The following is a 133,184-nucleotide window of genomic DNA, read 5'->3' as shown; positions in this document are numbered from 1 at the left end:
TACAGTTAAACATTATAGAGGGGTACTTTGGAAATGCAGGCTGAGACTTGAGTTCAGCTAAGAGACAGGTAAGCACAGCAAAGCAATTACCCAATACACAATAGAAACTGAGGAACAGTTTAGAGGGGGCAGCAGCAGAGAATTTAATGCTCAGGATGAGAGATTCCATTCTGGTGAGGGTCACGATTCACAGCGTGCAGGTGTTCATTAGTCAGAGGGTAATCGTCAGATGCAGAGGTGGAGAGGATCTGGAGGTCTGGCTGGGCTTTCTACTGATGTATCTTTGTCTGGTCCGGAGTATGGGCTCTTCTCACTCTGGAATGATGGACCCACAGAGTGTTGCCTGTAACTTTGAGGGCAGTAGGAGTAGTTAGAACAACAATGTGGGGCCCAGTCCACTGAGGTCTGAGGGGTTACCTTTTTCAATTTTTGACTCAGACTGAGTCCCGAGCCTGGAAGGAATGTACTGGGGTCCCTAAGAAGATCAGGGCTCTTTCTATGGTATATTGCTGCAGCTTATTTAGGGCGGCTCTTAAGGCATGGAGCTGTTACTCCCTTATTTCCTATCTGGTGTAGGTTCCCTGGGAGGCTTCCTAGACATGGGGGAGGGTGTCTATACACTAATTCAAAAGAGGAAAAGCCTTGAGTCCCAGGTGTGCAGCGAGCATGCAGGAGAGCCAGGGGCAGTAGGTCTGGCCATGGGAGGCCAGTTTCTTGGCAAAACTTATGGTTCCTTTGACGGTGGGATTTATTTGCTCCACTTTCCCTGAACTTTGTGGCCTGTATGCAGTGTGGAGTTTCCAGGTAATATTGAGAGATTTAGGTAAAATCTGTACTGCATCTGCTACAAAGGCAGATTAGTATTGCTTTTTGAGGAGGGCTTCTACTGCAGTTTTTCTTAGGTGGGTGAGCTGATGGTATTTGCTGACTAGATGCTTTCCAGTTGCAGTTGGGACAAAGATGTGTTTGTCAGGCAGCAACCATCTTTTTTTTTCCAAGTTAGGTTGGCTCCTTCAGCCATGGCCCAGTCTTTTTCTTTTTCAGTGTACTTGGTTGGAGGGGCCTCCACTGGGGGTGTTAGGGCCATGGTGAGGGAAGGAACTTTATCTGTTTTCATTGGCCACTGTTTTAGCTGCCTTATCTGCCAGCTAGTTCCCCTGTGTTATAGGATTGTTTTCTTTTTGGTGTTCTTTGCAATGCAGAATTGCTACTTTTTCTGGGAGCCAGACAGCCTTGAGGAATTTTAGTATTGTGCCAGCTGAGAGATGGAGAGGAATCGGTGTCCCTGTGTGTTTAAGAGGGACACAACAGTACAGGGGACCTTGACATTTATTTATTTTTGTCCCAGAGTAAGTTTATCTGCTTTTTAATGAATAGAACTGTGGCTGCCAGTGTCCTGAGGCAGGGTGGCCATCCTGCCTCAATCGGGTTTAGGTTTTTTTTTTTCTGACAGGTATGCAGCCGGCTGCTGCCAGGGCCTAACAGTTATGTGAGAACTTCAAGGGCTATTTTTTTCATATATGAAGAGACTGAAGGGCCTTTTTTTGTATTTGGCAGGCCTAGGGCTGGTGCCTATTCTGAAGCAGCCTTTATTTCCAGGAAGGTGGCTCTTGCATTTTTTTGTCTAGACAGGGGGTTCTCGGTATGCCCCCCAACCCCTGGAGGATGTAGAGGAGTTTTGCCATTGCCAAGAATCCGGGAATCCAGATTTTGCAGAGCCCGGTGGCCCCCAGGAACTTTTTATGCTTTTTTCATCTGGAGCCAGGCTAAGGAGATAATGACCTTTTTCTTCCTCCGCCCTAGTGCCCTTTTGCGCTGGGTGAGGAGGAATCCCAAGTACTGGACTTGGTGCTGGCAGATTTGTGCCCTTTTTTATTGAGTCTGACAGGAGTTGTAGGAGGGCTTTTGTGCCTTTTGCACAATTTTCCTGGGTGTCACTGGCAAGGAGAAGGTCATCTACATACTACAGGAGGGCAAAACACATGGCTTCCCTCGGAAAGGTGGCAAGGTCTGCAGCTAATGCCCTCTCCAAAGAGTGGGTGAGTTCCTGAACCCTTGCGGAAGCCACGTCCATGTTAACTGCATCTTCTGCCCTGTATCCAGTTCAGTCCATTCGAAGGTAAACAAGAGCTGGCTTTGGGGGGCCAGCCAGAGGCAGAAGAAGGCATCCTTTAAGTTTGGCAAGTGAACTATTTGGGGATCTGGCTGAGGAGGGTATACAGATTTGGAACCACCGGGTGTAAAGAAACAGTCACTCTGTTAATGGCTTGCAGGTCTTGAACAGGCTGGTGCCCTCCTCGTGGGTTTTTGACTGGTAGAAGTGGGGTGTTCCAGGGTGACTGACACTCAGAATGCCTTCCTCTTTGAGTCTGATCAGGTGTTCCTGGATGCTTGCTCTCGCCTCTTGTGAGAGGAGGTACTGCTGCTGTCTTTGTGGCTGGGTCCCTGGAATCAATTCTACAATGATGGGCTCAGTTATGAGCAAGTCCAGGTGGGTTGTCTTCATCCCATACTGAGGGGAAGCAGTGCTGAATTCAGGTGGGCTACTTGAGAGGATCTGGGCACAGAATAGCCTCCACTCCTCTTCCCTAAGTGCGGTTACTGCCAGTATGAGGGACCCTGACTCTTGTAGGCCTGTGGGTTTAGTTTGAGTCTGGTGCATCCAGTTGGTTCAAAAGTTATTTGGTCTCTGAGCTTTGAGAGTATATCTTGGCTGAAGAGGGGAACAGGGCACTTGGGCAGGTAGAGAAACTTATGTCAGGCTCTAGGGCTTCAAAGTTCACATTGGCGGGCTTGGCAAAAGTGTTGCTAGACTGCTTATGTCCCAGTGGCTCCGAGAATAGTTGCAGTCTTTTTACTGAAGGGAGTTACAGGGAGGGTGACCACAGAGTGTTCTGCCTCTGTGTCAACCATAAAAGTCATCTGTTGTCCCCCAACTTTCATTTTGACTGTGGGCTCATAGGGGCCAAGCATGAGAGAGCCCAGTCCTTGTTGATCTGAGTCTGTTCCTGCCAGACTAATGAGCCTTTCCATGTGAGGCTCCCACCGGCAGTGACCAGGCTTTGGGGCTTTCCCTCTGTTGGGGCATCTGTTCTTCCAATGCCCCTTTTCCTCACAGTAAGCACACTGGTCCCTGGCTAGGGGTGTCCTATGCTTCCCCCCCTCTTGGCAGCTGGCTTTTCTCTGCCTTTTGGTCATCTTTGGAAGCTGGCCTTTTTCTTCATTTTTCTTTCAGCCTCTCTGTCGGTCTGAATTTCTCTGTTTAGATATACTTTGCTGCCAATTTAAATCAGTTGCGTGATATTTATCCCGGCAAAGCCTTCAAGTTTTTGGAGCTTTTGTCTGATGTCTGGGGTGGCTTGAGCTACAACTGAGGTGTTGACCGTTTGTTGACTCCCTGGTGACTCAGAGTTGAAGGCGGTGTAGATGCGATAAGCTTCACACAGTCTTTCATAATAATCCTCAATAGACTCTCCTGGTAGTTGAGTGACTGAAGACACTTTGATCATGTTCATAGGCTTTTTGGGGGACCTGGCTTTGATTCCCTGGATGAGGGCATCCTGATATCCGTGGATCTGGTACTGTCCCTCAGGGGTGGTGAAGTCCCACTTGGGGCACTCCTCAGGGACAGTAATTTCAGCCCACCCCCATCCACCCCAATGAATGACTCCAGCTGCCTCCTCTCTTCCATTGTGAACAGGGTGTAGCAGTTGGCAGTCTCTCCAGGTTGGCTGATGGGTTTGGAAGAGGGATTCCATTAGATCAACCAAGGCTTGTGGCTTCTCTGAGTATGATGGAATGTTGTGTTTCAAATTGAGGAGGTCAGTTGTGGAAAATGGTTGGTAGTAAAGCATGGACCGGCCTGGCTGGGTGGTCCCATCCTCATCACACCTCTTAGGCTCTCATGTCTCTTGCATCTAGAGAGTGCCTGCTTCTGGCTAAGGGCACAGTCTGCTGGTCCAGGGGACAGTGGGTCCACTGGTTCTGGAGTTGGCAAGGAGGCTGATGGCAGCAGGGTGTCTGGGACTGGGAGCTGGCTGCTGATGGTCTTGGGGGCACATAAGGTGGGGGCAATATTAGCTCTTCCTCCAGGTCACAAGCAAAAATTTGCAGAGACCTAGGCTTCTGCTGATTCTTTGCAGGCTTTGTTGAGGCAACTAAGACCCTACCCTGTCCCTGCCTGTTGCAAGTGAACCGCACCCAAGGGGGAAGAGTCTTAAGCAATTCCTAACCAGGAGTCAATGTATGGGAACTGGTCAGGGTGACCTGGATCTCCAGTGATGACCCGCCAGAACTGATGAACTGTTGGAACATCTAGAGACCCTTCCAGAGGCCATCCTACACTGAAAGTGGGCGATTCAGATTCACACAGGGCTTTCAACCTGCCAGGAGTTAATTTCACTCCGTAGTCTTCTGAAAATCCCTTCCTGATATTCTTGATCATACATGGACTGTGGGTTCACTGTGCCCTGACCCCATGACGTGTCCGTGAATGGTGCTGTGACAACAGACAAGGGAGGGGTGCCTCCTCTAGAGAGGAGACCAGTCAGATGCCCATCAGTTTGTGCTCCTCGCAGAGACTTTGGTCTGCCTTGACTAAGGTGCACCCGTATATGTGGCAGTCCAGGTCAGCCAAAACTGAATCACCGATATGCCATGATGGCTGACTGCGAATGTGGATAAGGGCCCACTCAGATTCTGTAGCGCAGGCCATGGAATCACAGATTCAGTGCAGACTGAATGACTTCAGCTGCCCTGAGCACTCACTCACACACACCAGAGTTTAAACATTCCCCCCCTGGGAATGTCTACCTGTGAGACTTCTAAGAAGTCTCTGGGAGTTAGACTGCGCCCTCGGCCAGGAGCAGGCACCCTCTAGATGCCGGTGCAAGAGACACGGGAGCCTGAGGCGTGATGAGGATGGGACCACCCAGCCAGACTGGTCCATGCTTTACTACCAACCGTTTTCCATGACTGACCTCCTCAACTTATGTGCCCCCAAGTCAGCCACCCTGAACACACACAGACACACACACACAGACCAGAGTGTAAACATTACCCCCCTGGGAATGTCTACTAGCAGGAGATGATCAGGCTCCCCTTCCACCCCAATAGGCTGGCTGGGTCAGGTGCCCTGGGCCCTTACTGGATTCGGCGTCGGAACCAGGTCCTCACCTGCCAAGTCACCTTGAGTCCAGCAGTAACAGTGGAGCAGGGCTGGCTTAGGGTGACTGGGTGGGAGACTGCCAAAATATCTGGCAGGGTGTGCCATCTCTGTTGCAATCTCCTCTTCCATCACCACCCCACTGTTGCCCCAAACTGATGGCAACAATGGGCCAGTATGGTTGGGTTTCCTGGTCAGGGAACCAAATGTTATGGAAAATATTATGGAAATTACTGGAAAACCTGGACTGGATCACTGATGGAAGAACCAAGCGGCACTTGGAGGTCTTGGAGTGCTGAGGTTTTATTTCACACCAACAGGCTCAGAGGGGAGTAATCTCCCAAGGTCTGAGCCCTGAGCTGAGCACAAGCAAGGGGAGCAATTTATATTATTTTGATATGTGGCATTTTGGCATGCACAGGGAAAAAGAGGAGCCCAGAGGAGGGGAGGAGGGAGCTGAGAGTGCTTTGCCAACTGGAGGAAAAAAGCAGTTTGCTGACCTTGATGGCTGTGTTGAATATTTTCCTTATCATATATAGTACAAACATTGGTAATTCTGATGAAAAGGAGAAGATAGATGAATATGTATAATGTAAACATACTCATGTGTAGAGAGATTAACATTTACTAGTATCTGGAAATCTAGATAACGTGATACTTGTAAGAAAATGTAATTTGTCAAGATAAACTCAAGAGATATAAACCCATAATGGGCCAAAACAAATACAGGAAAAAAAATTTAGTGTCGTAAAATAGCTCCACATAAAGAGATCACCAAGCAGATCATTTTATGCACAGGATTTATCAACTATTTCAAGGAACTTAAAATCAAGTGAGATAAAAAACTTGCCATCTGTTTCTATGAGTCTTTCATAATCCTGATGTCAAAATAACTAGATCACTAAACTGTAGAACATGGTGACATAACTTTTAAGAATTTGTACAACAAGAATTTACTCCAGCAGTTGTTCAAAGAATACAGATATCACTACATTGTAAGTATACTATCTCAACTATAATTATAAAAAATAATACAGTTATTGATCACAATCAGAAACTATTGAACTCGAAAATCTGGAGGTAAAAAAAAATGGTGGTGTGACAAGTGAGGCAGAAACCTCCTCCCAAAACCACATATAACATGAATATACCAATACAACTAATCCTGAAAGAGTGACCAAAGAGAAGACTGCAACAGACAGCCTACATTTGGGGAAAAAAGAAGATCTCATGGAAAAGGACAAAGTCTCAAAACTGTAATCCAGTGGGACCCAAGCCCTTCCCCCACACCAGCTCACACTCAGAAGGGAGGGAAATGGAGCAGAGAGGGAGCAGAAGCCCAGGACTGCTAAACACCTACCCCTGGAGATCTGCTCTGGGAGGACAAACCCACATCACATGGTGCTCTGGAGATTAGTGGTGTTGAAAGCAAACACAGGCAGAATACTCAGACTGAGATTCCAGCCACATGTGGAGAACAGATATGCACAACTGGCCACTGTGGGACAAAAGAAAGGCAGGCACTTTGAAAGACTTCCCAATAGTGAGAGAGCTGCTAAAGAAACAAGGATTACACAGAGTTTGTGGCTCAGGAGAAAGGATAGGAACACAAACCATCCCAGTACACTCAGCCTAGCAGGTTGGGAACTTTCAGGAGCTTCAGAAGCTCCTTCACCGTGGCTGGAAACACAGTGCCAAGACCTGCCACTGCAATACACAGCCTGCCACTACTTCCTCCCAGCTGGCACAGATTCACAAAACTGCTAGCCCCACCATCATATCAGGCCATCTGGAGGGCAACCCCACCTATAGCAGGTACAAGGGTGTAACACAAAGGCTCATCCCTGCATGCTCAGCCCCCTTACCCTGGCAGTGAAGACAGGCACTGCAGCCAGGAAAAAGGGAAGAGATGTTTCCTCCTGGGAGGCACTGGTGCCACTCACCATAACCCCTGCCATCACTACAGGTGCTGGGCATCTCCATAGAGTACAGCTTCTAGGCACTACAGGATGCTGCCTACACACAGTTATTATTCCATAATAATTAGAAATATAAAATTGCAAAAGAATCTTATACAATCCAAAATTTCTCAAACACCCACAAAGAGGGCTAAATGAAACTGAAATCACCAATCTTCTAGATAAAAATTTCAAAATAAAATTCATAAACATGCTCATAGAGCTACAGAAAAATATTCAAGATCTCAGGGAGGGCTTCAAGGAAACTGAAAAATACAGTATCTGAAATGAAACATACAACAGAGGGATTTAAAAGCATATTAAATGAGGTACAGAAGGCAAATTAAATAGAAATTAGAGAATAGGAATACAAAGAAGCTGAGGCACAGAGAAAAACATGATCTGTAGGAGTGAAAGAATAACAAGAGACTTGTGCGACCAATCCAAACGGAACAATATTCACATTATTGGGATACCAGAAGAAGAAGAGAGAAAAAGGAATAGAAAGTCTGTTTGAGAAAATAGTAGCTGAATACTTCCCCAATCTGAGGAAGGAAAAAGTCCCTCAGACCATGGAAGTGCACAGATCTCCTAAAACAAGGGACCCAAGGAAGGAAGAAAACACCAAGACATGTGATCATTGAACTGGCAAAGATCAAGGATGAGGACAGACTATTAAAAGCAGCCAGAGAGAGAAAAAAGATCACATACAAAGAAAAAACAATCAGGCTATCATCAGACTTAGCAGAAACATAACAAGCCAGAAAGGAGTGGCATGATATATTTAATGCAATGAAACAGAAGGGCCTTGAACCAAGAACACTCTACCCAGCAATATTATCATTTAAATTTGAAGGAAGGCTTAACTAATTTCCAGATAATCAAAAGTTGAGGGAACTTACCTCCCACAAACTGTACCTACACTGCACTTTGGAGGGACTGCTATAGATGGAAGTGCTCCTAAAGCTAAATAGCTGTCACCAGAGAAAATAAAACCAGTAAAGGAAGTAGACCCATTAATTACTAAGAAAATGCAACATTAAATCAACTACTTTGACTTGACAAAGTCAGTCAAGGGATATACAAAGAGTACAGAATATGACACCTAATATATAAAGAGGAGAGGAGGAAGAAAAAGAAGGTAGGAAAAAAAAGAACCTTTAGAATGTGTTTTAAATAGCGTAATAAGTGAGTTAAGTTAGATTGTTAGAAGCTGTCCTTGAAACTTTGGTAACCACAAATCTAAAGCCTGCAATAGCAATAAGTACATATCTAATGATAATCACCCTAAATGTAAATGGACTGAATGTACGAATCAAAAGGCATAGACATATAAAATGGATAAAAAAGCAAGACCCATCTATATGCTGCCTACAGAAGACTCACTTCAATCCCAAAGACATACACAGAGTAAAAGTGAAGGGATGGAAAAGGATATTTCATGCAATAGGATGAAAAAAACAGAAGTTGCAATACTTGTATCAGGTGAAACAGACTTCAAAACAGAGAAAGTAACAAGAGACAAGGACATTACATAATGATAAAGGGGTCAGGCCAACAAGAGGATATAACCATTATAAATATCTTTTCACCAAACATAGCAGCACCTACACATGTGAAACATATACTAACAGAATGAAGAGGGAAATAGAATGCAATGCATTCATTTTAGGAGACTTCAACACACCACTCATCCCAAAGGAGAAATCAACCAGACAGAAAATAAGGAGACAGAGGCACTGTACAACACATTAGAACAGATGGACCTAACAGGTATCCACCCGCAAGCAGCAGGATACACATTCTTCTCAAGTGTACATTGAACATTTTCCAGAATAGATTACATAATAGGCCACAAAAAGAGCCTCAGTAAAATCAAAAGGACTGAAATTGTACCAACTAGCTTCTCAGACCACAAAGGTATGAAACTAGAAATACATTATTTAAAGAAAACAAAAAGGCTCACAAACACATGCAGGCTTAACAATATGCTGCTAAATAATCAATGGATCAATGACCACATGAAATGATGATCAAGCAATATATGGAGATAAATGAAAACAACAAAACTCGCCAAAATCTGTGGGATGCAGTGAATGCCATTCTAAGAGGGAAATGTATTGCAATACAGGTTTACCTCAAGAAAGAACAATCCCAAGTGAACAGTCTAAACTCACAATTGATGAAACTAGAAAAAGAAGAACAAATGAGGCCCAAAGTCAGTAGAAAGGGGGCGGAGACAGGATGGCGGCGTGAGTAGAGCAGTGGAAATCTCCTCCCAAAAACACATTGAGCTAAGAAAATATAACAAAGAAAAATCTTCCTAAAATAGAGACCACAGGACACAGGACAACATCCAGACCACATCCATACCTGCAAGAACCCAGCGCCTTGCGAAGGGGGTAAGATACAAGCCCCGGCCGGGCGGGACCCGAGCGCCCCTCCCCCCGGCTCCCGGCGGGTGGAAAGAAACCGGAGCGGGTTTTTCTTGGTGAGTGCTTTTTGGAAGCCTTAAAGGGACGGGCCCCCGTTGCTAGGGAGGCAGGGTGGCGGGACCGGTGAGCAGGTGCCTGGGATCGGCGCCTGAGGACAAAGAATATCCCGCGTTTCTCCCTGCAGGACCGGCGGGCGGCTGCTTGAGACCGGCGCCTGAGGATGGAGGAAATCGCGCGTTTTTCCCCTTTTTTTTTTTTTTTTCTCTTTTTGGCGAGCGCTTCTTGGAAGCCTTAAAGGGACAGGGACCCCAGTGCTAGGGAGGCAGGGCGGCGGGACTGGTGAGTGGGTGCCTGGGACCGGCACCTGAGGACAAAGAATATCCCACGTTTTTCCCTGTGGGACTGGTGGGCGGGTGCCTGAGACCGGCACCTGAGGACGGAGGAAATCGCGCTTTTTTCCCCTTTTTTTCTCTCTTTTTGGCGAGTGCTTTTTGGAAGCCTTAAAGGGACAGGGACCCCAGTGCTAGGGAGGCAGGGCGGCAGGACTGGTGAGCGGGTGCCTGGGACCAGCACCTGAGGACAAAGAATATCGAGCGTTCTTTCCCTGCGGGACTGGTGGGTGGGTGCTTTTTGGAAGCCTTGAAAGGACAGGGACCCTGGTGCTAGGGAGACAGGGCAGCAGGACCAGTGAGTGGGTGCCTGGGACCGGCACCTGAGGACAAAAAAAAAAATTGCGTGTTTTTTCCTTTTTTTTTCTTTCTGTTCCCTCTCTCATTGTTGCTGTTGTAGTTTTGGTTTGGAGAGTGCTTTTTGGAAGTCTTAAAGGGGCAGGACAGGTCACTTAGACCAGAGGCAGGTAATCTGGGGATCTCTGGGCACTCTAACCTCCTGGGAAGCAGGGAGCACAGAGGCCCCTTATGGAGATAAATAGCCTCCCAGCTGCTACCCCTCCAACGGGGCTCCACCATTTTGGAGGAACAGCCCCAGCCAGGCCAAGCCCACAGCAACAGCGGAGATAAACCCCATAGCAACTGGGCAGGAAGCAGAAGCCCTGTCTGTGCACAGCTGCCCAGCACAAGCCACTAGAGGTCGCTATTCTCCCAGGAGAAGGCCACAAACCAACAAGAAGGGAAGCTCTTCCAGCGGTCACTTGTAACAGCTATGCAAACTATCTCTATCACCATGAAAAGGCAAAACTACAGGCAGACAAAGATCACAGAGACAACACCTGAGAAGGAGACAGACCGAACCAATCCTCCTGAAAAAGAATTCAAAATAAAAATCATGAACATGCTACAGAGATGCAGAGAAAAATGCAAGAGCAATGGGATGAGATGCAGAGAAAAATTCAAGAGCAGTGGGATGAGATGCAGAGAAAAATGCAAGAGCAGTGGGATGAAGTCCGGAAGGAGATCACAGATGTCAGGAAGGAGATCACAGAAGTGAAACAATCCCTGGAAGGATTTATAAGCAGAATGGATAAGATGCAAGAGGCCATTGAAGGAATAGAAGCCAGAGAGCAGGAACGTATAGAAGCTGACATAGAGAGAGATAAAAGGATCTCCAGGAATGAAACAACACTAAGAGAAATATGTGACCAAGCAAAAAGGAATAATATTCATATTATAGGGATACCAGAAGAAGAAGAAGGAAGAGGAAAAGGGATAGAAAGTCTCTTTGAAGAAATAATTGCTGAAAACTTCCCCAAACTGGGGGAGGAAATAATCGAACAGACCATGGAATTACACAGATCCCCCAACAGAAAGGATCCAAGGAAGACAACACCAAGACACATAGTAATCAAAATGGCAAGGATCAAGGACAAGGAAAGAGTTTTAAAGGCAGCTAGAGAGAAAAAGGTCACCTATAAAGGAAAACCCATCAGGCTAACATCAGACTTCTTGACAGAAACCCTACAGGCCAGAAGAGAATGGCATGATTTACTTAATGCAATGAAACAGAAGGGCCTTGAACCAAGGATACTGTATCCAGCACGACTATCATTTAAATATGATGGCGGGATTAAACAATTCCCAGACAAGAAAAACCGGGGGAATTTGTTTCCCACAAACCACCTCTACAGGGCATCCTACAGGGACTGCTCTAGATGGGAGCACCCCTAAAAAGAGCACAGAACAAAACACACAACATATGAAGAATGGAGGAGGAGGAATAAGAAGGGAGAGAAGAAAAGAATCTCCAGACAGTGTATATAACAGCTCAATAAGCGAGCTAAGTTAGGCAGTAAGATACTAAAGAAGCTAACGAACCTTTGGTAACCACGAATCTAAAGCCTGCAATGGCAATAAGTACATATCTCTCAATAGTCACCCTAAATGTAAATGGACTTAATGCACCAATCAAAAGACATAGAGTAATAGAATGGATAAAAAAGCAGGACCCATCTATATGCTGCTTACAAGAAACTCACCTTAAACCCAAAGATAAGCATAGACTAAAAGTCAAGGGATGGAAAAACATATTTCAGGCAAACAAGAGTGAGAAGAAAGCAGGGGTTGCAGTACTAATATCAGACAAAATAGACTTCAAAACAAAGAAAGTAACAAGAGATAAAGAAGGATACTACATAATGATAAAGGGGTCAGTCCAACAAGAGGACATAACCATTCTAAATATATATGCATCCAATACAGGAGCACCAGCATATGTGAAGCAAATACTAACAGAACTAAAGAGGGAAATAGACTGCAATGCATTCATTGTAGGAGACTTCAACACTCACCCCAAAGGATAGATCCACCGGGCAGAAAATAAGTAAAGACACACAGGCACTGAACAACACACTAGAACAGATGGACCTAATAGACATCTATAGAACTCTACATCCAAAAGCAACAGGATATACATTCTTCTCAAGTGCACATGGAACATTCTCCAGAATAGACCACATACTAGCTCACAAAAAGAGCCTCAGTAACTTCCAAAATATTGAAATTCTACCAACCAATTTTTCAGACCACAAAGGTATGAAAGTAGAAATAAATTCTACATAGAAAACAAAAAGGCTCACAAACACATGGAGGCTTAACAACATGCTACTAAATAATCAATGGATCAATGAACAAATCAAAATAGAGATCAAGAAATATATGGAAAAAATTACAACAACAACACTAAGCCCCAACTTCTGTGGGATGCAGTGAAAGCAGTCTTAAGAGGAAAGTATATAGCAATCCAGGCACACTTGAAGAAGGAAGAACAATCCCAAATGAATAGTCTAACATCACAATTATTAAAACGGGAAAAAGAAGAACAAATGAGGCCTAAAGTCAGCAGAAGGAGGGACATAATAAAGATCAGAGAAGAAATAAAGAAAATTGAGAAGAATAAAACAATAGCAAAAATCAACGAAACCAAGAGCTGGTTCTTCGAGAAAATAAACAAAACAGATAAGTCTCTAGCCCAACTTATTAAGAGAAAAAGAGAGTCAACACAAATCAACATAATCAGAAATGAGAATGGAAAAATCACGACAGACTCCACAGAAATACAAAGAATTATTAAAGACAACTATGAAAACCTATATGCCAACAAGCTGGAAAACCTAGAAGAAATGGACAACTTCCTAGAAAAATACAACCTCCCAAGACTGACCAAGGAAGAAACACAAAAGTTAAACAAACCAATTACAAGCAAAGAAATTGAAACAGTAATCAAAAAACTACCCAGGAACAAAACGCCGGGGCCGGACGGATTTACCTCGGAATTTTATCAGACACACAGAGAAGACATAATACCCATTCTCCTTAAAGTGTTCCACAAAATAGAAGAAGAGGGAATACTCCCAAACTCATTCTATGAGGCCAATATCACCCTAATACCAAAACCAGGCAAAGACCCCACCAAAAAAGAAAATTACAGACCAATATCCCTGATGAATGTAGATGCAAAAATACTCAATAAAATATTAGCAAACAGAATTCAACAGTATATCAAAAGGATCATACACCATGACCAAGTGGGGTTCATCCCAGGGATGCAAGGATGGTACAACATTTCGAAAATCCATCAACATCATCCACCACATCAACAAAAAGAAAGACAAAAACCACATGATCATCTCCATAGATGCTGAAAAAGCATTTGACAAAATTCAACATCCATTCATGATAAAAACTCTCAGCAAAATGGGAATAGAGGGCAAGTACCTCAACATAATAAAGGCCATATACGATAAACCCACAGCCAGCATTATACTGAACAGCGAGAAGCTGAAAGCATTTTCTCTCAGATCGGGAACCAGACAGGGATGCCCACTCTCCCCACTGTTATTTAACATAGTTCTGGAGGTCCTAGCCACGGCAATCAGACAAAACAAAGAAATACAAGGAATCCAGATTGGTAAAGAAGAAGTTAAACTGTCACTATTTGCAGATGATATGATACTGTACATAAAAAACCCTAAAGACTCCACTCCAAAACTACTAGAACTGATATCGGAATACAGCAAAGTTGCAGGATACAAAATTAACACACAGAAATCTGTAGCTTTCCTATACACTAACAACGAATCAATAGAAAGAGAAATCAGGAAAACAATTCCATTCACCATTGCATCAAAAAGAATAAAATACCTAGGAATAAACCTAACCAAAGAAGTGAAAGACTTATACTCTGAAAACTACAAGTCACTCTTAAGAGAAATTAAAGGGGACACTAATAAATGGAAACTCATCCCATGCTCATGGCTAGGAAGAATTAATATCGTCAAAATGGCCATCCTGCCCAAAGCAATATACAGATTTGATCCAATCCCTCTCAAATTACCAGCAACATTCTTCAATGAATTGGAACAAATAATTCAAAAATTCATATGGAAACACCAAAGACCTCGAATAGCCAAAGCAATCCTGAAAAAGAAGAATAAAGTAGGGGGGATCTCACTCCCCAACTTCAAGCTCTACTACAAAGCCATAGTAATCAAGACAATTTGGTACTGGCACAAGAACAGAGCCACAGACCAGTGGAACAGATTAGAGACCCCAGAAATTAACCCAAACATATATGGTCAATTAATATTTGATAAAGGAGCCATGGACATACAATGGCAAAATGACAGTCTCTTCAACAGATGGTGCTGGCAAAACTGGACAGCTTCATGTAGGAGAATGAAACTGGACCATTGTCTAACCCCATATACAAAGGTAAACTCAAAATGGATCAAAGACCTGAATGTAAGTCATGAAACCATTAAACTCTTGGAAAAAAACATAGGCAAAAACCTCTTAGACATAAACATGAGTGACCTCTTCTTGAACATATCTCCCCGGGCAAGGAAAACAACAGCAAAAATGAGCAAGTGGGACTACATTAAGCTGAAAAGCTTCTGTACAGCGAAAGACACCATCAATAGAACAAAAAGGAACCCTACAGTATGGGAGAATATATTTGAAAATGACAGATCCGATAAAGGCTTGACGTCCAGAATATTTAAAGAGCTCACACGCCTCAACAAACAAAAACAAATAACCCAATTAAAAAATGGGCAGAGGAACTGAACAGACAGTGCTCCAAAAAAGAAATACAGATGGCCAAGAGACACATGAAAAGATGCTCCACATCGCTAATTATCAGAGAAATGCAAATTAAAACTACAATGAGGTATCACCTCACACCAGTAAGGATAGCTGCCATCCAAAAGACAAACAACAACAAATGTTGGCGAGGCTGTGGAGAAAGGGGAACCCTCCTACACTGCTGGTGGGAATGTAAATTAGTTCAACCATTGTGGAAAGCAGTATGGAGGTTCATCAAAATGCTCAAAACAGACCTACCCTTTGACCCAGGAATTCCACTCCTAGGAATTTACCCTAAGAACGCAGCAATCAAGTTTGAGAAAGACAGATGCACCCCTATGTTTATCGCAGCACTATTTACAATAGCCAAGAATTGGAAGCAACCTAAATGTCCATCGGTAGATGAATGGATAAAGAAGATGTGGTACATATACACAATGGAATACTACTCAGCCATAAGAAGTTGAAAAATCCAACCATTTGAAGCAACATGGATGGAGATGGAGAGAATTATGCTCAGTGAAATAAGCCAAGCGGAGAAAGAGAAATACCAAATGATTTCACTCATCTGAGGAGTATAGGAACAAAGGAAAAACTGAAGGAACAAAACAGCAGCGGAATTACAGAACCCAAAAATGGACTAACAGGTACCAAATGAAAGGAACTGGGGAGGATGGGTGGGCAGGGAGGGATGGGGGGGAGGAAGGGGGGTATTAAGATTAGCATGCATGGGGGGAGGAGAAAGGGGAGGGTGGGCTGCACAACACAGAGAGGACAAGTAGTGACTCTACAACATTTTGCTAAGCTGATGGACAGTAACCGTAATGTGGTTGTTAGGGGGGACCTGATATAGGGGAGAGCATAGTAAACATAGTATTCTTCATGTAAGTGTAGATTAAAAATTTAAAAAAAAAAGAAAGAAAGAAAGAAAAGGGGGATTACTCCTTGACAGGATAAAACTAGTGGTAAATCAAAGATCAATGCATGCTTTAAATATCCTTAATGTTGATCACTTAAAGGGTGTCAGATGATCAGCTATGGAGGTACTCTTTTCTGATAATATTCCTTTCTCTTAATTAAAAAAAAAAAAAAAAGCAGTTACTGTGTGCTGACCTCCAATGAGTTCTGCACAGTGGTATAGAGGGCATGTCAAAGTGTGGGCAAAGGGTCTGTTTGTTTCTATGCAGGAGATCAAGGCCTAGCTTGGATACCCAGAAAATGAACTAAGATACGATATGAGGAGGAGCTTCCGGCATTAGCACTCTCTGGAGGACTTGTGCCGGAGGATGATCATCAAAAAGCCTCCACAGGTATCCGGACGATGCTGCGGTTGTGGCTGCATCCAGCCCACCATCTCCTGGACTTGCCATAGGAATGAGGAGGGAGATGTCTAGGCTGGCATGTGCATACAGTGAGACAACGAATTTGACCGGATCTGTACTGTTGGAACTCAACCAGGAGTTGGGAGGGGTACAAGTTGTAGCACTCCAAAATCTCATGACTATAGACTATCTATGGTTAAAAGAACATATGGGATGTGAACAGATCCCAGAAATGGGCTGCTTTAATTTGTCTGATGGTTCAAGTACAGTTGGACAATAATCATATCATAGATAAATTTTCACAAATGCCTAGGGTGCCTAAATGGTTTTCTTGGCTTCATTGGAGATGGATGGTAATTATAGATTTGCTTTGTTTATGTCACCGTATTCCTATTATGTTAATATGTGTGTGCAAATTAGTTAGTAGTTTAAAACCTATACATACTTAAGGTACTATACAAGAAGATATGTCAAAGAAATAATCAATCCTCCCATGTTTCCTTCATATGCTACATCTATAGCTTTTCTTCTTCCTTCCTAATTACAACCCTTAAATAGAATTCATGCCTCATATCGAATTTACCGAGTATCATAATTCCTCCAGGTGGTAAAGATACCTCGAGACCAGTGCTGGGCATAGAAGCCACAGGGCATAAATCTGCAAAGAAGTAAAAAGCTAACCTTTGCAAACAATATGGCTTCTCTCTCACTTACCAATTTTACATTTCCCTGTGTGGCCCCGGAAGATGACTGGTTAGCCAGAGACGGGTAAGATTCCTCAAGGGAGGAACAACCTAAGACAGGCACAGTCGCAGGGGTCCATCAGGTGAGAATTTGGGGATCAACAGAGGTGAGGCTCAGAACCTCACCCCCCCTGCTTTGAGAGAAATCTTCTGCATCCGTGGATGTCTTGCTGCCCTTGTCTAGCCTGGATTAATACTTAGTCCATAGGCACACACCTGATCATCTGATCATCTACATTTGCCCTCTTACAGCACTAAACTATGTTTTCTACCTTTATCTTGCATCTACCTACCACTTCAGCATTTTATTAAAAATAAAAATAATAATAATAATAATAGGAGAAATGTGGGATCAACATATAAATCAAGTACAAAAATCAAACGAATATTCATATTTGACCTGATTGTTTATAGGTCATAATGCATGATCAAAACCGAAAGTTTCTGTGATGAATGCCCTTGTACTGTTCACCATGTAAGAATTTATTCACTATGTAAGAATTCGTTCACCATGTAAGAACTTGTTCGTTATGCTTCAGAAGATTGGAGACTGACGAGAATTAGGCTTGAGATGGATTAATGATTGTACATTGAGCATTGACCCCCCTATACTGAATTTTATTGTTGTTAACAACCATTTGATCAATAAATATGAGAGATGCCCTCTCCAAAAAAAAAATAAAATAAAATAAAAATAAAAAAATAAAAAATAAAAGTAATAATAATAATAATAATAATAATAAGGGAGAAATGTGGGATTCACATATAAATCAAGTATAAAAATCAAATGAATATTCATATTTGAAAAAAAAAAGTCAGTAGAAAAAGGTACATAAAAATCAGAGCAGAAATAAATAAAATTGAGACTAAAGCAAGAGAAAAACCAATGAAACCAGGAGATGGTTCTTTGAGAAAATAAAGAAAATAGATAAACCCTTACCCAGACTTATTAAGAAAAAAAGAGAGTCTACACACATACAGAATCAGAAATTAGAAAGGGGAAATCACTATGGACACCACAGTAAAACAAAGAATTATTAGAGAACACTATGAAAAATTAAATGCCAACAAATTGGAAAACCTAGAAGAAATGGACAAGTTTCTAGAAAAATACAACCTTCCAAGACTGACTTAGGAAGAAACAGAAATTTTCAACAGACCAATTACCAGAAACAAAATTGAACTGGTTATCAAAAAATTACTAAGAACAAAAGACCTGAACCACATTGCTTCACTGCTGAATTTTATCGAACATTTAGTGAAGACGTAGTACACAATCTCCTTAAAGCTTTCCAAAAAGTAGAAGATGAGGGAACACATCCAAAATCATTCTATGAGGCCAGCATCACTATAATACCATAGTCAATGACAGCACAAAAAAAGAAAATTACACACCAATATCCCTGAACATCGATGCAAATATACAAAACCAAATATTAGCAAACCAAATTCAAAAATACATTGAGAAGATCATCCAACATGATCAAGTTGGAGTTACCCAGGGATGCAAGGTTAGTACAATATTCTAAAATTCTTCAACTTCATACACCATATCAATAAAAGACATATAAAAAATCACATGATCATCTCAATAGATGCTGGAAAAATATGTGACAAAATTCAACCATTCATGATGAAAACTCTCAACAAAATGGGTACAGAGGACAAGTACCTCAACATAATAAAGGCTATATATGACAGACCCACAGCCAACATCATGATTAACAGCAAGAAGCTGAAAGCTTTTCCTATAAGATAGGGAACAAGACAAGGATGCCTGCTCCCCCCACTTTTATTCAGCATAGTACTGGGGGTCCTAGCCATGGCAGTCAGACGCTAAGAAATAAAAGGCATCCAGATTGGAAGGAAGATGTTTAACTCACTGTTTGCAGATGACATATATTGTACATAAAAAGCCCTAAAGAATCCAACTCAAAACTACTAGAACCAATAACTGAATTCAGCAAAGTTGCAGGATACAAAATCAATAAATAGAAATCAGTGCATTCCTATATACTAACGATGAACTAGCAGAAAGAGAAATCAGGAAAACAATTCCATTTACAATTGCATCAAAAACAATAAAATGCCTAGGAATAAACCTAACGAAGGAGGTGAAAGACCTATATCCTGAAAACTACAAGACACTCATGAGAGAAATTTAAAAAGACACCAATAAATGGAAATCTATCCCATACTCATGGATAGGAAGATTTAATATTGTCAAAATATCCATGCTGCCTAAAGCGGTGTACAAATTCAATGCAATCTCTATCAAACTATGAACAGCATTTCTCAAGATATTAGAACAAATAGCTCTACAATTCATATGGAACCACAAAGGATCCTGAATAGAAAAGCAATCCTGAGAAAGAAGAACAAAGCTGGGGGGATTATGCTCCCTGACTTCAAGTTCTACTACAAAACTACAATAATCAAAACAATTTGGTATTGGCACAAGAACATATCCATAGATCAATGCAACAGAATAGAGAGCACAGATATAAACCCATGCATATATGATCAATTAATATACAATAAAGGAGCCATTGACATACAAAGGGGAAATGACAGCCTCTTCAACAACTGGTGTTGACAAAACTAGACAGCTACGTGTAAGAGAATGGAACTGGATTATTGTCTAACTCCTCACAGAAAAGTAAACTTGAAATGTATCAAACACCTGAAAGTAATTTTCCATAAAACTCTTAGAAGAAAACATAGGCAAAAATCCTCTGAGTATAAGCATGAGAAATTTTTTCCTGGACACATATCCTTGGGCAAGGAAAACAAAAGCAAAAATGAACAAGTGGGAGTACATATAACTAAAAAGCTTCTGTACAGCAAAGGACACCATCAGAATAAAAAGCATCCCACAGTATGGGAGAAGATATTCATAAATGACTCATCTGATAAGGGCTTAACATCCAAAACATATAAAGAACCCATACTCTTCAACACCCAAAAAACAACACAATTATAAAATGGACAGAGGACATGAACACTTCTCCAAAGAAGAAATACAAATGGTCAACAGGCACACAAAATGATGCTTCACATCACTAATCATCAGGGAAATGAGTTTTGTTTGTTTACACAATAGTCACCTCACACCAGTTAGAATGGCCACTATCCAAAAGATAAGAAACAAAAAGCTGGTGAGGATGTGGAGAAATGGGAACACTCCTACACTGTTGGTGGGAATATAAATTGATGCAACCATTGTGGAAAGCAATTTCAAGGTTCCACAAAAACCTAAAACTGGAAATATCATTTGACCCAGGAATTCTACTCCTAGGAATTTACCCAAGAAAACAAAATCCCTGATTCAAAAAGACATATGCACCCCTGTTTATCACTGCACTATTTGCAATAGTCAAGGTATGGAAGCACCCTATGTGTCCATCAACAGATGAATGGATAAAGATGTAGTACATATACACAGTGAAATTTATTCAGACATAAAAATAAAAGAAATTCTCCTATTTGCACCAACGTGGTTGGATCTAGAGGGTATTATGCTCAGTGAAACAAGCCAGTGGAGAAACACAAATACCATATGATTTCACTTATTTGTGGTGTATAAAAACAAAGTAAAACAGAAGGAACAAAATAGCAGTAGACTCAGACACCAAGAAGGAACTAGTGGATATCAAGGGGGAGGGTTTGGGGTTTGGGGGCAAGAGAGTGAAGGGGATAAAGGACACAATAATTCACAACCACAATATAAGTTGGTCACAGAGATGATAGTACAGCATGTAGAATATAGTCAATGATTCTGTAACATATTAATATGTTAAGAGATAGTAACTGCACGAGAGGGGGTGAGGATTTAATAATGTGGGTAACTGTTGAACCACTGTATTGTGTATTTGAAACTAATGTAAGATTATCAGTGACACTAATAAAAAATGATCTGTGGTCAGTGATTGAAAGCTTGGTTGATAGCATTTTTTAGCAATATTTTTAAATGAAGGTATGTGCATTATTTTAGACATAATGCTGTTACACACTTTCAATAGATGATATAGTATTGTGTAAACATAACTTTTATATCCCAAGGAAATAGCATATACAAATTCATTTAACTCGCTTTATTCCAATATTTGCTTTATTGCAGTGGTTTGGAGCCAAACCTGCAGTATCACCCAAGTATCCCTATAGTAGCTTTAGAGTGGTGAAATCTGACAGAATACCTTAATCAAGTATCAAGGTTAATATCACCAATAAGACATAGCATGATGTACCTTCTGCTACCATGCAGTAAGGTGAGGATACATCATTTCTGTAATATTAATACATAACTTCATTATAATCAGAGTAAACACTTGATCAAACCCAAATTGACAGATAATCTACAAAATAACTAGCCAGTTGTAAGTCCGGGGAGAGGAAATCCTGGGGCAAAATATCTCTAAAAACCAAAATCAGTCAAACGGAGAAATAAAGTTTAAAACCTGTTTATTGCTTGCAAACAGCGGTCCAGAGCCTTCTCTCTCCTCTGCTCCAGAGGACGCACTCAAGCAAGCCCCTTCCCTTAACTTCTCAAGTTCAGACATGCCCTCGGTTGCCGAGGTAATTACCCATTGACATGGAGACGAACTTGTCTCCACCCCAGAGGATATACAAATGGACAAAAGCCAGGTGAGATATTCTAAAAATATTACAATTTTACCCACAGGCTACCCCTCCAGAAATCTCGCCTTACAATCTACTTGCTCCCCTTCTGCAATGGTACCTGGGAGAGAAAACTGTAGCATTGTGACCAGACTAATGACATAACAATAGCAACAGAAAAAAAATCATGACAATCCTCAAGCGAGAGGATTCAGCTAGGATAAAAGTCTTATGCAGATTAAGTCCATGGCTCATCCATTCCATAGGCAGGCAGTAGCTGAGGGTTCAGAACAATCATCATATGGCAGCTGCATCCAGGGGGCACATTCAGGCTACAAGGACTGAAGGAGAAAATAACCTTAAGGACAATAAAATACATGTTTTAATGATACCAGCATAGGCAAATCTTGTCTACCACATAGGATACATGCAAGAGAGCGGTCTTGTGATAAAACAGCGGCAGTAGTGGTATCTCATCCTGGTCTAGTATACCAGACTTTCACCCCCTTCCCTGTGGGAGTTACAGATGGGTCAGTATATAGGGCTATAGGAGGTGCATGTGCTGGCCATAAAGATAAAACAAAACTTCCCCTGGATGTTCTGGGTACACTACTGTGACCTTTGGGGGCCATTCAGCTGTTATTCCAGGAATACACAGGAGGCCAGCTTCCAGGCCTTTCCCTCAAGGTGCCAGAAGGGCCAACCATTGCTGGTCCATGCGTCAAAATGTCCAGGGCCAGGTCCATTTAACAGTGTCTCCAGGGCTTAATGCAGTTGGGGCTGGCAGCAGGTTGTTGCTCTGCTGACCATATCCTGGCTTCAGTAACTTTTCTTTGGTTTGTACATACAATTGTATAGGAGAGGCAGCAAGGTCTGTGAGCATATCCACAGGGCTCAAAGCTCCTTTACGTGGCTTCTTATTCAAACGCTGCAGCACCATTCATAGGCGAACTGACCAACCCCGTAGACTATTGGTGTTCTCTCAACAAATTGTTGTATCTCTCTATCATGCCTTCCCTGGTAGGATTATTATATGGTACATGAAATTTCCACTTTATTTCTAATTGCTACACCCGTTCTTGTGTAAAGTGGGTGCCTTGATCACTCTCAATCACCTACGGCCAGCCATAGGCTGCAAAGAGACACTCCAGGCCCCTCTTGGTGGTTTGCTGATCTGCAGGACATGCAGGAAAAGCAACCAATAGTCCAGTAGCCATGTCCACACAAGTCATGGCATACCGATATCCTTCTGATATGGGCAGAGGCCCAATATAGTCTATTTGCCACCTGACAAGGGGTATTGGCCCCTTTACTATTGTCCCATGTTGCTGTGGGACTTGGTCTAAGTCCCTCTTAGAGCACACAAGGCACTCCTTCCGGGCTCTGCTGACTTCTTCAAATGTCAATGGCAAGCCCCACCAACGGCCTACAGCCCACATTGTCTTTTGCCCCACATGCAACAAATGCTGGTGTAGTCATTGGGCTACATCAGAGGCAGCTTTCCTTCTAGCCAGCACACCTGGGCCACTGTGTCTGCTTCATCATTCCCTGGGGATACCAAAGGCAACTGGCCAGTCACATGATGTACAGTAACTGCCTTAGTCTGACCAGAGGCCCATAGGTCTTGTCACAACTCTTGCCCCCAAGGGACCAGTGACCAACCATCCAGTTGGCATACCACGTTGGTAGCACAGGGTCAAGCCCTGATAGATGGTCCAGCTGTCAGTGTAGACAACTGTGGGGGAAGCCTCCTGGGTGATCACAAGCCATACTGCCTGCAAATCAGCCCATTGACTGCTCTTCCCCTGTCCATCCTCCATCCATGTTGTCTTAGTCTTCGGATGGAAAGCCACAGCCCTCCATTTGGGGGCTGTCCATAACTAGAGCCATCTGTGTACCAAGCATCTTCAGGTACAGGGGCTTTTCCCTCCTGATAAGGAGTCTCAGCTACCAATATCTCAAAAGCAAATTCTTCCTGCTTTCCACTTATATAGGTCACTGGCCCAAATAAGCTTTGGAGTTCTCCACTTAAGGGGCTAGTGGACAGGGTGCTGCACTGCTGTAAATATGCACCCCATTTGGCCACTGTAGGTGTCTCTGCCACGCCACTCCGTGGCCTTTGGGTCCAGTCTTGCACCCACCCCACGATGGGATGGGTGGTTATTACCTTGGTTGCAGCTGTTCCAGCAATGGGCTCCATAGCCAGCAAGGCATGGTACACAGCAGCCAGTTGCTTCTCTATCAAGGTGTACCGGACTTATGCTCCTTTCCATAGTTGTGACCAGAATCCAATAGGTTGGTGTGTTCATTCAAGCTGCTGCCAAAGACCCCATCCATAACCATCTTTGGTTACATGAACATATAGTTCACAGGGCCTTGATGAGCCCATTACATTCAAGGACTGTGCGGCCTTGACTGCCCACTTGGCAGCAGTAAAAGCAGCTGCACATGTCTCATCCCAGTCCCACCTGATGTCTTTTATGCCTTCAGAATTTGTGCCAAGTGTGGGATAAACACTCTCCAGTAGCCCAAAATAACCAAAAACTCTTGTAATACTGCCACAGTTGTAGGGGTGAGGAAAGCCTGAACCTTATCTATAACTGCTTCAGGAAAAACTTTACTCTTATCTGATCAGACAACCCCCAAGATTTCACAGACAACCCAAGTCCCTGAACCTTGGTGCTGTTCACAGCTCATCCTTTTTCCTGTAGATGTTGCAGCAGTCTAGAAACTGCACCTTCTAATTCGGAAAGAGAATTAGATGTGAGCATAATATCATCAATGTAGTGATACAACCGCACTGTTTGAGGTTTCTTCCATGTGGCCAATCCTGGGCTACAAGCCCATGACAGATGGTGTAACTGGAGGTATCCCTGTGCAAGGACAGTGAATGTCCACTGCCGGCGTTCCCATGTGAAACCAAACTGTTCCTGGTTTTCCTATGCTATGCCAGTCGAGAAGAAAGCATTAGCAAGTTGTACTACATAATGATATGTTCCCAGCTCATGGCTGAAGGTGTCCAGAATGTCTGCGATAGAGGGTACAACAGCATGGAAAGGAGGTGTGACTTTATTCAGTTTCCTGTAGTCCACAGTCATAAGCCAGGAGCTGTCTGGCTTTCTCACTGGCCCCACGGGAATTAAAAGGACAAGTGGACTTTATGATGCCCACCCTCTCCAACTCCTGTAGAGTTTCTCAATTTCCTTCTGCCCCCCAGACAATTTATACTGCTTAATATTTGTCACCTGCTGAGGTACAGGCTGAGCTACAGGTGGGTGCTTAGCATGGCCACTCTGAACTGCCTTTAACCACATGTACCCGCCACCTGAACTCACCTGTAGTGGTCTGTAACCACAGGCCCTGCAGGATATCTACCCCCAAAATATATACAGGGATGGAAGAAATGTACACAGTATACTCCTTTGGGCTTAAATGCTCTATCCCCAATGAGATTTGGGCTTTCTTCACTCTAACTGCCTTACCCCCATAGCCATCTATCACAGCAGGGGTCTGAGGAAACCACTCAGGGTTGCCATGAATCAGAGAACACTCAGCTCCCGTGTCCACCAGTACCAGGACACATTGTACATTCACAGGGGACCAATGAATTGCTAATTCTACATGTGGCCTCTGGCCCTCACCATGTCTCCCAAGGTAGGGTTTTTGACACCCCTGCTCAGTCGAACAATGATGCCCAATCATCCTCCTGTGGGGGTGAGGGCTCAGGTGAATCCTGAGTACTGTATCCCATGAAATTTTGCAGGGACAGAGGCCGGGCATGAGGACTTTACTCCGGTTTCCATGTTCTAGACCTCAGCAGCTGGAACTGCTGCTCTGGCTTTAATTGGTGCCACAGTTCTACCAATATTCTATTGGGCTGCCCACCAAGGTTTTCTTTCACTATCCCTGCCTTTATCAAATCAACCCACATCTGGGTCCTCGAGACCTTCACGGGGCATTTTGTACTTCTCCTTTCAGTCATGGCCCTTACTTTCCTCTGGGCCCATATAGTTTCAACCTTCCCCAGATCTGCTAAAGTACAAGCAGCCTCACTTATGGGTTGCCCTAGGTGGGGGCAAGAGTATTCACTAGGGACCCAAAGAGAGATGTGGGAGCTGTATGCAGCATGAGATTTCTCCTTCCTATAGTGAACACCTCCTCATCAGAGCTCTGTGGGTCCATATGATAGATGATATTTTCATACACAATTCCCACAGTACCTGATGGAGCTCTGAATGTTTTCCAACTACTAAAAATTATGGTAAATCACCCTGATTAGGCCAAACTAGCCTGATGGCACCTGTCAGGCATCCCACGAGTGTCTGATTACCTGAGGTGTGACGGGCATTTTAAAAATTCATTATGTTATCATTAATCTACAGTCAGATGAAGAACATTGTTTACTAGACTCTCCCCTTCACCAAGTCCCCACCACAAACCCCATTACAGTCACTGACCATCAGAGTAGTAAGATGCTGTAGCATCACTACTTGTCTTGGGTTGCACATCCCTCCATAGGCCCCCCCACATTATACATGCTAATTGTAAGGCCCCCTTTCTTTTTCCCCACCCTTACCCCTACCGTCCCTCTGACCCTCCCCAGTCCCTTTCCCTTTGATAACTGTTAGTCCATTCTTGGGTTCTGTGATTCTCCTGCTGTTTGGTTCCTTCAGTTTCTCTTTGTTCTTATGCTCTACATATGAGTGAAAGTACATATGGGTACTTGTCTTTCTCTGCCTAGCTTATTTCACTGAGCATAATACCCTCTAGCTCCATTAATGTTGTTGCAAATGGTAGGATTTGTTTTCTTCTTATGGCTGAATGATATTCCATTGTATATATGTACCACATCCTTACCATTCATATACTGATGGACACTTAGGTTCCTTCAATTTCTTGCCTATTGTAAAAAGTGCTGCAATAAATGTAGGGGTGCATCTGTCTTTTTAAAACTGGGCTATTGCATTCTTAGGGTAAATTCCTAGAAGTGGAATTCCTGGGTCAAATGGTATTTCTATTTTGAGCTTTTTGAGGAACCTCCATACTGCTTTCCATAATGGTTGAACTAATTTACATTCCCACCAGCAGTGTAAGAGGGTTCCCCTTTCTCCAAAACCTTGCCAACATTTGTTGTTGTTTGTCTTTTGGATGGTGGCAATCTTTACTGGTGTGAGGTGATATCTCACTGTAGTTTTAATTTGTATTTCTCTGATGACTAGCTATGTGGAGCATCTTTTCATGTGTCTGTTGGCCATCTGAATTTCTTCTTTAGAGAACTGTCTGTTCAGCTCCTCTACCCATTTTTTAATTGGATTATTTGCTTTCTGTTTATTGAGGTGCATAAGCTCTTTATATAATTTGGATGTCAACCCTTTATTGGATCTGTCATTTATGAATATATTCTCCCATACTGTAGGGTACATTGTTGTTCTATTGGTGGTGTCTTTTGCTGTACAGAAGCTTTTCAGCTTTATATAGTTCCACTTGCTCATTTTTGCTTTTGTTGCCCTTGCCCAGGAAGATATGGTCATGAAGAAGTCAGTCATGTTTATGTCCAAGAGATTTTTGCCTATTTTTTTTTCTAAGAGTTTTATGGTTTCATGACTTACATTCAGGTCTTTGATACATTTTGAATTTACTTTTGTATATGGGGATATACAGTGATGCAGTTTCATTCTCTTACATGTAGCTATCCAGTTTTGCCAGCACCATCTGTTGAAGAGAAATGTCATTTCCCCATTGTATGTCCATGGCTCCTTTAGCAAATATTAATTGACCATATACATTTGGGCTAATGTCTGGAGTCTCTATTCTGCTCCACTGGTCTGTGGCTCTGTTCTTGTGCCAGTACCAAATTGTCTTGATTACTGTGGCTTTGTAGTAGAGCTTGAAGTTGGGTAGTGAGATCCCCGCGAACTTTATACTTCCTTCTCAGGATTGCTTTGGCTATTCAGGGTCTTTGGTGTTTCCATATGAACTTCTGAACTATTTGTTCCAGATTGTGGAAGAATGCTGTTGGTAATTTGACAGGGATTGCATCACATCTGTATATTGCTTCAGGTCATTTTGACGATATTAATTCTTCCTAGCCAAGTGCATGGGATGAGTTTCCCTTTGTTAGTGTCCTGTTTAATTTCTCTTAAGAGTGTCCTATAGTTTTCATGGTATAGTTCTTTCACTTCCTTGGTTAGGTTTATTCCTAAGTATTTTATTATTTTTGATGCAATTGTGAGTGGAATTGTTTTCCTGATATCTCTTTCTATTAGTTCATTGTTACTGTATAGCAAAGCCGCAGATTTCTGTGTTAATTTTCTATCCTGCAACTTTGCTGAATTCTGATATCAGTTCTAGTACTTTTGGAGTGGAGTCTTTAGGATTTTTTATGTACAATATCACGTTAAATGCAAATATGTGACAGTTTTACTTCTTTACCAATTTGGATTCCTTGTATTTCTTTGTTTTGCCTAATTGCCATGGGTAGGACCTCCAGTACTATGTTGAATAACAGTGGAGAGAGAAGGGCATCCCTGCCATGTTCCTGATCTCAGAGGAAAAGCTTTCAGTTTCTCACTGTTCACTATGATGTTGGCTGTGGATTTGTCATATATGGTGTTTATTATGTTGAGGTACTTACCCTCTATACCCATTTCGTTGAGAGTTTTTATCATGAATGGATATTGAATTTTCTCGAATACTTTTTCAGCATCTATGGAGATGATCATGTGGTTTTTGTCCTTCTTTTTCTGTGGTGGATGATTTTGATGGATTTTCGAATGTTGTACCATCCTTCCATCCCTGAGATGAATCCCACTTGGTGATGGGGTATGATCCTTTTGATGTATTTTTGAATTCAGTTTGTTAATATTTTGTTGAGTATTTTTGCATCTACGTTCATCAGGGATATTGGTCTGTAATTTTCTTTTTTGGTGGGGTATTTGCCTGCTTTGGTATTAGGGTGATGTTGGCTTCATAGAATGAGTTTGGGAGTATTCCCTCCTCTTCTATTTTTTGGAAAACTTTAAGGAGAATGGGTGTTATGTCTTCTCTGTATGTCTGATAAAATTCCGAGGTAAATCCATCTGTGCTGGGGGTTTTGTTCTTGGGTAGTTTTATGATTACCACTTCAGTTTCTTTGATGGTAATTGGTTTGTTTAAATTTTGTGTTTCTTCCTTGGTCAGTCTTGGGAGGTTGTATTTTTCTAGGAAGTTGTCCATTTCTTCTAGGTTTTCCAGCTTGTTAGCATATAGGTTTTCATAGTAGTCTCTAATAATTCTTTGTATTTCTGTGGGGTCCTTCGTGGTTTCCTTTCTCGTTTCTGATTCTGTTGATGTGTGTTGATTCTCTTTTTCCCTTATTAAGTCTGGCTAGAGGCTTATCTATTTTGTTTATTTTCTCAACGAACCAGCTCTTGGTTTCATTGATTTTTTCTATTGTTTTGTTCTTCTTTCTTTTATTTATTTCTTCTCTGATCTTTATTATGTTCCTCCTTCTGCTGACATTAGGCCTCATTTGTACTTCTTTTTCCAATTTCGATAATTGTGACATTAGACTATTCATTTTGGTTTGTTCTTCCTTCTTTAAATATGCCTGGATTGCTATATACATTCCTCTTACTACTGCTTTTGCTGTGTCCCACAGAAGTTGGGGCTTTGTGTTGTTGTCATTTGTTTCCATATATTCCTTGATCTCAATTTTACTTTGATCATTGACTCATTTATTATTTTGGAGCATGTTGTTAAGCCTCCATGTGTTTGTGGGCCTTTTTGCTTTCTTTGTACAATTTAGTTCTACTTTTATACCTTTGTGGTCTGAAAAGTTGATTGGTAGAATTTCAATCTTTTTGAATTTACTGAGGCTGTTTTTGTGGCCTAGTATGTGGTCTATTCTGGAGAATGTTCCATGTGCACTTGAGAAGAATGTGAATCCTGTTACTTTTGAATGTAGAGTTCTATAGATGTCTATTCAGTCCATCTGTTCTAGTGTGTTGTTCAGTGCCTCTGTGTCCTTACTTATTTTCTGTCTGCTGGATCTGTCCTTTGGAGTGAATAGTGTGTTGAAGACTCCTATAATGAATGCATTGCATTCCATTTCCTCCTTTAGTTCTGTTAGTATTTGTTTCACATATGCTGGTGCTCCTGTGTTGGGTGCATATATATTTATAATGGGTATATCCTCTTCTTGGATGGACCCCTTTATCTTTATGTAATGTCCTTCTTTATCTCTTGTGACTTTCTTTGTTTTGAAGTCTATTTTGTCTGATACTAGTACTGCAACAACTGCTTTTCTCTCCCTGTTGTTTGCATGAAATATGTTTTTCCATCCCTTAACTTTTAGTCTGTGCATGTCTTTGGGTTTGAGGTGAGTCTCTTGTAAGCAGCATATAGATGGGTCTTGTTTTTTAATCTATTCAGTGACTGTATGTCTTTTGATTGGTGCATTCAATCCGTTAACATTTAGGGTGATTATCAATAGCTATGTACTTATTGCCATTGCAGGCTTTAGATTCATGGTTACCAAAGGTTCAAGGTTAATTTCTTTACTATATAAGAGTCTAACTTAACTCAGTATGCTGTTACAAACAAAATGTAAAGGTTCTTTCCTTTTTCTCCTCTTTTTCTTCCTCCTCCATTCTTTATATATTAGGTATCATGATCTGCACTTTTTGTTTATCCCTTGAGTGACTTTGGGGATATTTAATTTAATTATGCATTTGCCTAGTAATTAGCTCTTCTACTTTTTTTTGGTATCATTAATCTACAATTACATGAACAGCATTATGTTTACTAGGCTCCCCCCCATACCACCTCCCCTCCCCCCACATACCCCTTCACAGTCACTGTCCATCAGTATAGTAAGATGCTGTAAAATCACTACTTGTCTCATCGGTGTTGCACAGCCCTCCCTGTGCCCCACCCCCACAGTATACATGCTAATCGTAATGCCTCCTTTCTTTTTCCCCGCCCTTATTCCTCCCTTCCCACCCATCCTCCCCAGTCCCTTTCCCTTTGGTAACTGTTAGACATTGTTAGGTTGTGTGTTTCTGCTGCTGTTTTGTTCTTTCCGTTTTTCCTTTGTTCTTACACTCCACATATGAGTGAAATCATTTGGTACTTGTCTTTCTCCGCATGGCTTATTTCACTGAGCATAATACCCTCTAGCTCTATCCATGTTGGTGCGAATGCTAGGATCTGTTTTTTACTTTTGTTTTCTTTTGTTTTTAATTTTTAATTTTAAAATTTTTATTCTTGAAGCATTTCAAATAGAGGAAAGTATAGAAAAAGTATGACAGATTTATATATATACTAAAAAAATGAATATTTTGCAATAACTAAAAAGATAGCTATCTTTTTTTTTGAGAGGGCATCTCTCATATTTATTGATCAAATGGTTGTTAACAACAATAAAATTCTGTATAGGGGACTCAATGCACAATCAATAATCAACCCAAGCCTAATTCTCAACAGTCTCTAATCTTCTGGAGGATAACAAACAAGTTCTTACATGGTGAACAAGTTCTAAGATGGTGAACAAGTTCTTACATAGTGAATAAGTTCTTACATGGTGAACAGTGCAAGGGCAGTCATATCACAGAAACTTTTCGTTTTGATCATGCATCATGAACTATAAACAATCAAGTCAGATATGATTACTCATTTGATTTTTATACTTGATTTATATGTGAATCCCACATTTCTCCCTTATTATTATTATTATTATTATTATTTTAAACAAAATTCTGAAGTGGTAGGTAGATGCAAGATAAAGGTAGAAAACATAATTTAGTGCTGTAAGAGGGCAAATGTAGATGATCAGGTCTGTGCCTATAGACTAAGTATTAATCCAAGCTAGACAAGGGCAACAAAACATCCATGGATGCAGAAGAATTCTCTCAAAACAGGAGGGTGCGGTGAGGTTCTAAGCCTCACCTCTGTTGATCAACAATTTCTCACCTGATGGCCTCCCTGCGACTGTGCCTGCCTTAGGTTGTTCCTCCCTTGAGGAATCTTACCCGTCTCTGGCTAACCAGTCATATTCCGGGGCCATACAGGGAAATGTAAAGTTGGTAAGTGAGAGAGAAGCAATATTGTTTGCAAAGGTTAGCTTTTTACTTCTTTGCAGATTTACGCCCTGTGGCTTCTATGCCCAGCACTGGTCTCGAGGTATCTTTACCACCTGGAGGAATTATGATACTCGGTAAGTTTCGATATGAGGCACGAATTCTAGTAAAGGGTTAAAGGGTTGTAATTAGGAAGGAAGAAGAAAAGCTATAGAAGTAGCAGATAGAAGAAAACGGGAAGACTAATTATTTCTTTGACATTTCTTCTTGTAGAGTAACACAAGCATGTATAGGTTTTAACAAACTACTAATTAAATTTCATATGCACATTAACATAATACAAATACAGTTACATAACAAAAGCAGACCTACAATTATCAGCCATATCCAGTGAAACCAAGAAAACCAGTTAGGTACCCTAGGCATTTGTGAAAACGTAGTAATCAGACAAATTAAAACAACACATTCCTGGGAACTGTTCACATCCGATATGTTCTTTTAACAGTAGATAGTTTATAGTTGCACGATTTTGGAGCACTGCAACTTGCACTTCTCCTAATTCTTGGTTGAGTTCCAACAGTATAGATCCAGTCAAATTTTTTGTTTTCCTGTATGCACAGGCCAGCTTAGATATCTCCTTCTTCATTCCAATGGCAAGTCCAGGAACCGGTGGGATGATTGCAGCTACAACTGCAACAGCACCAGGGTCTTTGTTGAAGTTTTTTGATGATCATCTTCTGGAATGACTCTTCCAGAGGATGTTGATGTTGGAAGTTCTTCTTCATATCATATCTTAATTCGTTTTCTGGGTAGCCAAATTAGGCTTTGATCCTCTGTATAAACACAAAGAAACCCTTTGGCCACACTTTGATATGACCTTTATACCATTGTGAAGAACCTATTGGAGATCACTACACATGAACTGCTTTTTTTTTAACAGAAAGGAATATTATCAGAAAAATGTACTTCCATAGCTGATAATCCAACACCCTTTAAAAGATCAAACTTAAGGATATGTAAAGCATGTATTAATCATTGATTTGCAGTTAGTTTTATCCTATCAGGGAGTCATCCCCCTTTTCTTTCTCTCTTTTTTTTTGTTATCATTAATCTACAATTACATGAAGAATACTATGTTTACTAGGCTCTCCCCTATACCGAGTCCCCCCTACAAACCCCATTACAGTCACGGTCCATCAGCATAGCAAAATGTTGTAGAATCACTACTTGTCTTCTCTGTGGTACACAGCCCTCCCCTTTCTCCCACCCCCCACATTATGCATGCTAATCATAATATCCCTTTCTTCTTCCCCCCCTTATCCCTCCCTAACCACACATCCTCCCCAGTCGCTTTCCATTTGGTACCTGTTAGTCCATTGTTGGGTTTTGTGATTCTGATGCTGTTTTTTTCCATCAGTTTTTCCTTTGTTCTTATACTCCACAGATGAGTGAAATCATTTGGTACATGTCTTTCTCTGCCTGGCTTATTTCACTGAGCATAATACCCTCTAGCTCCATCCATGTTTTTGCGCATGGTAGGATGTTTTTTTCTTATGGCTGTGTAATATTCCATTGTATATATGTACCACATCTTCTTTATCCATCCATCTACTGATGGACACTTAGGTTCCTTCCATATTTTGGCTATTGTAAACAGTGCAGCGATAAACATAGGGGTGCATCTGTCTTTTTCAAACTGGAGTGCTGCATTCTTAGGGTAAATTCCTAGAAGTGGAATTCCTGGGTGAAAATGGTATTTCTATTTTGAGCATTCTGAGGAACCTCCATACTACTTTCCACAATGGTTGAATTAATTTACATTCCCACCAGCAGTGTAGGAGAGTTCCCCTTTCTTCACAACCTCTCCAACATTTGTTGTTGTTTGTCTTTTCAATGATGGCGATCCTTACTGGTGTGAGGTGATATCTCATTGTGGTTTTAATTTGCATTTCTCTGATGACAAGCAATGTGGAGGATCTTTTCATGTGCCTGTTGGCCATCTGAATTTCTTTTATAGAGAGCTTTCTATTCAGCTCCTCTGCCCATTTTTAATTGGATTATTTGCTTTTTGTTTGTTGAGGCGTGTGAGCTCTTTATATATTTTGGATGTCAATCCTTTATCAGATCTGTCATTTATGAATATATTCTCCCATACTGTAGGATACTCTTTTGTCCTATTGATGGTGTCCTTTGCTCTACAGAAGCTTTTCAGCTTGATATAGTCCCCTCATTCTTTATGCTTTCGTTTCCCTGGGGAGATATGTTCATTAAGAAGTCGCAAATGTTAATGTCCAACAGATTTTTGCCTAAGTTTTTTTCTAAGAGTTTTATGGTTTCATGACTTACATTCAGATCTTTGATCCATTTTGAATTTACTTTTGTGTATGGGGTTAGACAGTGATCCAGTTTCAGTATCTTACATGTAGCTGTCCAGTTTTGCCAGCAAAATCTGTTGAAGAGACTGTCATTTCCCCACTGTGTGTGCATGGCTCCTTTATCGTATTTTAATTGACCATACATGTTTGGGTTAATGTTTGGAGACTCTATTCTATTCCACTGGTCTTTGGCTCTGTTCTTGTGCCAGTACCAAATTGTCTTGATTACTGTGGCTTTGTAGTAGAGCTTGACATTGGGGAGTGAGATTCCCCCCATTTTATTCTTCCTTCTCAGGATTGCTTTGGCTATTCGGGTCTTTGGTGGTTCCATATGAATTTTTGAACTATTTGTTCTGGTTCATTGAAGAATGCTGTTGGTAATTTGATAGGGATTGCATCGAATCTGTATATTCCTTTGGGGAGGATGGTCATTTTCACAATATTAATTCTTCATAGCCAGGAGCATGGGATGAGTTTCCATTTGTTAGTGTCCTCTTTAATTTCTCATCAGAGTGTCTTGTAAATGCGTGATCAAAACCGAAAATTTCTGTAATGACTGCCCTTGTACTGTTCACCATGTAAGAACTTATTCACTATGGAAGAATTTGTTCACCATGTAAGAACTTGTTCGTTATGCTTCAGAAGATTGGAGACTGACGAGAATTAGGTTTGGGGTGGATTAATGATGGTGCATTGAGCATTGACTCCCCTATACAGAATTTTATTGTTGTTAACAACCATTTGATCAATAAATATGAGAGATGCCCTCTCAAAAAAAAATTAAAAGTGGAAATACCATGTGATCCAGCAAAAAAAAAAAAAAAAAGAGTGTCTTGTAGTTTGCAGGGTATAGGTCTTTCACTTCCTTGGTTAGATTTATTCCTAGGTATTTTAGTCTTTTTGATGCAATTGTGAGTGGAATTGTTTTCCTGATTTCTCTTTCTATTGGTTCATTGTTAGTGTGTAGGAAAGCCACAGATGTCTGTGTGTTAATTTTGTATCCTGCAACTTTGCTGAATTCTGATATTAGTTCTAGTAGTTTTGGAGTGGAGTCTTTAGGATTTTCTTCATACAATATCATATCCTCTGCAAAGAGTGACAGTTTGACTTCTTTACCAATCTGGATTCCTTGTATTTCTTTGTTTTGTCTAATTGCTGTGGCTAGGACCTTCAGTACTATGTTGAATAACAGTGGGGAGAGTGGGCATCCCTGTCTTGTTCCCGATCTCAGAGGAAAAACTTTCAGCCTCTCGCTGTTCAGTATGATGTTAGCTGTGGATTTGTCATATATGGTGTTTGTTATGTTGAGGTACCTACCCTCTATGCCCATTTTGTTGAGAGGTTTTATCATGAATGGATGTTGAATTTTGTCAAATGGTTTTTCAGCATCTACGGAGATGATCATGTGGTTTTTGTCCTTCTTTTTGTTGATGTGGTGGATGATGTTGTTGGATTTTCGAATGTTGTAACATCCTTGCATGGTTGGGCTGAATCCCACTTGGTCATGATGCATGATCCTTTTGATGTATTTTTGAATTCGGTTTGCTAATATTCTGTTGAGTATTTTTGCATCTACATTCATCAGGGTTATTGGTCTGTAGTTTTCCTTTTTGGTGGGGTCTTTGCCTGCTTTTGGTGTTACGGTTTTGTTGACTTCATAGAATGAATTTGGGAGTATTCCCTCCTCTTCTATTTTTTGTTTTCTTTGTAGAATTTATTTCTACTTTTATACCTTAGTGGTCTGAAAAATTGGTTGGTAGAATTTCAATATTTTGGAATTTACTGAGGCTCTTTATGTTAGCTACTATGTGTTCTATTCTGGAGAATGTTCCATGTGCACTTGAGAAGAATGTATATCCTGCTGCTTTTGGATGTAGAGTTCTATAGATGTCTATTAGGTCCATCTGTTCTAGTGTGTTGTTCAGTGCCTGTGTGTCCTTACTTATTTTCTGCCCGGTAGATCTATCCTTTGGGGTGAGTGGTGTGTTGAAGTCTCCTAAAATGAATGCATTGCAGTCTGTTTCCCTATTTAGTTCTGTAAGTATTTGCTTCACATATGGTGGTGCTCCTGTATTGGGTGCATATATATTTATAATGGTTATATCCTCTTGTTGGACTGAGCCCTTTATCATTATGTAGTATCCTTCTTTATCTCTTGTTACTTTCTTTTTTTTGAAGTCTATTTTGTCTGATATTAGTACTGCAACCCCTGCTTTCTTCTCACTGTTGTTTGCCTGAAATATGTTTTTCCATCCCTTGGCTTTTAGTCTATGCTTGTCTTTGGGTTTAAGGTGAGTTTCTTGTAGCAGCATATAGATGGGTCTTGCATTTTTATCCATTCTATTACTGTGTCTTTTGATTGGTGCATTAAGTACATTTACATTTAAGGTGACTATTGAGAGATATGTACTTATTGCCATTGCAGGCTTTAGATTCGTGGTTACCAAAGGTTCAAGGTTAGCTTCCTTAGTATCTTACTGCCTAACTTAGCTCGCTTATTGAGCTGTTATATACACTGTCTGGAGATTCTTTTCTTCTCTCCCTTCTTATTCCTCCTCCTCCATTCTTCATATGTTGTGTGTTTTGTTCTGTGCTCTTTTTAGGGTTGCTCCCATCTGGAGCAGTCCCTGTAGGATGCCCTGTAGAGGTGGTTTGTGGAAAACAAATTCACTCAGCTTTTGCTTGTCTGGGAATTATTTAATCCCGCCATCATATTTAAATGATAGTCGTGCTGGATACAGTATCCTTGGTTCAAGGCACTTCTGTTTCATTGCATTAAGTATATCATGCCATTCTCTTCTGGCCTGTAGGGTTTCTGTCAAGAAGTCTGATGTTAGCCTGATGAGTTTTCCTTTATAGGTGACCTTTTTCTCTCTAGCTGCCTTTAAAACTCTTTCCTTGTCCTTGATCCTTGCCATTTTAATTACTATGTGTCTTGGTGTTGTCCTCCTTGGATCCTTTCTGTTGGGGGTTCTGTGTAATTCCATGGTCTGTTCGATTATTTTCTCCCCCAGTTTGGGGAAGTTTTCAGCAATTATTTCTTCAAAGAGACTTTCTACCCCTTTTCCTCTTTCTTCTTCTGGTACCAATATAATACGAATATTATTCCTTTTGGATTGGTCACATAGTTCTCTTAGTGTTGTTTCATTCCTGGAGATCCTTTTATCTCTCTCTATGTCAGCTTCTATACATTCCTGTTCTCTGGCTTCTATTGCTTCAATGGCCTCTTGCATCTTATCCATTCTGCTTATAAATCCTTCCAGGGATTGTTTCACTTCTGTGATCTCCTTCCTGACATCTGTGATCTCCCTCCGGACTTCATCCCATTGCTCTTGCATTTTTCTCTGCATCTCATCCCATTGCTCTTGCATTTTTCTCTGCATCTCTCTAAGCGTGTTCATGATTTTTATTTTGAATTCTTTTTCAGGAGGACTGGTTAGGTCTGTCTCCTTCTCAGGTGTTGTCTCTGTGATCTTTGTCTGCCTGTAGTTTTGCCTTTTCATGGTGATAGAGATAGTTTGCAGAGCTGGTACGAGTGACCACTGGAAGAGCTTCCCTTCTTGTTGGTTTGTGGCCTTCCTCTCCTGGGAGAATAGCGACCTCTAGTGGCTTATGCTTGTCAGATGTGTGCAGACAGGGCTTCTGGTACCTGCCCGTTTGCTATGGAGTTTATCTCTGCTGTTGCTGTGGGCGTGGCCTGGCTGGGGTGGAGCCCTGTTGGAGGGGGAGCGGCTGGGAGGCTACTTATCTCTGTAAGGGGCCTCTGTGCTCCCTATTGCCCAGGGGGTTAGAGTATCCAGAGATCCCCAGGTTGCCTGCCTCTGGTCTAAGTGTCCTGTCCTGCCCCTTTAAGACTTCCAAAAAGCACTCTCCAAACCAAAACAACAACAGCAATGAGAGAGGGAACAGAAAAAAAAAAAGGAAAAAACACACGATTTTTTTTGTCCTCAGGTGCCGGTCCCAGGCACCCGCTCACCGGTCCTGCTGCTCTGCCTCCATAGCACCGGGGTCCCTGTCCCTTTAAGGCTTCCAAAAAGCACTTGCCAAAAAGAGAAAAAAAAAAGGGGGGGGGAAACGCGCGATTTCCTCCGTCCTCAGGCGCTGGTCTCAGTCACCCGCCCTCCGGTCCCGCAGGGAAAAACGCGCGATATTCTTTGTCCTCAGGCGCCGGTCCCAGGCACCCGCTCACCAGTCCCACTGCCCCGCCTCCATAGCACTGGGGTCCCTGTCCCTTTAAGGCTTCCAAAAAGCACTCGCCAAAAAGAGGAAAAAAAAGGGGGAAAAACGCACGATTTCCTCTGTCCTCAGGCGCCAGTCTCAGTCACCCGTCCACTGGTCCCACAGGGAGAAACGCGTGATATTCTTTGTCCTCATGCGCTGGTCCCAGGCACCCGCTCACCGGTCCTGCTGCTCTGCCTCCCTAGCACCAGGGTCCCTGTCTCTTTAAGGCTTCCAAAAAGCACTCGCCAAAAAGAAAAAAAAAGGGGGAAAAACGCGCGATTTCCTCCGTCATCAGGCGCTGGTCTCAGGCACCTGCCCACCAGTCCCGTAGGGAAAAATGTGCGATATTCTTTGTCCTCAGGCGCCGGTCCCAGGCACCCGCTCACCGGTCCCACCGCCCTGCCTCCCTTGCAATGGGGTCCGTGTCCCTTTAAGGCTTCCAAAAACCACTGGCCAAAAAAAAAAAAAAACCGCTCCGGTTTCTTTCTACCCGCCGGGAGCCGGGGGGAGGGGCGCTCGGGTCCCGCCGGGCCAGGGCTTGTATCTTACCCCCTTCGCAAGGCGCTGGGTTCTTGCAGGTGTAGATGTGGTCTGGATGTTGTCCTGTGTCCTCTGGTCTCTATTTTAGGAAGAGTTTTCTTTGTTATATTTTCATAGCTCTATGTGTTTTTGGGAAGAGATTTCCACTGCTCTACTCATGCCGCCATCCTGGCTCCGCCCCCTCTCCTATTTTTTGGAAACCTTTAAGGAGAATGGGTTTTATGTCTTCTCTGTATGTCTGATAAAATTCCGAGGTAAATCCATCTGGCTCAGGGCTTTTGTTCTTGGGTAGCTTTTTGAGTACCACTTCAATTTCTTTGCTGGTAATTGGTTTGTTTAAATTTTGTGTTTCTTCCTTGGTCAGTCTTGGAAGGTTGTATTTTTCGAGGAAGTTGTCCATTTCTTCTAGGTTTTCCAGTTTGTTAGCATATAGGTTTTCATAGTAGTCTCTAATAATTTTTCGTATTTCTGTGGGGTCCTTCATGATGTTTCCTTTCTCGTTTCTGATTCTGTTGATGTGTGTTGACTCTCTTTTTCTCTTAATAAGTCTTGCTAGAGGCTTATCTATTTTGTTTATTTTCTCAAAGAAGGAGCTCTGGGTTTCATTGATTTTTTCTGTTGTTTTATTCTTCTTAATTTTATTTATTTCTTCTCTGATCTTTATTTTGTTCATCCTTCTGCTGACTTTAGCCCTCATTTTGTTATTCTTTTTCCAATTTCGATAATTGTGACATTAGACTATTCATTTGGGATTGTTCTTCCTTCTTTAAATATGCCTGGATTGCTATATAGATTCCACCTACAACTGCTTTTGCTGCATCCCACAGAAGTTGGGGCTTTGTGTTGTTGTCATTTGTTTCCATATATTCCTTGATCTCTATTTTAATTTGGTCTTTGAGCCATTTATTATTTAGGAGCATGTTGTTAAGGCTCCATGTGTTTGTGGGCCTTTTTGCTTTCTTTGTACAATTTAGTTCTAGTTTTATACCTTTGTGGGCTGAAAAGTTGGTTGGTAGAATTTCGGTCTTTTTGAATTTACTGAGGCTGTTTTTGTGGCCTAGTATGTGGTCTATTCTTGAGAATGTTCCATGTGCACTTGAGAAGGATGTGTATCCTGTTGCTTTTGGATGTAGAGTTCTATAGATGTCTATTTGGTCCATCTGTTCTAGTGTGTTATTCAGTGCCTCTGTGTCTTTACTTATTTTGTGTGTGGTGGATCTGTCCTTTAGAGAGAGTGGTGTATTATACTCTCCCAAAATGAATGCATTGCATTCCATTTCCTTCTTTAATACTGTTAGTATTTGTTTCACATATATTGGTGCTCCTGTATTGGGTGCATTTATGTTCATAATGTTATATTCTCTTTTTGGACTGAGCCCTTTATCATTATGTAATGTGCTTCTTTATCTCTTGTTACTTTCTTTATTTTGAAGTCTATTTTGTCTGATACTAGTATTGCAATACCTGCTTTTTTCTCCCTGTTGTTTGCATGAAATATCTTTTTCCATCCCTTGACTTTTAATGTGTGCATGTCTTTGGGTTTGAGGTGAGTCTCTTGTAAGCAGCATATAGATGCCTCTTGCTTTTTTATCTATTCTGGTACTCTGTGTCTTTTCATTGGTGCGTTAAGTCCATTTACCTTTAGGGGAATTATTGAAATATATGTACTTATTTCCATTGCATGGTTTAGATTTGTGGTTACCAAAGGTTGAAGGTCAACTTCTTTACTACCTTACTGTCTGACTTAACTTTCTTATTGAGCTATTATAAACAGAGTGTGATTATTTCTCTCCCTTCTTATTCCTCCTCCTCCATTCTTCTTATGTTGGGTGTTTTGTTCTGTGCTCTTTTTAGGAGTGCTCCCATCTAGAACAGTCCCTCTAAGATACCCTGTAGAGGTGGTTTTTGGGAGGCAAATTCCCTCAACTTTTGCTTGTCTGGGAATTAGTTCCTCCTTCATATTTAAATAATTATGGTGGATACATATCCTTGGTTCAAGGCCCTTCTATTTCATTGCATTAAATATACCATGCCATTCTCCTCTGGCCTGCAAATTTTCTTTTTGAGAAGTCTGATAATAGCCTGATGGGTTTTCCTTTGTATGTGACCTTTTTCTCTCTCTGGATGCCTTTAATACTCTGTCCTTGTCCTTGATCTTTGCCATTTTAAATATTATGTGTCTTAGTGTTGTCCTCTTTGGGTCCCTTCTCTCAGGAATTCTGTGTGCTTCCGTTGTCTGAGCAACTAGTTCCTCCCTCAGTTTGGGGAAGTTCTCAGCAATTATTTCTTCAAAGACACTTTCTATCCCTTTTTCTCTGTCTTCTTCTTCTGGTACCCCTATAATGCAGATATTGTTCCTTTTGGATTGTTCACACATTTCTCTTAATATTGTTTCATTTCTGGAGATTCTTCTGTCTCTCTCTGCATCAGCTTCTATGTGTTCCTTTTCTGTGTTTTCTATTCCATCAATGGCCTCTTCCATCTGATCCATTCTGCTTATAAATCATTCCAGAGATTGTTTCACTTCTGTAGTCTCCCTCTGGATGTCATCCCTTAGCTCTTGTATATTTCTCTGAAGCTCTGTCAGCATGTTTATGATTTTTATTTTGTATTCTTTTTTAGGGAGACTGGTTAGGTCTGTCTCTACAGATCCTCTCTCAGGTGTTGTCTGAGCTATGTTGGACTGGACTAAATTTTTTTGCCTTTTCATGGTTTAGTGGTGGCTGTAGGCAGGTTGCCTGTGTGTCAGCTGGTGGAAGAATGTCCTTTCCTGCTTGCTGGATGCCTTGCACTTTTCTGATGCCTGTGCCAGTTACCCACACTCCTGGAGCAGCCACTGGGTTAATCCCCTAAGGTGATGTGGGTGGGGTCTCCATTAGAGCACTGCAGAACCCTGTGGGGAGTGGCAGGCACGCCAGGTGCACTCGTCTGTGATAGCAGTGTCCCTGCTGGGCAACTGTGTGCCAGCAGCGGCCTTTGGGTCTGGCCTAGCCGCCTGTGTGTTGGGCTGGGATTCCGGTTGGTCGGCTGCTGGGAGTGCGGCTGCTCCCTCTGGCACTGCTGCAGGTGCACGCGTGCCTCTCCCACATGGACCACTCCCGGGCTCCTCTGGTGCCAGTGCCGCCAGCATGCCATAGCCGCACCCGGGCTATTCGGTCGTCCCTGTGGTAGGCTTGCACAAGGTGGTCCCGGTACCCTCTGGCACCACCGGCAGACATGATCTGCTCCATCTCCTCTGGTGCTGCCGTCCCCTGTGCGCACTGCCCCTCTGCCACTACTGGGCCAGTGTGTCGGGGTCCATGCCAGTTGTAGGAGTGACTGGCAGGCTGCTTAGTGCTGTGAGGGGCTTCAGAGCTGTGCTGCCACCCCGGGGTTTAGGGTGCCTAAAGTTCCCCAGGATTCCCAGCTGCTGGCTGTGTCCCGGGACGACTTCGTCCAGCTGTGGGGTCCCTGTCTCTTTAAGACTGGTAGAAAGCACTCACTGTTCTTTTGTCTCAGGGGCACCAGTTGCAGGGACCTGCCCACAGGTTTTGCTTTTCCATTTCTCTAATATCCAGCACCCTGTGCACCTTGTGTCTGCATTCCGGGTGCAGATTTCTAGAGCTGGTTGTTTAGCAGTCCTGGGCTTTCACTCCCTCCCCATTCTGACTCCTTTCTTCCTGCAGGGTTCTGGGGTGGGGGAGTGTTCAGTGCATCCTGCCTGGCCATGGCTTATATCTTACCCCCTTTGTGTGATGTTGAGTTCTCGCAGATGTAGATGTATCCTGGCTGTTGTACTGCATCCACTGGTGTCTCTTTTAGGAATAGTTGTATTTATTGTATTTTCATAAATATATGTTTTGGGGAGGAGATTTCCACTGAACTACTCATGTCGCCATCTTCCCGTGATCCCTGTTCTACTTTCTTTACTGTTGTTTTATTACCTCTGGTGACAGCTATTCAACCTTAGAAACACTTCCATCTATAGAAGTCCCTCCAAAATAGACTGTAGAGATGGTTTGTGGGTGATAAATTCTCTCAGCTTTTGCTTATCTGGAAATTGTTTAATCCCTCCTTCAAATTGAAATGATAATCTTGCTGGATAAAGTAATCTTGGTTCCAGGCCCTTCTGCTTCATGGCATTAAATATATCATGCCACACCCTTCTGGCCTGTAAGGTTTCTGCTGAGAAGTCTGATGTTAGACTGATGGGCTTTCCTTTGTATGTGACCTTATTTCTCTCTCTGGCTGCTTTTAATAGTCTGTCCATATCCTTGATCTTTGCCAATTTTCTTAGTATATGTCTTGGTGTTGTCTTCCTTGGGTCCCTTGTGTTGGGAGATGTGTGGATCTCCATGGCCTCAGAGAGTTATCTCCTTCCCCAGACTGGGGAAGTTTTCAGCACCTCCTCAAAGACACTTTCTATCCCTTTCTTTCTCTCTTCTTCTTCTTCTACTGGTATTTCTATAATGTGAATATTGTTTTGTTTGGATTGGTCACACAGTTCTCTCAATATTCTTTCATTCTTAGAGATGTTTTTCTCTCTGTGCCTCAGCTTCTTTGTATTCCTCTTCTCTAGTTTCTATTTCATGTATCGTCTCCTCCACTGTATCCAACCTGCTTTTAATACCCTCCATTGTGCTCTTTAGTAATTGGATCTCAGACCTGAATTCATTCCTGAGTTCTTGGATATCTTTCCATACCTCCATTAGCATGTTGATGATTTTTATTTTGAACTCTCTTTCAGGAAGAGTCTTAAGTTCCATGTCATTTAAGTCTTTCTCTGGAGTTATATTAATTTTACTCTGGACCACGTTCCTTTGGTGTTTCATGTTTTTATATGGCACCCTTTAGTGTCCAGAAGCTCTATTCTGGAGCTGCTCAGTCCCTGAGGCAATGTCAGGGGTCACAGGGGAGCAGTATTGGTGTCTGGGGGGAGGGAAGAGCTGTTTCCCACTTCCCAGATGCTGTGCCTGTCTCCACTGCCAGAACCAGTGGACAGAGCACAAGATATAAGCTTTTGTCTCAGAGCAGCCAGATATGGATCCCTGCTTTCCACAAGTGGCCAGATTCCCAGTCTCCCCAGGAACTCCACCTGTCCCAGCTTTCCAACCCCATAATCGCAAGAGTATCATGAAAGCACCATGGAATGTAGGTTTGTGCTCCAAGAGATCTCCAGAGCTAGGTATTCAGCAGTCCCAGGCCTTCTACTCCCTCCCTACCCAGTTTCTCTTCCTCCCGCCAGTCAGCTGGGGTGGGGGAAGGGCTCGGGTCCCACCCAGACACAGCTCTGGTACATTAGACCGTTCAGTGAGGTCTGCTCTTTTCCACAGGTGTATGCAGTCTGGCACCATCCTCTTTCCTGTTGCTCTCTCAGGATTAGTTGCACCAACTATATTTTCTAATTTATTTCTCTCTTTGACTGATTTTGGTTTTTAGAAGTATTTACCCTGGGATTTCCTCTCCCCAGACTTACATTCTGGCAGGAGTCAGCAGGGTTTCTCTGAACCCAAAATCTGTCATAATGGATGTGACCTTTGGGGGGGCTGCCCTTAGAAATGGTGGGGAAATGTCACCTCCTCCTCCTCTCCCTTGGGCTCCAGTTTTAGGAGGAAGACTCTGTCTCTCCTCTCATGCCACCATCTTTAATCCTCTCAGCAGCCTTGTTTTGAGCACTGTGTGATGGGTATTTTGCAACTGCTGATGGAGGAAAGGGTGAGTCATCAGGGAAGCCATTCTACATATCTCAGTACCCGACATAACAATGTTCTCCACCTCCATATCCCACAGACGTAAAAGCCATGGAGGCAGAGATTCTGATTTCCTCTTCCTATACTGGATGCTTATGTCCATTGGCTCATCCTGGGTATGGGGGTGCAGCATGGAGCCCTCCACATCTGGGGAAGGGGCTGCTCCCCCCCACCTGAGAAGCCCATGGTTGTTTCATTTTTATTTTCTTAGTTACAGCTGGGCAGGCCTTTAAAACAGGAGAAGATGGTACCTCCAGTTGTGGCCTGGTTAGCAGACCCGCCAATGGCTCACTCCACCTCCTCCTCTTCTCCCTTGGGCTCCTCCACCAACAGCTCCTCCTCCACCATTTCCAGGTCTAAAGAAACTATTATTTCCTCCCCCTCCCCCATGGCCTCCTGTAATGCAGCTTTTCCTGCTGCCTCCCCCCTTGCCACTATGGAGTTTTGTAGGAGCATGACCTATCTTTTCAGTAACTCTCTCTCTTCTTTAATAGCATCCCATAGGTTATCGCCCAGCTCCTCCAAGCGATGCTGAAGTGTGTCTCTCTCCCACCTAAGTCCCTCTCTCTCCTGTATACCATTTTCCACTATCTTGATGAAAAGAACCTACAATGCCAGCCACTACATGACCCCTAAGGTCTCCAAGCAGTCTTCAAACTCACAGAGGGCTAATTCTGCAGCTTCCGGTGTTTCCACCCTTCCCCAGTCCTGGGGAAGGCCCCACCCATCTAAGAGGCACTTTACCCTAGACCAATTCCCCACTAGGGGTTCCAAAATTGGAAGCCCCACAGCTGGGAGGGTAATAACAGGTGAAGCTGCACCATTTGCCAATGCATCCACTGAGGCCTCCCAGTCATCCACAGGGTGGCTACTGGGCACTTCCCCACCATTTCTAGGGGTAGCCCTCCCAAAGTCACATCCATTATGACAGATTTTGGGTTCAGAGAAACCCTGCTGACTGCCGCCAGAATGTAAGTCTGGGGAGAGGAAATCCCAGGGCAAAATACCTCTAAAAACTGAAATCGGTCAAAGGGAGAAATAAAGTTTAAAACCCGTTCATTGCTTACAAACTGCAGTCCAGCACCATCTCTTTCCCCTGCTCCAGAGGAAGCACGCAAGCAAGCCCCTCCTCTTAACCTCTCAGGTTCAGACACGCCCTCAGTCGCTCAGCTAATTACCCACTGACACAGAGATGAACTTCTGTCCACCCCTGAGGATAGGCAAATGCACCAAAGCTAGGTGAGATATTCTGGAAATATTACAGTTTTATCCATACCAGTATTGTTCACGAGTGTCTAAGTTTGAAAGACAAGCCTGAAGAACTGTCACGAACTGGGGGAGACTAAAGAGAAACAAGTAAATGCAGTGTGGAATCTGGACTGGATCTTGGCCTAGACAAAGAATGAAGTGGGAAGAACTCTAGTTTAATTACTAGTATTGTATCAATGTTAATTTCCTGGTTTGATAATTGTGCTATGGTTATATAAGATGTTGGAGTAGATGGGTGAAGACTATATGGAAACTTTATTTTCCAACTTTTTGGAAGTAAAAAATTATTTCAAAATAAAAACAAAAAGAAAGCCTTTCTCTACTTGGGGATTTCTCCAAGTATTTATTTTTGCTTTTCAGATATACATATTTTCTTTTACTCTGGTGATATCTGAAGGACTGAGCTGCAAGAAAGGCAGTAAACCAGGCCAAGGTGCCATCTTGTCAGAAAATAGAAACATTTGCATGGCTTCATGCATTTGGAAACTTTTCCCCACTTATTTTTTCAAATTACAAAAGTAATATGTTGTAACAAGTAAACCCACACAAAGATATATAAACACTTATATTTCCCTTCCTCACCAAGATAACCAATGTTAATTAACACCTTGTATATCTTTCCAGTTTCCTTTGTTCATATAAACATATACATGCATATATACACATAAATACACATTTATTTTAAAAAATAGGTTCATATACATAATTCTGCAATTTGCTCTTTGCACTTAACAATATACCATGAACATCTCCACAAATGAGTAGAGTTCTAGCTTGCCCCTTACATTTCTTTAATTAATCACACATTTGAGATATCATACTTGGTTCAGTCATGTACATGTTTTTGCTTTTTGGTTTTCATTTTCCCTCTCCAATGCCCCATAGCCCACCTGCATCTCCCACTCCCCTCCCAACCCAATGCATACTCTTCTATAGTTTTCTCCATGCATAGAAAATTGTACACAAACATATATGAACACAAGTTTATCATTCATAAAGACCTAGAGGCATTTTGTCACTGATTGATAAAAACGGGGTCATATTTTACACATTACTTTTACCTTGCCTTCTTTGCTCAAGATAACATTGTGGGATTCCATTCAAGTCCACCAGCGTGGATTTATTTGTCCATCTTAATGGCTATAAATACATTTTATGGAATGGATATGCTTTCTTTCTTCCAATTTCCCTAATAAAGAGCATTTATTTCAATTCTAGTGTTTTTTGCCACTAGGAATAATTTTATAATAATTTCCAGGTTCATCTCTCGTTTATGTATTAGAGTTTTACTTCTAAGAAGTATCCAAAGTGGCATAAGAATTTTAAGTCACAATAGATGTTGCCAGATTTTTCTAAAAGAGCTGTAACAATTTGTTCCCACCCTTTGTTCTGACAGCAAAAACCAGTCCTGCTGGTCAGTTTGATTGCACATTGTTATCTCATTATAATTTATCTGTGTCCTTCCACAACTACTGAAGCTAACTATGTCTTGATAGGCTCATCAGCCCACTTGATTTGCTCTTGTCACACTGCCTATTAACATTCTTTATCATGTTTTCCTCTTGGGCTACCTTTTCCCTGTTAATTTGAAGAGCACTCTTTGTTTGATTGGCTCTGCAGATGTGTTACCCAAATTATTGTTTATTTATTGACTTTAATGGCAACTTTTACCATGCCAAAGGTTATACTGTTTATATAATCAAACATTTGTTTCTTAATAGCTTTTGAGTGTCCTGTGTTAGTAATCTCTCCCAGCTTCTAGGTTGTACATGTGGTCTTTTTCTTTCAAGAATTTTATTATTTAAAAATTTTAAATCTTAAATTCACCTGGAATTAAAAAATATATACCATTTGCATTGTTAGTTCAACTTTACCTTCTCCCTGATTAAAAGCCACAATTCTTTTAAAATAAACTATTCTTTTTCCCTATGGCTTGAAATTCCACATTTCCAATCCGTGAAAAGCTCATATATACTAAGGTATATTTTTCAGGATTTTCTATTATGTTCCACTGATTTAATTATCTCTTCTGTTGCCAATACTGTATTAATTTGATTAGAATAACTATTGTTATATTCTGACATCAGCTATGAAACTTTTTTTATACTTTTCTTATCGGATTCTCAGGCATTTACTTTTCTACATGGAATTTAAGATCATTTCACATGAGAAGAAAAAAAGATTTGAGATTTAGTGTAATTCCAACAGAAGTGTGTCTAAATTATTAGATATCTACAAAGAAATGCTTGATTTTTCTATCCTACCTCTTAGAAAATTATCTTTAAAAAAATATTAGTCACTTTATTGGTATATAATCACATCATCAGCAAAAAGTTTTATCTTTTCTTTTCCATTGTTTATATTATTTAAATTTAATTGCCTTCACTGGAAACTTCAATATTCAGTAAAAATAGGAAAAGGGCATTCTTATCACTAATATTATTAAATTCTTTATTTTTAAAAAATGGTTTCAGCAATAATATATGCTATGGGGTTTTGGTAAAGAACTCAAGTGGTTACAATTTGTTACAACTTAATTTATATTTTATTAGATTAAAAATGTTTGCAAATTCTAGTAAATACATCTATTAGTAGTATGTTCATTCAAGCCATTAATTTTATTGATATATTTTCTATTACTGTATTGGCTCTGCATTCTTGGAGTAGATCATGGTCATCATAAAACCATTCTTTAGGTATATTGCTGAATTCTATTTGTTATTATTTTTGTAGTTTTTGTTTCCATATTTGTAAGACTGGTCTTGAGTTTTCTTTTTCCCAACTACCTTTATTTGATTTTGGTGTTAAACTTATTCTGACTTCATAAAATAAATTGGGGAGCATAATATATGGGCTGAAATATTTTAAATAATACTAGTATTACTCTTTCTTTAAAAGTTAGAACTAATCATGAAATCATCTGGGCCTAGAGCAATTTTCAATCATAGGTCATTAATCACTTTTACAAATTGTTCACTTGTACTTGTTATATCAAGTTTTCTACTTACTGCAACTTGCATAACATTATTTTGCTAGAAAAGCATCTATGTCCTCTGTTTTAATAATGTTGATCTAGAGTTGCATGAAGTATCTTTTATAATTTTTTAAATGATATATTTATCTGTGATACATTTCCCCTCTCATTCTGGATCAGGCATACTTTCAGGGAGTCAAATCTTGAACAATGTGGCCATTTGTTTTCTTATACAGATGACATGACAGCTCAAGGAAGTACTTTTCTCAAAGACTGGAATGATGAAAAGCTAGAATGTCTCCCCTACTAATCTGCTGAAAGACACTTGAGCAAGGCTAAGAAAATAGGAATAGTGTACAACATGCCAGGGCCACACTTTCTGTCAAATGAGTGTGCTGAGTAATCAAGTTTATAGTATTTTGTTCAACAGATGGCACACAGTGAAACTATTCCTTTTCAGTATTGATAAAGGCAAAATAAATGTATTGTGTGCTTACCTAATAATATATTTATTACTTATATATTAAAATAATGAAGGCAAGATAAGTGCCTTTTTAATGTTAAAAGTGTTTAATAAAGTTTTTGGTTAACTTAAGAAAATACAATATAAAACATTGCCTTTTATTCAGAAGGGGGCCCAGTAACAAATATTATAGCCATTTACATGTATTGTAAAAAAAAAATGGGAAAATTTGGCTGGTATAATATATTAAGGTTTCTTAAAAAATAGTTGGCCATGTTATTTTTGTTTTTTGTATTGTTAGAGACACCAAAGACAATAATGATATTTAGAATGGAAAGTTTGGTGAATGGCATTCTACATACTATGTGACATATGTCTTTCACATTTACAATTCCAAAATATCTATAGTAGTTATTACATGGCTCAGTGTGAAACATATACCTCTAATTTTCTTCACATATATTTTGTGTCATGTTGTGATTCCGTTTAATACATTTTTAAGTTTTCATTAGCTAGCATGACCATGTTTTTGTTTTATAGAGTATTTTCTATAACCTTTTGTGTAAAACTTTCTACCACAATTAGAGTATGACATCCCTTATGGTAAAACACCGTCCAAATTCATTTAATCAGTGAGATTTCTGCTAAGGATAAATTCCTCCACATATAATGAAATAGGATGATCTTATTCAAGGCTTTCCCACAATCAGGTTTTCATTCCTATAGGCATTTTTCCTAGCATGAATTTTCTGATGTCTACTGAGGTTTGGCTTCTGATAGAAAGCTTTGCCACATTCACTGCATCCATAGGGTTTTTCTCCTGTATGAGTTCTCCAATGTTTATTGAGGCATGACTTTTGGCTGAAGGACTTTCCACATTCTCTGCAACGATAGGGTCTTTCTCCTGTATGTATTTTTTGATGCACATTGAGGTATGATTTCTCACCAAATGACTTCCCACAGTCACTGCAGACAAAGGGTCGCTCTCCTGTATGTGTTCTCTGGTGTTCTCTGCGATGTGACTTCTGGGTGAAGGCTTTCCCACAAAAAAAACATTCAAAGGGTCTTACCCCAGTGTGAATTCTCTGGTGTTTAATGAGGGTTGACTTATGTGAAAATGCTTTCCCACAGTCAGAGCATCCATATGGTTTCTCCCCAGTGTGACTTCTCTGATGCCTAATGAATTCAGACTTGTAGCAGAAGGCTTTTCCACACTCACTACAGACATGAGGTTTCTCTGTAGGTGGAACCCTCTTACGTTTGTACACAAGAGAATTGGTTACTGCTGGTTTAGACATAAGTGCTGGGTTACGACTGAAAGCTTTCTCACAGTGTCTACATTCCCAGGGTTTGTCTCCATTGGGTCTTCTATCATGGTTTGTATGCTGTAACAAGTTACCGCATGCATAGCACTCATCTTGCTTTATTGAATAGCTTCTTTTAATACCAATCAAGTCTAAATTATGCTTTATACTCTTTCCACAGTTAATGGGGTTCTGAATTGAAGGAAAAAGATCAGTGCTCAAATGTGATATTTTCCCAAACTTATTATATTCATGACATCTTTCCTTGGGTATTGTTTTCTTGCTGATGAATGCACCTTGCCTCAAAAGCATGTCTTGCTGTCTTTTTCTCTGGACATTAACTTGCCAAATGTTTTCTGGAGAAAGTACAGCAAACCTTTCTGTATGAATCTTTCTATTATTATGATTTGAAATAAAACTACTTGAGAAATGCCCTAAAAATTTAAAGGATGGACAGTATATGAATGGAGAGCCTGACATAACTAAAGGCACCATGCAGGGAAGAGTATGAGCAGAGAAGATTCAGAACACTGGCACAAATGAAATAAACACATAGAATATAGAAAGAAATAATTTTGAAGATGTGATGATATAGAACAGTGATCAGCAAACATGTTCCTAAAAGGGCCACAGAGTACTTTAGGCTTTTGGGGCCATATGGTTTGGCCAAATTACTCAACTTTCCCGTGGTATCATGGCAATACACACAACATGTAAACATAAGGGTGTGGCTATGTTCTAATAAAACTATCCACTGTTACAGAGGAAAGGGGTTTAAATGTCATACAGCACCTTGTTACTCAGTGCATTGCTCTCAGTGGACAACTTCAGCCTCATCTGAGGACTGATATGCTGATAGATTTGTAGAATACTGGGCCCCATCCTGGACCTACTGAATCAGAACTTGCATTTTTAACAAGTTTCCCAGGCACTTTTTATCATATTAAGATTTCTGACAAGCAAAGATATAGCGGTCACCAGAGAGCTTATCATATTAATTGAGCTAGTTATTGCAATATAAATGTCAAGGACTCTAAGATTAACTGGATAAGGAGCAGGTACTCTTGGTGGATAGAAATCAGGGGAGTTGTGAATTTTGATAGGGAAAAAATTACATCGCTATCTTTACTAAGCTTTAACTACAACTGAGCATTTCCTTCCATTGTTAATGCAAGAAACAAACAGTAGTATTAGTTCCTGTAACTTTGGAATAGTTTGTAAATATGGCATTTTCATGTCACATTATAGTTGAAGATTTCTCCTAAAATATGTTTACAATCATCTCTACTTTCAGGTCATGACAGTTACTAGACCTGATGCTAGAGCCTATTATTTAATATATAAATAAGGGAGTACTTCCATTACTATCACATATTTTGAAAATATTTTGATGTTACATTTTCTAACTTTATTTTAATAATTACTGTATTTTAGTAATTTTTCCATTTGTAGCTTATATATTTTATTTTTTATATGTAAGAAAGGGGTCTACTAGGCTTCACCAGAATATCTTAGAGTTCTAAGGCACAAAAAGGATGCCTTTAAACATTTAGGCATGAGGTAATTTGTGTCCAACTTTAGATGTCAGTGGAAAATGAAAAGTAGTGAGGAGGAAGATTTAAGTCATTTCTCAAAGAAAAACCATCAACAAAACCAGCACAAATGGACAGAACAAATAGGGTGGCAGAGACAGAAGATTCAAAATGACCACATGGTAGCAAAGCTCTGGAACAAAATGAGGTGTGTGTGTGTGTGTGTGTGTGTGTGTGTGTGTGTGTGTGTGGTTTGTGTGTGGTTGGAGAGGAGATAGCAAGTAGGAATGAGGATGACGTCAGGTTTTGCCATACATAAAGCAGGGGTAAATGGACACAACTGGAGATGATTCTTAGACTGGTAAATGGGTGGCTACATGGTACAAGGGGGACAAAATGACACAAAATGGAAAAGAGACCAGTTGTAAACACCATGTAATCTCAGAATGACTTCTTTGAGGGAGTTATACCATTGAGAAGGGAACCAAATTTGGAAAAATGAAAAATGTAGTAGCCCTTTGAAAGGAAAAAGCTGGGTTACAACCAGGGAAATAGAGGATACAGAACATTTAGAACACTACATTTTTTTTTTTTTTGCAATTATATAAAATTCTTGAAAGAAGGTAAAGAAAAGCAGTGACAGCCAGGTTACAATGGTTTCAGGAAGGTTGATAAAGCACAGTTTAATGAAGCAAAATATACCCCAGAGGGCACAAGAGTGTGATGGTTAAGATAATTGGTTCTGGAGTTTGACCACCTGGGTTCAAATCCCCATTCAGTCCTTTCCTTTGCTATATGCTTTGAGACAAGTTTCCTAACTATTCTGTGATTGTTTCCTCATTTGTAAATGGAGTAGTAAAGACTGGATACCTCACAGGTGTTGTAAGGATTGAATAAGTTGATAAATGTAAAGGGCTGAAAACAGCCCTGGCACACAGTGAGCACACACTAAGAGTTGGCCAATAATTCTGATGCTGTTACTACTACTAATACAACCAGTAAAAGCTGGATGATGGGAATTTCAATGACATCATTTTGGGGAGAAGCATGAAAATGACTTCATGTTTTGGGGTTTACATAATATTTAACCTAATTATGTGATTACAACACCAAGTAGAAGTGGCATAAAGAGATCTGGGAACAGATGGTACTGACTCCTCTTACTAAGCTCATGACTCTCGTGGAAAAACAGAAGTTCCGAGGCATCCTTAAGAGTGGGCTACAACATTCAGGGTACCATGGGTATTGTTGGAATATTTTACAGAGATGATGGGAGAGGGGCAGTTATTCCTGAATGTTAGAGAAGTAGTGAAGACGGGTCAAGCTCAGCCATCTCCCTCATCACCCAGCTGTCCTAGGTCACCTCCTGGAATTCACTGCTTCTTCCTCTGTGACTTAAGGAAGTTAAGGGGCATAGGGATAAGGAAAGGATGGGAAGTGAGACTGTGGTTATGGCAGGCAGGTCTGAGGCATTTTACCTGGAAACCATTAGAACACAGAACAGGAAGTGAGCATCGGGAATAGGAGAATCATAGCTTATTTGTAAGAATGTAAGAATGTGAAAGGGAAGGTGTAATGATGACCTCAAGAGACAGACCAAGGATTCTGGAGAAAGGGAGATGGAACAAGTACACAGGGAGAGGTAATAGTTAATGTAGAGGGAGGAAGAACACCTGGATAAGGTAGGTGGGATGCATCAAGGCTGAAGGCTTTTACGAGCTGGACCCTGAACAAAATTCCAAAGGTGCCAGCCTCCCATAGTGCGTGCCCCTTCTGCTGTATTTATCATACTTACCCCGACAGTGGCAGCCTGAGCATGCCGCCTCACAAATCCATGGTGCTTCCTCCTGCTCCAGTTTGAGGATCACATATGGTTTGGTGCCTTTATAACCTGTTCCAGGGAAATGATCCAGGCCTTGGGCTGAGCTCCTTGGTCTTCAGGGCCACTCAGGCAGCATTAAAGGCTGCATAACAGACATTGTACTTGGGAGGAGACTGCACACCCACCTCGTACAGAACCCAAAAGGAATTAGTAATCCAAGACCACCGAAACTTGGACCAAACTCACAGGCAGCAAAGCGTAACAATTAGGACTGCAGACTGTGCAGCCAGACTGCTGGGGTTCAAATCCTACTCCAGCTCTGCTATGTACGAGGTGGGTAACACTGGGTGTTAATTCACTTCTCTGCCTCAGTTTCCAAATGTGCAAAATAGTGGTACTAAAAGTACCTACCTCATAAAGGCTCTTGCATTTTAATATTTTTAAAGTGGCTAAAATAGAGAAAATGTTTTAAAAAAAGCTAAATACATAGAAAGTGTTTGGTACTTCTGAAGCTCTAGGGACTTTCAGCAACTGAAAAAGGATATTCAAGCACAATTGAGATTGAGTGGCAAAGCTGTTCTTACCCACTGAGACGAGGTTGCTGTAGGTCTCCAGCATCACATCCCGGTACAGGGCCCTCTGAGCCGGGTTCAGCCTGTGCCACTCCTCTTGGGTGAAGCCCACTACCACGTCCTTGAATGACACTGGTCTCTGCTGAAGATGAAGTAACAATGAGTCTTGTGGGAAAAATGTAGGCAGAACACTGACTTTTTTTATAATGTTCACAGGTCAGTGCTTATCCTGATCATTTATCTATCTCAGATGCCTTTTATATTCCTGACCTTGGGCTACAGATGTTGGGAAAAATGACAAACACATTGGAGGCCATTGTCATTTATACTTTGAATCAACATATACTGACTGAAGACCCATTGTATGTCTGACCCAGTGCTGGTTGCTGGGGACACATTCATGGATGGTTCCTGACCTGAAGGTGCTTACAGCTTGGCAGAGAGAGCAATAATGTAAAGCCATCGGAGTGCAAGTATAAAAGTTGTGATGGTAGGACATCTAGGGTATGACAGAGAAGTGAATGGTCTATTTCACTTTTCAGGCTTTTCAGAGCTAAGGGATACATGGAGCATAGCCTTCTCTGTAGGACAATGGAGAAACTGCATTCCTTGTGGAAGGAACAGCATAAACAAAGACATGGAGGCAAAACATGACTTTAAGGGCAGCAAGTCACTCATTAGTAAGAGAAGAGTGCACAGAGGCCTTAAGTGATGAGATGATGGACTTCAAGACAATGGGAAATATACCAGTGGAGAGGTGTATGTAGCACATTGCAGAAGGCATGTGGTGAGTTTCTTGCATTGTGTCAAGTGGTACAATGATAAGTCCAAGCTGATTGAAAAGTTAAATATGTGTATGGCATCCCTAGAGCAACTACTAAAATCATAGTGCAAAGAGGTATTCTGAAATAAAGTAAATGAATTCTAAGAAATATTCAATTAATCCACACAAACACACACAAGAGAAAACAGAGCAACAAAAGCAGATGAGACAAAAACTAAATACTAAAGTGACAGATATAAATCCAACCATGCCAACAATTATATTTATATTTAAACTATATTAAATTATAATGTAATTTAATATACAGGAAAATACTCCAAAAAGGCAGAGACTGTCACACTGCATAAAAAAAGTGATGTTGCCCACAAGTGATAGAGCACTCACAGATGGGCTGAAAGTAAATGAATGGGAAGAGAAATGTGGTGGGTGACCTGGAAGGAAGTGAAAGGAAAAGACTGTAAAAACCTAGATGGAAGACAATGTTCACAAGTAGAACAGTAACACTGAGACACTGAGGGGCCATTGTGAAGAAGAGAATTGCACCTTAACTGGTTGTGGGTGAAGGAAGAGTAAGCACCCAGGTATCTCAAAGGTGAGTGGGTGATGGTGGTGGTAATCAGAGGTGAGAGAAAGAACAGAAGCAAAGAGGATGTCATGTGTCAGACATGTCTGAGGCACACATGGGTAGAGATGCTTGGCAGACAGCCATTGATAATGCTGCCTTAAAAAGACATAATCCAAACTTGCCACTGATCCTCTATATTATGGCAGGAGAGACCCTCCTCACTGCCCTTTTGGCTCAGGAGGGAGATCCTGTACATTGGATACATCTATCTGTGGGACGGGCACTCCGAGTGTACTCTGTAGTGGATCAAATGGCTGACTGCATTGTCAAGGGACAAGATCTTTCTGTCCGTCTTTCTGGGTGTGAACCCCACTCTTTGATTGTCCCTTTTCGGGTCAATGATTTCTTGTGGCTACAGAGAAATAATTCCAGATTGGCAATGGCTTTCCGGGGATAGTCATAGGAGTCTTGTGTCACAGCAAGATCAGGAATGGAGTGAAACTGTGTTAGCCACCAATATGCAAGTGGTAGCTAGTTATCAAAGTATGCGGTAGCTCTCTGCAAGGAGACATGATGAGCAAAGGGCCCAAGCCAGGGCTCAAGGGACATTAATATTTAAGAGGCCAGCAGAGAAGAGTTCAGCTAGGGACCCAGAAGAGGAATACAGTCTGGAAAGGAGGCTTTGCAGCCTGGCAAGCCTCATATTATACTGGCCAGTCAGTCCTCTGGTTTAGGGCAAAGAGAACAAATTCTCCAAAGAGCCCATTGCCCTGGGACCAGACTGCTGTTGAGGGAGACCCCACAAGTCCTAACCTAAGAGGGTACCTGTGATATTGTGATATATCAAGAAATATGTATTTGGTCTTCATTCCTGGTTCCTGGCACAGAGCTTCTTAAACACTTTAACTTCCTGAGTGAAAGGGGTAATTGGAGTGTCTTGTGTTATTCATAACAGGCTCATCAACCATACCTGAGTTTATGCTAATGATGTGACTCTTGGATGAGGCTGGTTGCCAGAGGAGTCAACCAGTGATTACAGGATTGCAGCTTCACCCCATCTCTCCACCTCTGGGGAGCAGAGAGGGACTAGAGATTAAGCCCATCACCAATGGCCAGTGATTTAACCAGTCACGCTACATAATGGAACCTTGATAAAAACCCTGAAGAGCTTCCAGATGAACACATCTAGGAGGATGTTCATGACAAATTCCATAGGGACAGAGGCTCCTCTCCTGGGACTCTTCTGTGCCTCACACTATGTATCTCTTCATCTGCCTGTTCATTTCTATCCTTTATAGTAAAGCTGTAAGAGTAAGTGTTTCCCTGAGTTCTGAGTCATTATAGCAAATTATCAAGACTGAGAATTAATTATCGAATCTCAGGGAAAATTGGGTCCTCTTCCCCCACCCAAAACCACCCCTTCAGGCCAGGAGAGTGATAAAGAGCCTGAGAAGGATCGAAGCAGCCGCACCACCGACCCATTTGATGCCACTTCTTTGCCCCCAAAATCCACAACTCCCTTATATCCTCCACTTCTGGGTCTTAGCTCTCCTTCTAACCCTTTCAAGTTGCCATCAGCCCCTCCCCTCCCATACCTGAGGGCGGAGACATTACCTCCTTCCCCATATAAGGACTCATGCTCTCCTATTGGCTGCCAACCTCAAGAGAACCAGGGCTCCACCCACAACCCAACCTAGGGCCATGTCAGCTATTTCCTGTCAATGTTAATCCCGGAGGTAACTGCCCTCCCCCTGGTACCCTTGGGAGCCAGGTGACCTTAAGGAGTTAAAGAAGGCCATTCTTGAGGACGGCCCCAATGCTCCTTGGACTGAGACCATCCTCCAGGGACTTGTTCACCATCCGTGCAACGCCGCAGATTGGAGGGCTCTTGCCCGGGCAGTTCTCCCTGGCCCCCTTTATATTAATTGGTGTGCTTTGTATAAAGAGGAATGCCAGCAATAAGCTGAGAGGAATCTCACATCCTCTTTTACATATATATGGATGATATTATCTTGGGGACCACTTGTTCCCGCAAATTAGACTACCCTTTAAAAGGTGCCTTTCCCTGCTCAAAAACTACAACTTTCAAATTGCCCCAGATAAAGTTCAACAGATAGCCCCTTTTAAAATTTTGGGGACTACTTTAACATTAGATGTTGTCTCCCCTCTTAATCCCCAGTTATGTATTCAGGACGCGTATACACTACCACAGCTCCAGAAACTGCTGGGGGAAATCAATTGGATGAGTCCCTGGATTCCTATAACCACAGCTGATCTTATTCCTCTTTTCAACCTATTAAAAGGCCTTAACCTAGCCTCAACAGTGACTTTAACCCCTATACATAGAGATACATTGACAAAAGTTCAACATGCCATTGATAAAGCTGCCTTAAAAAGACATAATCCAAACTTGCCACTGATCCTCTATATTATGGCAGGAGAGACCCTCCTCACTGCCCTTTTGGCTCAGGAGGGAGATCCTGTACATTGGATACATCTATCTGTGGGAGGGGCACTCCGAGTGTACTCTATAGTGGATCAAATGGCTGACTGCATTGTCAAGGGACAAGATCTTTCTGTCCGTCTTTCTGGGTGTGAACCCCACTCTTTGATTGTCCCTTTTCGGGTCAATGATTTCTCGTGGCTACAGAGAAATAATTCCAGATTGGCAATGGCTTTCCGGGGATAGTGGACTGTCACTATGATCCCTATAAGTGGATGAGTTCTTTTAGCCAGTTGGTGTGGCAGCCACCTAAAATGTTCCTCTTTGAGGCAGACCCCTCTTTCCCCTCTGTTTTTACTGACAGGGGTAAATGGGGAGCCTCTGGTAATGTTTCCCCGAGGCACAAGTGAATGCCCTCTGGCTGTAACCTTCTTTCATGAGGTACAGGGCTCTGCCCAGTTTAAAGAGCTTTATGCTGTTGTTTTAGCTCTGTTTGAGATCCAAAGCCCTCTTACTCTGTTTTCTGATAGCCTTTAAGTTGTCAATCTACTGCCCAACCTTGTGGGCGCACACATCAGACTTGACAATAATCCCATCACTCCCTTGATGATTCAAGCTCGCAATTTGTTAAAACAGAGACTAATTCCCCTTTTTATACAACATTTAAGAGGACATCAAGACTTGCCAAGCTTTCTGTCGAGGGGCAATGCTCTTGCAGACCGACTAGCTTCAGCCTACACGCTATAGGAGGCCACCTCTTTTCATCAACTTACACACACTAATTGGAGGGGACTACACCATCGGTTCCCTCAAGTCCCCATCAGAGACTTAAAAAAGATCATTAGAACATGTAAATCATGCCATCCCTATCTACAGGTTCCTCCACTTCAAAAGGGCGGAGTGAACCCTCAAAGCCTGAGGCCCAATAACCTTTGGCAGACTGATGTCACACATTTTGCCCCTTTTGGGAAGCTTAAATACATATTTCTAACAGTTGATACCTTCTCCCATGCTTGTTGGGATACAGCCCATACAAGAGAAAAATCCAAACATGCCATAAGCCATTTTCTCCAGTGCTTTGCCATTCTTGGATTGCCAGATCAAATCAAAACCGATAATGGTCCATGCTTTATCAGTAGATTTTTTACTGAATTCTTGAGTAAATGGCAAATTTCTCATACCACTGGAATTCCTTATAACCCTAAAGGACAAGCAATCATAGAAAAACACAATCATATCCTCAAAGGTCAATTTATAAAACAAAAAGGGGGAACACTCCCCACCCATGATCAACTAAAGATGGCATTATTTACTCTGAATATTTTAAATCTTGCCAAAGGCGAACACTTCTCGCCTTTTCAAAAGCACTGGACAACAACCGCTACTTATCAGATGATTAGAGCCTGATGGAAGGACCCCCTTACTGGAGAATGGAGGGGCCCAGACCCCCTCATTACAGCTGGAAGGGGATTCGGCTGTGTCTTTCTGACCAATGAAAAAAGGCCGATCTGGGTCCCCGCAAGAGATCTCAAGTATTACCCCCCTACAGAGGGGGAGTTCACTAATGTCAATGATGACCCAGAAGGCCCCTCACCTCCTGAGGATATCTCTCTTCTCTCTCTCTTTCAGAGTCCACAGTGAACCCAATGATGCTGGTCTTCCTGCTAATAGCAGTGAATCTCCCATTAGCTAAGACAGGATTTGGAGATCCTGGTCAAGCAAGAGCCATACTACAAAAGACCATCGGAGACCCCTGCATGGCCTGCTCTTTCACCCAAACTCCTCCCCCCAAAACCTGTTACATTTCTATCAAAATCTGCCCTAATGGGCAACGGGCAGCCACACTCATGAAAGGGACAGAAAATGGATGCCCTGGAAGAGTTCTCACTCACAAGTGTTGGCCGGGCCCAAAAATATATACACCAACCCAAGGGAAACCGCCCTCTGAGTGTCCTTGCACCACTTTTCATGCCTCCGTTCAGGCTTGATGCTATAAGGAAGTTAGCCCCTGCACTAAACAGAACAAAACATACTGGTATGCAATTCTGACAGAAGGCAAGACTGAATATGCTGACTGTCGAGAGAATAGGGGAGCTCACGCCTCCTGGAATCGAGTTGCCCGTATAGGCATCTCTGGTGGGGGCAGAGTCCAAGATGAGGTTCGACAGCACCAAATTAAAAAACTGTTAGACAGGCTGACTGAAGACCAAAATCCTCTGATTTACCAACCTCTTAGCCTCCTGGAGATCAGGGGAGAATTGCTTCTTGATCCTGAGACACAATCAATCATACAGGCTGCTTTTACCTTACTCAACACAACCAATCCTGATTTAGCTAAAGATTGCTGGCTGTGCCTGAAGCCGGGACCATTACGAGTCAATGCTCTTCTTGTTAACCTGTCACAGACTGAGCCCCAGTGCCCGCTATTGCCCTCAAGCTCTGGGGTATATCTAGACCCTCTCTCCCCTAAAGGCCCATGCTTCAAAGCTGACCCCCATTCTGATAATACTAGTGGGATAGATGTAGGTCGAATCCACTATTCCTTTTGCCAACAAAATATTACTGTGAACAATACTCTTCTCTGTCCCCCTAATGGAACAGTCTTCATTTGTGGGGAAGACGCGTTTGGCTTTCTCCTGACAGGGTGGATGGGACTTTGTGCTCCAGCTATAATTTTCCCTGACATTGGAGTGGTCCCTAATAATCAGAGCCTCCCTATTCCTGCTTTAGACCACATCGGAGGTAGATCAAAAAGGGCCATTAAAGTTATCCCCCTGCTTTTAGGCCTTGGGGTGGCCACCAGAGCTGCCACAGGGGCAGCAGAATTAGGGACCTCCCTACATTATTATAAAGCTCTTTCTCAACAGATGATCAATGACCTACGAGCTGTGGCCAGCACAATTCTTGACCTCCAAGCACAATTAGATTCCCTCGCGGCAGTAGTCCTACAAAACCGTAGGGGGCTTGACCTCCTCACAGCTAAATGGGAGGCTTATGTCTCTTTTTACAGGTAGAATGCTGCTTCTATGCGAACCGCTCCAGCATAGTCCAAAATAAGGTCAAACAACTTCAAGACCTTGAGAGACGCAGACAAGAATTACAAGCCAATTTTCTTTGGCCTGAGTTACATAGGTGGTCACCCTATCTTCTGCTCCTTGGTCCTATCCTTCTTTTGCTCCTACTTTTCACTTTTGGGCCCTGCACCATTAACAAAATTGTCCAGTTTGTCCAAAAAAGAATTGAATCAATTCAGTTGATGAGCGTGCAAGTACAATACCAGAGACTTGCCACAGAAGCCAGTGACCCCTACAGTCGCTGTGAGCCTTATGATGCAGCAGTGTCCACTGATTCCCCCTGACTATCTCCCCATGTGCCCATGACGGGTAAGATCTCCAAGGTGGAGACAACCTAAGACAGGCCTCGGAGGATGAGTAAGCTTGGGACAACCAAGGAGCTGCAAGGTACCCAGTGACGGGTAAGATCCCCAGAGGGGGACAATCTAAGACAGGGTCCTTGCCCGCCGGGACATCCCAGAGCATTTATAAAACAAAAAGGGGAAATTGTTGGGACCTTTTGCCTCTTTTAGGCGTGTAACAAAGAAAAGGCCACAGGCTGGAGGTTTCCACCCTCCCTCATTATGTCCGCATTCGTGGCCCAACTGAGTTCCCACACACGTGCTCTTAGCCCTAACTCCACCTCCCCACCTACCTAAAACCTGCCTAAGACCCTAGTGACAGATGAGATAATCAATTCCCACTGGTTTCTGTTATTTCCTTATCTTCCTCTATATAACTAAGCTTCTGATGCAATAAAGCTGAGTTTTGCTGCGCCTCCAAGGCTGACACATCTCCCGGCTTGGTGTGGTTTTGTTTTACCCGGATCTCTGGGGAGGGTGACCGAGCTGTCGACATTTGCCCTCTCACTTAGCCTCCGGGGATAACAGGCTGGTCCTGTTTGTCCCTCCAATGCCTTCTCGTTGCTGAGGAGCAACAAGAAAGAGAAAATAATTTGAAAAGAAAAAAAAGGTGTGTATTGGGGACTCAGGGCCTGTGCATTGGGCATTAGTGGGGTGGATAGCTCTAGTACACTGCACAGTGCCAGGAGTGACAGCCCACTAACTTATGAATGGCTGGCATTGACAAGATCCCATAGAGACTGAAAGGGTAGAGGGCAGCCCAGATCTGCATTCCACTCTCAGGAGGCTATAGTTCTCTTAGAAGAAAAGAATGCTGGGCCTTAGAGTTGCACCTGAGCAATGGCCCAGGCAGATGGACCTGGCAAGACCAAAACCAGGGTTGAAGGCCATGGTGGCTGGCACATGAGACCCTAACTGACACAAAGGCCATGGCTGGAGGAGATGCCAACCAGACACCCCGTGTGGTAGTGGAAAAGCACCAATAAGGCTTTATCATAGAACACAGGGCCTGGCTTGGAGACAGGCTCTGGGTCAGTATTTCTCAAACAGCACTAATGGGAACAGAATCGGATGGGATTGAACAAAATGAAATGGAACAGAACAGAAAAAAATAGAAAAGATGTAATTCTGCACCCAAAAGGTCATGCCATGTTCACCAAACATAGGGATGAAGAGGAGAGGCATGTAATTTTACAATTTTTTTTTCGGAATATAAAGGCTTCCTTGCCTCTGCTCAACACAACACTAAGAGCCATCCCAGCTCCAGGGCATCTTGTTAAAATCAGCTGGCATCACAGACACATGAAAAGATGCTCCACATCGCTAATCATCAGGGAAATGCAAATTAAAACCACAATGAGATATCACCTCACACCAGTTAGGATGGCCAACATCCAAAAGACAAACAACAAATGTTGGCGAGGATGTGGAGAAAGGGGAACCGTCCTACACTGCTGGTGGGAATGTAAACTAGTTCAACCATTGTGGAAAGCAGAATGGAGGTTCCCCAAAAAACTCAAAATAGAAATACCATTTGACCCAGGAATTCCACTCTTAGGAATTTACCCTAAGAAGGCAGCAACTGATCACGGGAAGACGGTGGCATGAGAAGTTCAGAGGAAATCTCCTCCCCAAAACATTTATATTTATGAAAATACAATAAATACAACTATTCCTAAAAGAGACACCAGTGGATGCAGTGCAGTACAACAGCCAGGATACATCTACATCTGCGAGAACTCAGCATCACACGAAGGGGATAAGAGACAAGCTGTGGCCAGGCGGGACCCAAATGCTCCCCCACCCCAAAACCCGGCGGGAAGAAAGGAGTTGGAACGGGGAGGGAGTGAAAGCCCAGGACTGCTAAACAACCAGCTCTAGAAATCTGCACACAGAACGCAGACACAAGGTGCATGGGGTGCTGGATATTAGAGAAACGGAAAAGCAAAACCTGTGGGCAGGTCTCTGCAGCCGGCGCCCCTGAGACAAAAGAAAAGCGAGTGCTTTCTGCAAGTCTTAAAGAGACAGGGACCCCATAGCTGGACAAAGTTGTCTCAGCAGCTGGGAATACCAGGGAAACTTAGGCGCCCTAAACGGAGGCAGTGCAGCTCTGAAGCCCCTTATGACACTAAGCAGCCTGCCAGTCATTCCTCCAACTGGCACAGACCCTGACACAGGGCCCAGTAGCGGAAGAGTGGCAGCGCACCAGAAGGGACCGAGAGCAGATCCATGCGCCAGAGGAGAGGCTTCTGCTAGCCCGCAGCAGCGTGACCGAACAGCCCGGGCGAGGCTCATGCACACCAGCAGCAATGAAGCCAGAGGGGCCCGGTAGGGAGCAGGCGCACTCCCAGCAGCCAACCAGAATCCCAGCCCAACGCACAGCTGCCCGGGCCAGACCCAAAGTCTGCTGCTGCCACACAGCTGCCTGGCAGGGGCACGCTAGCATTGGGGAGTGCACCTGGCATGCCTCCCACATGCGCAGGGCTCCGCGCTGCTCTGATGGACACCCCGCCCAGAGCAGCTTAGGGGACTAACCCGGTGGCTGCACCAAGAGTGTGGGTAACCGTCACAGCCAGTGGAGAAGGACAAGGCATCCAGCAAGCAGGAAAGGACTTTCTTCTCCCAGGTGACACACCTGCAACCTGCCTACAGCCACTGCTATCACCATGAAAAGGCAAAAAAAATCTGGTCCAGTCCAAGATAATTACACCTGACAAAGGAACTGCAGAGGTAGACCTAACCAGTCTCCCTGAAAAAGAATTCAAATAAAAATCATAAACATGCTGACAGAGCTGCAGAGAAATACACAAGAGCTAAGGGATGAAGTCCAGAGGGAGATTACAGAAGTAAAACAAACTCTGGAAAGATTTATAAGCAGAATGGATAAAATGCAAGAGGCCATTGATGGAATAGAAATGAGAGAACAGGAATGCATAGAAGTTGATGCAGAGAGAGATAAAAGGATCTCCAGGAATGAAACAATATTAAGAGAACTGTGTGACCATTCCAAAAGGAACAATATCTGCATGATAGGGGTACCAGAAGAAGAAGAGAGAGAAAAAGGGATAGAAAGTGTCTTTGAAGAAATAATTGCTGAGAACTTCCCCAAACTGGGGGAGGAAATAGTTGCTCAGACTATTGAGGCACACAGAATTCCCAAGGGATGGGATCCAAAGGGGACAACACCAAGACACATAATAATTAAAATGGCAAAGATCAAGGACAAGGACAGAGTATTAAAGGCAGCCAGAGAGAGGAAAAAGGTCACCTACAAAGGAAAACCCATCAGGCTATCATCAGACTTCTCAACAGAAACCTTACAGGCCAGAAGAGAATGGCATGACATATTTAATGCAATGAAACAGAAGAGCCTTGAACCAAGGATACTGTATCCAGCATGATAATCATTTAAATATGAAGGAGGGATTAAAGAATTCCCAGACAAGCAAAAGTTGAGGGAATTTGCCTCCCACAGACCACCTCTACAGGGTATCTTAGAGGGACTGCTCTAGATGGGAGCAGTCCTAAAAATAGCACAGAACAAAACACCCAACATATGAAGAATGGAGGAGGAGGGAAAAGAAGGGAAAGAAATAATCATCAGACTGTGTTTATAACAGCTCAACAAACAAGTGAGGTCAGACAGTAAGGTAGTGAACAAGCTAACTTTGAACATGTGGTAACCACAAATCTAAAGCCGCAATGGCAATAAGGACATATCTTTCAATAACCACGCTAAATGTAAATGGACTGAATGCACCAATCAAAGGACACAGAGTAATAGAATGGATAAAAAAGCAAGACCCATCTATATGCTGCTCACAAGAGACTCACCTCAAACCCAAAGACATGCACAGATTAAAAGTCAAGGGATAGAGAAAGATATTTCATGCAAACAACAGAGAGAAAAAAGCAGGTGTTGCAATACTGGTATCAGACAAAATAGACTTCAAAATAAAGAAAGTAACAAGAGATAAAGAAGGACATTACATAATGATAAAGGGCTCAGTCCAACAAGAGGATATAATCATTATAAACATATATGCACCCAATACAGGAGCACCAATATATGTGAAACAAATACGAACAGAATTAAAGGAGGAAATAGAACGCAATGCATTCATTTTGGGAGACTTTAACACACCACTCACTCCAAAGGACAGATACACCAGACAGAAAATAAGTAAGGACACAGAGGCACTGAACAACACGCTAAAACAGATGGACCTAATAGACATCTATAGAACTCTACATCCAAAAGCAACAGGATACACATTCTTCTCAAGTGCACATGGAACATTTACCAGAATAGACCACATACTAGGCCACAAAAAGAACCTCAGTAAATTCCAAAAGATTGAAATCCTACCAGCCAACTTTTCAGACCACAAAGGCATAAAACTAGAAATAAATTGTACAAAGAAAGCAAAAAGGCTCACAAACACATGGTGGCTTAACAACATGCTCCTAAATAATCAATGGATCAATGACCAAATTAAAATGGAGATCTAGCAATATATGGAAACAAATGACAACAACAACACAAAGCCCCAACTTCTGTGGGATGCAGCAAAAGCAGTGTTAAGAGGAAAGTATATAGCAATCCAGGCATATTTAAAGAAGGAAGAACAATCCCAAATGAATAGTCTAATGTCACAATTATCAAAATTGGAAAAAGAAGAACAAATGAGGCCTAAGGTCAGCAGAAGGAGGGACATAATAAAGACCAGAGAAGAAATAAATAAAATTGAGAAGAATAAAACAATAGCAAAAATCAATGAAACCAAGAGCTGGTTCTTCGAGAAAATAAACAAAATAGATAAGCCTCTAGCCAGACTTATTAAGAGAAAAAGACAGTCAACACACATCAACAGAATCTGAAACGAGAAAGGAAAAATCGCGACGGACACCACAGAAATACAAAAATTATTAGAGAATACTATGAAAACCTATATGCTAACAGGCTGGAAAACCTTGGAGAAATGGGCAACTTCCTAGAAAAATACAACCTTTCAAGACAGACCCAGAAAGAAACAGAAAATCTAAACAGACCAATTACCAGAAATGAAATTGAATCGGTAATCAAAAAATTACCCAAGAACAAAACCCCTGGGCCAAATGGATTTACCTCAGAATTTTATGAGACATACAGAGAAGACATAACACCCATTCTCCTTAAAGTTTTCCAAAATATAGAAGAGGAGGGAATGCTCCCAAACTGATTTTATGAAGCCAACGTCACCCTAATACCAAAACCAGGCAAAGACACCACCAAAAAAGAAAACTATAGACCAATATCTCTGATGAACGTAGATGCAAAAATACTCCACAAAATATTAGCAAACGGAATTCAAAAATACATCAAGAGGATCATACACCATGACAAAATGGGATTCATCCCAGGGATGCAAGGATGGTACAACATTCGAAAATCCATCAAAATCATCCACCACAACAAAAAGAAGGACAAAAACCATATGATCATCTCCATAGATGCTGAAAAAGCATTCAGCAAAATTCAACATCCATTCATGATAAAAACTCTCAACAAAATGGGCATAGAGGGAAAGAACCTCAACATAATAAAGGCCATATATGATCAACCCACAGATAACATCATACTGAACAGCGAGAGGCTGAAACCTTTTCCTCTGAGATCGGGAACAAGACAGGGATGCCCACTCTCCCCACTGTTATTCAACGTGGTACTGGAGGTCCTAGCCACGGCAATCAGTCAAAACAAAGAAATACAAGGAATCTAGATTGGTAAAGAAGAAGTCAAACTGTCACTATTTGCAGATGACATGATATTGTACATAAAAAACCCTAAAGACTCCACTCCAAAACTACTAGAACTAATATCGGAATTCAGCAAAGTTGCAGGATACAAAATTAATACACAGAAATCTGTGGTTTTCCTATACACCAGCAATGTGCTAATAGAGAAATCAGGAAAACAATTCCACTCACAATTGCATCAAAAAGACTAAAATATCTAGGAGTAAACCTGACTAAGGAAGTGAAAGACCTATACCCTGAAAACTACAAGACACTCTTAAGATAAATTAAAGAGGTCACTAACAAATGGAAACTCATCCCATGCTCATGGCTAGGAAGAATTAGTATCGTCAAAATGGCCATCTTGCCCAAAGCAATATACAGATTCGATGCAATCCCTATCAAATTACCAACAGAACTCTTCAATGAACTGGAAGAAATAGTTCAAAAATTCATATGGAACAGTCAAAGACCCCGAACAGCCAAAGCAATCCTGAGAAGGAAGAATAAAGTGGGGGGGATCTCGCTCCCCAACTTCAAGCTCTACTACAAAGCCACAGTAATCAAGACAATTTGGTACTGGCAAAAGAACAGAGCCACAGACCAGTGGAACAGAATAGAGACTCTAGACATTAACCCAAACATATATGGCCAATTAATATACGATAAAGGAGCCATGGACATACAATGGGGAACTGACAGTCTCTTCAACAGATGGAGCTGGCAAAACTGGACAGCTACATGTTAGAGAATGAAACTAGATCACTGTCTAACCCCACAAAAGTAAACTCCAAAAGGATCAAAGACCTGAATATAAGTCATGAAACCATAAAACTCTTAGAAAAAAACATAGGCAAAAATCTCATGGACATATACATGAGTGACTTCTTCATGAACATATCTCCCCGGGCAAGGGAAACAAAGGCAAAAATGAACAAGTGGGATTATATCAAGCTAAAAAGCTTCTGTACAGGAAAGGACCCCATCAATAGAACAAAAAGGTATCCAACAGTATGGGAGAACATATTCATAAATGACAGATCCGATAAAGGATTGACATCCAAAATATATAATGAGCTCATACACCTCAACAATCAAAAAGCAAATAATCCAATTATAAAATGTGCAGAGGAGCTGAATAGACAGTTTTCTAAAGAAGAAACCCAGATGGCCAACAGGCACATGAAAAGATGCTCCACATCGCTAATCATCAGAGAAATGCAAATTAAAACCACAATGAGATATCACCTCACACCAGTAAGGATTGCCATCATCAAAAAGAGAAACAACAAATGTTGGTGAGGTTGTGGAGAAAGGGGAACCCTTCTACAGTGCTGGTGGGAATGTAAACTAGTTCAACCATTGTGGAAAGCAGTATGGAGGTACCTTTGAATGCTCCAAATAGAAATACCATTTGACCCAGGAAATCCACTTCTAGGAATTTACCCTAAGAATGCAGCACTCTGGTTTGAAAAAGACAGATGCACCCCTATGTTTATCGCTGCACTGTTTTACAATAGCCAAGATATGGAAGCAACCTAAATGTCCATCAGTAGATGCATGGATAAAGAAGATGTGGTACATATACACCATGGAATATTATTCAGCCATAAGAAAAAAACAGATCGTACCATTCGCAACAACATGGATGGAGCTAGAGGGTATTATGCTCAGTGAAATAAGCCAGGCGGAGAAAGACAAGTACCAAATGATTTCACTCATATGTGGAGTATAAGAACAAAGGAAAACTGAAGGAACAAAACATCAGCAGAATTACAGAACCCAAGAATGGACTAATTGTTACCAAAGGGAAAGGGACTGGGGACGATGGGTGGGAAGGGAGGGGTAAGGGTGGGGAAAAAGAAAGAGGGCATTACGATTAGCATGTATAGTGCCTGGGGGGCACAAGGAAGGCTGTGCAACACAGAGAAGACAAGTAGTGCTTTTACAGCATCTTACTATTGCAGATGGGCAGTGACTGTGAAGGGTATGTGGGGGGGACTTGATGAAGGGGGGAACCTAGTAAACATAATGTTCTTTCTGTAATTGTAGATTTATGATACCAAAAAACAAAAAAAGAATGCAGCAGCCCAGTTTGAAAAAGACAGATGTGCTCCTATGTTTATCACAGCACTATTTACAATAGGCAAGATATGGGAGCAACCTAAGTGTACATCCTTCAGTAGATGAATGGATAAAGAAGATATGGTACATATATACAATGGAATATTATTCAGCCATAAGAAGAAAACAAATCCTACCATTTGCAACAACATGGATGGAGCTAGAGGGTATTATGCTCAGTGAAATAAGCCAAGTGGAGAAAGACAAGTACCAAATGATTTCACTCATATGTGGAGTATAAGAACAAAGGAAAACTGAAGGAACAAAACAGCAGCAGACCCACAGAACCCAAGAATGGACTAACAGTTACCAAAGGGAAAGGGACTGGGGAGGATGGGTGGGAAGGGAGGGATAAGGGGAAAATGGGGCATTACGATTAGCACACATAATGTAGGGGGTGGGGGACATGGGAAGGCAATATATACAAAGAAGCCAAGTAATGATTCTATAGCATCTTGCTATGCTGATGGACAGTGACTGTAATGGGGTATGTGGGGGGGACTTGATAATAGGGGGAGTCTAGTAACCATAATGTTGTTCAACTAATTGTACATTAACAATATCAAAATAAAAAAAATAAAGAAATAAAAAATCAGCTGACACCTCTGTTCAACAACTCCCTCTGCCAAAACATGCTTCCTTCACTGCCTTAAACATGTTCCCAAATAATTCCTAGTAAGCCTCTGGTGTACAAATTTTCATTCCTGTGTATTTTTCTGAGATCCCAGCCTATGACAAAGTATATATGTTTGAAATGCATACATTTTTTCTAGAATGGTTTCTCCAAGAAGGGAAACTGGTCTACTTAATGGCCTACTTACCTGGTACTCAATCATTTTCTGCTGTTCTTGGAAAAAGATCTGAGACCTGTGAAGGCAGAGATTGGGAAGAGGAGGATGGAGAAAGAGAGGACAGAGCCATGAGGGACCAGACCAGTCTCACAACTGCAAATTCCCTATGTAAGTCTTGTACAACAACCTATGCTTTAAATCCCTGTGGTAAAAGAAAAAAAATAGTGCCATTCAACTCAGAATATGGACATATAAAACAGACTTCCCAGGAAGTAACAACCAAGTAAGAACTGAAAGTCATTAAAAAACAAAACTCTAAAACTTGAATAACTGGGCCCAAACATCTACTGGAAAAGGGCTTCTACAATTGTTAGGAAAATATAAAGAACTCAAAGCCAAGTAAATAACTGTGTAACATTAGTAAAGCTAATGGCTACTTAAACTGTGGTACAAATAATCACTGAAAGGCTAAACCTTTGTTACTCATCCAGCAGTTTACAAAGTGTTGTCATTAAAAAATAATATTCAACAGATGAGAACAAACAACTGTTACTTTAATTAAGATGTTAAAAGAAATAACTGGATGGCTTAAATTAGAAAAAGGGAAAACCATAGTTTAAGAGTGTAAATATTTTATGATGTAATTGAATATTTAATCTTAGAACTGTATTAAAATTGTCAAGGAGATAACTCACAATTTTAAAAATTATATCTTTTATGTCTGTTTTCATTGAAATAACCTGGGATGTTGTCATCAGACTGGAAAAGCCTGCTGATCTCCAGATTCTTATCTCTACCACTAATTTTAATTAAAAAGAACTAGAGCTCCTTGGAAAAATGATTGAGTCCACATTGAAGCAAAGAACACAAGATACACCTCTGTAATCCTGAGTATCAGAAAGCAAAGACACTTCCTTAGTAAATGGCTCCTGGCAAGGGGGCACAGGAGCCAGCCTCAAGGGGCTTCACCCATGAAGAAGTGCTGAGAGAAAACTGGCTGTATCTAAAGCTAAATATACATTTACATTATGGCCCAGTAGTTCAATATGAATTCATATGCTCACAAAGTTTCAGTCTGTTCTTAAAAACTATGAACTTGTAATGATATTTGACAATCACAATATTAAATTTTTTCTCTGAGAATAATAGGTACTATAATTTTATATAGTGTTACAGAAGTTATAACTTCTATAACAAGGAGGCTTCCTATTTCTAAAACATCCACATATTAGGAAATATGGAACTATTTGGTACTAAATTGGTACTAAACATTAATAAAGAATGTTCAAGTTTTTCACTCACAGCGGTACGAAACCTTATAGAGGTCTGAAAATACTTTGTGTAGGCAACAGCCTGAAACTGAAAATCCACAATTAGGAGCAACGAGGGCTCCCACACATGGCTGATGGGACTGTAATTTGGTTCAACCATTTTGGAAAACTGGCTATATTTACCAAAGCTGAAGGGCTTCTGATTGGTTTAGTGATTAGCAGAAGACACCAGTTTTAAGAGAAATAAACTGTTTCAAAATAAGTATTTTCCTAGCTTTATTTTATAGAAGTCCTTTCTCACTAATCTACTGACAAATTACCTTTTGAAAAGGATAATAATTCTAAAGTGCTGGAAATATCCTCTATTATGATTTGGGTGGTGGGGACACATAATGGAAAATTTCATACACTACAGAGCTAAATGAGTTAATAATTTCCTTTTCTCTTATGGACAATAAATATCTCATCTCTTTATTGTACCAAAATGCTGTGAAATACTGTACAGGTCATAAAGCATGATTAGTGTGAAAGAGGCATTTAACTATGGTATCAGTAATGGAAAAGACTGAGCAGTGAGCTTATTGTTTCTTTTAAAAAATGTTTACATATAATAAATGAATCATTTTAGTGGTATAATTTGTTGAGTTTTGACAAATGTATTCACCCATGTAACCACCACACAATCAGGATATGAATATTCCCATCACCCTGGAAACTTCCTTTAACCCCTTCCCTTTGTGCCTTTTGATAAGAAACACCCTGTTCACAGCTATAGTAATGAATTTGTTTCAGTGGAGTTAAAACGAACTATTTATATTCCCGTCTCTTCTACAGAAGAATTAAAAAGTGATATTATTGAATGTTAAATAAAACAGATACAGTTTTGCTTAAATAATAAATTAATCAAGTTATACAAGTAAGTCAAAAAAGTTTTAAAAAGGTCTGAGCTACTACTGTTTGAAGTTCACTTATATAAATAAAGGTCAGAAACAGGCAACTCCGACCTCTGTGATGGCTTTGGGCAGGCACTGTTCTGGAGGGATGGGGGAAGCCTTCGGGGTGCAAGAAATAGTCTTTATCATGATCTGGGTGGTGAGTACATGAGGGTGCACAAATGGAAAAATTCATTAAGCTACTCACTGTTCTCTATGCAAGTTACAAGTTTTTAAAAAACAAAAAAACCACAATTCCATTATTTTTAAAAATGTATGTGTAGAAAAATGTTATTGGTGGTTCAGTTTGGGTGGCAGAATGTTTCTACCCCTGACTGTAATTTTAACACACACACACACACACACACACACACACACACACACACACACACACTTCATTATTTACACATTTCATTCCTGGTTTACTGCCTTTTTTCATCATGAAAGCCACAGGAGGGTCTGAAAAGAGGGAGGAGTTTCTCTGAGAACTGAACTATCCACTAGGAGTTGAGCTGGCAGGAAAAGCCTGGGGCCCAGCGGGTGGGGAAAGTTAATCCTGCTTTGGTTCATTACTCACTCCTCTAAGAGGGTGCACTCCCTCCCTCACCTTGCTTGACATGGCTACTTCACCTCACCTGGTCTCCATGGCTGCAAGGTTCCAACTGAATGGTGGTGTGGCCAATGTGCTGACAAATGTGTGCCCTGATGCCTGTGTTCAGTCCTGGCTCTGTGACCATCTGGGTCTGTGGTCTGGGAAAGCCAGCCACTTATAAATGAGATGGCAGCATCACTGGATGCTAAAACCACTGGTGAAAGTTGGGTGAAAAACAGGATATTGACAGAGAACCTAAATAGCCACCCTCAAGATATTTATTGATTAAAAAAGGAAAAACAGTAAATCTACACTGGAGAAACCTGGCAGACATCACCTTAACCAAGTGATTAGTTAACATCGTAAGTGATGAGACAGATTAACACGTCCCCTCTGATATGATGTACTGAAGGACACAACATCCTTCTGTGGTATCCTGCCCAAAACGCATACCTGAATCTAATCATGAGGAAACATCAGACAAAACCATATTGAGTGACACTAGAGAAAATAACTGACCTGTACTCTTCAAAATGTTGACTTCATGAAAGACAAAGACGGAGGAACCAATCCCGATTAAAGGACACTAAAGGAATATGTCAACCAAAGGCAGCATGTGATCCTGAATTTGATCCTAGAATGAAGAAAGAAAAGTTGCTATAAAACAACGTTGTTAGTTGACATCTGAATATGGACTATGATTAGATAATAGTGTTAAATCAGTGTAAGTTGCCTGATTTTGAAAATTACATTATAATTATATAGGAAAATGCTCTTATTCATAGGAAATACACACTGAAGTATTTTGGGGGTAAGGAGCAACATGCCTAAACATGTAGAGAGAGAGCGACGGTGTAAATGTGGTCTTGGCTGGGTGAACTTAGATAAAGGATAGATAAGGGCCCACCAATAATATTCCTGCAAATTTTCCAAATAAAGTTTAATTTTAAAAAAATCTACAGCTTCAGTAGGTCTACGGATCCTGCCACCACCATTCTGAGAATCCAGGAATTTTTCTGCCCCAGGTCAGGATGGCGTGAACTCCCTGTATTCCCAGAAGACAGATAAGGTGGCAAAAATGACAAAGGAGCAACTAAGAGTCCAGAAAGAATAAGGGAATGGGTAGTCCATGTCCCATAACACAAAACGGCAGAATGTAGTGGGCTGGATCAATGTCCCCCTATCCTAAGAGAACATGCCTGTCACACTGGCCTTCCCTGTCTGCCCCTTCACTCCTGTCTGTCTCCCTGAATCTTGGGGCCAACCCTTTTCCCACCATGCAACCACTGAGGGTCCCTGGAAAGAGTCTTGGTCAGCTTCTAGCTCAGGGATGATGCTATTTCCAGTTCCTATGAGTCTTTGCCCTGGCAAGAGGTCTGGGTCCCTGGATGACTCCATCAGAAGGAATTCTGTCCCAAGTTCCCCTCTCTGGGATTAGAGGGTGTTTCACCCGGCCTGCTAGGCCCTCACAGCTCCATCTCTGAACAGGAACTCACCCTCAGCTGCAGTCCCAGGCAGGGCCTTCTATACATGTGAACAAGGTCCTATGGCCCTGTAGAGAGTCCTGCTGCCCAGTGAGGTGGTGGGACCCAAAGGTGTACAGGACACTCAGGGAGCCTGAAGACAAGCAGACCCCATGGTGAAAGTCATTCAACAGTCCTCACCAAATACTCTCTGGGGCGTAAGGGGAAGAAGCCTGCAGAGGACTTTGCCTGAGACATAGTTGAGTAATGGTTGCTCTGAGTTTGGTGCAACAGGAACTTCTAGAAAGACCTGAGCCTGGGAGTCATTCAGGCAGAAGTTCAAAGCCAAGTAATTCCTCTAACTGACTGAGGAAATCTAGGCCAGACAAGTTACCTCCCTGGGTAAAAAGAGGAACCATATATGACAAAGACAATTTTTAAAAGCCCATCCTGAGAGGCTTTCCAAAAGTTATCTCATTTTTAACATATACTCAGGTTTGGTTGAAAGGGCCTAAATTATGAGCAGCAAAAAGATACCTTCATCCCCTTTATCACTTAGGAAATTACAAGGGTTTTAGAAACTCTGTGCCAGAAATGGGACTGAAGACCAAATATATATTTATTATAAATCACAGTATCACACAGAATAAATTAAGGGCAGAAAACAGTAACTGGGTGCATATGGTGAAATATGGTGCATATGGAGAATTTTTTTTCAGTTTCCTTCAACAATGAAGTAAAAACTGTTTAGTATTTTTCATTAAAAAGCAGATTATTTTTCTTCTAGAGGGGCCCATATGCACACGGCAAAGTCATGGGGCCACATGCTCTGATTAAGTAAGGAAATGTGGAAAACAAGGTTCTCTTCCTCCCTCAGCCCCAAGTTCTTCCCCAAACAGCACCTATGGGGAGAATCTAATGAAGAATGAAGTCAACCATTATTTTTCTTGGTAAAGTCAGTCTTGGTACCACCATGCAGTCAGGCCCCTAATAGCAGCCATCTGAAGGACCACCATCTCCTCTTTACCCATGTGATTGTAACTCACACATCTTTATTACCAGTCCCTAAGATTTTAACTCAAAAGCCTTAGGTTACCACATAAATACCATCATCTGGAAGCTCTCAGGCACAAATTTATAACCAGATAGATCATGGATTTCTTCTTGCCACTCACAGAAGTGAACTTAGTATCTCTTCCCTCATCCTATTCTTCTTCTTGGGTCACAGCCTTTGTCTCCTGAAATTGTATAACATGTTTTGAAATTCTGGCAGGTTGTCTCACTACTTATTTTTCAGAAATATCCTTGTAGATAAGGTTAACTAATAATGCTTAATCTGTATATATTGATTTTTAAAAGATCAGATTATTCAGTTTTCCCTTTTTTGCTTTTTTAACTCATTAATTTCTCCTTTTATATTTATTGATTCCTTCTGCTTTTCATATATACTCTCTAGCTTCCTCAATTAAATATTTAGTCATGACAGAAAATTAAACCACAGAAAACTACCCACAGTTCAGTATTACTCAGCTGGAGACACTATCCCACATCTCATCTGGCTTTTTCCATTTTGATTTTTAAAATAAACAATATGATTCACTGTCATAGAATAAATGAAACCACGACTTAAGTTTTTAACACATAAGTACCATGTCATCAAGTTTTGATAGTCCTACCACATTTCTATATCTTATTTCTTTTCCTTCTCCAGCTCCCAATCGCAAAAATTTATCTGGCCCAGAGTGGGCCCCTACAGGTCTCCTGTCTCTATGGGTCATTTTGTCACTTTAAGGTAGAGCAAGGAAATGGGACAAGGGTCATGCCATAGTAAAATCTACTTAGCCTGTAAAAAAGACCCAGCTTATTCTTTAACGTGACCTTTATGCTATTCTCCCCCCTCTTCACCAGTCACCTTAATCAATTAAGGAACACTGTAACCAGGACAAGAGACAGACCTCTGGAGTGTAAACAAACCTACATGGGTAGAAAATGCCAAGATCTGGATCAACACGGTCACCTAAATAAACCTATTCTTAAGACAAAACTTAAAAAGAATAATTAGCCATCTGTACATACCATGCCTTATGCCGATCCCTATCCAAAAGACCCCACAAAACCCCAAACCCGAAACCTTTAAAGCACACCTCCTCTCTGAGGTGCCCACACTTCCCCTTTGAGTGCATCCTCTGCTTAAATAAAATTTTCTTGCTGCATAAGCCTAGTGCACTTTATATCTGAATTCTTCTTCAAGGCAAAGACAAGAACTCACTGACATCCACCACCAGTGGTGTCTTTTTCGCTTTGCTGTTTCATTCATCCTACAAGCCTTTAGTGCAAGTCTTTCTCTCTGTTTTCTCTCCAACAAGTAGGGAAGTGGCTCGGAAACCTCTGGGTAGGGAGGGGCTTGCACTCTCCTGCCACCCGGGTGACCCACATGGAACCTTAGCCATTCAATCATGTTCTTTCGCAGCCTGCCTGAAAGTCTCCTTTTCCTTTCCTTTGGAAAGCTCTCAGGATAAAAACTCACTCCATCTAGTGCTCCAAGGGTTCCCCAAGTTCAGTGGTGGTTGGGATGTAGTTCCCACACCGTGCAGATCAAGTGGACAATGTCAGGTGACTCTGGCTTTAGGAGGTGGCAAGGGATTTACCCTAAGCTGAGCAGGAGTTCAATGAACTTTCCTCTTCTGCCTCTGTTCGTCCTTGCCATTTACCACCTACAAGGCTGCATAAATAAAAAGGCCATTTTTCCTGGTACTATGCAACTCTGACACTTGCTGCTACTCTCACTTGAATGAACTCCTTTCTTGCTTGCACTGTTTGGACCTGTTCTCAAATTCTTTCCCAAACAGAGTCTAAAGCCCTCCCTCCCCTGTTCCGGCTGAAGTTTCACCTAGCCGGCAGCAGAGACCTCCCCTGACAGGACAGCCTTGCAACAACAATGACCTGACAACTCTTTCTCTGTAACTAGTCAATCTCCCAAGATGTTCTCTGTGCTATTTAGAAGGTCTGAGCTCTGGCTCATGGTCTAACTCGACATTTTAACCAGCCTTTTACATTTCCAATGTGCAGCTTCTATTTTATATGTAAATAGGACACATCATTATTTGTACTGATAGTTACATGGGGGATAAAGGAAAGTCCCAACTAATACATGTAGAAAGAATGATGAATTAGAAAATCACCATTTGGCAATCATAACAGTACTAATTGATTCAGGTAAGAATCATTAATGGATATTAACACTCGTGAATAAAAGTCTGAGGTATTTACATAGCTTCAAAATATTTTCCCGTAAGATACTTATTAACACAACTTTATAGTGGAATACTTTGGTGGACATGACTTTAATCAAGTGACCAAAACTGACATTACCAGCACTATGACAAACCAATACCATGCCTCTCCTGATACAGTATATTGACACAATGTTACTATATTAATACAATGTTACTTCTGTGGTATTCCTGTCAAAAATGTACATGACTCTAACCATGAGGAAAAAATCAGAAAAACTCAAACTGAAAGACACCCTATGAAAAATAACTGGCTTGTACACCTCAACATGTCAAAGTCCAAGAGGCAAAAAATGACTGAAAAAATATTCCAAATTGAGAGTCCAAAGAGAGAGGACAACTAAAAGCAACATGTAATCCTGGATGAGAATCTTGGACCAGAAAAAAAATTTCTCTAAAGAACATTACTGGGACAACTGGAAAAACCTAAATAAGGTCTGTGGATTATGCTACTACTATTATAATAATAATACTCTTTCAATAGTGTGATATAATGAGTCATAAGAAATACATATGTGGTCATTCAGATGACCACATATATATTTCCCAGTTTATATCTGGTCTTCGTCCACAGTTCCTGAAAACACTGCCGTCTTAAAGGTGAAACGAGTATTTGTCATGTTTTTGAGAGACTACCCCCATCCAAGGGCGGGGGCTGAAGGTTGCATCAGGCAATGGCCAATAATTTAGTCAATCATGACTATGCAATGAAGCCCTCACAAAAACCCCTAAGAGGAGCTTACCGCTCTCTTGCTTTGCCTGCTCTGCTTGGCTGGATCTCAGTCGGGGAGAGTGTCTATGCTTGGGGAACCAGAACACCTCCACATGCCACTGAGCTAGGCCCCAAGCTCCACGAGGGCAGAAGCTCCTTTATTTTGGACCTTGCCCTTTGTATCTGGCCCAGCACTTAGAGTCTTGGTCCCACTTAACATTTGATCCCTTCAATGCACTTTGATTAATGTGAGGAAAAATAAAAAAGGGGGAGAGAGGTTTCAAAAAGAGTTTTGAGATGGTCTTTGGCCCTGAGGGACTAGACCAAACTGGCTGCTCATCAGCTGAGGTACGTCACATGAGTGAGGTGTGTTCCCATTACGCAGGGCTGCAGCTTCAAATCCTTGAAAAAAAATGTTAACTTTATCCTTTAAAGTATCCTTTATTAAACTGGTAAACGTGTTTTCCTGAGTTCTGAGAGCTGCTTTAGCAAATTAATAGAACCTAACAAGGCAGTTGTGGGAACCTCCAATCTGTAGCCAGTAGGTCAGAAGCACAGGTAACTGCCTGGGGCTTGTGACCAGTGTCAGGAGTTGGGGATGAAGGGCAGTCTTGAAGGATGGAGCCCCTAACCTGGGGAATCTGGTGCTGTCTCTGGGCATGTAGCATCAGAATTGAGTTCTTGGGACACACTGCTAGGGTTTGAAAATCACTTGTTGTTAGTGGGAACACCCCCTCCCGTATGCTTACATACACTGGAATCATGTCCGGGAACCTGAATGGAATTATACTACTCTTACTGCTGTGTATAATATTGATATTGTTGTATATATTTGTAGGAGGAAAAGACTGTAAGTATACTTGTAAGTAGTAATACTATTTGAGTGTTAACTTTCTTACTTTGATAATTACATTGTAGTCATATAAGAAAATGTCCTTTCACTCAGGACACCCACATTAGGGGTAAAGGGCCATAATGTTTGCAACTTACTATCAAATGGTTCAAGAAAAAAAAAACTTAATGTGTGTGTGTGTGTGTGTGTGTGTGTATATATATATATATATATATATATATATATATATATATATAGCAAGAAAATGAAGTTATTTGCACATAAAAGGAAAATTTTAACAATGCAGAATCTGGTGAGACTGTAATAGGAATTTTTGTACTATTCTTATTTTTCTACATCTGAAATTATTTGAAAACAAATACCCCTAAGTTTGTAGAAAGGAGAACAAGATGGGAAGAGCTATGAGTCAAAGGTTAGTAGCTTTCTGAGATAGGTTGGATGTGAGGGACAGAGGCTTCTCTGCCCCAGAGTAAACCTACCAGATCTTCCAGGTTCCCAGAGAAAGACTCTTCTCAGAAAACCCATTTGCTGAGCCATTGTGTCAAGGCCCCAGGACAGGCAGTCCCTAAAGAGGCTCTTTTTCAAGGGGCCTTATTCACATCTCTGCTGCCAATGGTCAGTCTCCAAAGAATAAGATATTTCGACCAGAGGGCTCAGATCCCTCCAAACTACCTAGAGAAGAGCCATCTCAACTTGTTGATGTCATTAATAGGACCCTGACTCCAAGTCCACTCAAAACCCTGGGGCTTCCAAAGGGAATATAACACAAAAGAGTTATCTCAAATGGCCAAGCCAAGGCTACAGAATTTTGACCTGGTGTTTGTCTGGTTTCAGAATTTCTAACAAAACTTCTCCATGGTATAAATGTTTTGGCTTCAGATTATTTCTATGATTCCATTTAATTCAAGTTCAAAAAAATAGACAAAACTAATCCATTGTATTAGACCCAGAGGTGGCAGTGGGTATTGGCTGATAACGAAGCTTTCAGGATGCTAGAGATGATATACACCTTGATATAAGTTTTGTTTACATGGTTCTCTGCAATGTAAAAATTCATTGAGCCATACCCCTAAGATAAGCATATGTGACTATATGTGTGTTATACCCTCAAAAAAGAATATTTAATGATCTGGAAGAATGTTAGTTGTATAAATAAAATAATCCGAATTTAAACTTAAAACTTTTTTTCACACAGAGTCACATACTGCCTCCCCTGCACCCCACTATCATGTATGAATGTCCTATTTAATTTAGGTTCAAAAACAGGCAAAATGAATCTGTGGTGTTAGAAGTTGAGACAATGGTTCTGCTTGGCTGGGTAGTGACTGGGAGGGTGTATAATGAGGGCTTTTGCGGAGCTACAATGTTCTGTTTTCTGATCCGAGCACATTACCCAGGTGTGTTCCCTTTGTGACAATTTATTGAGCTGTATATTTATGTACATTTTTGCATGTATCTTATATCTCAATAAAAGGTTTACGTTAAAAAATTTTTAAAGAAAAATTCTTTGCTCCCAAGTCTGGCACTGACTGCAGTGTGGGTGATGAAGGAAAATAGCTAGAGGAAAAAATGCCCTAACTCCTTACTCAAGCTCATGACTTCTGCTTCAAAACAACTGTCTTTGATTCTGTGCAAATGAAAAACAGGTTATCATCTGCTCTATAAATGAAAGCTTGACATGTACAGCTTCTGAAAGTGTTACCTGCTTACCTCTCGGTGTCCTTTTTTTCTTAAGATGTTATAGTCATTGTGTTTTGTCTGAAGACTACATAAGGATCAAATATAATGCTTTAAAAATAATTAAAATATCATTTTGAAAAAAATATCATTTTGGCATTTCACCCTTTCATTAAGCTAATGGTCAAAAGTTTATTTCGATTTTATTTGTAATAATTTCTCAGCCCATCTTAATCTCCAATAGTTTGACTTTAATTTCAGTGAAGATTAGTTTTCTAAAAGGAGCTTTAATTTTATGTGTGTGTGGGAGGGGGTATCTTTATTGAATTGTTCTACCAGGGTTTTATAAGGAACAGATTCGGAGGTCAAATGTGCTATGCCTAAAAATACAGAATAAGGCAAAAAGATTATTAGAACACAGTAACTTCCAGATCCAGTTTCTTTTCCCTATGTGATTTCCTTCTTTTTTTTTCCTTCATCCTTATAGAGATGTAAGCGATACTTAACATTGTATGAGTTTACAGTGCAAAATGATTATTACCACAGGGTTAGTTAACACCTCCACCATGTCACATAGTTACTTTTCTTGTGTGTGTGGTGAGAATAGTTTTTAAAGTGAACCTAGATAAAAGTATTTTCCAAATGCTCTCAAAGTTTGCTCTCTCAGCCAAATCTTTTACAATATCAGTTTAGGTACTTACTCAGTAAACTCTTTGTTTTCTAACCACAGGCAAGGTCACATCCATCCTAGCTGCCATGGATTCGGAATAGATTTCCAGAAACCAGCCTTACTCTCGAGATGCTGTGACAGATGGACATGTCATTACCTTTGCCAGAAAGAACCTTAAAGGAAACATTAGAAGAATTATGCATTAAATCCTTGGCAAAAACAACAATAATAACACGTTACTTTATTTTAACATTTGATCCCTTCAATGCACTTTGATTAATGTGAGGAAAAATAAAAAAGGGGGAGAGAGGTTTCAAAAAGAGTTTTGAGATGGTCTTTGGCCCTGAGGGACTAGACCAAACTGGCTGCTCATCAGCTGAGGTACGTCACATGAGTGAGGTGTGTTCCCATTAAGCAGGGCTGCAGCTTCAAATCCTTGATTCCCATATCCCGGACCTCAACACCAACACCATTAAACCTTCTCATCATAGAGATACATGGTGTCCCCAGTCTACAAACCCCCGGGGTCCTTTTAGTCCCTGATATGCCCAAATATCCAAGTATCAAAGCTCACTGATTCATTCTGATTGCCTAACAGTAGACTACACATATCACCAGTAACATCACAAGCCTAACGCCCACAAGCCTACCTCCCCCACAATTACTGACAGTCCCAATCGCTGACCCCCATTGATTCCTCTATTCCCTATTCCTTGATCTACAAAAGTCCAATCGCTAATACCTTCAGATCCTCCCATCGGTGACCTAAGGGAAGTCTTCATCACTGATGGCCTAAAGCACTTTTCCAAACATTGGTTCCCTCACTACTGAACCTCAAAGTTTCCATAATCGCCAGTTCCAGGTACCCAAACAGAACTTGGAACCGCCAATCACTGACCCCTTCAGCCTTCTGAACACTTAGCCCTAATGCCGTTCAAGCCAGCGTCTTTGAAGAACCCCACTTGGCCCCTGGACTCCTGAAGACGACCAAAAACTGACCCCATGCACTCTGCCAATCAAGAAGGCAAGAACCCTTATTTATTGATTCCCACATACTCCCAACCCATCTTCTTCACGATACTGCCAATGACTCCCACAAACCTCTGCCCGCCACCACAGACGACCCCCACCGAGGTTCAGACGCCCACTTAACCCTTCAGTCCCCTTGTCTCTGACTCTTACGAGCACCCATAAATGACCCAGTCGGGCCACCGTAGTCGACCGATTACCATCCTACAGAGGTCCTGAATTTTGACTGTTCCTCACAGTGACTTTTCCCATTTTTCTTGGATGCGCGACCGTAACCCGAGGCCGTACCATGCCTCCTCACCACACTATAAGCTCTTCCTAGCGCGACAGGCCGGTGCGCAGACTCAGTCGCAACTTCGAAGCCGTCGGCCGCCACCTGGCAACCTTCCGGAGATCAGGATTCTGGGTTCCTGAATTTTAATGAGAAGTGTGATGACCCCGCCCTCTTGGGGATGCGTTTGTAGGGGCGGCCTTGCTTACGTCTGTTCCGTACAGCGGATGACCGGGGCCTTTCCTAACCCGGAGGATTGGGCTGTTTTAGGGCGGGGAGAAGCATGCGCTCCTGGGTCCCTAACACAGCCGCTGCTGCTGCTTTTCCATTTCAGAAACTCAAACCTGTGACCAATATGACTGACCTCGAAGCTGAGCTTTGTCTCCAGAAGCGCAAGTAGTGAGGTAAGATGGCCGCGTACATGTATACCGGTTTTTACGGGAAATGGGCGCGGCCATCTTCTCAGAGGAGCTCCTGTAAAGCCAGGTAAATCTTTTTCTGGTTCAGTTGTAGGAGCTGGAGAACAGCAAAGGAGAGAAGCTCTTCCCTTGAGAGCCGGAGGCCCTCTGAGGAAGGACCAAGACAGCGGAGAGAAAGAGCTGCGGAAGGGCTCGTTCCAAGTTCTTAGTCCTTACGGAAAGAAAAAGTTGAAAGCGGGAACTTAATGTTAGGTGACTTTGGCCGATTTAAGACAAGGATGTGAATACCGGCCGTTTATTTCGCAGGTAGGAGATGGGGAAGTGCGAGGGGATGGAAGGAAACCAAGACAGAGTGCACCAATGAGATTACCCTTGTGAGCAATGGGGTCTTAGTCCAGTGGGGAACCGGAGATGTGCAGAAACCACCTCCAAGTTGTCCCACACGAGGGCCGATGAAGCTGAGATACTTAGACATCATCTCCTGTTTCCCACTTTTGAGCGCTACTGAAGGGACCTTAAAGCTCCAGCACTTACAGCCTGCCTCATGGTCAGGCCTCAGGCAGCGTCTGTAGGTGCCTGCAAGGAAAAGCCAGCTGTCGGCACAAGGGAATGGTGAGTGCCCAGGGAAGCGGCGGGCTATCGACAGCCTTAAACAGTCCTGCTTGTTTAATACCATCAAAACAGTGCCCTACACATCACAGTCATTGGAACATCTCTAGAAATGGCTGCCTTATGAAACTAGCTTTTTAAAAACCACAACTCCAGCTGGTGGTCATACCAACTAGTATAACAGTTGACCTTCAAAATGGCTCCCAATGACTCCTAATCCTGGTAACCACGACCTTGGGCAGTATTCTTCCATATTGTATCAGGGCTGGTCTGTGAGGCTAGTAGAATACAGTAGAAGCAATGGCATGTTACTTACGAGTTTAAGTTCAAAATGACATCTTGGCTTCTGCCTTGGAGGTGCTTGCTCTCCCTCTCAAATAACTGTACTTGGGGAGAAGTTAACTGCCATGCAATGAGGACACCGAGACAGCCTATGGAGAGGCCCATGTAGCAAGGAGCTGAGACCCAACAGCCACGGAGGAACTGCTGCCCTCCTATATCCAAGTGGGTCGTCTTGGAAGCAGATTCTGCAGCCCCCACTAACAGACTGACTGCAACCACATGAGGGGCTTAGAACTATCCAGCTAGCAGCTCCCAGATTCTTGACCTATAGAAATTGTGTAAGATACTAAATATTTGCTTTAAGCTTCTGAGCTTGGGAGTAATTCGCTATGCAGCAATAGATAACTTCAGTGCTGTGGTAAAAATGCTATAACTGATATTTGTAGATTCCTTAAATTCCTATACTTGTGAGGTTGTTCTGTCAAATTGGGATTATTAGCAGTTTCCTCTCCTACATGATAGAGAAATTAAATGCCTGTGGCTCTGCTAGATTTTAAACCTTTAATAAAGAGTTTAAGAGTCTTGCTTCATTGGAATTAATACAAGTGGCTAATGTGACAGTGATTTGAAGTGATTACAGTGATTGATGAAAATGACCATTTATAGAGTGCCTGTTACATGCCTGGTCTGTTACTGGCCTGCTGCCTTCAAGAATTGCTCTCATTCTACAAAGGCAAAGGGAAAGAGAGCCTTAGAGGGACTTGTGCTGCAGATTAAATGCTCTGCCTCAGAAATGATACATGATGGCATTTCCTCTCACTCTTTGAATAGTCCCCCAACCACATGACAGAAATACAATCCTACTGTAAGCTTGGAATGGGGACTGCTAGAAATATATAGGGAACAACATTAAAAGAAGGCCACAAACACTGTGAGAACAATGTTATCATCACTGTCCTGCAGAAATTGCATCCCAGAGGTGAGGTGACCTGTCCATAGTCTCTCAGCCAGTAAGTAAAAAAAAGGAATCAGCCAGCTATGTCTGTTTTGTACAAAGGTAAAAGATTATCACCATTATTAAATTTTACTAAAAATATATTAGAACTTGAGTATATCTAAAGCATTGAATTAGGGAACAAAGAAGGAACAGGTTTCCAATAAAAATTGAGGATACTCAGAGCTGAGGTCTAGTTGGGGAAAGAGTACACATGGAAAGAGGAAATGGGTAAAAAAAATGTACAAAATAATACACACTATAGGGTTCAATTCATGTGAGGCTCAAGAACAGGCAAAACAAATCTATTGAGTTATAAATCAAAGAGCAATTGATGCTAGGGACTTAGGACTGAAGAGAGTTTCTTGGGGTTATGAAAATGTTCTATATCTTGTTTTGGGTGGTGGCCTCATGAGTCTATATAATTGTCTAGACTCATCAGAGTGAACACTTAGGATCTGTGCTTTTATTATATGTAAATTATATGTTAATTTTAAAAAGAAAAAGCAGTGTTCAGAGTATTGAGTGGTTATATGGGCCTGGGAACAGAGAGAGAGGGGTGACAGAAGTGACAGCTTTACCATAGTCTGGAAACACGGGACTGCCAAGTCCATTATCTACACTGTGGCTTATGACAGTGTCTCTGCTAGGCAGAAGAATTAGAGACAGCCTTCAAGGATTCATGGCTTGACAAATAAAAAGCTCTGAGCTAACCCAGCCTGCACTGACCATCAGCTCTCATTTACTCCCTTGGCCTGATGACAATAACAAGACGTGGTAGCCCTGGCCACTGTCATCATTTAAAGGAATGCAGGGCCCAAGTTGGTCTAACAGCTCTTCCCTCCTTTGGAGCAGAAAGGACTCTGTCCTGACCTGAGTAGTAATAAGGCTTTGCCCTTGTATGAATGAAGACTTTCAGATCTGGGTGGTATGTAACTGTGCCCTGGATCAAAGTAGATCCAGAGACTAGCCTGGAATAAGCAAAGGCCACACCCCCTCCTGGTGTGTGCATGCGTGTGTGGTCTGAGCATGGGGGTCATGAGTGAAATAAGTCTCAAAGTATAATTTTCAAAAGTAAAACATGATATTCAAAGATCCATTTATTAATGAGGGGAATTAGCAGGCTTGGAATTTGATTCAAAATAAACAAGTATGTATATAGTCAGTGGAAAAAAGAACCTTGGAATAAGATTACAAAGTTAGATACGAAACTAGTGTCCTATAAGGCAATATAATTAAAACCTTTAAGGTTATCTTTTTTTGTACAGAATCGGTTTGCATCTATAGCAGACAAATATATGAAATGCATCAGTTGTCTACAAATTTAACATCAGTCTGGATCCTAATTAGTAATAAAAAGCCAATCTCACAAAGGTACATTCTTCTAGAGTAATGAGTTCTCAAACTGGTGCAGTTTTAATCCCCAGGGGATATTTGGCAATGTGTGGAGAAAATTTTGGTTATCACAATGTGTGTAAGGGGTGCAAGGTACAGAACAGAATGCTACTGGCATGTGGTGGGTAGAGGCCAGGGACGCTTGCAACCATTCTGCAATGGAGAGGACAACCTTCCATAATAAAGAATTATCTGGCCCAAAATGTGAACAGTGCTGAATTTAGGAAACCTTTCTCTAGAATGGTTTGTTAGACCTTGGGTGGGCTTTTACACGATGGTCTAGGATGACCTCGAAGAGGTGCACACGATGACACAGTAATGTTTTCTTATTTCCTAGTTTTTAATAAATTTTCTTAAAATTCACAAGATGTTGATAATTGTTCAATCTGGGTAATGAATACATGGTGATTAATCTCTATTTTTATGAATGTTTGAATTTTTTTCTACGTTAAAAGATAAAAAAACAACTAGATTCTGGTCTTTTGCTTACAGTCAGTGCCATGTCAGTATTTTGTTGAGACTTTGTTGAATTACTTTGAGACTTATTTCACTCATGACCCCCATGCTCACACCACACACACACATACACACGCACACACCAGGAGGGGGTGTGGCCTCTGCTCATTCCAGGCTAGTCTCAGTGAAATAAGCCAGGCAGAGAAAGACAAATACCAAATGATTTCACTCATATGTAGAGTATAAGAACAAAGGAAAACTGAAGGAACAAAACAGCAGAGTCACAGAACCCAAGAATGGAGTAACAGTTACCGAAGGGAAAGGGACTGGGCAGAATAGGGAAGGGACAGATAAGAGCAGGGAAAAAGAAAGGGGGTATTATGATTACCATGTGTAATGTGGGGGGGGGGGGACATGGGGAGGGCTGTGCAACACAGAGAAGACAAGTAGTGATTCTACAACATCATACTATGCTGATGGAAAATACTGTATTGGGGTTTGTGGGGTGAACTTGGTCAAGGGGGTCCCTAGTAAACATATTTTTCATATAAATATAGATTAATGATTAAAAAAAAACTACCCAAGAACAAAACCCCCGTGCCAGATGAATTTACCTCGGAATTTTATCAGACATATGGAGAAGACATAATACCCATTCTCCTTAAAGTTTTCCAAAAAATAGAAGAGGAGGGAATACTCCCAACCAAAAAAATATTCAGCGGTGAAGCCATCTGGTTCAGGGGTTTTGTGCTTGGAAAGTTTTTTGATTACCAATTCAATTTCATTGGTGGTAATTGGTGTGTTTCAGATTTTTTGTTTATTCCTGAGTCAGTCTTGGAAGGTTGTAGTTTTTTAGAAATTTGTCCATTTCTTCTAGATTATCCAATTTGTTAGCATATAAATTTTCATAGTATTCTCTAATAATTCTTTGTATTTCTGTGGTGTCCATAGTGATTTTTCCTTTCTCATTTCTGATTCTGTTTATGTTTGTATACTCTCTTTTTTTCTTGTTATGTCTGGCTAGGGGTTTATCCATTTTGTTTATTTTCTCAAAGAGCCTGCCTCTACTTTCATTGATTCTTTCTATTTTATTCTTCTCAATTTTAATTATTTCTTCTTTATTATGTCTCTCCTTCTACTAACTTGGGGCCTCATTTGTTCTTCTTTTCCCAGTTTCATTAATTGTGAATTTAGACTGTTCATTTGGGAGTGTTTTTCCTTATTTAGATAGGCCTGAATTGGTATATACTTTCCTCTTAGAACTGCCTTCACTGCATTCCGCAGTAGTTGGGGTGTTGAGCTGTTTTTATTTGTCTCCATATATTGCTTGATTTCTGTTTTAATTTGGTCATTGATTCATTGATTATTTAGGAGCATGTTTTTAAGCCTCCATGTGTTTTGGGGGCTTTTTTCTTTTATTTGTGCAATTTATTTCTAGTTTCATACCATTGTGATCTGAGAAGTTGGTTGGTACAATTTCAGTCTTTTTGAATTGACAGGTTCTTTTTCTTCCCTACCTAGTATGTGATCTATTCTGGAAAATGTTCCATGTGCATTTGAGAAGAATGTGTGTCCTGTTCCTTTTGGGTGGAATGTTCTGTAAATGTCTGATAGGTCCATCTGTTCCAATGTGTTGTGCAGTGCTTCTGTCTCCTTACTTATTTTCTGTCTGGCTGATCTGTCCTTTGGAGTGAGTGTTATGTTGAAGTCTCCTAAAATGAATGCATTGCATTCTGTTTCCTCCTTTAATTCTGTTAGTATTTATTTCACATATTTGGGTGCTCCTGTGTTGGGTGCATAGATATTTATAATGGTTATATCCTCTTGTTGGAATGACTCCTTTATCATTATGTAATGCCCTTCTTTGTTCTTTGTTTTGAAGTCTACTTTATCTAATACAAGTATTATAACTCCTGCTTTTTTCTTCTTCTTGTTTGCATGAAATATTTTTCCATCTCTTCACTTTAAGTCTGTGTATGTCTGTGGGTTTGAAGTCTATTGTAGGCAGTGTATGGATGAGTCTTGCTTTTTTATCCATTCTGTAACTATATGTCTTTCGATAGGTGCATTCAGACAATTTACACTTAGGGTGATTGTCAATAGATATGTACTTATTGCCATTGTAGGCTTTGGATTCTTGGTTACCAACGGTTCCATGGCAGCTTCTTTACTATCTAACAGTCTGACTTAAATCTCTTATTACGCTATTATTAAAACAATATGAAGATTCCTTTTTTTTCTCCCTTTTCTTCCTCCTCAACTCTGTATGTTAGGTGTCATATTCTGTACTCTTTGTATATCCCTTGACTGACTTTCTGGGTAGGTGATTTAATTTTGCATTTTCTTAGCAATTCATTGGTATATCTCCTTTATTGTGGTTTTATTTTCTCTGGTGACAGATATTTCTCCTTACAGGCATTTACATCTACAGCAGTCCCTTTAAAATACACTGTAGAAATCTTCGAAGACTGACCAAGGAAGAAACACAAATCTAAACAAACCAATTACCTGCAAAGAAATTGAAGTGGTAATCCAAAAACTACCCAAGAAAAAAACCCCGGTCCAGACAGATTTACCTCGGAATTTTATCAGACATACAAAGAAGATATAATAACCATTCTCCTTAAAATTTTCCAAAAAATTGAAGAGGAGGGAATACTCCCAAACTCATTCTATGAAGCCAACATCACCCTAATACCAAAACCTGGCAAAGACCCCACCAAAAAAGAAAATTACAGACCAATATACCTGATGAACGTAGATGCAAAAATACTCAATAAAATATTAGCAAACTGAATTCAAAAATATATTAAAAGGACCATACACCATGACCAAGCGGGATTCACGCCAGGGATGCAAGGATGGTACAACATTCAAAAATCTATCAACATCATCCACCACATCAACAAAAAGAAAGACAAAAACCACATGATCATCTCTATAGATGTTGAAAAAGCATTTGACAAAATTCAAGATCCATTCATGATAAAAATTCTCAACAAAATGGGCATAGAGGGCAAGTACCTCAACATAATAAAGGCCATGTATGATAAACCCACAGCCAACATCATACTGAACAATGAGAAGCTGAAAGCTTTTCCTCTGAGATCAGGAACAAGACAGGGATGCCCACTCTCCCCACTACTATTTAACATAGTACTGGAGGTCCTAGCCACGGCAATCAGACAAAACAAAGAAATACAAGGAATCCAGATTGGTAAAGAAGAAGTTAAACTGTCACTATTTGCAGATGACATGATATTGTACATAAAAAACCCTAAAGACTCCACACCAAAACTACTAGAACTGCTATCAGAATACAGCAAAGTTGCAGGATACAAAATTAACACACAGAAATCTGTGGCTTTCCTATACAATAACAATGAACCAACAGAAAGAGAAATCAGGAAAACAATTCCATTCACAATTGCATCAAAAAGAATAAAATACCTAGGAATAGGCCTAACCAAATAAGTGAAAGACCTGTGCCCTGAAAACTATGACACTCTTAGGAGAAATTAAAGGGGACACTAACAAATGGAAACTCATCCCATGCTCTTGGCTAGGAAGAATTAATATCGTCAAAATGGCCATCCTGCCCAAAGCAATATACAGATTTGATGCAATTCCTATCAAATTACCAGCAACATTCTTCAATGAACTGGAACAAATAGTTCAAAAATTCATATGGAAACAGCAAAGACCCTGAATAGCCAAAGCAATCCTGAGAAGGAAGATAAAGTGGGGGGGATCTCACTCCCCACCTTCAAGCTCTACTAGAAAGCCATAGTAATCAAGACAATTTGGTACTGGCACAAGAGCAAAGCCACAGACCAGTGGAACAGATTAGAGACTCCAGACATTAACCCAAACATATATGGTCAATTAATATTCGATAAAGGAGCCACGGACATACAGCGGGGAAATGACAGTCTCTTCAACAGATGGAGCTGGCAAAACTGGACAGCTACATGTAAGAGAATGAAACTGGATTACTGTCTAACCCCATACACAAAAGTAAACTCTAAATGGATCAAAGACCTGAATGTAAGTTATGAAACAATAAAACTCTTAGAAAAAAACATAGGCAAAAATCTCTTGGACATAAACATTAATGATTTCTTAATGAACATATCTCTGCAGGCAAGGAAAACAAAAGCAAAAATGAAGAAGTGGGACTATATCAAGCTGAAAAGCTTCTGTACAGCAAAGGACACCACCAACAGAACAGAAAGGTACCCTACAGTATGGGAGAATATATTCACAATGACAGATCCAATACATCCAAAATATATAAAGAACTCATGCACCTCAACAACCAAAAAGCAAATAATCCAATTAAAAAATGGGGAGAGGAGCTGAACAGATCGTTCTCCAAAGAATAAATTCAGATGGCCAACAGACACATGAAAAGATGCTCCACATCGCTAGTTATCAGACAAATGCAAATTAAAACCACAGTGAGATATCACCTCACACCAGTAAGGATGGCTACCATCCAAAAGACAAACAACAACAAATGTTGGTGAGGTTGTGGAGAAAGGGGAACCCTCCTACACTGCTGGTGGGAATGCAAATTAGTTCAACCATTGTGTAAAGCTATATGGAAGTTCCTCAAAATACTCAAAATAGACTTATTATTTGACCCAGGTATTCCACTTCTAGTAATTTACCCTAAGAATGCAGCACTCCAGTTTGAAAAAGACAGATGCACCCCTATGTTTATCGCAGCACTATTTACAATAGCCAAGAAATGGAAGCAACGTACGTGTCCATCAGTAGATGAATGGATAAAGAAGATGTGGTACATATACACAATGGAATATTACTCAGCCATAAGAAGGAAACAAATCCTACTCTTTGCAACATGGATGGAGCTAGAGGGTATTATGCTCAGTGAAATAATCCAAGCAGAGAAAGACAAATACCAAATGATTTCACTCATCTGTGGAGTTTAAGAACAAAGAAAAACTGAAGGAACAAAACAGCAGCAGACTCACAGAACACAAGAATGGACTAACAGTTACCAAAGGGAAAGAGACTGGGGAGAATGGGAGTGTAGGGAGAGATAAGAGTGGGGAAGAAGAAAGGGGGTATTATGATTAGCATTTATAATGTGAGGGGAGTGGGAAAGGGGAGGGCTGTGCAACATAGAGAAGACAAGTCGTGATTCTACAATATCTTACTATGCTGATGGACAGTGACTGTAATGGGGTTTGTTGGGGGGACTTGGGGTTGGGGAGAGACTAGTAAACATAATGTTCTTCATGTAATTGTAGATTAATGATAACAAAATTTTTAAAAATACACTGCAGAGATGATTTGTGGGAGGTAAATTCCCTCAACTTTTGCTTATCTGTGAATTGTTTAGGCTCTCCTTCAGATTTAATTTATAATCTTGCTAGGTAGAGTATTCTTGGTTTGAGGCCCTTCTGTTTTCATTGCATTGAATATATGATGCCACTCCCTTGTGGCCTGTAAAGTTTTTGCTGAGAAGTCTAATGACAGCTTGACAGGTTTTCCTTTGTGGGTGATCTTTTTTCTTTCTTTTGCTGCTTTTAACACTCTGTCCTTGTCCTTGATCTTTACCATTTTAATTATTATATGTCTTGGTGTTATCTTCCTTGGGTCCCTTGTGTTGGGAGATATGTGCCTTTTCATGGCCTGAGAGACTATTTCCTTCCCCAGATTGCGGAATGTTTTCAGCTACTGTTTCCTCAGAGACTTTCTATCCCTTTTCCTCTCTCTCCTTCTTCTTCTGGTACCCTTATAATGTGTATTTTGTTCCATTTGCATTGGTCACAGTTCTCTTAATATTCTTTTGTTCCTAGGGATCCTTTTCTCTCTCTCTGCATCAGCTTTTTTGTATTCCTGCTCTTTAATTTGTATTCCATTTACCATCTCCTCTACCTCAGCTAATCTTTTAAATTCCTCTATTGTATGTTTCATTTCAGCTACTGTATTCTTCAAAGTTTCTATTTACCTCTTGAAAACATCCCTTAGACCTTGAATATTTTTCTGTAGATCTGTTAATGTGCTTATAACTTTTCTTTTGAATTGTTTTTCAGGCAGATTGGTGATTTCTGTTTCACTGAACCCTCTTTCTGGTGTTTGAGGGTCTTTGAATTGAATGAGGTTCTGCCTTTTCATCATCCTGGTGCAGGGGTTGCAGGCAAGCGGTGCCAGTTCCTATCTGAAGGACAGAGCTCTTTCCTGCTTCCTGGCTGCAGTGCCTGCCTCTACTGTCAGCCAGTGAGCCATGCACAGGGAGCAGCCTTTGTGTGAAGCCCCTAAGCTGCCGTAGGTGAGGCTGCCCCCCTGTTAGTCTGGAGCAATGGTAGGGTTTACAGGTGAGCTGTGCCAGTGCCTGCTTGAAGAGCAGAACTCTTTCTTTTTTCCCTGCTACCATGCCTGCCTCCACTGTCAGGGCCAGTGCACATTCAGGGAGCAGTCTCTGTTTTAAGCCCCTATAGCTGCCATAGGTGAGGCTGCCCTCTGCCTGGCTTGGTGCAATGGCATGGGTCACAAGCAAGTGGTGCAGGTGCCATCTGGAAGGACAGAGTTCTTGCCTGCTTGCCAGCCACAGTGCCTGCTTCTGCTGTCAGGGCCGGTTAGCCACATGCACAGGGAGCAGCTTCTGCATTAATCACCTGTAGTTGCTGTAGGCAGGGCTGCCCTATGACTGGCCTGGAGCGATGGTGGGGGCAGCAGGTTTGCACACAGGTGCCAGCCAGGAAGGAGTAGCAGGATGCTTATCATGGTGGAGGGCCTCAGGGTTGTGTTGCTAGCCCAGGGAATGGAGCACCTGAAACTCCTGAAAATTCCTAATTTGCTGGGCTGAGTGTGCTGGGACAATTTTGTCCACCTGTTCCTTCTCCTGAGCAGCAATCTCTGTGTAATCCTTGCCTCTTTAGCAGCCCTATAACTGTTGGGAAGTCTTTCAAAGCATCTGCCTTTCTTTTATCCCAGAACAGCCAGTTGTGGGAACCTGTTCTCCACAAGTGGCTGGAATCTCACTCTCTGACTTTGCTTTCAAACCCTTTAATCTACAGAGCACCATGCAATTTGAGTTTGTGCTCCTGGAATAGATCTCCAGTGCTGGGTATTTAGCAGTCCTGGGCTTCTACTCCCTCCCTGCTCTTTTTCTCTTTCTCCCTCCGGTGAGCTGGTGTGGGGAGAAGGCTTGGGTCCCACCAGATCTTGACTTTGTTACTTCACCGTTATCTGAGATGTTCTCTTTTCCCAGATGTAGGCTGGCTGATGCAATCTTACTTCTGGTCACTCTTTTAGGATACTATACAAACAAATAACAGTTGTATTTGCTGTATTTTCATATTATATGTGGTTTTGGGAGGAGATTTCTGCCTCACTTCTCATGCCACCATCTTTTTTCCATTCTAGCCCCTCAGTGTGATTTTGATTTGAGTTCCTTGGTTATTAGTGATGTTGAACATCTTTTCTTTTGTCTGTTGGCCACCTAAATGTCATCACTGGAAAAATGTTCACATCTTCTGCCATTTTTAAATTGGATTATATGGGGTGGGTGGGTTGGTGTTGAGTTGTATGACTTCTTTATATATTTTGGATATTAGCCCCTTATGAAATATATCATTTGCAAATATTTTTCCCATTCAGTAGGTTGCCTTTTTCTTTTTTGGATGGTTTCCTTTGCTATGCAGTTGTTTTTTAGTTGGATGTGGTCCCACTTGTTTAGTTTTGCTTTTATTTCCCCTGACTGGGAAGATGTATCTAGGAAAAATTACCACTGCAGATATTCAAGAGTTTACTGCCTGTGTTTTCTTCTATGAGTTTAATGGCTTTGGGTCTTATAATTAGGTCTTTAATTAGGTCTTTAATCCATTTTGAGCTTAATCTTTTTGTATGGTATGAGACAGTAATCTAGTTTCATACTTTTGCATGTAGCTGTCCAGTCTTACCATAATATATATATATATTATAAATCATTATACCACAGTATGTTAAAGACAGTGCACTTGGAGAAGTAAAAATTACTTACGTGGTTCTGAGTAGGTAGAACTTATATCTCAGGGAGCAATTTGATGACAACTGACTAGACCACAGTGATAAAAAATTGAATCTCAACAGCTCAAGGCCCCTCTTAGGTCTCATCCACACAGCCAAGGGCCCAGGAAACAATAATTAAGAAACCGTGGACATGTGATAATTTATTTAAATTCTCTGTCCCATAGTTTTATCTTTAAAATTATTATTAAAAAATTGTCATAGTTATTGAATAAGTTAACAAAATAAAGAAGAGACTTTTTAATGACTCTTCTTCTTTTCAGTAACAGTAAAGTATTTCCAGGTTCTGACCACTCCCACACTTGATATTTTTATTATTGCTACATTGCACCTGCAGCTATGTTTGTCCAAACCCATCAAAATTCATACTTAACTCAGTGTGTTATTTTTTTAATATTCTTATCATTAATCTCAATTACATGAAGAACATTATGTTTACTAGGGTACCCACTTCACCAAGTCCCCCACACAAACCCCATCAGTCACTGTCCATCAGCATACTAAGATGGTATAGAATCACTACTTGTCTTCTCTGTGTTGTACAGCCCTCCCCATACCCCCACCACACATTATACATAGTAATCATAATAACCCCCTTCCTTTTTCTAAGCCCTTATCCCTCCCTTCCCTCCAATTCTTCCCAGTCCATTTCCCTTTGGTAACTGTTAGTCCATTCTTGGGTTCTGTGATTCTGCTGCTGTATTGTTCCTTCAGTTTCTCTTGGTTCTTATACTCCACATATGACAGCAATCATTTGTCATTTGTCTTTCTCCACTTGGCTTATTTCACTGAGCATAATGCCCTCTAGCTCCATCCATTTTGTTGCAAATGGTAGGAGATTTGTTTTCTTCTTATGGCTGAATAATATTCCATTGTGTATATGTACCACATCTTTATCCATTCATCTACTGATGGACACGTACGTTGCTTCTATTTCTTGGCTATTGTAAATACTGCTGCGATAAACATAGGTGTGCATCTGTCTTTTTCAAACTGGGCTCCTGCATTCTTAGGGTAAATTCCTAAAAATGGAATTCCTGGGTCCAATGGTATTTCTATTTTGAGCATTTTGAGGAACCTCCAGAATGCTTTCCATAGTGGTTGCACTAATTTACACTCCCACCGGCAGTGTAGGAGGGTACCCCTTTCTCCAGAACCTCGCCAACATTTGTGGTTGTCTTTTCGATGATGGCAATCCTTTCTTGTGTGAGGTGATATCTCATTGTAGTTTTAATTTGCATTTCTCTGATGATTAGCGATGTGGAGCATCTATTCATGAGCCTGTTGGCCATCTGAATTTCTTCTTTGGAGAACTGTCTGCTAATCACCTCTGCCCATTTTTTAAATTGGATTATTTGTTTTTGTTTGTTGAGGTGCATGAGCTCTTTATATATATTGCATGTCAAGACTTTATCAGATCTGTCATTTATGAATATATTCTCCCATACTATAGGGAACCGTTTTGTTCTATTGATGCTGTCCTTTGCTGTACAGAAGCTTTTCAGCTTGATTTAGTCCCTCCCGTTCATTTTTGTTTTTGTTTTTCTTGCCTGGGGAGATATGTTCATTAAGAAGTTGCTAATGTTGATGTCCAGGAGATTTTTGCCTAAGTTTTTTTCTAAGAGTTTTATGGTTTCATGACTTGCATTCAGGTCTTGGATACATTTTGAATTTACTTTTGTGTATGGGGTTAGACAGTGATCCAATTTCATTCTCTTACATGTAGCTGTCCAGTTTTGCTACCACCATCTGATGAAGAGACTGTCCATGGCTCCTTTATTGTATATTAATTGACCATATATGTTTGGGTTAATGTTTGGAGTCTCTATTCTGTTCCACTGGTCTGTGGCTCTGTTCTTGTGCCAGTACCAAATTGTCTTGATTACTATGGCTTTCTAGTAGAGCTTGAAGTTGGGGAGCGAGATCCCCCCCACTTTATTCTTCCTTCTCAGGATTGCTTTGGCTACTCGGGGTCTTTGCTGTTTCCATATGAATTTTTGAACTGTTTCATCCAGTTCGTTGAAGAATGCTGTTGGTAATTTGATAGGGATTGCACCAAATCTGTATATTGCTTTGGGCAGGATGGCCATTTTGACGGTATTAATTCTTCCTAGCCAAGAGCATGGGATGAGTTTCCATTTGTTAGTGTCCTCTTTAATTTCTCTTAAGAGTGTCTCATAGTTTTCAAGGTATAGATCTTTCACTTCTTTGCTTACCTTTATTCCTAAGTATTTTATTCTTTTTGATGCCAATTTGAATGGAATTGTTTTCCTGATTTCACTTTCTATTGGTTCATTGTTAGTGTATAGGAAAGCCACAGATTTCTGTGTGTTAATTTTGTATCCTGCAACTTTGCTGTATTCCAATATCAGTTCTAGTAGTTTTGCAGTGGAGTCTTTAGGGTTTTTTTTTATATATAATATCATGTCATCTGTAAATAGTGACAGTTTAACTTCTTCTTTATCAATCTGGATTCCTTGTATTCCTTTGTTTTGTCTAATTGCCATGGCTAGGACCTCCAGTACTATGTTAAATAACAGTGGGGAGAGTGGGCATCCCCACCTTGTTCCCAATCTCAGAGGAAAAGCTTTCAGCTTCCCGCTGTTCACTATGATGTTAGATGGTGGTTTATCGTATATGGCCTTTACTATGTTGAGATACTTGTCCTCTACACATGTTTTGCTGAGAGTTCTTATCATGAATGGATGTTGAATTTTGTTGAATGCTTTTTCAGCATCTATGCAGATGATCATGTGGTTTTTGTCCTTTTTTTTATGTGATGGATGATGTTGACGGATTTCTTTTTGTATTTTTTCTTTTGGTATCATTAATCTACAATTACAGAAAGAACATTATGTTTACTAGGTTCCCCCCTTCACCATGTCGCCCCACATACCCCTTCACAGTCACTGTCCATCTGCAGAGTAAGATGCTGTAAAATCACTACTTGTCTTGTCTGTGTTGCACAGCCCTCCCCATGCCCCCCACGCACTATACATGCTAATTGTAATGCCCTCTTTCTTTTTCCCTGCCTTATCCCTCCCTTCCCACCCATCGTCCCCAGTCCCTTTCCCTTTGGTAACTATTAGTCCATTCTTGTGTTCTGTGAGTCTGCTGCTGTTTTATTCCTTCAGTTTTCCTTTGTTCTTATACTCCACATATGAGTGAAATCATTTGGCACTTGTCCTTTTCAACCTGGCTTATTTCACTGAGCATAATACCCTCTCGCTCCATCCATGTTGTTGTGAATGGTAGGATCTGTTTTTTTCTTATTGCTTTGTAATATTCCATTGTGTACATATACCACATCTTCTTTATCCATTCATCTACTGATGGACATTTAGTTTGCTTCCATATCTTTCCTATTGTAAACAGTTCAGCGATAAACACAGGGGGGCATCTGTCTTTTTCAAACCAGAGTGCTGCATTCTTAGGGTAAATTCCTAGATGTGGAATTCCTGGGTCAAATGGTATTTCTATTTTGAGCATTCTGAGGAACCTCCATACTGCTTTCCACAATGGTTGAACTAGTTTACATTCCCACCAACAGTGTAGGAGGGTTCCCCTTTCTCCACAACCTTGCCAACATTTGTTGTTGTTTGTCTTTTCGATGATGGCGATCCTTACTTGTGTGAGGTGATATCTCATTGTAGTTTTAATTTGCATTTCTCTGATGATTAGCGATGTGGGCATCTATTCATGTGCCTGTTGGCCATCTGGATTTCTTCTTCAGAGAACTGCCTATTCAGCTCCTCTGCCCATTTTTTAATTGGATTATTTGCTTTTTGTTTGTTGAGGCGTGTAATCTCTTTATATATTTTGGATGTTGATCCTTTATCAGATCTGTCATTTATGAATATGTTCTCCCATACTGTAGGATACGCTTTTGTTCTATTGATGGTGACCTTTGCTGTTATGCTTTTTAGCTTGATATAGTCCCAGTTATTCATTTTTGCTTTTGTTTCCCTTGCCAGTGGATATATGTTCATGAAGAATTCACTCATGTTTATGTACATGAGATTTTTGCCTATGTTTTTTTCTACGAGTTTTATGGTTTCATGACTTACATTCAGGTCTTTGATCCATTTGGAGTTTACTTTTGTGTATGGGGTTAGACAGTGATCCAGTTTCATTCTCTTACATGTAGCTGTCCAGTTTTGCCAGCACCATCTGTTGAAGAGACTGTCATTTCCCCATTGTATGTCCATGGCTCCTTCATTGTATATTAATTGGCCATATATGTTTGGGTTAATGTCTGGAGTCTCTATTCTGTTCCACTGGTCTGTGGCTTTCTTCCTGTGCCATTACCAAATTGTCTTGATTACTGTGGCTTTGTAGTAGAGCTTGAAGTTGGGGAGTGAGTTCCCCCCCCACTTTATTCTTCCTTCTCAGAATTGTTTTGGCTATTTGTGGTCTTTGACGGTTCCGTATGAATTTTTGAACTATTTCTTCCAGTTCATTGAAGAATGCTGTTGGTAATTTGATAGGGATTGCATCGAATCTGTATATTGCTTTGGGCAGGATGGCCATTTTGACGATATTAATTCTTCCTAGCCATGAGCATGGGATGAGTTTCCATTTGTTAGTTACCTCTTTAATTTCTCTTAAAAGTGTCTTGTAGTTTTCAGGGTATAGGTCTTTCACTTCCTTAGTTAGGTTTATTACTAGGTATTTTATTCTTTTTGATGCTGTTGTGAATGGAATTGTTCTTCTGATTTCTCTATTAGTTTATTGTTAGTGTATAGGAAAGCCACGGATTTCTGTGTGTTTATTTTGTATCTGCAACTTTGCTGAATTCTGATATTAGTTCCAAGAATTTCAGAGTGGAGTCTTTATTGTTTTTTATGTACAATATCATGTCATTGGCAAATAATGACAGTTTGACTTCTTCTTTACCAATCTGGATTACTTGTATTTCTTTGTTTGTCTGATTGCTGTGGCTAGGACCTCCAGTACCACGTTGAATAACAGTGGGGAGAGTGGGCATCCCTGTCTTGTTCCCAATCTCAGAGGAAAAGGTTTCAGCCTCTTGCTGTTCAGTATGATGTTAGCTGTGGGTTGATCATATATGGCCTTTATTATGTTGAGGTACTTCCCCTCTATGCCTATTTTGTTGAGAGTTTTTATCATGAATGGATGTTGAATTTTGTTGAATGCTTTTTCAGCATCTATGGAGATGATCATGTGGTTTTTGTCCTTCTTTTTGTTGATATGGTCGATGATGTTGTTGGATTTTTGACTGTTGTACCATCCTTGCATCCCGGGATGAATCCCACTTGGTCATGGTGTATGATCCTCTTGATGTATTTTTTAATTCAGTTTGCTAATATTTTGTTGTGTATTTTTGCATCTACATTCATCAGGGATATTGGTCTGTAATTTTCTTTTTTGGTGGGGTCTTTGCCTGGTTTTGGTATTAGGGTGATGTTGGCTTCATAAAATGAGTTTGGGAGTATTCCCTCCTCTTCTGTTTTTTGGAAAAGTTTAAGGAGAATGGGTGTTATGTCTTCTCTGTATGTCTGATAAAATTCCGAGGTAAATCCATCCTGCCCGGGGGGTTTGTTCTTGGGTAGTTTTTTTGATTACCAGTTCAATTTCGTTGCTGGTAATTGGTCTGTTTAGATTTTCTGCTTTTTTCTGGGTCAGTCTTGGAACGTTGTATTTTTCTTGGAAGTTGTCCATTTCTTCTAGGTTTTCCAGTTTGTTAGGATATACGTTTTCATAGTATTCTGTAATAATTCCTTGTATTTCTGTGGGGTCAGTCGTGATTTTTCCTTTTTCGTTTCTAATTCTGTTGATGTATGTTGACTCTCTTTTTCTCTTAATAAGTCTGGCTAGAGGCTTATCTATTTTGTTTATTTTTTCAAAGAACCAGCTCTTGGTTTCATTGATTTTTTTCTATTGTTTTATTCTTCTCAATTTTATTTATTTCTTCTCTGATCTTTATTATGTCCCTCCTTCTGCTGACCTTAGGCCTCATTTGTTCTTCTTTTTCCAATTTCGATAATTGTGACATTAGACTATTCATCTGGGATTGTTCTTCCTTCTTTAAATATGCTTGGATTGCTATATACTTTCCTCTTAAAACTGCTTTTGCTGCATCCCACAGAAGTTGGGGCTTTGTGTTCTTGTTGTTATTTGTTTCCATATGTTGCTGGATCTCCATTTTAATTTGTTTGTTGATCCATTGATTATTTAGGAGCACGTTGATAAGCCTCCATGTGTTTGTGAGCCTTTTTGCTTTCTTTGTACAATTTATTTCTAGTTTTATGCCTTTGTGGTCTGAAAAGTTGGCTGGTAGGATTTCAGTCTTTTGGAATTTACTGAGGTTCTTTTTGTGGCCTAGTATGTGGTCTATTTTGGAGAATGTTCCATGTGCACTTGAGAAGAATGTGTATCCTGTTGCTTTTGGATGTTGTTCTATAGATGTTTATTAGGTCCATCTGTTCTAGTGTGTTGTTTTAGTGTTTCTGTGTCGTTACTTATTTTCTGTCTGGTGGATCTGTCCTTTGGAGTGAGTGGTGTGTTAAAGTCTCCCAAAATGAATGCATTGCGTTCTATTTCCTCCTTTAATTCTGTTCGTATTTGTTTCACATATATTGGTGCTCCTGTATTGGGTGCATATATGTTTATAATGGTTATATCCTCTTGTTGGACTGAGCCCTTTGTCATTATGTAATGTCATTCTTTATCTCTTGTTACTTTCTTTATTTTGAAGTCTATTTTGTCTGATACTAGTATTGCAACACCTGCTTTTTTCTCTGTGTTGTTCGCATGAAATATCTTTTTCCATCCCTTGACTTTTAATCTGTGCATGTCTTCAGGTTTGAGATGAGTCTCTTGTAAGCAGCATATAGATGGGTCTTGTTTTTTTATCCATTGTATTACTCTGTGTCTTTTAATTGTTGCATTCTGTCCGTGTACATTTAGGGTGATTATTGAAAGACATGTACTTATTGCCATTGCAGGCTTTAGATTCATGGTTACCAAAGGTTCAAGGTTATCTTCTTTAGTATCTTACTGTCTAACTTAACTCACCTATTGAGTTGTTATAAACACTGGTGATTCTTTATTTCCCTCCATTCTTATTCCTCCTCCTCCATTCTTTATATGTTGGTTGTTTTATTCTGTGCTCTTTTTTTTTGTTTCCTTTAACTGCTTTTGTATGTATTTCATTTTATTTTTTGCCTTTAGTTAGTATTTGATTGGTCTGCTTTCTTTGCTGTGATTTTATTTTCTCTGGTGACATCTATTTAGTCTTAGGAGTGCTCCCATCTAGAGCAGTCCCTCTAAAATACCCTGTAGAGGTGGTTTGTGGGAGGCAAATTCCCTCAACTTTTGCTTATCTTGTAATTGTTTAATCCCTCCTTCATATTTAAGTGATAATCGTCCTGGATACAGTATTCTTGGCTCAAGGCCCTTCTGTTTCATTGCATTAAATATGTCATGCCATTCTCTTCTGGCCTGTAAGGTTTCTGTTGAGAAGTCTGATGATAGCCTAATGGGTTTTCCTTTGTAGATGACCTTTTTCTTCTCTCTACCTGCCTTTAAAACTCTGTCCTTGTCCTTGATCTTTGCCATTTTAATTATTATGTGTTTTGGTGTTGTCCTCCTTGCGTCCCTTCTGTTGGAAATTCTGTGTACTTCCGTGGTCTGATCAATTATTTCCTCCCCCAGTTTGGGGAAGTTTCAGCCATTATTTCTTCAAAGACACTTTCTATCCCTTTTTTTGGGACCCTTATAATGCGGATATTGTTCCTTTTGGATTGGTCACACAGTTCTCTTAATATTGTTTTATTCCTGGAGATCCTTTTATCTCTCTCTGCATCAGCTTCTATGCGTTCCTGTTCTCTGGTTTCTATTCCATCAATGGCCTCTTGCATCTTATCCATTCTGCTTATAAATACTTCCAGAGATTGTTTCATTTCTGTAATCTCCCTCCAGACGTTATCCCTTAGCTCTTGTATGTTTCTCTGCAGCTCCATCAGCATTGTTATGACCTTTATTTTGAATTCCTTTTCAGGAAGATTGGTTAGGTGTATCTCCTTCTCTGGGGTTGACTCTGTGATTTGGTCTGTATCAAATTATTTTACCTTTTCATGGTGATAGAGGTAGTTGTGCGGGGCTGGCACTGTGTGTTGGCTGGGAGAACATCTCTTCTTGATGGTTTGTGGCCTTCCTCTCCTGGGAGAACAGTGACCTCTAGCGGCTTGTGCTGGGCAGCTGTGCGCAGACAGGGCCTCTGATTCTTTCCTGGCCACTGTGGCGTTAAGCTCTGTGGTTGCTCTGGGTGTCGCCAGCCTTGGTCTACTGCTCCAATATGGTGGAGCTGCATTGGAGGGGAGACAGGCAGCAGGCTGTTTATCCCCGTGATGGCCCTCCAAGCTGCGCTGCCGCCCAGGGGGTTAGGGTGCCCCGTTTTCCGTGGGATTCCCAGCTGCTGGGCTAAGTGTCCCAGGATGCCTCTGTCCATCTGTAGTGTCCCTTTACATTTAAGACTTTCAAAAGGCACTCGCTTTTCTTTGTCCCTGTGGCGCCGGCCACTGGGACCTGCTCACAGGTCTTACTGTCCTGTTTCCTTAGTTTCCAGCACCCCATGCCTGCATTATGTGTCTGCACTCCAGTGCAGATGGCTACGGCTGGGTGTTCAGCAGTCCTGGGCTCCCTCTCCCTCCCCACTCCAACTCCTCCCTCTGGGAACTGGGGTGAGGGGCGCTTGAGTCCCACTGGGCCGCGGCTTGTATCTTACCCCCTTTGTGAGGTACTGGGTTCTCACAGGTGTGAATGTAGTCTGGCTGTTGTCCTGTGTCTTCTGGTCTCTCTTTTAGGAATAGTTGTATTTGTTGTATTTTCAAAGATCTATATGGTTTTGGGAGGAGGTTTTCACTGCTCTACTCTAGCCGCCATCTTGGCTCCACCCCAGTGTATGTTATGTTATGTAAGTGATAACACAGTGAAGCTAATTTAAAGCATACAACATGGATACAAAAGTACCTATACCTAGTACACAAAAAGATATAGAAAACTTGAGTTTGATAGATAGTGGAAACTATTATAAAAGAAAATGTTCCAAATGGGGATTTTCATGACTTTCAAATAACAGAAAGAAAGGACTCAATAGACAGGTTAAACAACAAATTAGACAAGAGAGAGAAAAGGTTAGCCAAGTGGAATTGAGAACATGAATTCCAGAAGTGTATGATAAACAGTGTGTGAGGAAAATGATAAAGAAGAATGAAGACCCAGTACAAGCACAAGGTGTAAGGTAATTAAGTCTCACATATGTGGAATTGGGATACTAGAAGGAAATAGGACAGAGAAAGTGCAGAGACACTATTTGGAGACTGCAAATTTGATAGGTGACACCAAGGCACAATTTTAATATACACTGAAAACCCTAAGGAGGCCATCAAAAAAGAAAATCATAACTTGGACACAAGAGGAAATTTGCTGATGGCAAAAAAAACCCAAAATCTTCGAAGCTCCCCCCAAAAAGGAGGACTTTCAAAGGAGCAACCACTACCAAGAATGGAAATAATGAAAAATAGTAGAAGCTAGAAGATTAAGTGCTGATAAGAAAAAGCAGAGATACACAAAATTGTATAACATTTAAGAATAAAATGGCCCTCCCGCAGTGCCACGCACACCTTGCCCCCATGTTCCACCTGCTCCCGTGTCACCCCACCACCCCAATCCTGCTCCACTTCCCCATGCATGTTCCCACTAACCCCCTTCCTGCTACCTCCTTGCCCCACATCAGCCATCCCCACTCCAGCCCTCCCCGATCCCAGCCCAACTACTGATGTTTTGGCCTGCCTTTTCTAGAATTGTATGGGAAGAGGGGCGAGTATGGGTGATGGTTTATCAACATCACAGAACCAACCAGTATGTTGGAGTCAGGATCAGAAGTGTGGCTTCCCAAAGCCAGAATGACATTGAACACACCATTTCTCTGGAGATATATGGAAGTGTCACCAGGGGGGAAGACAAGAAGAGAAGTCAGGAGGATGTTTCTGAGATTTTCTTATTTATCTTCCCTAATAATTAAAGAATTGAAAATTTAAAAAGTCCAATATACTACCTCATCCATATTAAACTATTAGCGATACATTCTTTTTAACCAGTTAAGATTGCTTTGAAGACTCAAGTATACTGATACATAGCTTGTGAAACTAGTGGGCTTATATTTTTGGAAGGAAAGCTGACAACATGTATTAGAGATCACAGAACTCATATCCTTTGATTTGGCAGATCTGCTTTGGAGAGCAAATTCCAAGGAAAGAATCCAGTGAGGGAAATACCCATTTTTTGCAAAGATGTTTATAGCTCTGCTTTTCATAATAGTAGAAGAATCCAAAGTCATTGACAGCCAGGAAATGGCTAAGCAAATCTTGAAAAAGTAATACAATGAAACATCATGTAGCCATTAAAATGCCAAATATTAGGATTATGTGGATTTATGGAACAATCTGTATGAAATAATGTCCAGGGGGTAAAGAATAAAACAAAACAGCTAATCCCTAAGAATAAGAACATGTAAAAAGTATGCACTGTGAAACCAATCTACTCTGAAGCATCAAATTTTGGAAGAAAAAATTTTTTAGTGAAAGGACATTTTTTTGTACTTGTCAAGTGATTTTCTTTTGTATTTCACAAACATTTCATATTATTTTTGGATAAGTTAGAAAATAGAAATACACACAAAAAATTCTTTAACATTATCTCAGAAATATACTGGTAATATTTTGGCCTACATTCTTTCAGTCTTTTTTCATATATACTGTACTTGATATGCTTTAATTACTACCCCTTCTCCTTGAACACTCCACTGATTTTTCTTTGAAGAATATTTCCCCACCCCTCTACCCCAATTCTCACTTATGTGATTTGGATAAGGGGTCTCGAGCAAAGTTCCTCAGCCTCAGTACTTCAGGTATCTGAAACCATATAATTCTTTTTTTTTTTAATTTTGGTATCATTAATCTACAATTACATGAAAGATTATGTTTACTAGGCTTACCCCTTCACCTAGTCCCCACCACATACCCCTTCACAGTCACTGTCCATCAGTGTAGTAAGATGCTGTAAAATCACTACTTGTCTTCTCTGTGTTGCACAGCCCTCCCCATGCCCCCCACACACTATACATGCTAATCATGATGTCCCCTTTCTTTTTCCCCACCCTTATCCCTCCCTTCCCACCCATCCTCCCCAGTCCCTTTCCCTTTGGTAACTGTTAGTTACCAGACTGCAGTCCAGACTGTTAGTCCATTCTTGAGTTCTGTGATTCTGCTGCTGTTTTGTTCCTTCAGTTTTCCTTTTTCCTTATACTCCACATATGAGTGAAATCATTTGGTACTTGTCTTTCTCCACCTGTGAAGCCATATAATTCTTGATGTGTGTTGGAGGGAGGGAGGGAAGCAGCTGTCTAGTGTATTATAGGATGTCTAGTGGCATTCCTGGCCTCTACCCACTGATGCCAACAGCAGCAGCCTCCAGTTGTGACATTGCCAAATGTCCCCTGTGAGCAAAATCACCCTGGGTTGGGAACCACTGATAGGATACAGATGACTGTATTCTGAAACCAGTTAAACTATTGTTTAGTGTACTTTAAAGTCTCACATAATAGGTATCATCCTGTTGGGATGCTTTTACAATTTGATTTTCTCATTCAGTGTTGTATTTTTTAAAGTGGAGATAGATTTTAGATAGTTTTAAAATATTTTATTTAGGATTATCAACTTTATATTCAAAACTGAGTTTATTTTGTAATTTTCTTTTCTCATGGTCCATTGCCTGGTTTTCATGTATCAGACTTAAGCTCTAGCCTCACCAAATGCATCTACAAGTCTTATGCATATTGTTCAAAATCAATTGATGAAGCTATGTATCATAATTGTAATGGTTTCACTGTTTGGATGTATCATAATTCACTTACAGATTGAAAAAGATACTATGTGTTTGTCAGTAATCTTAATTGTGAGGATGGTGTATATTTAATAAAACCAATTTAAGAATTTTAAAAAAAAGAATAAAATGGTCAGACTGCAGATAAAATCATCAGACCACAGGAATGAAAGGCCAAGAAGAGCCAAGAGCAAATGCATCCCAATGTATGTGAAGCTTATTGTATGTAAAGGGGCAAGGATCACTGCAGTAATAAGACTGTGCACTGAAACAAAAAGTTATTTTTGTATGTCAGCAGAGAAGTATATGACAACAGCATTTGTCCCAGAAAGAACAAATTTATGTTGAAGAAAAATGATTTAAATGATAAACAATTCTACTTCATTTTGATTGTTTCTATGACTTACACAAAATGTATTATCAAGGTCAGAAAGACAAGGAAAGATTGAAGAAATGTGGAAGGTGACAAAAGACTAAGGAGAAATAACTAAATATGAAGTATATCCTGGAAAAGAAAAAAGACAATGTAAAAATGGCAGTACTTCCAGTAAAGTCCAGTTTATAATACTGTACCACTGAATTTCTAGTTCTCGAAATATCTGCAGTGGTGAGTTGTGCTGTTACCTTTAGAGTAAGAGGGGTGCTGAGATGCTATAGGGACTCTACTTGACCTGTCACTGCATCTTTTCTATAAAACTAAAATGTGTTGACAATGAGGTTATTACATTTGTATTGTTTATTTATTTTTGTCTCTTGTTTTGTGTCTCTGGCAGACTCCTACAGTGATAGTCATACTCACATTCAAGGAAACCCTGAGACAGAGATCCCACAGCACATCATAGGTTCCACTTGCCACCTCTTCAGCCTGGTAAGGAGGGAATATGGCTGGTGGGGAGACAGGCATATGAAGGTTCCTGAGCCCCAAAGTGATGGTGTCAACATAAAATTCATTGGTGGTAAGACCAGTACCTCCCTCTAGGATAGCAACAATGGCCCCAGTCCTGCCCTGAAACCCTAGGAGGTCTGACTTTTAGAGTGCATTCTTGGACATAGTGAAAACAGCCCACCTCCTCCACCTAAACCTGGGTCTGGCCAGGAGAGCCAGGCCATGTAGGGCCTGGCCAGGGGAGCGTATTCTCCTGAGTTGGGCACATTGGTGGGCTGCACCTTCCTAATTCCACAGAGGCAACTTCAAAACCTCTACCCAAAGAGGGGTGGCATGCCTCTTAGGGTACCTTTTTGGAATCGCTGCACCTACCCTCTCCTGCATCCCCCTTCATACCTGTTCCCTTCAGATTCCTGGACCTGGCCACAGAGGGTGGTACCTCCGGGGTTAGATGCAGCATTGGTGTGTTGGCAGGAATCTTCCTTCTTTAACAGGAGCAAGTCCTCTTTCTAGAGGCCTTCCTGGAGCCAGGGCTCTTTCCAAAGTAGTTGTCCTCCTAAAAGAGTCTAGCCCCAGGTGGCAGGGACTGGCCAGACTTTCCTTTAGAAACAGGCAAACCATATAAGGGTCTCCCTTTGCCCTGCATGTGTGAACTCAGATGGTTTGGTCTGAATTTCTTTTCATCAAGTTCTCTAGTCTCATGAGGCCTTTCTCCTTCAATCATTGAGCATCTCTCCCAAGAGAAATACCCTAAGGACAGGAAAGCATGGCTTCCACCAGCCTTAAAGTCAAGTTCCAGAAAAATAGGGAGATTTTCATGCTGGGAAAGATGTTCAGGTGCTTTCTGTTTCCCAAGAGCTCTCTGGTTTTTATGGCAGACATGTGCTTTTCCTTCCCCAGACATATTCCTCCAGTTGAGACCTCAGGCCTTTCCTTTCCCTGACAAATTAGGTGCTGTTGCTGGGGGTTTCTGATGGGAGACTGTGGGACTCTTTGTCACGTGCTTATTCATGTGGGAAGACTCTCTCCACTTTCTTCTTCTCTTATTCTTGGAGGGGAGTGTTAAAACCAGAATACTGGTGGGTATTTAGGTTGGGCCACTTACACCAAAAACTGTTTCAGATGTTTTTGTCCCTCCACAATGGGGAGAAAATGAAATGGATATAACTGCTGTAGAGAGAAACCCAATGAGGAAGAAATGGTTTCTTCCAGAGCCTTGTGGCTTTTATCAGGATATACCTGAAGGAACTCCCACGGTTGAAGCTTATGTTATGGTAACATCCAAACTACGAGCCAGTCCACAATTCATCAGAAATAGAAATGAAAATCTGCACATCTGATTTAACATGAATTACGCTGTAACAGTTTATGGATAGGTACAGGGGAGGTATGAACATGGATCCAATCATAGGTGACAGACACAGAAGGGAAAGGTTGCATCTACACAGGGAATGGATCTCTTTTATGGATTTAAATAAAGGCCAACACTAGCCAAAGAAATGAAAGATGGGCCCAGGACTTGCTGACACAGCAAGCAACGACCTAAGCAGGAGGGCCCCAGAATGAAAAGTGAACCTGCTGAAATAGAATTTGTACACCCCACAGCAGGAGAAGAGAATACTATCGGAAGATACTGAAGAGCAAACACTAGCATGGACAATAAAGAAACATTGGACACGTATAGAATTGGGATCCAGCTAGGAAAGCTGGAGAGACAATATCCAGGACCACGAGAGAATATGTACTGTTAACCCACGGTCCGAGAGCTGGTAGGCAGGAGGAAACAACAACAAAAAACCCAACACCCAACACCCAACAAACAAGGAAAAGCCAAAACAAAACAGGAAAACCACCGCCTCCACCACAGCATTTCCAAGCAGCAGCCCTCAACCTGAGCACCCCCTAGTAGGGGAATTTTGGGGTCTGGGCCTCCAGCGGTCCCTGTTCTTCCCCGGTGACCTTGTGGCTGTGCTGTGTTTGGCCGTGTGGCTGAGTGTGACTTGGTTTCTTCCCTCCTTGTTTTTCCTGGGTTCTCTTAAGGCGTGCCTGACTTGCTGATGGCTTGGGTCGGGCAGTTGTTAGGGAACCTGCTCTGAACCAACTTCCCAGTAAAGAAAGTGGAAGCCAGAAGATGAAGGCTGGTAGGCCAACACACAGCTATGCTGGATACAGAGCAGGGGTGGATTTTCCATACAGCCTGCCTCAGAGCCGACTGTGTGGCCTCAAGGGGATTTCCTCCTCTTCATCATGGCACTCTTGATGGATAAGATTTTGTTTTGAGGGGAGGGGTGGCACTGAGTTATGAGCACCTTCTTTGACCTGTTTGGGCACATTTCCTCCAAGTCGAAAAGGAGTGCCCAATAAAGTCTTATGTTCTTATGTTTGGAAAGGTAACTCTCAGGATGGAGAGGAGCTTCCTAACGACTGCTCAACCCAGCCACCAGCAAGTCAGGCATGCCGCAAGAGAATCCAGGGAAAACAACATGGAGGGAAGAAACCAAATCACACCGAGCCACACAGCCAGACACAGCAATACAGCCACAAGGTTACTGGGAAGAATGGGGATGGTAGGGAGGCTTCCTCTTACACAGGGCAGCTCCTTGGGCTCTGGTTCCAAGCGCTGAAGTCCCTGAATGAGCAAAGCCTCTCAGATACACAGGCACCCATCTTGTGATCAATGGCTGAGCTGACCCATTCCAGAACAGTCCCAGGCACAGCCTCAAGGCTGACCTGAGTAAGGTTAGTAGGCTCCTGGTCCTGCTTGGTCAGCCTGGCCCTGGCACGGCTGGGCCTGGCTGCACCTTTGGGATCTTCAACTATCCATCCTTCTATAAATCCTTCCACCCACCCACCCACCCACCCATCCATCCATCTATCCACCTATCCACCCAACCACCCTCCTTACCTCCCTTTTCATACTCAACCATCCATCCTGCTAGAACTATAAATCCATCCATCATCCATCCAGCCATCTTGTACACTTTAAATGGGTGAATTTTATGGCAACTGAATTACATCTCAATAAAGCTATTATAATTTTTAAAACATATTATTGTGCATCATAGTAAGTTCTCATAAAGGAGTATAGAATCTTGCTCATTGACTTTAAAGGATCTGAACTAGGGAAATGAAAATCTAGAGAAATGTTATTATGTAACAGTATAGGTACTAGGTTATGCAGAAAGCTTTATGAGGATTTTTATATTTTAATACAGAAAAGGCATCTTAAGCTTAAAAAAGATACATTTACAATTGTCAGAGGAATTTTCCGAAGTCAGGGTGGTCATCAAATGGAAAATTTAAGTTTAAAAGTGTTAACCACATAGTTATATACCCTGAATATTAAAGTGACACTCAATTTTATTATTTCTTCACTCCCCAAAAAAAGGGGGTTGGGGTTAAACAGCCCCAATAACAATATCTATTTCTAAAATACCAGTTGTGACAAATCAAAATATTAAGAAATAACTATTTTACAATCATTAAGAATTGAATTTTCCACATCCCCAATTATATAACTAACAATTGGTCATTTATCTTTTTTTTTTTTGGTATCATTAATATACACTTGCATGAACAACACAGTGGTTACTAGATTACCCCCATTATCAAGCCCCCCCACATACCCCATTACAGTCATGTCCATCAGCGTAGTAAGATGCTGTAGAATCACTACTTGTCTTCTCTGTGCTATACTGCCTTCCCTGTGCACCCCCCTCCCCACATTATGTGTGCTAATCATAACGTCCCTTTTTCCACCTTATCCCTCCCTTCCCACCCATCCTCCCCAGTCCCTTTCCCTTTGGTAACTGTCAGTCCATTCTTGGGTTCTGTGAGTCTGCTGCTGTTTTGTTCCTTCAGTTTTTGCTTTGTTCTTTTACTCCACAGATGAGTGAAATCATTTGATACTTGTCTTTCTCTGCCTGGCTTATTTCACTGAGCATAATACCCTCTAGCTCCATCCATGTTGTTGCAAATGGATTTGTTTTCTTCTTATGGCTGAATAATATTCCATTGTGTATATGTACCACATCTTCTTTATCCATTCATCTACTGATGGACACTTAGGTTGCTTCCATTTCTTGGCTATTAGCAAAAATTAGCCAAAATTAATTTGATTCCAGGAAACAGGAATCCAACTTGGGAAAACAATGAAAGTAAGTTTCAGGACAATGATATAATACAACTGGAGCCACAGAGTGCTGGGCTGAGATTCTAATTGGATGTTTTTATAGCTGAAAATCATGTGTGGACATTTAACATATCCTTTGGAACATCTCTAAAAATTAGCAACAGGTACAAAGAAAACTAAATCTTCAACAAACAAAAATGTTTCTAAGAAAAGAAATCTACTTTTTTAAATATTTTAAATAATTTACATAATTAGCATATAAATACCACATATTGACTTAACCAAAATTGTAAAACAATCATATTTGGAGGTGGATCAAGGAGAAAGTAGGTGTTTTTTTTTTTTATGTTAAGTGAGGTATGGATCATTACACTGAACATTTTTATTGCTAGAGATATTTTTAGCTACAAAATGAGACTGATCTTTTAACTAAAAGTGTTAAAAGAAACTTTTATTATCTGAGAGATTGAAAACATTATTGAATTTATCCAAGATTTCATCTAGAAGCAGGAAAAAAACATCCCATCCACAAAAGAATATTGCAAGTGCAGTTATGGGAAAAAGAAAATGCCCCCTCCTTTGTTTTATGCTGTCCTTTGAACTTCAACTTTCTGATTATATACTCCTACAATCATATCATTCAGAAATCATCAATTTCCAAAGTTTTTTGTGGCAATAATTATTTTGCTCACCTAACTACTCACATTCCTGAGGGCACGACCAAGGTACCAACATCCAGTAACACAGTGGACCCTGCTCTCCCCCTGTCCCCCCGCCCAACACACAGTGTGCATGGAAAGCAAGAACCATGAGGGCTGGCCTATCAAAACCGTCCCTGCAATAACACACAACAGAACAATAGGGTATTTATTTTATCTCTAATCCATCTCAGGTTCTCAGCTGGTATTCTTTAACAAAAAGCCTAACAGGAGAAAAACAATTTATTAATGTGTGTGCACATGTCATGTGGGAGAAACCTTAACAAAAGAAAAGCCAGGTGGTCTCTTAGCACTCCGGTTTATATAGCATCTTCAACAAAGAACAATAAATTTGTGGAGAAATGACAGGATAAAAAAAAATCAGTTTTAGGCTCCCAAAGGTGGCAAACTGTGGAAGGAACCTAATGGAGTAAGGTTTTTTTGCAGACATCTTTGGTGCTGTGCTAAGAACCTAGAGTTGTCTCCAGTAAAGGAGAATTTATATCCTGTCTTTAGGCACAAATGGAAGAAGGTAGAAAGAGCTTTTTCTGCCTTTGATGCTTCTAAATTGCCTTCAGCGCAAAATAAGTTTTATGCCAAAGAGGCGTATTTTGGGGTAACATAGTCTGGTTTCCCTCAAGGCACAACCACCTTCAAAATATACACACAATCTCAGGCACTTCGCTCTTGCGTTGGGAGGGGAACAGGCCCCAAATGGAGTAGTTTTTCCTCACAACAGCAAACCAAGAGTTAATTGCGTTTCAACCTCTCCCAGGAATGTGACTTTTTAACAGTCAACCTGAAATTTCCAGATCATTACTAGTGATGTCATCTGTGGGTCTCTTCCCTAAAAAAGAATATGACCTGGCCTGAAACAAATCGTTATTTCTTTTTCAGTTTGCTAGGAAGTTCCTTGACCAACCTTCCTGCCTATAAAAACCTTCTATTTTGTCCTTGGAGCTCCTATTAGAAGCGATGTTGCGCCATTCAGGAATTGCTGAATAAGCCAATTAGATGTTCAAAAACTGAGTAAGCCTGGCAGTGCAATGGGCACAATTATAGACAACCCTCCCTCAGCGCCATCCCAGAGGGGGTTCCAAAGAATGACACACACGCAGGAACAGCTCGGTGCACGAAAACGCAACCCGGTTCCCGACCACACCCAGGCCCGAGGGCACCGCCAACCAGTCCCTCAGCAAATGCCACAGGGACCACGCCGGGGCACTGGGGGGTCACAGTCAGGGTCACCATTACAAGCTTTAAAGATCTGGGCACTGGGCCTAATCCAGGATCCTGCTCCACTCTCTTCAGAAAGCCCCGACTTTTCCTCCCCCAACCCCTCGGCAGATGTCCCCCCCACCCCCACCCCAAGAGCCTCCACACCTCTGAAACCTCTGAAGAGTACCAAGTACGCCCTACGCCCCACCGAGGCCGCGCTCCGGCTCAAACAGCAACTCCCAGGAGTCTCAGGGCTCCGCTCTTGGGGGCGGGGCGCTCGGCCTGCTAGGGGGCGGGGCCGAAAAACCAAAGGAGAAAAGAACGTAATAGAGCTTTTCTGACTGACTACAGTTCCACCGTGGAGGAGGCCTCGATTATCCTCGACAGCACCAGTCATTCACCGGGTCACCGTTATAGGCGTGAGGAATCAGGTCCCTCGGCCCTTCCGGAACCTCTGCTCCTCCGCTCCGGAGGCCCCGCTGCGACCTGGCCGCCTTCGTTCCCTGCGAGCTTCCTTCCCGCGGGGCTGAGCGACCGTCCAGTTCTCCGCGCGCCTGCGCACTCTCTCTGGAGTCTGGGTGCTACAGATTTGAGGGCGGAGAACCTCGGAGCAAAGTCCTGGCCTCAGTCTGGTGAGCCAGCCTCGGCTGTAGTCGTTGTTTTGCTGAAGCAAGCGAGCGTGGGACGGGCTGACTCTGCGGGCCGGGCCAGGCCGGGAGTGGGTCACGGAGCCCCCGGCCCCGGTGCGTTTCTTTCCGACTGATGGCTTGCGGTCCTGAGACGCGGAGGGCGCGGGGTTAGGGACCCGCGACTCTAACGGCGCTCGGCCGGGGTTGTGGGCGCGGCCTAGTCTGCAGTGCGAGACCCTGAGGTCTTGCGCAAGCCCGTCCTCGTCTCGACCACCTAGGCCCGGCGGAAGAAAAAAGACCCGAGATTAAAGTCGGCGGTGGAGCCCCATAAAGAAGTCCTCCGCTTAACGCCGGGCCTAGATTCGGGGCTGGCTTCTGAGGTCTGGGAGGACCGGCTGAACAGAAGACGACGCGGTGGGCCGCCCCAGGGGGTGGGCAGTTGCGGTGACCCGACTGCAGGGTGCCCGAGCTGCGAACTCGGACACGGGTGACCGCGGACCTTCGCTGGGCTCCTCCTCGGTTCCATTTGTGCATGTAGGTGGTGTGTAGCGAGGGTCAAGCGGCTACAGAGGGTGGGTCTTAACCGAATCAGGAAAAGCTTGATGTGATGAACCCTGTTTGCCTCCCCAGCCCTGCCAAGTAAGCAGAGAAGGCCTCTGAAGTGAAACGAAGCGCTCGCTGCTGTGCCTGTAAAAGCCAGGTTCTGTGAGTTTGTGCTGCTTCTTTGTTTCCATGAAATGCATTGATTTTCAAGACACGCGAGTTTTTAATTTCCTTTCCTTGGAATGCCCTGCTTAAGAATTATTTCAGTCATTGATTTGGGCCTAGGATTTCACTACCTAGTTAATGGCAGGGGACCTAATTAATAGAATTCCCGTTCTAGTATCTATTTAATATATCTCTACAGTTAGTTAACCATACGGTATCTATTCAGTTGTTCTGTGGGCACGGTTTTTCCTAAGGATTCTGATGATGTAAATACCCTGCTGTAAGTTAATGTTCGTGCATTGTTTTCGACCGTGATTTGTTAAGGAGCAGTTTAGGGTTTAGATATCTTTAATGATTCCAGAGTAGGAGTGGGAATTTTTTTTTTTTCAAGGGAATCCATGAGTGGTAATTTTTAGTACCAGCCAGATGTGGTTAGAGGTTTGGTAGCATGAATTTCTTTTGTTTTTGACAAATAAAAAGTTGTATATGTTTAAGGTGTACAGCATGATGTTTTGATATATGTACATTGTGGCATGGAATGATTACCACAATCAGACTAATTAGCATATCCTCCCATAGTTACTACCTGTGTGTGTGTGTGTGTGTGTGTGTGTGTGTGGGTGGGTGGTGAAGTACTTAAAATCTTTTAGCAAATTTCAAGTACATAATACATTATTATTATCTATAGTAACCATACTGTACATTATGTCTTCAGAAATGACTCATAACTGCAAGTTTGTAGTATGAGTTTGTTTTGTATATGCTTTTGGATAGACTGAGAGGTATATGAAGTTGGTTAAGAATTTTGAACCTGGATGAAGAGGGTTTGAATCTTCACTGCCCCTTAAACCTAAGTAAGTTTGGGCAGTCTTTCTGTGTTGCAGTTTAATAATGATATATATATACCTTACAGTTTTGTTTTGAAGATTACCTGGATTAATATCTGTAAAGCTCTTAGAAGAGTACCTGGCACATGAGAAGAGTGCTTAATTAATATTAGCTACTGCTATTAAATCATAATTCATAGTTATTCCCTATCAGTTTTCTATATTCCCAAGAGTAATGAAAATGTGAAGTTAATGATGCTTGCAAGCAAGATAATGAACCAGACACTCAAGTGAACCAGGACAGGGATTCTTAACATGCAAGTCTTTGGACTCCATTTATGGGTTTTCAGGGCAACTAAAACCTCTTAAGATTATATACAGAATTGTATATATTTGTCAATAGATAATTTCAGTGGGGAGGAAGCCTGTCATTTAATGATATTGTTAAAGTTGTATAAGACCCAATAATAGTGATTCTCATTTGTCTAGAATCAAAATCTGGAATAACTGGAAATGACTTGGGATAATCTTACAAAAGCAGTATCCAGCAATATGGAAATGGTTAGGTAACTCACTCCATCCACATCATAGAATGTTATATAATAAAAATGTTGTTTATAAAGAGTTAGTCTTAAGAAAAAAGTATATAATGTAGTATTGAGAAGTATTTATTGTGAATAAAAATCTATGAAATTGCTAAGTTACATGTAACTTGAACATTAAGTAGGAATTTTTAAGATATTTTGCAAGGATTTAATAACTAGTTATTCATTGGAGACTAGGAAGGGTAAGCTCAAATTATTGAGCAGATCCTGTGAAATAAACTTTGGTTTTTGTCTGCTGTACATACTGTCTCTTAATCATTTTGCAAATGCCATGAACTAGCATTGTGGTCCTTCACAGAAGGATCTCAGGATGTTATATTGAGATACAATATTCAAGAATTAAAAGAAATTACTTTTCAATCACATTGATTTCCCTGTTATTACCACTTATGCAGTCTTACTTAATTTTCTTAATGACTATGAGATACCTTGTCCTGACTCACTAAAAAGTTCTTTTTAATAGGAAGAGCTTTTTATTAAACAATATTTCTGATGATGGAGTCAGTACAGGCTTGTGAAATATTTAGTATTTCATTAAAATGGAAGAAAATTAAAATTATCCATCCATGGTCCCAGTATTCAGGAATAATAGCTATTAATTTTAGAGCATGTTTTACCAAAATATTTCTATGAGCATATGTGTTTTTGTATATGGCTTTATTTCTGAATAGTAAGGTAACTGAAAACTTAAACCAAGACCTGCAGTTCTTAGTTTAAACTAAAAGAGGAATTCCATGCTCTGATAGATTTTATAATACCTTCATGGATGTATGGAAAAACATGAAATCCCAGTAATCCCCTTCTGGTTTGAAAATCTTACAAGTATCTATAATTCTTAAGATAGGGATGGCAATTAAATTGAGAAACTTAATCATGTTTGACATTAATTTTAAAATCTCAGAGTTGAGATATTAGATTTTTGCCATCTACTGATATCTGTTTCATTTTAATGAGTTTTAAATCTTAATCATATTACATATTGTTTTGTAAATGATTTTTTTCTTTCAGTATATCTTGAATATTTTGCATACCTTGACTATTTTCTCAAACAGCATTTAATGATTATTTTGGTGTTCAATTTTAGGGATGTTTTATGAATTATTTAAGAAATCAGTTATTGGGCAGTGATGTTCAAAGCTGCCTAAGCAATTTCTTCAACAGGCTTTTTGGGTCCTATTACTTAACCAGCTTTTCATGTGGGATTTCAGAGATAGGAACATTTAGGAATACAGCATTGACTTTTGCCAGGTGGGATACAGGTGACACTCTTAAGTACACAGCTCAATTTTTGAAAGATTCCTAGAGTACGAAGTAGCTCTATTATGCCAGAAGCTTCATCATCCTCATCCTTCATTTGAGAGTTTGAGAAATGAATTAATGATAATTTCCTAGAAAATTAAGCTTACAAAAAAGCAGAAGTATTTAACCTCAGAGAAGACTTTTACAGGGAGGCAAATAGTCTGAGTACAATACATAGCCCAGTTGGTAATGGTATTTACATAATCATAATAATAGAAACTGAAAATTCATTTACCCTGAAAGAGAACAAAACCATATTGGAAGGATAGGGAGAATGCAGGTATGTATATGTGAGGTGGGAGATGGGTAGGTGAAAGATAGCTAAAACTATGCCTTCCACATTAGGAAGTCAATAGATAATGATTAAAATTGAAAATTTGGAAGTAACAATAGGAGCATGTTACTTAAATGTATGGAGTTGAAATACCAAAGGAAAGCTAAAAGAGGTGAAAATTGTTGCCTCCAGATTTGGAAGATAGGGGAGAGGATGGCAGGGATATAACTATTAGGGCTTTTTGTAATATTCCTTGCAGAGTTATTTTTAACTGTCAGGTATAAGTGATACAAATTTTGTAAGTTTTTTATTAAAAAACTAGGGCTCCAGAGAAGAACAAAATAAAGATCACTTGGGATACGTTCAAGTAGAGATAACACGATAAAATTTTATTCCAAGTTCACTCAGACTATTTTGTGCACATGCATATACATGTCTGCATATGTATATAGTTTTCCTGCCAAAAATACAATCAGACTGCAATACTATTGTCTAACTTGTCTTCTTCTCCAACAATGTGTAGTGACCATCTTTCCATGACCTCAAAAAAGAATTACTTTTTAATTGGTGTTTAGTTTTCCATTGTGTGACTGCACAGTAATTTCTTTAACCTTTTAGAAGCGTATTTTGTATCTTTTTTGCTTTTTTGGTCCCATTATAAACATTTTCCACACATCATTTCATTCTTTCTACATTGTACCATGAGTGCCCATTTCCCCACAACCTTTGTAATATGAGGTATCGTCAGTTTTTCAAATCTGCTAATCCGTTACTTTAATATATACCTCCTTAGTTACTAGTGAGTTTTAACTAATGGATTACTTCTATTTGCTAGAGAATTATCCATGCTCAGGTTTCATAAATTCACTTTTCCCCAGCCAGGGTACCAAGGGAGATGGGTTGATAAATGAGATCATGCGGACAATACTGATGATTCTGAACAGGAAAATGGTGAACAGTGAGCTCTGAAGATTCTGGAAATGGTAGTTCAGCCTGGCAGAAGGGATCTCAGTGTGCAAGTATAGTTTTCTGTGATAAAGACTGCTAGGCATGGTCTATGCAAGTACTTCTCAAATTGTGGCATTTGGACCAGCAGAATCAGTATTTGGGAAGTTTTTTAGAAATACAAATTCTCAAGCCCAACTCCAGACCTAATAAATGCCAGATTCTAGGAGTGGGGTCCTGCAAACTGTGTTTTAATAAGCCCTCTAGGTGATTCTAATGCAGTCAGTTTGATTACCAAACTTTACTGCCCATTATGATCACCAGAGGGAGGCTTTATAAAAATCTGAGGTTTTAAAAATCCTGATTTCCAGGTCATATTCTATACTAATTAAATCAGAATGTTTGGGGAATGAGAACCAGGCAGCAGTATATTTTAAAGATCTGAAGATGATTCTACCATCCAGCCATGTTTGGGAAATTCTTGTCTGCAGTATTTTCTGTCTTCATGTTTAGGGAGGCCAGCCAGATTCCTGAGTGTTAGAAAAAAGTTCTGATTTAGATGGTGTAGCCACTTCAGCTGGAAAGGTGGAAATGGAGGGAGATGGATCTACTCAGGACAGGTCTGGACAGCTCATTCTTAGGTCCAGATCAGCCTTCCTGGGGGTGGAGAATTAATTGGAAGCCCTTCTGCTAAGGTACACACATGTGCTTCCATGCAGGAGTCTCTGCTCTGTGTCTGTCCTTGTGTAACTGATTTCCCATATTTTTGGGGAGGACATAATATTTATCTAAACTACCTCTTACCTCTCATAACTTGTCTGTGTGTTGGTTGGTAGGTGGAGAGGCGTTACATATAGAATTGGAGAAAATAGAGTGAATTTTTAAAATTTGGGAGCTCATAGTCTATTTTGTTCTTACGGCTTCACATTCCTTCCTCAGCTCTGGCTTCTGTGGGCTCTACGTCTCCAGTAAGTGACCGTTGAAGGAAACTGACCAGTTCTTGCAGTTCTAAAATCATGGCTCATGTAAGTCGGTGTTTTTATTTGAAGTGCTGTAATTTTTTTCTGTTTATGTGAATGTTCTCATTAGTTATCCTGAAACTTCCTAAGAGCCCCATCTAACAGCTTCTCCCTAGTCTTTCCCTTTCTAGTGAGTGATAAAGACAGGCAGCCCAGGCCCCTTCCCTTTTGTTCTCCGTCCATGTTACTGTGTGAATTGACCAAATTATTCAGCATATCCTATGTGTTCAGTCTTTGTCTAGAGCAGAGTTAAAGCAGAAATGAAGTCTGTAGAGGGAGCTGTTTGATCTGAGACTCTCAGGAGTCGAGAACACTTTAGTACTGTCCAATATATAACGTGTGCTAGATGTGTCATTTAAAATTGGCTAGTAGTCACATATTAAAAGTATATAGAATTAGTGCCTTAGCACAGTAGACAGCATGTCAGTCTCATAAAAAGTATAGAATAATATGCAAGGCATTTATATAATCTTAAACTTTTTAATTTAAAAGGGTCACATTAAAAAGGGTGAAAATAAAATGTTCAATTAATTTTAATGTTTAACTCATATAGCCAAAATATTATTTGGAATTATAATTAATAAAAATTATTGAGATATTTTACATTCTTTTTTCTTTCTAAAGAAAAGGGAAATTATTTTTTCTTCAACATCTGGTACATATTTTATACTTCCAGCACATCTAAATTTGGACTAGCCACATTTCAAGTGCCCAGTAGCAACATTTGCCTAAGCTAGCATATTAGACATTGCAGCTTTAGAGATTCTGTATAACCTAAATTCTAAATATAATTTAACATACTTTAAAGTATAGAAATATCTAAATATAATCATTCTTAAGTTTAACATTTATAAAATGGGCTATTGTGTAGTTAAAATATTCTATAAAGGATTTGTTATAAGGAAAAATGCTAATGATCCAATGTAGTGATGAAGTTGGGTCTGGAAGAAGTTCTCTAATTTTATATAATCTCTACTTTTAAAAATAGAGATTTTTATGGTTCATTTGGGGGAAGAAAGTCCATCAATTATTTTTTCTAATCCTTAAAGGAAGACAGATTTGAGTAAATCATACTTCCTGAGTATATTTTTAGGCCAATCCAAGCATTATTCTTTGAATACTGTTTCACCTAAATGTGAAATTCTGATTAATTACCTGAACATATCTAAAAATAAATAAAATTAGACATCCCACAGTACACAGGAAGTTTGGTCTGTAGCAGTGGTGGGCTGACTTCAGTGTGTGAGCTGGAGTCAACCCATGGCTTGTTTCTGTACAGACTGTAAGGTAATTACATTTTGAAAGAATTGTTTAAAAAAAGAAGGGACAGGGGAAAGATGTGCAATAGTCTTGTGGCTTGCAAAGCCTAAAATACTGGTCCTTTACAAAAATAAATAATTTTACAGACATACGTGGATCTGTCATTTCAGGATTTGGTGATGTTCAGAGATGTGGCTGTAGACTTTTCACAGGAAGAATGGGAATGCCTGAACTCAAGTCAGAGGAATTTGTACAGAGATGTGATACTAGAGAACTATAGCAACTTGGTGTCTCTGGGTAAGCTTACTTGTGTCAAATAATTTAAAATTCACGGGACTGAGTTTAAGGGCTGTTTTTCTAAGAACTAGCTAAATATCTGCTTTGTGGTTTGGGACTAGGCACCTTTAGCTATTAAGCTATTAAATAGCACCTTCAGCGTCCCCCATAACTCAGTGACCTTTACATCTTCCTTGCCTTTTCTGTAATTATTTCTCTTCAATGACAGATGTAAATTCTTAAACATTCACAACAAAACCATTGTCAAAGAAATCTGGTTTCATATCACTATAGATTGTCTATTATCTGTTTTTTTTTATTATTAAGGTATCATTGATGTTATGCACTATTATGAAGGTTTCACAAGAAAATCAATGTGGTCACTACCTTCACCCATACTATCGAGTCCCCCCTCCACACCCCATCGCAGTCACTGTCTATCAGTTTAGCAAGATGCCACAGTCACTACTTGTCTTCTCTGTGCTACACTGTCTTCCTCATGACCTCTCCCACACCATGTGTACTAATCTTAATACTCTTCAATCCCCTTCTCCCTCCCTCCCCACCTGGCCTCCCCTTTGGTAACCACTAGTACCTTCTTGGAGTCTGTGAGTCTGCTGCTGTTTTGTTACTTCAGTTTTGCTTCGTTGTTATACTCCATAAAATGAGGGAAATCATTTGGTATTTGTCCTTCTCTGCCTGACTTACTTCGCTGAGCATAATAACCTCTAGCTCTAGAAGGTCTGTTATCTGTTAACTCACCTTTAGTGTGAACAGGAAAACTGAGGTGTCTGGCTCTATATGCCTAGTATGTGATACTGGGTTGAATCAATAGTTGGTTAAAATTCAAGTGGACCCATTCAGTTTTACTACAACAGACATATTATCTTTTAATTAATTTATGAGTAAAAGTTTAAGATACATGAATTTTGTATTTAATATTAGATAAATGTCCTGGCAAGAAACTTATTTTCTCTTAGCAAAATATCAAAAAAATAGGAAAAATAGTACCTAATAAACATACATAGTGCTTATTATGTACTAGGCACTCATCTAAGCACTTTAATATTTATTAAATCAAATCTCACAACAATTCTATGGGTAGACATTGTGTGAAAACTGAAGCCATAGCAGCCCCAGTGACAGAGGCAGTATTTGAAACCAGTGCTCTCAATCATTACTTCCTCTCAAGAGCCAGATCCTGGATGAGTTTAAATTAAAATAAGATGATATGTCTACCTCTCTGTTATTCTTATTCTTTATGATCCTGAAGTAACTGTACTATGAATGTTTTTCAGTCCCGTTACTCTTTGTTCTGAAGCGTTGATCAAATAAATTCATTCTTTATTTTGTTCCATTATGTTTTTTTGAACAGGATGTTCCATTTCTAAGCCAGATGTAATTACCCTGTTAGAACAAGGGAAAGATCCCTGCATGGGTATGAGGGATGGGAAAAGAAGCTGGAGCCCAGGTGAGTAAATGCTAATCAGGCAAAGGTCCACACTTAGGGCCTGGCAAAGCCCTGCGTGCTGCTGGGCAAGGAAACACTGGCACTGAGCAGACTTCTAAAACTATCTACTAATTTATAGGAAGAAGATAGAGCAACATGTTCTACTATACCTTGGGAACATAGTCAGCAAATTCAGAACATAGGAAGTACTACAGGGTCAAAAACAGTTTCTTCATCAAATTGCAAGAAAAATCAGAAGATAATAGGAGAACCTGTAGATTAAAATGTATATAGACAACATGTCAACCAATTATACTCCGTGGACTTTGTTTGGATCAGATTACTATTATTAAATTGTTTAAAATTTTATTTATGAGACAGTTGGCAGTGTGAACACTGATTTTTGATAATCTTGAAGAATTACTGTTTTTTTTTTATTGGTATTATTATTATTGTTAAAAATCCCTTTAAAAATCCTGAAATAAGTACAGAATAGTACAATATGAGATTTGCTTCAATCAAGGAGCGGAAAGTAGATTGGGGTTAGGAGAGGGGATTGCATAAGAGGTGTAAGCATGGCTTGATGGTTGGTGAGATCAGCTCATAGAAATGTGGACATTTGTTATACTGTTCTACTTCTGTATATGTTAGAAATACTCTGAATAAAGTTTTGTTTTAAAGTTTTGGTAGATTAAAGAAAATGAGAGGTGAGGCAATAGTGACAGTAAGTATATACAACTGTTGGGATAAATTTTGTTATACAAGACCTGTGGAATAGAGGGAATGTATTTTAAGATGTGAGGTTAGTACATGTTTGTAGGGTGAAGGGAATGATTTCAAAGAGGAAAATTGATGGAGTAGAGAATGATAATTTTGGAAGCAACCTTCAGTAGATGAGTAGGAGTCAATTTATGGAGAAAAACATGCATGCATATGGTTTCTATCCAACAGGTTGGTTGGATAATGTGGTGAAGGGGAGAATAAGTATTTTTCCTTCTGTTGTTTCTAATTCCTTTTTTGAACTAAGCAGTAAGATTATCAGCAGAATGTGAGGACTGAATATGTCATTGGAATTCAATGTAGACTATTCAATCTTTGATCAGTATTGATACTCAGAAGTAAAATTCTATGGTAATAGGGTTTTAACATACAGTTTTCTTGGTACATTAACCCTGGTGTTAATTGACTAAAACTGCCTCTGTCATAACTCCCCTGTATCCCATATCATTTTGTTTCAGAAAAAAAAAGTCATTAAAGACATTATACCTCAAGAAACAAATTAATTTTATGACCAGGTAATTTACTTCTCATTTTTTTATTTAAAACTGATTCCCTACAAATGGAAACATTTCTCATTTTACATTGACCCTAAGATGAGCTAATATTTTGCTTTCACATTAGCATTGTTTACTAGAGTAAAGTCCTCTAATTCAGTAGAATCCAAACTAGAATTTGGTTTTTTAATTTTAAGTAGTTAAATATTTTACATATATTTTTTAAAATTTGGAGCTTTAAAATTTCCTCCCATAGACCAATCTTTTCATATGTTGTCTTTTTGTTTCAGTGTACATCCAGCCAATTCTTTCTTGATTAAATCACACATATAATGCATAGGCTATTATTTCTAGTTTCAATTTATTTAAAGTAGAACAAGAACCTAAAGGTACTTGTGAAAAAAACTGAGTGTAAAATCCTTCTTGAAATTTTGTTTCCTGTCAGTCTGTACTGTTTTCTCACCCATGCCTACTTTGACAACAGTGCAATGTGCATCTGTAGCTGGTACTGCCAAAATATTCAACTTCTAGTGCTTGCAATGGTAAGAACTAGCAAATTTGGGAACAAATGGCTTTTTTTTTTTACAGAAATCATAAGATTACAGCTCAGCTGTTCATGCTCTAGAGAAGTCTCCTAGATGAGAACGTTCAGCATGTCAAGATCTTAATCTGGCACGTCACTTAAGTAGTGGGCCATGTATGATAATCTTGACTTTACTATATCCACACTAGGAGTATTTTGTTTTTAATGAAAACATTGAAAGGATATTTTATAACTTGTCCCATTTTATTTTTTATGAGTGAATAATATGGACATTTTGTCCTAAGTTTTCTTATATTTATTTAGTTAATTGTCTGCTTACTTCATTTATTCCATTACTTTGTCCTTTATCTTATGCCAATGTGTATGGACTTTTATGTTGTGAACACTTTCTCATTTTTCTTACAAATGTTTTGGTCTTTTGATTTTTTACTGTGACAACCTTTTAGATCACTGGTTTTTAATCTTTATGAGTAAATTCTTTGAAATTACCATGTTATAACATTCATCACACCTTTATAGCTGCCTACTTATTTACTACTAAGATTATTTTACTAATTACTGGTCATTTTACCTATAACTAACATCTTATCTGTTTTAATGAGGCCTTAAATTGACTTTTTCCCAAAAGTTCTTACAAAATTGCCAGTTTTGTATTGTTTTCTTGGGTGGGGAGATAGAGACAGACCAGCAGGCACTCAGGAAGGGAGTGAGAGGAAGAGAGGGATGGAGGGAGGAGGGGAGGGATGGAAGAAAGGAAGGCAGGAGGGAGGGAGGAAACAGGGGAAAGGAAGAAGGGGGGAAGACATGCATGGATTTCATAACAGTATTTTCTATGCCATTCATTTATCTGTCTGCTCACATTTTATCCACACTTAATCTTTCTTGCCTGTTAATACATTTTTAATATATCCTCTTTAAAGTAAACTTACTAAAATATAAATATAAACAAAAAAATCGTAAGTGTGCAGTTCTCTGAACATTCTGATCACACCCATGTAATCAACACACAGATTCAGAGCTTTATTAGAATAGCAGAAACTACCTCTACTTCCAGGCATTCCTCCCGACCAAAATTAACCACTATCCTGACTTTCTGCTTTCAAGCTTTATAAAAATGGAATCAATACAATGCATATTCTCTTATGTCTGGCTTTGTTTATTCACCATTCTGTTTATGAGATCCATGATGTTGCATGTACTTGTAGATAATAAATTCTCACTATTTACGGTATTGTGTTATGTCAGTATGTAATAATGTACTTAGCCATTCTTCTGTTTTTGAACACTTGGATTCTTTTATTTTTTAAGTGTATTTTTTTGGAGTATAGTTGATATACAATCTTATATTGGTTTCAAGTACACAACACAGTGATTCAGTAGTTACACACATTAATTAAATCCTCACCCCAACCAGTGCAGTTATTATCTGTCAACGTAGAAAGATGTTACAGAACCACTATGTTCTCCATGCTGCACTTCCATACCCATGACTAGCTTATATTATGATAGATTTTTGTGCTTCTTATTCCCTTCACCCGCCACACCCACCAACCCCACTACTCCCCCAGGGTAACCACAAGTCACTTCTTAGTGTCAGTGAATCTACTGCTGTTTTGTTCATTTTGTTTTTATATTCCACATGTAAGTGAAATCTTATGGTATTTTTTTCTCCACCTGGGTTATTTCACTGAGCATAATACCCTGTAGGTCCACCCATGTCACAAGTGGCAGGATTTCTTTTATTTTTTTATGGCTGAATAATATTCCACTGTGTATATATACTGCATCTTCATTATCCATTCATCTATGGTAGACGCTTTGGTTGCTTCCCTCTCTTGGCTATTGTAAGTAATATGGCAGTAAACATAGGGTTGCATATATCTTTTTGAATCAGAGATTTTGTTTTCTTCAGGTAAATTCCAAGAAGTGCATTTACTGGGTTATATGGTATTTCTGTTTTTAGTTTTTTGAGGAACCTCCATACTGCTTTGAATAGTAGTTGCACCAATTTATGTTTCTACTAACAGTGTAGAAGGGTTCCCATTTTTCCATATCCTCACCCATACTTGTTATTTCTTATCTTTTAGATAGTGACCATTCTAACTGCTGTGAGGTAATATCTTATGGTTTTGATTTGCATTTCCTTGATGATTAGTGATGTGTAGCATCTTGCCATCCACCTTTTGGCCATCTGTATTTCCTCTTTGGAAAAATGTCTGAACATTTGGGATTCTTCCCAGTTTAGGCATATTAAAACTAATGTTGCTATAGTGTACATTTTTAAAAATACCTTTTTCTTTTTGAAAGGTACTGAACCCCTGTAAAAAATTTTTGAGAAAAAAATTTGTCTAACTCTTCCAAAAAATTTGAGGAAATATACATTTGGGAAATATATCTTTCCTAGAATTTTATTAACCTGTAACTATGGTACAATCCTATTGTTATACCTGAAAAATCACTAACATACTATGTAGGAAGTACCCAAGTGGTATTGGCTATGAAGACTTCAGGGAGACTATAGTGAAAGGTATGAAGGAACAAAACAGTTTGAATATTTATAACATAGATGTTTACAGTTAAATAAACTCAAATGAAGATAAGTAGAACCTCTCATAGTAGAAAATGAGCTGTAATGGAGATAGCTACAAGTGAAAGTAGAGAGACAGTTGGAAGGATGATCAAATGTAAAGAAATCTATATTTTGACTGAGATTGCTTAGCTTAGATGTGCTGGTGTTTCCCATCTCAATAGGAAATGATAAAAAAATATTTAATCAGTATACTAAAGTGTAAGACTGGAGGCAAAACAATGTGTGCAATACTGTTAACTATGTATGGAAGTTTAATAATTAACAGTAACTGTGCTGTGGGTTTGTCAGTGAAAGGCCGTTTCTGCCCTTGAAGAAGTTAACCTTGTTCAAGGTTAGAAAACATTTTCCTTAAAACTTTTTTCAGTCTTGTTACATACTCATTAATTTTCCCATTTCTTATTCTGTTTATTTCATATGGTTATTTGAGTTTCTTAGTCTGTTTACTTCAACTGGGTTTTCTTTTTATTATAAAGTTTTTATTTGCTTATTTCTTTACCTTTTCTAGAATAAGAAAATTGTATGCATTTATCTTGTTTTCTTTCAGATTTAGAATCCAGATATGACACTAAAAAGTTACTTCAAGAAAAGGATATTTGTGAAATGAATTTATCTCAGTGGGAGATAATGGAAAGAATTAGAAGCTGTGGCCTCAAAAACTCCTTTTTCAGAAAAGTTTGTGAATACAAAAAGTTTGAGGGACATGAAGGTCCTCAAGAAGGATATTTCAGGCCAGGGAAAAAAACCACCTCTGGAAAAATGCCTACTTATAGAAAACTTACAACTCTTACTCTGTATACAAGAATTCATAATAGAGAGAAACCTTATGAATGTGGGGAATGTGGGAAGGCTTTTAGAGTTCGCCAACAACTTACTTTCCATCAGAGAATTCATACTGGTGAGAAACCCTATGAATGTAAAGAATGTGGAAAAGCCTTTAGACAGTGTGCCCACCTTAGTCGACATCAGAGAATTCATACTTCTGACAAACTCCTTGAATGTAAAAAATGTGAAAAGATCTTTACATGTGGTGCAGATCTTCGAGTACATCAGAGAACTCATATTGGTGAGAAGCCCTATGAATGTAAGGAATGTGGGAAGGCTTTTAGAGTGCGAGGACAACTTAATCTCCATCAAAGGATTCATACTGGTGAGAAGCCCTATGAATGTAAGGAATGTGGGAAGACCTTTAGACAGTATGCGCACCTTACTCGACATCAAAGACTTAACATTGCTGAGAAGTGCTATGAATGTAAGGACTGTGGGCAAGCTTTTCTGTGTAGTACAGGCCTTAGAATACATCACAAACTTCATACTGGCGAGAAGCCCTATGAATGTAAAGAATGTGGGAAGGCCTTTAGAGTGCGACAACAGCTAACACTCCACCAGAGGATTCATACTGGTGAGAAGCCCTATGAATGTAAGGAATGTGGAAAGACCTTTAGTCGTGGTTATCATCTAACTCTCCATCAGAGAATTCATACTGGTGAGAAACCTTATGAATGTAAGGAATGTCAGAAGTTCTTTCGTCGTTACTCAGAACTTATTTCACATCAAGGTATTCATATTGGAGAAAAACCCTATGATTGTAAAGAATGTGGGAAGACCTTTAGACTATTTTCACAACTTACTCAACATCAGAGTATTCATTTTGGTGAGAAACCTTATAAATGTAGGGAATGTGAGAAGACTTTTAGACTGCTTTCACAGCTTACTCAACATCAGAGTATTCATACTGGTGAGAAACCCTATGATTGTAAGGAATGTGGAAAGGCCTTTAGACTTCATTCATCACTTATTCAACATCAGAGAATTCATTCTGGTGAGAAACCATACAAATGTAAGGAATGCAAAAAGGCATTTAGACAACATTCTCACCTTACTTATCATCAGCGTGTTCATAATGTAACAAAATAATTATAAGAAATCCTTTTGTGAATTTTGTGTTAAGGAGCATTAGAAAATAAATTCTAGAGGGAAAGTTTTTGAATGTGGGGATCCCCTTTGGCTTCATGCTCACGAGGTTTATTTAAAAGAAAGTAAATGAATATGGAGTTTTTCATCTCCATTCAAACCATGTTAATCTTTAGGAAATGTGTTCTAGAAAGAAACTGTCTTAAAGGAGTGAATGTGGAAAAACTTTTATGTTAAGTGTGATCACCTCTATTCCATCTATGCAGTATACCTAAGGAGGCTGCTAGGGCACTAATTTGTTCAGAAAATTGATAAACAATGAAAGAAGAGTCATTTAGCTTGCATTTCCTTTATGAACTATATTTCAGGGCACATAGAAGTTGAGATGTTTATTAGAGAGTTTTGCAGCACATAATGAAATGATGGACATAGACATGATTCTCAAAATAGAAGTTAGAACCGTTAGGTCAAAGACTGATATGAACTTCATAGTGAATATATCAGGATAGCAACCTCTGACACCACAGATGAATTTTAACCTCATCAAAAAATAGGACAAAATATTTTATACCTCCTAATGAGAAACCATAAGACATAATATCTTGTCAAAAAATATTGAACTGGACTCTAGTTAAGCATCAAGAACTAACTCCCAGTTTAAAGAAAATTCAAGGAAGAGAAAGAACAAATTATATGACATAAGAAGTAATTAAGCAAATCTAAAATGTGGGTAAAGACCCACAAGTAGAATGAACTGAATTCTCAACCAATAAAATAGTATTGAAAAGGAGTTGGAACTCTTAGATATTAAAAGTCTTAAGAGATGTATCAAATATAATGATTGAGTGGTTCTTATTTAGCTAGCAAGTTGAACAAATATAAAAACACTTGTATGACAAGTGGGGAAAGGGGAATATTGACAGTATTAGGTAATATTAAGAATTTATGATTTTGTTAGGTCTAATAATAGCATTGCAGTTAGTAAAAATGTTTGTTAGAGATAAGTTATGAAGTTTATACCCATAAGATTTTATGATGTCTGGGATTTCCTTTAAAATGCTCATGCAAAAGAAAAATTAGGATAGATTACCTTAGTTTGTCAAAATAATGTAAGATGAGTCTTGGGTACATAGTTTTTTATTGTTTTTACTATTTCCCCTACTTTTATGTATTTGTAATTTTCCATAATATTCTTTTAAAGATAAAATTAACTGAAATTATAACCAGTTTGAACTGAATGATTTTTTTTAAATGCCTACATATCAAAACTTGTGGATGTTGTCAAAGTTGTATGCACTGGGATATTAAATGTGCTATAATTGGATTTGGGAAATTAAGATTGAGGGTCCAGATTTTATCTAGTTCACCTATCACTACATGTTATAATGTCTGTCCCATAATATTTCAAATGCTTAAAGAATGAGTAAAAAAAATTACTACAACTAAGTATGGAAATTTATGAAATAGATCATTGTCCAATGAGATTGTTGCTAACAACATGTTGAGCACTTAGAGCTATTGAGCACTTGAGATGTGGCTATTTCAAATTAAAATGATGTTAAGTGTGAAATAGAGTGTTTTGAAGATTTCTAAAAAAGGAATGTAATGGAACTCTTTCTCACAGCATTCCCCTGCTGTGACTGGGAAGCTCTGATATTCAATGCATTGCATCATTACATAGTACAGAACCCAAAGTCTCTTTCTCCCCCTAAGCAGCATGGTTGCATACTGAGATCTTGGTCTACCCTGGGTCATTTGTTTTCTTCTTCAATTCTCCTCCCTCTCCCATTTCCTCCCTTTCTTCCTCATAAAGTGTATCCTGTGGTTACAGATGAGTGGTTTTCTCAGACTGTTTTTAGCCTGTAGGCATTTTGTGATCCAAAGGCCCTTTTTCTTCATTTTGTACTATTTCTGTACCATTAAGTTCAAACTTGCAGTGCTTCAGGTAGTACAATTCTCTTTAAAATTGTATATTTTCTATAATTTTGTTAAGGTTCACTCAATTAGGCAAAAGAGCAACAGGCTTTTCTCTGTCCTGGGGTCCCCATGAGGCTACTCTGGAAAAAAACAATTTTCAAATTCTTAGAAGCCCTGCTGTTCCACAGAGGGACAAAAAATAGCTTCATCTTTACTCTGAGGTGCATTTTCATGGCAGCACTGTATATTTGATTTGTTTTCCCTCTCAGGCCCTTTATAATTTTGAGAGCCCTTTGCTACTTGGAATCATGTTCATGGAACCCTGTATATTTCCTTGAAATATTACTTGAAATATGAACCAATTGATAAAATGAGTATAATGTGATTTTCTGTTAATATGATGGATTGCCTTCATGGATTTACAAACATTGGTCAAGCCTTACATCACTAGAATTAACTATTTTAGCATATACTTTAGAAATACATATTGCTGATTTCCCTTGATTGCTATGATTTGCTAGTACTTTTTAAAGGATTTTTGCATCTTTATCCATGAGGGGTACTGGTCTATAGTTTTATTCTGTCTTGTCTCATTTTGGTATCAGGGTGATGGTAGCCTCAAAATGAGTTTGGCACTGTTACCACCTTTTAATTTCTGGAAGTATAGGATTGTTAATTTTTCAAATGTTTGCTAAAATTCTCCAGTAAGACCATTTAGCCTTGTAGTGGACTCAGTGTGTTTCCTTGAAATTCAGGTATTGACATCTTAACCTCCAGTGTGATGGTATTAGGAGGTGGTGTCCCCTAAATTAGGTCATGAGGATGGAACACTGTTAAATGGGATTCATGCCATTATAAAAGGGACCCCAGAGAGCTCTCTCACCCTCTTCAACCATGCCAGGATACAATAAGAAGATGGCAATCCACTCTGGAAGAGAGTTCTCACTAGAAACCAACCATGCTGTTCCCTTGATATCTGACTTCCAGGCTCTGAACTGTGAGAAATACATTGCTGTTGTTTATACACCCACACTATGGTGCTGTGTTACAGCAGTCAAAACTGAGTAAGGAAAAATTGGCAACATAAGAGGGGTGCTAATGTAACAAATACCTAAAAATGTGGAAGTGGCAGTGGAATGGAATAATGGTAAAAGGCTGGAAGATTTGAGATAAATGCAAAAAATAAGGCTTCCTGGGTAACTTTGGTGAAAAATATTGAAGAGAAAAACAATATTCTTAGGAACTAAATATCATGAACAGAATGTAGAAATATGGATGGTAAAGGCCATTCTGATTAAGTCTCTAACATAAATGAGGAA

At 40.5% G+C, this 133,184-nt stretch overlaps 2 protein-coding genes and 1 long non-coding RNA gene across 21 annotated transcripts; 2 read left to right on the top strand and 1 right to left on the bottom strand.

Annotated features, from left to right (window-relative positions):
* Positions 1-46,442: 46,442 nt before the first annotated feature.
* ZNF793 (zinc finger protein 793) lies at positions 46,443-83,432 on the bottom strand. Of its 8 annotated transcripts, none has more exons than XM_037013856.2 (7): positions 83,329-83,432; positions 82,030-82,171; positions 73,850-73,964; positions 70,566-70,611; positions 54,648-54,777; positions 54,037-54,132; positions 46,443-51,065 (listed from the first exon to the last, which is right to left on the bottom strand). In XM_037013856.2, exons 4-7 carry the CDS (start codon positions 70,578-70,580, stop codon positions 50,095-50,097), a joined length of 1,212 nt encoding a protein of 403 aa, XP_036869751.1. In that variant the 5' UTR covers positions 70,581-70,611; positions 73,850-73,964; positions 82,030-82,171; positions 83,329-83,432; the 3' UTR covers positions 46,443-50,094. The 8 variants fall into 8 exon arrangements, with proteins under 8 accessions (XP_036869751.1, XP_036869749.1, XP_036869753.1 ...); XM_037013854.2 differs by having other exon boundaries at positions 83,316-83,418; XM_037013858.2 differs by having other exon boundaries at positions 54,648-54,774; positions 83,228-83,382.
* Positions 83,433-83,566: 134 nt separating this feature from the next.
* On the top strand, positions 83,567-112,029 carry LOC118971627 (uncharacterized). The gene is made up of 4 exons (XR_005060141.2): positions 83,567-83,702; positions 83,806-84,329; positions 108,177-108,271; positions 110,680-112,029. It is a non-coding gene; the product is annotated as an uncharacterized lncRNA (long non-coding RNA).
* Positions 112,030-114,047: 2,018 nt separating this feature from the next.
* On the top strand, positions 114,048-131,518 carry ZFP30 (ZFP30 zinc finger protein). 12 transcript variants are annotated; one of them, XM_017643142.3, is made up of 7 exons: positions 114,048-114,969; positions 115,597-115,671; positions 116,991-117,067; positions 120,564-120,649; positions 122,074-122,200; positions 123,555-123,650; positions 128,582-131,518. In XM_017643142.3, the coding sequence occupies exons 4-7, from the start codon at positions 120,641-120,643 to the stop codon at positions 129,949-129,951; spliced, it is 1,602 nt and encodes a 533-aa protein (XP_017498631.1). In that variant the 5' UTR covers positions 114,048-114,969; positions 115,597-115,671; positions 116,991-117,067; positions 120,564-120,640; the 3' UTR covers positions 129,952-131,518. The 12 variants fall into 12 exon arrangements, with proteins under 12 accessions (XP_017498631.1, XP_073082360.1, XP_036869733.1 ...); XM_073226259.1 differs by having other exon boundaries at positions 114,048-115,080; positions 115,597-115,666; XM_037013838.2 differs by having other exon boundaries at positions 114,048-115,080.
* Positions 131,519-133,184: the final 1,666 nt, after the last annotated feature.

Source organism: Manis javanica, chromosome 17, assembly GCF_040802235.1.
Source record: "Manis javanica isolate MJ-LG chromosome 17, MJ_LKY, whole genome shotgun sequence".
In the NCBI taxonomy this organism is placed as follows: Eukaryota; Metazoa; Chordata; class Mammalia; order Pholidota; family Manidae; genus Manis; species Manis javanica.
This window is presented reverse-complemented; position numbering and strand designations above follow the sequence as displayed.

Excerpts from the sequence above, each read along its gene's own strand:
- ZNF793 (XM_037013856.2), bottom strand. Across the intron at positions 54,133-54,647 it reads CAGCAACCTCGTCTCAGTGG|GTTATAAAGGCACCAAACCA; the intron begins GTAAGAACAGCT and ends TCCCTGGAACAG. Across the intron at positions 51,066-54,036 it reads CTCAGGCTGCCACTGTCGGG|AAAACATTTGGCAAGTTAAT; the intron begins GTAAGTATGATA and ends TACTTTCTCCAG.
- ZFP30 (XM_017643143.3), top strand. Across the intron at positions 122,201-123,554 it reads TAGCAACTTGGTGTCTCTGG|GATGTTCCATTTCTAAGCCA; the intron begins GTAAGCTTACTT and ends TTTTTTGAACAG. Across the intron at positions 123,651-128,581 it reads GAAAAGAAGCTGGAGCCCAG|ATTTAGAATCCAGATATGAC; the intron begins GTGAGTAAATGC and ends GTTTTCTTTCAG.